General features: G+C 43.1%; 2 protein-coding genes and 1 long non-coding RNA gene across 4 annotated transcripts in view; 2 read left to right on the top strand and 1 right to left on the bottom strand.

Moving 5' to 3' along the window:
- Window positions 1-7,070: 7,070 nt before the first annotated feature.
- SIRT6 (sirtuin 6) lies at window positions 7,071-75,339 on the bottom strand. 2 transcript variants are annotated; one of them, XR_013622693.1, is made up of 9 exons: window positions 75,200-75,335; window positions 52,512-52,639; window positions 45,745-45,927; window positions 40,491-40,550; window positions 39,910-40,005; window positions 31,460-31,540; window positions 29,596-29,719; window positions 11,732-12,912; window positions 7,071-10,907 (listed from the first exon to the last, which is right to left on the bottom strand). XR_013622693.1 is itself a non-coding variant. In XM_078773433.1 (8 exons), exons 1-8 carry the CDS (start codon window positions 75,263-75,265, stop codon window positions 12,607-12,609), a joined length of 1,044 nt encoding a protein of 347 aa, XP_078629559.1. In that variant the 5' UTR covers window positions 75,266-75,339; the 3' UTR covers window positions 7,071-12,606. The 2 variants fall into 2 exon arrangements, 1 of the variants encoding a protein (XP_078629559.1); XM_078773433.1 differs by having other exon boundaries at window positions 7,071-12,912; window positions 75,200-75,339.
- LOC137418887 (uncharacterized) lies at window positions 35,095-45,754 on the top strand. The gene is made up of 4 exons (XR_010982727.2): window positions 35,095-35,278; window positions 38,464-38,537; window positions 43,839-43,891; window positions 45,578-45,754. It is a non-coding gene; the product is annotated as an uncharacterized LOC137418887 (long non-coding RNA).
- Window positions 75,340-79,401: 4,062 nt separating the features above from the next.
- RAI14 (retinoic acid induced 14) overlaps window positions 79,402-109,586 on the top strand; it is a 172,066-nt gene continuing 141,881 nt past the window's right edge. Inside the window, exons 1-3 of the mRNA XM_068105032.2 lie at window positions 79,402-79,631; window positions 80,149-80,208; window positions 93,112-93,242. Coding sequence (XP_067961133.2) covers window positions 80,173-80,208; window positions 93,112-93,242 — 167 coding nt within the window. The 5' untranslated portion in view covers window positions 79,402-79,631; window positions 80,149-80,172. The remainder of the gene's footprint in view (window positions 79,632-80,148; window positions 80,209-93,111; window positions 93,243-109,586) is intronic.

Raw genomic sequence — 109,586 nt, 5'->3', positions numbered from 1 at the left:
ACCCCACGGGGTGGTGTTTGGTCCGGTACCATGAAGCGAGGAAATGGACTCTTTGATTGGAACATACGCAGAGGTCATCGGATGACACGGGAGACCGGAGAACAAAAGAATGGTGTCCCGACATTTTCTCCCTCTTGAGCCAGGGACATTGATAGCGAACAGTCATGGTTTTGCTCTCTTGGTTCGGGGTTTGAAAGCGAACAGTCACGGTTTTGCTCTCTTGGTTTGGGGTTTGAAAGCGAACAGTCCTGGTTTATCCTCTTGGTGTCCCGAGGTACTGCAGACGGTCGCGGCTCGTGTCCTCTTTCCTTTGGTCCGGGCGATCGGTGCGAGCGGATGCATTTTCTTTCCCTGGCTCGTTGGTGCTGGGTGCGCCTGAGAGACCGCGGTGCTGTGTGGAGCTGACGACGAGGACGATCTCGGCCTGCTCGCTTCGCACTCGGCGGCTGGAGTGAACGAACTGCGCACCAAGGCATGTTTTCCCGCACAGGGATGAGGGGCCTGTGACGATCCCGGAGTTCAAGGGGACCAGAGCTGAGTAGACACATTTATTACTTTGTTATTTTTCCCTTTGTGTTGTATATGAGTCCATGTGGGAGCGCTCCATTTAGGATTTTGGTTTTACCGTGCATTCCTTTTGTTACCGGCATTATTTTTATTAACCCCTTTTATTGTTGCATTTGAATTCCTTGTCGGTTTGAGTTGATTATCGTGGTTTGAGGATGTCCAGTGGAAACCGTGCAGGTTAGAGCTTCGCTACCCTTCGCTGACCTCCTCCTCCACACGTATTAACACCTCCATAGTTGGATTGAACGTCTCTGAGTGTAAAGCTCAATCAGCCACCCGTCACCTGGGAGGATCTTAATCCCCCGGTGAACGCAACACAATTTTACCTCCTCCCAAAAACATGTGTGCATACATATATTAGAAATTGACAAAAGTAATTGGTCTCCACAATTCTTTATTTCACTGTTAATATTACAGAACATTTGTTTTTGATTGAGAAATTAATATACCCTTTTAAATCAGAAAATAAAAAGAAATGGCATTGACAAAATTATTGACACCCAACACTAAATATTTGGTAGCACAGACTTTGGACAAAATAACTGCGGTCATGCGCTTCCTATAGCCATGAATGAGCTTCCTACACCTCTCTACTGGCAGTTTGGCCCACTCTTCTTGTGCAAACTGCTCCAGTTCTCCCAGATTTGAAGGGTGCCTTCTCCCAACTGCTCTTTAAACTTCTCCCAAATCTCCCAACTGCTTCTCCCAAATATGTTAATAAACATAAATGCAGATCTCCCCACAGGGATTTAGATCTGGACTCATGACTGGACACTTCAGAACAGTCCAGCGTTTTGTCTTGAACCATTCTTGGGTGTTTTTGAAGTTTGTTGGGGTCATTTCCCTGCTGCAAGACCCATGACCTTCCACAGAGACCAAGCTTGCTAACACTGGGTTGAACATTGTGCTCCAACCTGCCTTGGTAATCTCCTGATTTCATGATGCCATGCACACATTCAAGACACCCAGTGCCAGAGGCAGCACAGCAACTCCAAAACATCACTGGACCTCCTCCCTGTTTGACTGAAGGGAAGGTGTTCTTTTCTTTGAAGGCTTCATTTTGTTTTCTGTAAACATAGAGATGATGTGCTTTACCAAAAAGCTATAATTTGGTCTCATCTGTCCACAGGACATTCTCCCAGAAGGATTTTGGCTTGCTCAGGTGTGTTTTGGAAAACTCCTATTGGGCTTTCTTAGCAGTGGGGTCCTCCTGGGTCTCCTACCATAGAACCCCCTTTCATCAAGTTGGCGACAGATGGTGCGAGTTGAAACTGTCCTACCTTGTGTCTGAAGGTCAGCTTGAATCTGTTTGGCAGTTGATCGAGGTGCTTTCTCCACCATTCAAACAATCCGGATTGTTTGAATGGTGGAGAAAGCACCTCGATCAACTGCCAAACAGATTCAAGATCGAAGATTAGAGTAGAAGATCGAAGATTATAGCAAAGGGCCCTTTGCTATAATCTTCGATCTTCTACTCTTGCAGCCGCTTTTCTTTCTCTTGCGGCCACGCAAGTTTTCTCTTGCAGTTTTCTGCAAGTTTCTCTTGCAGCCACATCCAAGGAGGTTGGCTAGAGTGCCATGGGACTTAAACTTCTTGATAAAATTGCGTACGGTAGACACAGGAACATCAACGTCTCTAGAGATGGACTTGTAGCCTTGAGATTGTCCATTGTCAGTTACAATCTTGTGTCTGATCTCAGACAATTCTGTGTTTTTCTTTCTTTTCTCCATGCTCATTGCAGTACACACAGTGACACAAAACAGCCGAATGAGTCCTTTTCTCTATTCAAACTGGTTTAATGAGCGATTTTTATATTGCAGGCACCTACAACTCACCACAGGTGAGTTCATTTCCTAAGTAAAGGAGAATCTCCCACACATGAAATCAAATTATTTTAGGATTTCTGTGTGGAATAATCTAAGATTTCATAATTTTTTCAGCTTTTTTGTTTTGTTCCACTGCAAACCAAAGAAATACATATGTGGATACCAATATAGTTTTTAATTTCAACAATTTTCTGGAAGAAATGGTGCATTATGTTTTTTTTAAAGTGCAAGGGTGCCAATATTTTTGGCCACGACTGTATACAGTCACGTGAAAAAGTATGTACACCCCATGTAAAGTTTTGACTTTTTCAACATATTTCAACATACAGCCATTTGATTTTCATTTCAACAATATTGATAGATAAAGGTGATATAATATTACAAATATCATGAAACATTTACATTTTGTAGTCCATTGTATAATTTAAATAAACATAAATGCAAATTTTGCATGTGGAAAAAGTAAGTACACCCCTACATTTATCACTACTTCAAATACCTAAAATTAGAATTAGGTGCACCAGCTCAGGTGCAAATGATTAGAACATCGTTAGAGAGGATCTTGGAGGAACCTGTCTTATTTAAACCTCAGACATTTAGTTTGGTTTGCTCTTTGTTGTTGAAGTGTGCGGCGTCACCATGTCTAGATCAAAAGAGCTCTCTGAGGCCTTCAGAAAGAAGGTTATAGATGCATACGAGTCTGGGAAGGGATTTAAAAAGATCTCCAAACAATTTGAAATCAATCATTCGACTGTCCGGAAGATCATCTACAAGTGGAGAAGATTCCAAACAACTGCGAACTTGTTAAGGCCAGGCCGCCCCAGCAAGTTCAGCCCGAGAGCAGACCGCAAGATGCTGAAAGAAGTCTCTAAGAACCCCAGAATGTCATCACGGAACCTACAGGTAGCTCTTGCCACTGTTGATGTCAAAGTGCACGAGTCTACCATTAGAAAGAGGCTGCACAAATTTGATCTTCATGGGAGGTGTGCCAGGAGGAAACCTTTGCTGTCCAGAAAGAACATCAGGGCAAGACTAAAGTTTGCCAATGAACACCTAGGCAAAGACCAGCATGACTGGAACAATGTGGTCTGGACAGATGAGTCAAAGGTAGAGCTATTTGGCCACAGTACCAGAAGACATGTTTGGCGAAAACCAAAGACAGCATTTGACCACAATAACCTGCTACCAACTGTAAAGCATGGTGGTGGAAATATTGTGGTTTGGGGCAGCTTTGCTGCATCAGGGCCTGGGCAGCTCACCATCATATAATCCACTATGAATTCTTCATTGTACCAGAGGGTGCTTGAGGATAATGTGAGGCCATCTTTTGGAAAGTTGAAGCTCAACCGAAGGTGGACCTTGCAACATGACAATGACCCTAAACATACCAGTAAATCCACCAAGGAATGGCTGAAAAGAAAGAAATGGAGGGTTCTGGAATGGCCAAGTCAAGGCCCGGATCTAAAGCCCATCGAGATGTTGTGGGGGGATCTGAAACGAGCTCTGCATGCAAGACGACAAATTTGCTAACCCCCGCTCTTGCAGGGAAAATGGCCTTAAAATGCATGTTGTTGTTGTTTGTCTGCATGCAAGAAACCCCTCAAACATCGCACAGCTGAAAGAATTATACGTGGAGGAGTGGGCAAAAATTTCTCCCAGTCGATGTCAGAGATTGGTAGACAGTTATAAGAAACGCCTACTTGAGGTTGTTTCTGCCAAAGGGGGAAACACCACCTATTCGAGCGAAGGGTGTACTTACTTTTTCCACATGCGAAATTTGCATTTATGTTTATTTAAATTATACAATGGACTACAAAATGTAAATGTTTCATGATATTTGTTATATTATATCACCTTTATCTATCAATATTGTTGAAATGAAGATCAAATAGCTGTATGTTGAAAAAGTCAAAACTTTACATGGGGTGTACTTACTTTTTCACGTGACTGGTGTGCGCACGCACACGCACACACACACACACTAGCAGGGTTACCCGGTGTTGCTCGGTGTGGAGGGGGTGGGGGAGGGCGGTAGTGGGTTAGAGGGGGGCAGGAGAGCCGGCAGAGCGGAGAGGGGCAGGGGAAAACTGAGAAGGGGCAGGATTCCGTGTCGCCGGGGTTAGAGGGAAAGATGGCTGGTGAGGCTGGTGTAAAAAGTCTTCTGTCAAGGGAAAAAAATCTAATTTCTCAGGCATGTACAAAGCATGCAAGAAAAGGAAGAATGGGAGAAACTTCCAAAGAGGGCGCTGCCCCCTGACCGAGCTGCACAGCGGTTCACTTTATAAAGAGCATCACGTCGCCTGCACCTCCCCGCTGAAATAGCTGGTATTTGTCTTTGCCTTCTCTTGGTCCATCTAATGTGGTATGCATCTGGGCCCGTTGAAGAAGTTTACTTTAGGCTCTTCCCTCCGTACAAAACCTGGGGCGGGGAGGGGTATTTTGGCATCTGTAAATAAGTTGTATATAAAGTGTTTGCTTGTTCCCTATTCTTCTTACCCCTTTTCTTGAATACAAAGATGAATGCACTGGGTCTTGTTTGAGTTTTTTGAGTCCCCACACTCGCGAAGCTGTGCAGGCTTATAAATTCTATAAAATATGTATATTGTGGGACGATTTGCGTTCAAGTCTAAACCTTTACGAACTGTTTTCAAGTCACCATTTTGAGTGGCTCAGTGGGTGGAAGAATCCGGTGTGTGGCTCGATTAACCTCAGACAAACCAAATTTAGCTAGGTAAAGGTGCAAATAGGCCCTCGATCCAGCTCGGTGCGTCTGGGCCGGTTGGCCGATGCAACCGCCATAACAATATATATATATATATGTACATCCAGTGGCCTGAAAAAGTGTTCACTCCCCTTCAAACCTTTCACATTTTGATACCACCTGAGCTTATTTCATAATAAAACAATATATAGAGTCATCACAAACTACTCCAAAGTGATAAAGCTAAAAAAAATGCAGATAAAACATGAAGTTAGATTAACAGAGAAAGTCAGATGATTCTCAGTTGCATTAGTATTCAAACCCTTTGCCTAATTAACGCTAAATCACTTTTGGAGCAAATTATTTATTTGAAAAGTTACAAAATAAGTGTAAAAGGTTTCACCTGTATATAATCACTGGTTTAACTTAAAAATGAAGCTTCCCCACTTATCAGAGGAGTTTTAAGATGCAACTCACTTGGTCAATCAACAAGGCAAACATGAAGAGCTTTCCAAAGAAGTCAGACAAAGTGGTGGAGAAGCACCCTTCAGGAGAGGGTTATAAGAAGGTTTCAAAGTCACTGGATTCTATCCGTTTGAGTACAGTGAAACCCATCATTAAGAAGTAGAAGACGTATCATACCACCCAGAGTACACTCAGATGAGGTCGCCCATCCAAACTCAGCAACCGTGCAAGCAGGAATCTGGTTCAGGATGCCACTGCAAATCCACCCAACGACTTTGAAAGATCTGCAAGGCTCTATGTCAGAGATGGGGGTCAGTATTCACCAATCAATATCTCGTTCCCTTCACAAAGGCAAGGTGGCAAGAAACGCAGGTGGCAAGAAAGAAGCCATTACTGAAAAAGATGAATTTAATACTAGAAAGGCCAAACCGGTCATTTTGACCATCTTGTAAAACCCCTCTTGCTTCCTATGTTTGAAAAGTACAAAGCTGTTCTTTCAAGACTTTTCATGAAAAAAAGGTCTAAATTACCTGTATGGATTTTGGAAATCTGAATTGCATAAATAAAAAAGTTATAAACACTTTCTACCAGAACTGCCAAGAGCGGTCAATTTGACCGGACGAAAGTATAAAAAAAAAAAAAAGGAATAGAAATAGCGATATTGACCAACAACAACAACAGCTGACATCAATCATATAACTGTTTAACAATAACTTCAAAGATTTATTATTGTATAACTATTAATAACTTTGAAATAAGATGTAACGGTCAAAATGACCACTAAAGTGGTTCTATGTAGGAAACATTTTCCGGCCTTCCTAGTGTTAAAAGCTTGGATGGAATTTGCGGAAAAGCATTTTAATGATTTGTAATTACATGATTTTGTGGTCAGACGAGACAAAAGTTGCCCTTTTTGGTCTAAATTCAAAGCGTTATGTCTGGCACAAGCCTAACCCTGCACATCACCAAATCAACACCATCCCTACCGTCAAGCATGGTGGTGGCAGCATTATGTTATGGGGCTGCTCTTCATCAGCATCTCTTCGGCGAGACATGAAAATTGTAGTCCATCGACTATCGCCATCAAACATGGCAGAATGAGAACAATTTTCGAGTGAAGAATGGCTAAATATTTCAGCATCTCACTGTGCAAAGCTGGTAGAGACTGACCCAGAAAGACTAACAGCAATCATTGCTGTAAAGGTTGTTTCCACCAAGTATTGACCTAAGGGGCTGAATACTTTTGCAATGAATAGATTTGATTTGTATGAATTTGTTTGTTTGAATGAATCGATGCTTTTTGCAGGTATTCCTGACATGTAACCTCCTTCAACCTTAACAGTGTTTAGTTTGATCTCTTCAATTATGAATAAAAAAATGCATTTGGAAAAATTGTTTCTACATTATTCGTAATTCATCTAAATTTGGCATTATTGGTAGGGGGTGAATACTTTTGCAGGCTACTGCACATACACACATTCTGCATGCATAAAAATGAGGAAAGAGACCGTTCACTTTTTATCTCCAATTTATATTTTATTTTTAAAAGGTAACATCAACAAGCGACAATTGCACCGGTACATACTGTCCGAGGATAATACAACCACTAAAATTATGCAATAGCTTGGAGTCATCCAGGAGAAACTCTCACAGCACAACAATACAAGAATTGTTTGTCATTTGGTTGCCTCCTGATTAAACTCCCTTATTCACATGTATTCCTACCATAAAATAAGCAAAAAAAACCATCTCATCAAACATTAGATTTCCATTGTAAAAAAAGAAAGAAAAAAAAGAAAGAGGAGAAACAATATCAGCAGAAAAATATCAAAAAGATATTTTAAATATATTTATGCATCCATATGTTAAAGTAGCTGGATTTCTCCATCTGTACATCCACCTCCTGTCTGTCACGCTCTTTTCACTTGGAAATCATTACGGCGTTATGTCTTTCACTGGGACAGGGGGCCCTATGGATGTGCACATCATTCCGGCGGTTCAGTACTAAACCTGTCCCTTCGCTGACGAAGGTGATGGGCTGAATGCCAGACACTGGGCATCGGGATGATGGATTTAGTAAGATGGAGATGTAATCAGATGGCGTTGAGTCTGGGATGTCATTTCGGTGTGTGGTGCGCAAGGCCAGCCCTTTATGGTGGCGTATTATTCATGATTCAATTGGAATTGCATTTTGCAACTTGGGAAAAAAAAATCTGATCTTATCCCCTGGAACATAAAATGAATTAATATATCGTGTTTTTGGTGAATACGTGTGCGTATTACTAAAATTAACGCTGGGTTGTTATAGCGGTAAAGAAAATGTTTCTGGAATAAAAATAAAAAATAAAAAATAAAAATATTGACTGTAAATAAATTATATCACTGTACTGAAACATATAGAAGTTATGTTGTTCAACTACCATCAGCGAAACTACAGGTTCACTGCTAATATTATTAAAATTGGAGGGTAGAATAAAATCATGGTGGAATGCAGATATTAAAACATGATTGGAGTGAGTACAGACAGCAAGGACGACATAATAAATGTGACCTCATCAAAGCTATTCACTTCAAGGTCAGGTTCGGAATGATTAGGTGCAATTTATAAAATGTCATTCTGGTGTGCACAATGTCATGCGATTTACTTGTCGAAGGTTCACTTGATAACATTAAAGATCTCACAGTACGTCTTAAACAAAAGTATATCTTTTAGCTGGTATAACATATCTCAAAGTGAAACAAAATGTGAACATCAAAAACAAGTTATTCCGTCTGTTGTAGAATTTTTTTTCTTTACTTTGTATGAATGAACGCAAGACAAAAGCAGCAAATGCAGTTGCGGTGAATTCCCCAGGAAATTCCATGAAAGAGCTGTCATTTTGACAAGTGACTGAAACAAGTCACACCCACTTGCATGTGTTTGTACAATTGGTGTTCGAATCAAGTTGTACAAACGAGATACACACAATAGTCTCAATACACGTGAAAAGGAGTATGAGGTATACAATAGATTTTCTTACCATTAATAAACGTATTTATTAATTTTATACCCTCCAACCCCTCCCACCCATGTACCACCTTAGACCCCGATTTTTTAAATGCCAGGAACAAACTTTGGTACAACACGGGTGATTAAGGTTGTGGTCAAGTATCATCAGAGTTTGATATGTAGTTTCTGAGAAGAAAGCAAATACCTATTTTGGGGGGCAACCCTCCCCATCCCCGTGTGTGTGTATATATATATATATATACTACATGGCCAAAAGTATGTGGACACCCGGACATCACACCCGTATGTGCTCATCAAACATCTCATTCCAAAATCATGGGCATTAATATGGAGTTGGTCCCCCCTTTGCTGCTATAACAGCCTTCACTCTTCTGGGAAGGCTTTCTATAACATCACTTTCTATAATGCTATAACATCACAATATGTTGGAACATTGCTGCGGGAATTTGCTTCCATTCAGTCACAAGAGCATTAGTGAGATCGGGCACTGATGTTGGGCGATTAGGCCTGGCTCGCAGTTGGCATTCCAATTCATCCCAAAGGTGTTCGATGGGGTTGAGATCAGGGCCCTGTGCAGGTCAGTCAAGTTCTTCCACACTGATCTCGACAAACCATTTCTGTATGGACTGGATTTTGTTTTTTTTGGTACGTACGGAAAACGCTGCCTCTCTCTGCGGTTTGGAGGGCAGGTTTTCCGATGGATGTTCGTCACCGCCGACGTGCCCATGGCACTGCTTGGCGCGGACTTCCTGTGCGCTAATGGGCTCCTGGTCGACGTCAAGCGCAGACGTCTTGTCCAGGCCGAGACGTTCAGCTCGCTCGCTTGTGCGTTGCCCAGCTCAACGAGCGGCTTGCCAAGTGCACGAGGCCATTGTCATGCTGAAACAGGAAAGGGCCTTCCCCAAACTGTTGCCACAAAGTTGGAATAACACAATCGTCTAGAATGTCATTGCAAATTGTAGCGTTAAGATTTCCCTTCACTGGAACTAAGAGGCCTAGCCCGCACCATGAAAAACAGTCCCAGACCATTATTCCTCCTCCACCAAACCTTACAGTTGGCACTATACATTCGGGCAGGTAGTGTTCTCCTGTCATCCACCAAACCCAGATTTGTCCGTCCGACTGCCAGAAGGTGAAGCGTGAATCATCACTCCAGATAACGCGTTTCAACTGCTCGAGAGTCCAATGGCGGCGAGCTTTACACCACTCCAGCCGACGCTTGGCATTGTGCATGGTGATCTTAGGCTTCTGTGCGGCTGCTCGGCCATGGAAACCCATTTCATGAAGCTCCCGGCAAGCAGTTGTTGTGCCGATGTTGCTTCCAGAGGCAGTTTGGAACTCGGTAGTGAGTGTTGCAAACGAGGACAGATAAATTTTACGCGCTACACGCTTCAGCACTCTGCTTATGTGGTTCTGTGAGCTTGTGTGGCCTACCACTTTGCGGCTGAGCTGTTGTTACTCCAAGACGTTTCCACTTCACAATAACAGCACTTACATTTGACTGGGGCAGCTCTAGCAGGGCAGAAATTTGATGAACTGACTTGTTGAAAAGGTGGCATCCTATGACGGTGCCACCTTGAAAGTGACTGAGCTCTTCAGTACGGCCCATTCTACTGCCAATGTTTGTCTATGTAGATTGCATGGCTGTGTGCTTGATTATATATACCTGTCAGCAATAGGTGTGGCTGAAACAGCCGAATCCACTAATTAGGAGGGGTGTCTGCATACTTTTGGTCATGTAGTGTAACGTTCGCGTGTCTTGGGTTATAATATTGTATTTCCTTGAAACCTGCTTATCTAACGCCCCTCATAAGCCCTAATGCAACGCTTGCGATGTTTGAAACACTTTTCTATTTCAGCGAAATGTGGAAAAATATGGCCAATCATCGAATATCAAAAAAGAAGTTCTTTCAAAAAAGCAAAAACATTTGAATGATCCGCATGGGTTCGCCGAGAACACTTCCAAGTACAAGCACCATTTAAATTAATATGATTTTGAAAATGAAATGCAGTTCATTTGGCATTGGGTAATTTTTAAAAAGTACATCTTGTCTCCATATGTGAAGCACCCTAAAAAAAATGGTTTTGTATACCCACCATTTAAAATGAAGTCTTTTCAGTAATAGGTGTACCAGCCCAAAACTTTCACAGTGTAGTGATACACTGCAGTCATGTTATAATCCTCGTCCTGAAATATTTTCCGATTAACTTCCACTTCGAGTCCATCCCTTTAACTATTCCTTCATCCGAACATTTTTTCTTGTGGAGATTTTCCCCCAAACCTCAAGCCGATAGGAATGGACACCATGGCACTCGTCAGTTATAACTGTCATTTATCTCTCTATAATTCCAGTAATCTCTGTGTGTCTGTGACCGCTGTTTCTCGACAACCACTGGTCCGATCTAAGTGAAACTTGCCAGGTATATTGCTGGGGACCTGAGGATGTGCCTTTTCAAGGTTTGCTATTAATCGGACAAGTGGTTACCAAGTTATGGCCATTTATTTAGCAAACACATATGTTTTGTACGTGAACGAAGAAACAGCGAAGGACGAGAGCGAAGGAACGGCAAAGGACGAGAGCGAAGACCGAAGGAACCGCGTGTGTGTTTGTTGTTCTCTTCTCTTTGTGCTTTTCCTTGCGATGAAATTGCAAAATGGCAAAATATGTTGGCGCTAATTGAAGAATTGGCCATTAAAACTAATTTGCGATTAATCGTAACTGCGATATGCGAACTTCCGGACACTCGGACAGTGAGGCCTTATTTTTGGTACGTACGCTGCCAGGTATATTGCTGGGGACCTGAGGATGTGCCTTTTCAAGGTTTGCTATTAATCGGACAGGTGGTTACCAAGTTATGGCCATTTATTTAGCAAACACATACACTTTGTACGTGAACGAAGGAACAGCAAAGGACGAGAGCGAAGACCGAAGGAACCGCGTGTGTGTTTGTTGTTCCCTTCTCTTTGTGCTTTTCCTTGCGATGAAATTGCAAAATGGCAAAATATGTTGGCGCTAATTGAAGAATTGGCCATTAAAACTAATTTGCGATTAATCGTAACTGCGATATGCGAACTTCCGGACCGTGAGGCCTTATTTTTGGTACGTACGTCAACGTACGTATGTCCACGTACTTACCTCCCCGCACGTACCGGCACGCACTAGTAACTATAAATTATAGTCTTGAAGTTTTAAATGATCAATAATAAATTCACTTTCAAATAATTTAGTCATTGGTCAAACTCTTTCTACGATTTCGTTCATGTGCAAGATGCCTGTGTGTTTAATGCCATTTTGGTATTGAAAGTCAAATGTAGTTGATATTTGGGAAGAAATCTGAAAGTATTAAAGCTTTAAAAATGGAGATTGAAGAAAACAAAAAAGGTCCAAACATGAAAAGTTATGTGGATAAAAGCATGTGCTTATACTTTGCAATAACTTTCACTGAAGGTATCATACGATTGACTTTATCTAAAACACAGTAGCTGAGGGACTTCAACCAAACCACGTTGGAATTGAGCAACATTATGTGGAAGCATATCCTAAGAGTTTGAATGCCATGTTCATTATAATTGCACTCAAGGTTAAAATAAAATAACAACATTCATTTTCGTGTTTGAAAATCCCACATCAGTCTACATGATTGTAAAGGGATAAAGAGTCGTAACGAGTTAAAAAGGGCAAGGTGTAAATGGAGAAATAATGTATCGCTATGTGTATGGGGTCAACGAAAACATTATTTTGGTTAATTAAAGAGTTGACTTCAAGGAGAAAACTTTATGTCTGTCTATCATTAATTGCCCTTTGATAGACTTCTCCTTTCGGCATACAAACCGAAAACTCCATTCATTATGAAATAACAAATTCATCAGCACGATGCTGACACATTAAAACAACAATATAAGAATACAATATTGATCTCGAATAATTCTGGAAAGAAAAAAAAACACCTGAGTTTGTCAGATCAAAATATTTAGCAAAAATGGTCAAGGAAGCAATTCCTCTTTAGTAAAAAAAACCCAACAAAGTAATACGTTTCAATGAACCAATGTACCGCTCAGTTTGGTTAATTTTGCTTTATTGTCATTAATGGCATCATCGGTGTGTGGCCTTTTTGAGCTTTGAGCCTTTTCTGCAAATGGTAGAGTGTCGAGCATGATTCGCTCATTCAGGAGTTGTACCTTTGATTCTTCCTTCACATCCTGTGCATGGTCAAAGTCGGTGGATGATGTTTCCACGACGACGGGTCCCTCCCACTTAGGAATAGGCAGCTGGAGGTGTTCCATAACCTTTGACATGACGGTATCAATGGTGCTGTAAATACGGATGTCTGCATGTTTATCCTGGGATGGTAAAAGAATTGGGGGAAAAAAATGATCGTCTTGACATTTTTGGAGGAAATTGATGCATTGCATGGCCATGTCAAACAATGATTTCATTTTGAGCATGGCACCAAGCCAAATCCATGACTCTTTGCAGAGGAAATACCAAGGCATTACAATAAGAAATAGCAGACAAGCTTGCTAAGAAAGGTACAAAATTAAGAGTCAACTCTTAATTAACGAGACTCGGTGGCGTAATGGTTAGAGCATCTGCTCTGAGTGTGGGAGGTCAGCAGTTCAAACTCCGACCGAGTCATACCAAAGACTTAAATAATGGTGCATGCTGTTTTCATGCTTGAAGTTCAGCAAATAAAAAGGATCGAGCATTAACAACCAGAGCTTGGCGATCATTGTGCAGGCCTTATTGGCCTAATGGGCTCATCCTGAGTTGTAGTCCCTTATAAAGGAATAACAATAACTACAGTGAAATTGATGGCATGCCATCCCAAATCCCTACGTTTCCCACCTAAAGCAAGGTGGAAAGATGGCAAAACATTCCACCAGGAATGACCCAATATCAAATTTTGAGTTCATTTGTTTTCCATTTTGACGTGACCCCAAATTCCCACCCCCTGGGGCATGATCCGGGGATCAAATTAAGAAATCGTTACATATTTCATACGTCCCCCAACAATGATTGCATATACAAAGTTTCACCCAAAAATGTTCGGTGAATTTCTGCCAAACCATTTAGGAGGGGATAGCGTGACGGACGGACGGACAGACAGACAGCTGATTACAATATACCCCCGTTTAAAAAAAAAAACATGGGGATAATAATAATTATTATTAACTTTTATGCAGCCAGTGTGCAGAACAAGATAAATTACAGGAAGAATAGGCTTCCAGTGGGAACCTTACTGGAAGCCTAAAAATATGCATCATTCGAAAAACGACATTTACCTCTCATTGTGCAACCAACTGAAATAATTATTGGATATATATATATATATATATATATATATATATACGAGCTGCGCTCGCCTCACCAAGCGTCGGTACTGAGGAGCGGGCTTATTTTAGCTGAGGCTAATGACTGTACCTGAGTTGCTGTGTTGTCATGATTTTCACCAATCATAATACAAACAATTATTACTTGGCACAAATGTATTTGTTGTGTTTGTGATATTACATTTTTATAGGCAATTTAGGTTGAATATTTAGGTTGAATGTTTTTTTTTCAAGAAAGAACCCCTCAGCACATACATAGGGGAGGAGTAGGTGCAGACTGGAAGTTTGGTACGATTACACCTCACCACCACGCAATTCAAAACACCTCACCACCAAGTAATTCAAAACACCGCACCACCACGTAATTCAAAACACCTCACCACCACGTAATTCAAAATACCTCACCACCAAGTAATTCAAAACACCTCACCACCATAAAACACATAATAAAAACACCTCACACCACAAAATTAAAAACACCTCACCACCACGAAATTGAAAACACCTCACAGCCATCAAGCATGTAATAAAAACACCTCACAGCCATAAAACACGGAATAAAAACACCTCACCACAACGAAATTAAAAACACCTCACAGCCATAAAACACGTAATAAAAACACCTCACAGCCATAAAACACATAATAAAAACACCTCACCACCATGAAAATAAAAACACCTCACCACCACGAAAATAAAAACACCTCACAGCCATAAAACACGTAATAAAAACACCTCACAGCCATAAAACACGTAATAAAAACACCTCACCACCACAAAATTAAAAACACCTCACAGCCATAAAACACGTAATAAAAACACCTCACAGCCATAAAACACGTAATAAAAACACCTCACAGCCATAAAACACGTAATAAAAACACCTCACAGCCACAAAATTAAAAACACCTCACCACCAAGTAATTCAAAACACCTCACCACCACATAATTCAAAACACCTCATCACCAACTAATTCAAAACACCTCACCACCACCTAATTAAAAACACTTCACCACCACGTAATTATAAATACCTCACCACCATGTAATTTAAAACACCTCACCACCACATAATTCAAAATACCTCACCACCACGTGATTCAAAATCACCACAATGTTATTAAAAACACTTCACAACCACGGAAACAAAAGTTTGAGGGAGTCGTTAAGTGACAACACAGACACTGCCCAGATGTGTAGATATATAGATAAATGACTGTACCCGAGTTGCCGTTTTGTCATGGTTTAAACCAATCATAAATCAAACAATTATTTTGCACAAATGTATTTGTAATATACGTGATATCACATTTTATAAACAATTGAAGTTGAAAAAAAAAAATTTCTCAAAAAAATTCCAAATAAAAATAAAATTGCAATTTCTTTTTTTTTTAAATACCCTTAAGACATACCGACGGGAGAGATATGTGCATTCCAGAAGTTTGGTTACGATTTCACAAAAGTTTGAGAAAGTAGTTCAGTGACAACACAACACAACACAACACAGGACAGGACAGACGCTGCACAGATATATATATATAGATATGATGTATGACGGATATATATATATATATATATCTATATATATATATATATATATATATATATATATATATAATATATATATATATATATATAATATTATTTATATATATATATATATATATATATATATATATATATATATATATATATATATATATATATATATATATATATATATATATATATATACATACAGTGGAACCTTGACTTACGAGTGCCCCAACTTACGAGTTTTTCGAGATACGAGCCGTCGCTCGGGCGGTTTATTGCTTTGAGATGCGAGCCGAGATCCGAGTTACGAGCTTTCGCCACCCGGTCACGTGGTTATCTTGCCGTGCAAGTACAGTATCTCTGTCGTATAGCGCTGCATTTTTGTTTTCGCATTTTGGTTATTTCGAGTTTACGCCGCCAGGTGGGTTCTGGTCACGTGGTTATCTTGCCGTGCAAGTACAGTACGTATCTCTGTCGTATAGCGCTGCATTTTTGTTTTCGCATTTTGGTTATTTCGAGTTTACGCCGCCAGGTGGGTTCTGGTCACGTGGTTATCTTGCCGTGCAAGTACAGTACGTATCTCTGTCGTATAGCGCTGCATTTTTGTTTTCGCATTTTGGTTATTTCGAGTTTACGCCGCCAGGTGGGTTCTGGTCACGTGGTTATCTTGCCGTGCAAGTACAGTACGTATCTCTGTCGTATAGCGCTGCATTTTTGTTTTCGCATTTTGGTTATTTCGGAAAATTTCTTAGTTTTAACCATGGAGCCTAAGAAAGTGAGTGGCAAGTGCAGTGCTGAGAAGAAGAAGAGGATGATGTGCTTGGATATAAAACACGCAATCGTCGAAAAACATGAGCGAGGTGTTGAGGAGGACGTATATAACGGCAGAGGAGAAGAGCATGCCAGGCCACAACTTGTGGATATAAAACACGCAATCGTCGTGTTTTATATAAAACTTGTGCTTGGATATAAAACACGCAATCGTCGAAAAACATGAGCGAGGTGCCGAGGAGGACGTATATAACGGCAGAGGAGAAGAGCATGCCAGGCCACAACTTGTTCAGAATGCCGGCGATAGCTCGCCTTCTCTTTGTGGAAAACACGGTACTGAGAAGAAGAAGAGGATGATGTGCTTGGATATAAAACACGCAATCGTCGAAAAACATGAGCGAGGTGTCGAGGAGGACGTATATAACGGCAGAGGAGAAGAGCATGCCAGGCCACAACTTGTGGATATAAAACACGCAATCGTCGTGTTTTATATAAAACTTGTGCTTGGATATAAAACACGCAATCGTCGAAAAACATGAGCGAGGTGCCGAGGAGGACGTATATAACGGCAGAGAAGAGCATGCCAGGCCACAACTTGTTCAGAGTGCCGGCGATAGCTCGCCTTCTCTTTGTGGAAAACACGGTGAGATCCTTAACATCCAACAACTAATGGGACGCAAACGGGGCGCCCAGTTTAGCGGTACACCCATTGATGAATCACCCTGCCTGTGATTCACCCATGACAGGTTATAGCTGGGTCGGGATTCAAACCCAGGCTGGACAGTTTAGACTTTAGAGTCAAGTGTGCGTACCTCCAGTCCAGGCCATCCTGCCAACTTGTATGCTGCATACAGGTGAAATATAAAGCGCGAGATATTTTTATATATACTGTATATTTAAAAAAAAATTGGTGTGGTTTTTGGCGGGCTGGAACGGATTAATAGCATTTCAATGCATTTCAATGGGGAAATTTGATTTGAGATACGAGCAATTTGAGTTACGAGCTCGGTCACGGAACGAATTAAACTCGTAAGTCAAGGTTCCACTGTATATATATATATATATATATATATATATATATATATATATATATATATATATATATATATATATATATATATATATATATATATATATAATTAATTTATCTTGTATAGCGCTTTTCATGAAGCCCAAAGGCGCTTTGACAGAGTGCAAAACATAATGCATAACAAAACATGAAAACAACAATTGCAAAAAGACAAGAATCAATAGGGAAATATTTAAAGCAAAAGGAGGGAGAAGGAGAAGTGATAGTCAGGGGTTAAATGCTGTGGGTTGAATGTTGAATGCAGTGCTGAACAGGTGGGTCTTGAGTGATGTTTTGAATGTGGTGAGTGAGGAGGAGTCTCTCTGATGGTGTGAGGTAGTGAGTTCCAGAGGGTGGGAGCAGCGATGGAGAAGGCCCTGTCCCCCCAGGATCTGAATTTGGTCCGGATGGGGGGGGGGGGGGGGGGGGGAGTCAGGAGGTTGGTACCAGCAGAGCAGAGGTTGCGGGTGGGAGTGTGTTTGGAGAGGAGGTCAGCCAGGTAGGATGGGGCCAGGTTATGGAGGGCTTTGTAGGTCAAGAGGAGGATTTTGTACTGGATTCTCTGGGAGATGGGGAGCCAGTGAAGCTTGTAAAGGACGGGGGTGATGTGGTCACGGGTCCGGGAATGGGTGAGTCGACGGGCAGCGGAGTTCTGAATGTATTGGAGTTTATTGGTGATTGTTGAGGGTGAACCATAGAGGAAGCTATTGCAGTAGTCCAGACGGGAGGTGATGAAGGCGTGGATGAGGGTTTCTGCAGCCGTGGAGGAGAGGGATGAGCGGAGACGGGCGATGTTTTTCAGGTGAAAGAAGGCTGTCTTTGTGATCTGTTTAGTGTATTTTTGGAAGGAGAGGGTTTGGTCAAAGATGACGCCAAGATTCCGGATGAGAGGGGAGGTGGATACTGGGATACCGTCGATGTTGAGGGCAAAGTTATGGGTGGATTTTGTGAGCGTTTTTGGGCCAATGATGATTATTTCAGATTTATCACAGTTAAGTTTGAAGAAGTTGATTTGAAGCCAGGATTTTATTTCAGAGATGCAGTTTGTCAGGATAGAGTGGGTGTCGGTGGAGACGGACTTGGTGGAGATGAAAAGCTGGATGTCATCGGCGAAGCAGTGGAATTGGAGACCATGACGGCGGATGAAGTGACCGAGGGGGGACAGGTAAAGGATGAAGAGGAGGGGGCCAAGAACTGAACCTTGGGGGACACCTTGGGGGAGGGGAGCAGTGGGGGATTTGCAGTTATTGATGGAGATGAACTGGCGTCTGTCAGAGAGGTATGATTTAATCCAAGAGAGGGCAGTGCCGGTAACGTTAAAGGTGGATTCAAGTCGGGTGAGGAGGATGGTGTGATCGATGGTGTCAAAGGCAGCGCTGAGGTCGAGGAGGACGAGAATGTTGAGGTTGCCAGCGTCAGAGGAGAGGAGAAGGTCGTTGGTGATTTTGAGGAGAGCAGTTTCAGTACTGTGGTTGGAGCGGAATCCGGATTGGAATGTTTCATACAGGTTATTGGCAGAGAGGTGATGTTTGAGTTGAGCGGCTACAGCGCGTTCCAAAACTTTTGACAGAAAGGGTAGGTTGGAGATGGGTCTGAAGTTATTTAGGGTGTCAGGGTTTAGACCAGGTTTTTTTTAGAATGGGGGTAACAGCAGCAATTTTGAGGGATGGTGGGACGATGCCTGTAGACAGGGAGGAGTTTATTGTTGCAATGATAAGTGGAGAGAGAGCAGGGAGGGAGGCCTTGACAAAGCTGGAGGGGATGGGGTCAAGAGTGCAGGTGGCAGTTTTCAATCCTATGAGGAGTTCAGAGAGGTCAGTAGGGGAGACCGGGGAGAATTGAGACAGGGGAAGGCAGGATAAGGGTGGGCAGGTGGTTGGAGGGGGAGCGGGTGCGGCGGTGGTCAAGTTGTTGCAGATGTTGTCAATTTTGCGTTGGAAGAAAGAAAGGAAGGAGATGCAGTTGTCTACTGTGAATGACTGGGTGGTGGTGTCCAGGGGGCGGAGGAGTTTGTTTATTGTCGAGAAGAGTGCTTTTGGGTTTCCGGAGCCAGAGTGGATAATTTGAGAGTAGTAGGCGGAGCGGGCGTGGGAGAGGGCATCTTTGTAGTGTTGTAGGTGGTCCTTGTAGGCTTGGGAGTGAACTGTGAGACCTGTTTTATTGCGGAGTCTTTCAAGTTGGCGAGCACGAGTTTTCATCAGGCGGAGTTCAGGGGTAAACCAGGGAGCAGAATGGGTGAAAGAAACTGTTTTGGTTTTTACAGGCGCAAGCTGGTCAAGGCAGGAGGAGAGAGTGTGGTTGTAGTAGTCAGTGAGGTCGGAAGGGGTGTGGAGGTCAATGAAGGGAGAAGTGGACATTTTTTCAGAGAGGGTGGATGAGAATGAGGTAGGTGAAAGAGCGTTTAGCTTACGGAAGTTGATAGTGCAATAATGTCTTGGTGTTGGGGTGGGGATGTTGATGGTCATAGTGATGGCTAAGTGGTCAGAGAGGGTGAGGTCGGAGCCAGAGAGATGGTGCAAAATTAATCCAGTGGAGCAGACAAGGTCCAAAATGTGACCACGGATATGCATAGGAAAGTTGACATGTTGAGTGAGGTTAAAGCAGGTGAGTAAATCAGTGAAGTCAGTGGTTATTGTGGAGTCAGTGGAGTCCATGTGGATATTGAAATCACCAAGGAGGAGGATTGAGGGGGAGAGGGAACATAGCTGGGTCAGAAAGTAGGAGAAGTCAGACAGGAATAATGGGTGTGGTTTGGGAGGGTGGTAGACGACAGCCATGACTGACTGCGTGCGACCAGAGAGTTTAAAAGCCAGGTGTTCAAAGGATGAGGATGAGGCGATGGGGATGAGGCTGGTCCTGATGTCTTGACGGTGGATAACGGCAATTCCACCACCTCGGCCCTCCGAGCGTGGTTTATTGACATAGGAATATCCATTGGGTGTGGTGAGGTTGAGCGTGTAGTAGTCCAGTGGTTGTTGCCAGGTTTCGGTGAGACAGAGAAAGTCCAGTTTGTTCTCCAGGATGTAGTCGTTGAGGATGAGGCATTTGTTGTTGAGGGACCGGGTGTTGAACAGGGTGAGCTTGATGTTGTTTTGAACAGCAGGGATGAATTCAGGTGATTTAGCCAGGGTTCGCAGGCAGGAGGTGCGATTTTGTGCGTTGCCGTGACTAGGTGCGCTGGGACGATGAGTGGGAGTGCGCTGAGCCGACCAGAGGACGGGGATGGAGTGACCTGATTGTACATATACAAACTTATGACCGGAGCCACGGTGAATGTACCTGGGTCGTCGTCGGAGTCCATTTGATTTGATGGCAGAGATGCATGATGGGGTGGAGCGGGTATTGAGCAGAAGGAGCCTTGCGGCGGAGTACTGCAGAGCCATGCCAGGCAGGAGCGGAGAGGCGAGCACGAGGCCAAGGTTGAGGAGGTGAAACAATGTGCAATATATATATATATATATATATCCGTCATACATCATATTTATATATATATATATCTGTGCAGCGTCTGTCCTGTCCTGTGGTGTGTTGTGTTGTCACTGAACTACTTTCTCAAACTTTTGTGAAATCGTACCAAACTTCTGGTATGCACATATCTCTCCCATCGGTATGTCCTAAGGGTATTTTTTAAAAAAGAAATTGCAATTTTTTTTTTTTTTTTTTTGGGAATTTGTTTGGGAAATATTTTTTTTTCAACTTCAATTGTTTATAAAATGTGATATCACGTATATTACAAATACATTTGTGCAAAATAATTGTTTGAATTATGATTGGTTTAAACAATGACAAAACCGCAACTCGGGTACAGTCATTTCTCTATATATCGACACATCTGGGTAGTGTCTGTGTTGTCACTTAACGACTCGCTCAAACTTTTGTTTCCGTGGTTGTGAAGTGTTTTTAATAACGTTGTGGTGGTTTTGAATCACGTGGTGGTTTTGAATCACGTGGTGGTGAGGTATTTTGAATTATGTGGTGGTGAGGTGTTTTAATATCACATGGTGGTGAGGTGTTTTTAAATCACATGGTGGTGAGGTGTTTTGAATTACGTGGTGGCGAGGTATTTATAATTACGTGGTGGTGAGGTGTTTTGAATTAGGTGGTGGTGAGGTGTTTTGAATTAGTTGGTGATGAGGTGTTTTGAATTATGTGGTGGTGAGGTGTTTTGAATTACTTGGTGAGGTGTTTTTAAATGACGTGGTGGTGAGGTGTTTTTATGACGTGTTTTATGGCTGTGTGGTGTTTTTATTACGTGTTTTATGGCTGTGAGGTGTTTTTAATTTGGTGGTGGTGAGGTGTTTTTATTACGTGTTTTATGACTGAGGTGTTTTTATTACGTGTTTTATGGCTGTGAGGTGTTTTTAATTTTGTGGTGGTGAGGTGTTTTTATTACGTGTTTTATGGCTGTGAGGTGTTTTTATTACGTGTTTTATGGCTGTGAGGTGTTTTTATTACGTGTTTTATGGCTGAGGTGTTTTTAATTTTGTGGTGGTGAGGTGTTTTTATTACGTGTTTTATGGCTGTGAGGTGTTTTTATTACGTGTTTTATGGCTGTGAGGTGTTTTTATTTCGTGTTTTATGGCTGTGAGGTGTTTTTAATTTGGTGGTGGTGAGGTGTTTTTATTACGTGTTTTATGACTGTGAGGTGTTTTTATTACGTGTTTTATGGCTGTGAGGTGTTTTTAATTTTGTGGCTGTGAGGTGTTTTTATTACGTGTTTTATGGCTGTGAGGTGTTTTTATTACGTGTTTTATGGCTGTGAGGTGTTTTTATTACGTGTTTTATGGCTGTGAGGTGTTTTTAATTTCGTTGTGGTGAGGTGTTTTTATTACGTGTTTTATGGCTGTGAGGTGTTTTTATTACGTGCTTGATGGCTGTGAGGTGTTTTCAATTTCGTGGTGGTGAGGTGTTTTTAATTTCGTGGTGGTGGTGTTTTTATTACGTGTTTTATGGTGGTGAGGTGTTTTGAATTACTTGGTGGTGAGGTATTTTGAATTACGTGGTGGTGAGGTGTTTTGAATTACGTGGTGGTGCGGTGTTTTGAATTACTTGGTGGTGAGGTGTAATCGTCCCAAACTTCCAGTCTGCACTTACCCCTCCCCTATGTATGTGCTGAGGGGTTCTTTTTTGAAAAAAAAACATTCAACCTAAATCTTCAACCTAAATTGCCTATAAAAATGTAATATCACAAACACAACAAATACATTTGTGCAAAGTAATTGTTTGTATTATGATTAGTGAAAATCATGACAACACAGCCACTCAGGTACAGTCATTAGCCTCAGCTAAAATAAGCCCGTTCCTCAGTATCGACGCTTGGTGAGGCGAGTGCAGCGAGCCGAGCCAAGCTAGTCTATATATATATCTGTGCAGCGTCTGTCCTATCCTGTGTTGTCTTGTGTTGTGTTGTCTTGTCACTGAACTACTTTCTCAAACTTTTGTGAAATCGTACCAAACTTCTGGTATGCACATATCTCTCCCGTCAGTATGTCCTAAGGGTATTTTTTTTGAAAAATTTCCCAATATGTTTTTATTTCTTTTTTCAACTTCAATTGTTTATAAAATGTGATATCACGTATATTACAAATACATTTGTGCAAAATAATTGTTTGAATTATGATTGGTTTAAAACATGACAAAAGGGCAACTCGGGTACAGTCATTTATCTATATATCTACACATCTGGGCAGTGTCTGTGTTGTCACTTAACGACTCCCTCAAACTTTTGTTTCCGTGGTTGTGAAGTGTTTTTAATAACGATGTGGTGGTGAGGTGTTTTTAAATGACGTGGTGGTGAGGTGTTCTTAAATCACATGGTGGTGAGGTGTTTTAAAATCACATGGTGGTGAGGTGTTTTGAATTACGTGGTGGTGAGGTATTTTTATTATGTGGTGGTGAGGTATTTTTATTACGTGGTGGTGAGGTGTTTTTAATTATGTGGTGGTGAGGTGTTTTGAATTAGTTGGTGATGAGGTGTTTTGAATTACGTGGTGGTGAGATGTTTTGAATTACTTGGTGGTGAGATGTTTTGAATTACTTGGTGGTGAGGTGTTTTAAAATGACGTGGTGGTGAGGTGTTTTTAATTTTGTGGCTGTGAGGTGTTTTTATTGTGTGTTTTATGGCTGTGAGGTGTTTTTATTCCGTGTTTTATGGCTGTGAGGTGTTTTTAATTTCGTGGTGGTGAGAGGTGTTTTTATTATGCGTTTTATGGCTGAGGTGTTTTTAATTTCGCGGTGGTGAGGTGTTTTTATTACGTGTTTTATGGCTGTGAGGTGTTTTTATTCCGTGTTTTATGGCTGTGAGGTGTTTTTAATTTTGTGGTGGTGTGTTTTTATTACGTGTTTTATGGCTGTGAGGTGTTTTTATTATGGCTGTGAGGTGTTTTTATTACGTGTTTTATGGCTGTGAGGTGTTTTTTTTAAACGTGTTTTATGGCTGTGAGGTGTTTTTATTATGTGTTTTATGGCTGAGAGGTGTTTTTATTACGTGTTTGATGGCTGTGAGGTGTTTTCAATTTCTTGGTGGTGAGGTGTTTTGAATTACTTGGTGGTGAGGTGTTTTGAATTACTTGGTGGTGAGGTGTTTTGAATTACTTGGTGGTGAGGTGTTTTGAATTACGTGGTGGTGAGGTGTAATCGTCCCAAACTTCCAGTCTGCACCTACCCCTCCCCTATGTGTCTGCTGAGGGGTTCTTTCTTGAAAAAAAAACATTCAACCTAAATCTTCAACCTAAATTGCCTATAAAAATGTAATATCACAAACACAACAAATACATTTGTGCAAAGTAATTGTTTGTATTATGATTGGTGTAAATCATGACAACACAGCAACTCAGGTACAGTCATTAGCCTCAGCTAAAATAAGCCCGTTCCTCAGTATATATACTTGGCATTTAATATGGAATATTTTTTTGTGGGGGTGAACTTACTTTTCAAGATGACTTCGAACCAAAAGTTCATTGGAATTATGTTGAAATTATTCTAGATTTTGTTAATGTGACCTTTAAAAGAAACAAAAACCACATTTGACATTTCGAAGCAAATAAAATGATCCTTGAAAGTGATGTAAACTGATATCGAACTCAATTCACGGACAGTACTCTGTTACACTTCTGTACGTTTTCCAGAAGTATCTCTTTATTTTGCACATTAGCCAAAAATTTTTTTTAACAAAAACAAAAGTTCAATTATGACTGGGATTACGGACAGAAAAATTACAGTTCAGTACTTCGTGTAACCCCCACGAGCATTCAGGAGAGCACGTACACGTTGAGGCATGCTGTTCACGAGATTTGCCAAGGTTTGGACAGGAATCGCTTGCCATGCAGTTACAATAGCCTGCTGCAATTCACGCAGAGGCAGGCTGCTGGTCCAAGTTGTCGATTTGACGCGTTAATTCTGCCCACAAGTTCTCTATCGGATTCATATCCGGGGACATGGCAGGCCACTCCATATGCTCTACACCACGATCAGCAAGAAAGTGTTGGCTCATGCGAGCACGATGAGGCCGTGCATTGTCATCTTGGAAGACAAAGTTTCCTCGAAAGGCTGCACGAACAAATGGAAGCAATGTTTCTTCCAGAATGGCCCTGTGCTTGAACTGGTTCAGGTTTCCATTCAGAACAACCAGGTGAGTTTTGCCCCCTGCATGAAAAGCAGCCCAAACGGTCACCCCACCACCTCCAGCTTGGACTCTTGGCACTATACAATCTTCGTTGTCGGCTTCATGCACTTGTCTGCACACTCAGACGCGGCCATATTGACGATAGACCAGAAATCTAGACTTGTCACTGAAGATCACGTGATTCCAGTGTCCTGGCTGCCATTGACAGTGCTCTCTGGCCCACTGCAATCGGCGCTGGCGGTGTTGTCTGGTCAGACGTGGCTTTCTCAGGGGACGCCTGGCACGATAGCCTGCTTGAACTAGTCGTTGGTTGACTAGCCTTCTGGATACAGGCACATTTGTTAGTTGCTGCCACTCAGCCCTAAGCCGATTAGCTGACTTGGTACGGCCATTGCAGACTAACCGGTGCAGCTGGCGATCATCTCTCCTTGTGGTTCTGTGTGGACGTCCTGGCCTCGGTATTGGAGTAGGGACACCCCTCTGAGCATTTCGTTTCAGGATCTTTGACACCTGACCTTGAGTGATGCCATACTGCCGAGCAATAGCACGCTGTTTCATGCCAGAATTTCGTAAAGCCACTACTCCATTAAAAACAGCATTGTCAAGTTGACGGACCATCTCCAGAGGAAGCGGCAATAACTTTTGTAGACGTGCAGCAGTTGTTTTCCACTAGTACAGAATGCAACAACCCTTATATACCCGATTGTGAAGCCAATCGTCAAATGTACCTGTCCTTACATTTTGTCATGCCACCTGTGATATAATCCTGTTATTGACTTCTTGCTGCGAAAGACAATCAGTGACATGGTTCTTTCAACAAAGACATCACCGAAGGGTAAAAGAAACTCATCAGATTGATATACTGAGTTCAGAAAATAAACCCAAGTCAAGCAAAAAAAAATATTCCATATTAAATGCCAAGTCTGTATATATATATTGTTGCGGATATGAGGATTGTGTTTTTTTTATTGTGTTGTATTGTATAGTAAATTGTTGTGAAATATTGCTTTATTCTGGACCCTCCTTACTCCAGTTATGTATAAAGGTCAAAGGGCGTCCCATAATTAGGTCATAAACAATCACGTCAGCCAATCATAGATTTCCCCCTGGTTGGTAGCTTATATCTTATTATGTGTCTTAGAGTAAGGCTGTGTCTCCAATTAACTTAAATACTCCATTGCACCAAGTGAAAAAGATAGATTCCCTTCATTCCCATTCCCAAAAACCTCCATTTCCCCTTTCGTCAATTGCCATTCGCAGTGCCAACCAACAATTGCCGCCATTGGCCACGAGGCAGGGTTGGGGAAGAAAGGCGGGTCCCCACCTCATCATAGAGGGGAGGAGTGAGTCAGCCCCACTCAACCAACCACGAACAAGGGGTTGGACTTGGAGAGGGTGTGGAGAGAAACATCAAGGAGGTTCGCGAAGGTTGAGGGGCGGGGCCTATATAACCCGCAGCTGGGGCGTTCCAAAGAGGCAGATGAGCTTTTACGGGATGAGCTACGACAAGAGCGGAGTGTGTGGTTTTTTTGGTCAGAGCTGGGTTGGTCGTCAGTGGTGGTCAGTGTTTGCGTAGAGTGGAGGGGTGGCGTTGAGTTGTCGGTGGTGAGGAAGAGTTGGACTAAGCAAGAGAGAAAGAGTCCTGGAGTTAGTGAGAGAGGGAGAGAGAACCCGTCACGCCAGACCCCCCACCAGCAGCGTTGGCTTGGCTCCACCAAGCAGCTCCGACCCGCTATCCCGCGCACACGACAGGATCAGTGGCATCGGCGACCGTCGAGGTCCAGCCCGACGTCCCGTGCGGGATCAAACTCCAGCCAGCTCCGTGCCTTCCTCCAGCCACCCACCTCCTGTCATTCCTGCCTGCAATTTCCATCCATTTGCGTACGTGAGTTTGTTCTGTTCGTGCTGTCCTGGGTAGTAACAATAAGTCTGTATAAGCTAAAGATTTCACTGTATCACCTGCGTCTCATGTCCCTGTAAATAAACGTGACTGCTTTCTTCTTGCTTATATGTGTGTAAATAATAAACCCAGTTACTCTTCTGTACGTCTTCTTCCTCTTTGCATTCGGTCGCTTTAGAGTTTTCCATATTGAGCAGCTGCGGTGCGATACGGCCAAAGTTTGGGGCAAATCGGGTTTTAATCAGGGAAGCACTGTTCGGCCGCGGCAACACCACCGCTCGGTAAAATAACATCCTAATCCGCAGACCGTAACAATATATATATGAATATATGAATGAATGATCGTTTTAAGGCCATTTTCCCCGCTAGAGCGGGGGTTAGCCTTGCGGGCCCCATGACAATCATGGTTCCCTGTTTGAGGCAATGTTTTTATGGCCGGATGCCCTTCCTGACGCCAACCCTTGGTCACGCTCTTACGATGCGCAGGGATACGGTGTACATATTCTAAATCGGGGTACACACCGTGATCATTCATCCCAGCAAGCTGGTACTCAATTTGCCGACCTCGGAAGGATGACAGGCTGAGTCAACCCCCCTGGCGTTAATTCAGCGATCGACCGGGATTCGAACCCAGGATCCCAAGCAGGCACCCTAACCGCTAAGCCAACACCAGGCATATATACATATATAGCATAGACGCATGATTAATTTGCATTTCTTACCTCTGCCACCAAAGGTGGAAGGAGGTTATGTTTTCACCCCTGTCTGTCTGTCTGTCTGTTTCTCCGTTTGTGAACAAGATATCTCAAAAGGTTGTGGATGGATTCGGACGAAATTTGGCACAGATGCAGTGTATGTGACAAGGACGAAATGATTCGATTTTGAAGATCTGGATTCAGATCCGGCTAGTATAATTTTTAAAGTGATTCTTCACCATTGGGAGATAGGGCCAAAAACGATACATAGCAGGATATCTCAAAAAGATGTGGACGGATTTGGCCGAAACTTGGTGGACCGGTTGGGTGTCTGACAAGGACGATTGAAATCCGATTTTGGTGAAGATCTGATTATGGATTCGGATATGATAATTGTACACCGCACCTTTCCTATGCCATCTCCAGGCATTGCAAATTGTCATTGCGGGGCACCGAAGGGGGCTCGGCAGTGACGCACGCTGAAAGGGAGTACTCAGTTTTCACTCTGGTTGTTTGTTTTCTTGCTTTCTTGTTTTCTTGTTTGTTTGTCCGGACGATATCTCAGCCATCCTTTGAGCTAGGAAGCTGAAATTTCGGCACAGTAGTGAGCAAGTCCTTTGTCAAAAACAGTATTTTTTGTTTTTTGAATAATCAATTCATTGAGGAGTTATTTAATTATTAGCGATTAATTTAGTACTTATTTAATTAATCAAATTTCCTTTCTCTTCTGACCATTAACTCAGGCACCTTTTGAGTTAGGAAGCTGATATTTCGACATGCCAATGACCAGGTGATTTGGCTACAAAGGCTATTTTTGATTTATTAATCAATCAATTAATCAACGAATCGAATAATTATTTAATTATTCGATTAATGACAAAAAAAATTTATTTTTTAAGTTACAGATTCTGATGAAATGGTGGTGGTTTATGTGTTCTCTGACCAAATTGATTAATAATTTAATTTTTTAATGATTATTATTTATTTATTTTCATTATTAATCATTTATTTATTTTCTTTCTCATTTGGCCAATATCTCAGGCACCTTTTGAGCTGAGAAGCTAATATTTGGACATGACAGTGACCAAGTGATGTGGCTATCAAGGATATTTTTGATTTATTGATTAATCATTTAATCGATTAATTATTTATTGATTAATCGATTAATTATTTATTGATTAATCAATTAATTATTTAATCTTTTATTAATGAGTTATTTAATTAAATTTCTAAAAGATACATCTTCGCATGAAGCACTAGTGGTTTAGTTATGCTATTAGCCAATTGATTATTAAAATATTTTGTGATAATCTTTTATTGATTTTAATTATACAATTAATCAATCAATTAGTGTACACCTCTCCCTCCCAATGCAGCCTCAATGAGCTGCACTGCGGTATTGCCAGAGGCGCCCCGGCAATGCCGCGCTGTAGGATATTTAATTATTTGGCATGGGGGCGGTGTACTTTGAATGTATCTGTACTTGTTTTCTTGTTCTTTAATTTTTTAAGTGATTCTTCACCATTGAGTGATCGGGATAAAACCAACATAAAGCAAGATATCTGAAAAAATTATAGATAGATTTGGACGAAACTTGGCGGACAGGTTGTGTGTGTGATAAGGAAGAATCAATTCAATTTTGGTGAAGATCCGGATCCGGCTAATATAATTTTTCAAGCGATTCTTCACCATTGAGAAATATGGCCAAAAACGATAAACGATCTCAAAAAGTTGTGGACGGATGATTTTGATTAAATGTGATTCTGTATTGTGATTTTCTGGTGTACTCTGGGATACAAAACGTAAACTGTTCACTTGGCGGAGGTATGCTCTCTACTGAGTGCCGTTCTAGTTTTTTTCTGTGTTCGCATATTTTCAAAGCCCAGTCTGCATTTGGAGTGTTGAGAGAGTAATGCACCACAGGCAGAATGGGCAAAACGTACTTATTTGTGCATTTTATCTTGTTATCTCCTGGTTCCACTGGCACAGGGTTGCTTTTGGACATTGCATTAAATTTCTGAGCCATTCTTCATGCCGAGTAAGAATTGTAATTCATGAAGATTGAACAACAAAATGATAAATCGTGCAACAACTTTACCAGGTTTGTTGGCTGGAGATTGACGATAACGAGCTTTCCTCCTCCACGCTTCGTCAACAAAGGGAGGTTGCTGCTTGGCTTGATCTGCAGTGATGTGCCCAAAGCAATAGCAACGTCTGCTTTTCTATCCAATGAAGCCAAAGTAGAAACAAGCACAAATCAAAATTGAGCTACCGGTTGTTGCACTGCAACAGGAAGTAAATGGCGTAATGGCACATTCACAAAAAACAATCATATAAATCATCATCTCTCCGTAACGTGCTAAACTATGATTAGACATACTGTATCACTTTATCTTCTCGTCTGTGACGAACGAACGATCTCAGGGTTCCGTGAACCCGGCCGCCCCGGGGATCGACGATCGCCTCCTAGTCGTAGGCGTGCCCCGTCTTTCCTCGAGCGGCCGAAGTTGATTGCTTCTTTTTTTTTGGACGATGCGATATACGCAGAAACGACGACGTACAGGCAGGCATTTGCAAATCCATGCACATGTGCACATGAACACGTCTATCGGTTCGTCGACGCCGGGTACCGGCGAGGTGCCCGACGAGGCACCCCGGCTCGAGGCATGACACGGTCACAGTCGTCCGAGCCGGCATCGTCGTCATGTTTCGCCGTTGCCACGTTGCGTTGGTTGTTTTACACAGTAAAGGAATAATCTTAATAATAATAATAACACAATAATAATAACAAAAATAACAGCGAAAGGCAAAGCAAGCATACGACCACAGCACAGGACAAAATGCATATGGCGTCGCCTTTGTTTTGAATGAGAACCAGCAGCTACGCGTACGTATACGTACATTTTAAAAATATTTTAATGTGCTTTTTATTGTATTTTAAATTGTTTTTTTAGCTTCTTTTACTGTTAATTTTTATGTACTATTTTATTTATTTTAAATATATTTTTTTCACGTCCTCCTATTATGATGTCGGAGTGATGTAAAGTCGCACATAATGACGTTCGCTGAACTGAAATTTACTCTAGAAGAGTGGCGTAAAGTCGGATTTGACGTAGGTCGAAATGGCGTAAAACGGGGTATTGCTGTATATCATGTATGTATGTTTCATCTACCCAGAAAGGATTGACCAAGCAAGCGGAAACTGTCAGGGATTAACGACGGCACCCTGAAGTTGTACCAATGCAGGTTTCATTTGATTCCATCAAGTAAAGAAATTTTTTTCACCCATCTTGGCATTTTCTTCCTTTGGAGGTGGGGTTAAGAGGTGCAATTAGAATTATCCGAGCTATATAACCACAATGTATTATGTATGCACATAAGCAGTACGCATGTTTTTGCTTCATGTATGTAACCAGAGTTATTTTTATTTTCGGAAGCGATCGAGACAGCAGTCTGTTGCTTTTACACCACCCAAATAAAGGGATGTGTCAGAAGAACGGGTTGCACGCTTGGAACAAGATCACCCTTCGGGTGGGTCCTCTGCTTGTTCTTTCAATATGTCCAAACCATTTCAGTCAAGATTTACGCATTCTCACGCTAACTAGAATTTGTTCAAGTCTTTTGCCACAACATTCACATCTAAAATCATCCCATTTTAGAATCAGCATGTTTCTCATGTGCATTTCAAAGGAAACCACCAGACATCACTTACAATGGACAATAAAAAAATACATTTTCGAACAAAGTAAATATGTATTGTGTGCGACAACAGGATGCCATACAGTACATGGCTAGAGTTTACAATTGATTAATGTTTAACTTATTTGGGAGAATTGAGGATCTTCAACTTCGAAGGTCAAAGGCAAAAGGTCACAAACGGACACAACAAATGAAGAGAAACATCCTTTGTCGACATTCCTAACACCAAAGCACTCATTGGTCTCTTCAAATGTGCTACTCACCGGCTGGCTTTGTCTGCTTGGTTGAGGTCTTCCTCCGGGAGAGCATCTTCCCAATCAAGGATTGTGTCTATAAGTTTTCCCCTGAAGGAAGCACCAAAAAAAAAAATTGGCAATATTTTTGCCAATACGTAACAGAGCATACAACTGCTTACATTGAGGATAGCACATGGGGCACAGGCAGGGCCGGCAAGAGGGAGGGGGAGGATGGGGGGTGACCACCCCAGGGCCCGGACCTAACAGGGCCCCATAATTATTCCTTCAATTTGTTTTGTTTCATATAATGATTTTTTTGTGTCGATGAAACACGGTGTACAGCCTTACTTTGTGTCTCCCTCCAAGTCACTCAGGGCGATTCCCCAACATACAATTGCCATGGGCAGTAAACACCCTCCCTCGTGAAATAAACTACTGTGGGAACAACTTAAATTGTGATAATTGCGGTGATGACGTAATGACGTAAATGATGACTCGTCACTCAAGCTTTTGGGTTTCACTATCTGCCATGATCTTTCCTGGGAAAACCACATTTCCAATCTGGCCTCCAAAGCCAGTCGCCGATCCTGTATACTGTATACAGAAAAAAAGAAAAAAAAAATTAACAGGAATGTTGGCCAAACCCCATCCGGATGAAATGAGTTAATAAACGTGTGAAGTCCTTCCTTGGCACACCTGAGCTCCTCACCACATACAAGGCTTTGATCTGCAGCTCAATGGAATACTGCTCTCCCCTCTGGGCTGGTGCTCCTGCCTCACACCTAGCTCGTCTTCACGCTGTTGAAACCAAAGCGTTCAGAATCATTGGAATCTCCCGTGATGAAGCTACCTCCGAGGGCCTTTCACTTACTCACCGCAGGCAGGTTGGTGGTCTTTCTGTCTTCCACCGACTCCTCTCCGGCCTTGCTCCCCCAAATATTCCTACAGGTCGCACAAGATCTGCCTGCAACCCTCTTATGGTTAAACTGCCAAAATCAAGACTCACTGCTCACCTTCACTCCTTCATTCCTCTTTTCTCCCGCCTCTGGAACAAACTCCCTCACACTCTTCAATCCCACTCCTCCCTCCAGGTTTTAAAAACAGCTGTTCACCACCATCTCTTATCTTCCCCCATCCAAAACCTTGATCTTTTCTACCCCCGCTAATTTCACCCCAGATCCACTTTTTTGAAATACCAACTTCTTTCCTGGAAGTCCTTGCAGTGTCCTTGTTTTATACTTCTCTCACCCCCCCCCTCCCCCCACTCCCACACCTCCTCACCCCAAGCCCTCTCCCTCTCACAGATCTCCCGATGTCCCTGCTCTCAAATGTTATGTTTGTGCTTCCCCTTCCCTCCCCATCTTGTCTACCGCTACCCTTATTATATGTTTCATGTTTCGGTTTGACTTTTTGTGTGAATAATGTTAGCTGTTTCACGAGCCTCGATCCTGTATACAGAAAAGAAAAGAAAATTAACAGGAATGTTGGCCAAACCCCATCCGGATGAAATGAGTTAATAAACGAATCCGTTCATCTGTACCGTAAGAGAGCCGTGTGTGTATATGTATGTTTATGTATGTTTATGTGTGTGTGTGTGTGTGTGTGTGTGTGTGTGTGTGTGTGTGTATGTGTATACTGTATATATAATATTAAATATAAATTTCCCTTATTGGGTGTCGGTCGGGGAGTGTTTTAGGCACCTACAAAAAAAATAGAAAAAAGAAAAACAAATTGATTTCTTCAAAAGACCAACAGGATTAGAACATCACCGGGTAACTCCAGATACACCTGATCCCACAGGACTAAATGAATAACACACAATTTCCCTTAACCATGGCATGTGTTTGGTCTGACGAAAATACGGAAACCTCCTTAGTTATAGGTTCATGTAAAGAAAAAAAAAAAAAGGGGGGGGGGGGAGGATGAAGGAGGCCCGACACTTGGTATTGCCCTGCGGCCCATTCTGGCTCTCGGCAGCCCTGTGGTGTATAACATTGGCCTTAAAGGAGGGGATGGGGTTTGTATTTATTTTTACATATTAGATACACAAATATATCACACGCACGCACACACACACACACACACACACACACACACACACACACACACACACACACACACACACACCAGAGGTGGATACTTTGAGACCTGGTTGGTCTCCGTTCCATCTCCTGAAACTCACGCACGTGTGGAGATTTCAGCCAACAACACTTGCTCACACATACATGCATGCATATACGAGCACACACACGTACACAGACGTGTACACACACACACATACACACACACATACACACACACACACACACACACACACACACACACACACACACACACACACACACACACACGTGGATAGTTTGACACCTGGTAGGTATCCGTTCCACATTCTGAAACCCGCATATGGAGATAACAACCAAAGGATACTGAATATACTTATACTGAATACTTAGGATACTGAAGGGTAGATACTGGATAGTAAATCACACCACATTCAGCGTATTCTCAAGACTGCCCACATAGCAGTACGACATCACACGACACACAAGCTCAAATCTATTCTTCACAAACATAAGAACAGAAGACCTCCGAACCCCCATCCAGGTGTTTACCGCATCCCTTGTGAATGCGTTAAAGTTTACATCGGTGAAACTGGCAGGACTTTCACGAGTAGACTGAAAGAACATCAAGCACATAACAGACGAGGCGAACGGAAAGAAACAGCAATAGTTAATCATTCATAGACTAATAATCATGGCATACTATGGACAGACAGGAAACTTATCACATCCATCAGCCACTGGCACACAAGGAGAATCAGAGAAGCCATGGAGATACATTTACATCACAAGGTCACCAAAAAAATGGGCTACTCATTCGTGATATCTGGCTCTTCCCTCATTAAAGAGCAGACACCTACAAACATAGGTATCAACACGTCGAGGACAGTGGATCAGAATGAGCAAAACCACACTGGCCAATCAGCAACGCACAATGAACAGCCAATAAGCTCTCCACGATAACCAGCCATGAAAAAGCCAATGGGTGAGGGGGGGGGGGGGGGTGCAGTTTTTAATAAACTCTGCTCCGATTCGTTCCAGTTACTTCCTCCTGTCAATGAGCAGGGCATGCTGCCCGAAACGTTGAGGCCTTCTTTCCTTCATTTTCTTTTTTTTGCTGTGGAGTTATTTATTTAAGTATAAATAATGGTGTAAACCGTAAACCTTTTACTATATTGTTATTCCACCATGTAAACTTTTAAACAGCATTTAAAATGTAAACTGTTCAGTCTGGTGGAGGTATGCACTCTACCAATGTGTTCTAGTGTGGACACAAGATAATATGCCCGGAGTGATCAGTTATGTACACCATAATAGGATTAGAGTCTGACTTGCAAACCATATAGGAGGAAACAGAGACTAGGTAAGAAACAAATAGCCCCGAGTGGGCTGACGGTCATCCCTTGAGGTTGTATTTCAGGTCTCTGCTGATTTTGGGAGCCCCCCTGACCCCTTGGGAGCACCCGTGATCCCAAATCGAAAAATCTAACACCGAGCGATCCTGCTGAGCATAGAGCAGAAGGGCTGTATCGAGTTTCAGAGAAATTGGTTGGTAAATATGGGACGAGTAAGGATCCATTGTTTCAGGAAGCAACCCCCCCACCCTCCCTCCTGGAGGGCCCCCATGATCGGAAATCCAAAAAGTTGAAGCTCAAGCGATTACTATCTTGTACTCATGTGTCAAGTTTCAGAACAATCAGCCGGGTGATGAGGGAGGATTAGCAAAAAGAGCAAAAAGTTAACTGACAACCGGATGGACGGACATCTGGACATCACAACCCACAAGGTAATCTCTGACCAACTCGGCAGGCTAAAAGGGATTATGAAAATGATTTAGCCAATACTATTAAACACAACAGGAAGACATTTTTAAAAGTATATAATGGGTAAGGAAATTGTTGATCAGATTTGATTTGATTGTTGAAGTGATTGTTGATTGGGTTTGTTGATCTGGAGAAAGCATTCGATAGGGTTGCACGCGAAGTAGTGACATGGGCATTGAGGAAATTAGGAGTGGAGGAATGGTTGATCAGAGTTGTGATGGCAATGTACGAGAGAGCGTGCACAGCTGTAAGGACGAAGGACGGGAACAGTGGTGAGTTTGAGGTGAAGGTGGGAGTGCATCAGGGGTCGGTACTAAGTCCACTACTATTTGTAGCTGTGATGGAGGTGCTGGCTCGGAACGTAAACGAGGGTTTACCGTGGGAGTTGTTGTATGCAGATGATCTGTTGTTGATTGTGGAAAGTATGGATTGACTGAAGGAGAAAATGAACAATTGGAAGGAATGTATGGAGGCAAAAGGTCTGAAGGTGAATATCGGAAAAACGAAGGTGATGGCAAGAGGTAAAGCATGTGGTGAGGTGGAAAAAAACTGGGAAGTGGCCGTGTGCTGTGTTGTGTGCAGGAATGGTGTCGGAGTGAACTCCATTCAATGTACAATGTGCGCTGAATGGGTTCATCAAAAATGTAGTGGTCTGAGAGGGTCATTAACCAGTGTGGCAGCTACATTCAAGTCTAAGGTGTGCACAAAGGGAGCTGCAGATGGCGGAAATGTTGAGTTGGATCTTGGAGACGGCGTGAAGCTGGAAGGTGTGAAAACATTTTGCTACCTAGGAGACATGCTGAATGGAGCAGATGGATCAGACTCAGCAACGGTTGCTAGAGTGAGATGTGCATGGAAGAAGTTTCGGGAACTTAGAGGCGTGCTGACGAGGAGGGGAGTGTCGTTGAAGCTGAAGGGAAAGGTGTATGCTGCATATGTGAGAAGTGATGATTTATGGGAGCGAGACATGGGTAATGAACGTAGAGCAGCAACGAAGGCTGGAAAGGGTGGAAATGTGAATGGTTCGGTGGATGTGTGAAGTATCGTTGAGAGAGAGGAAGACAAATGATGGATTGCGAAAGATGATGGGAATAGAGCCTGTGATTGATGCTATGAAGAGAAACAGGTTGAGATGGTTTGGTCATGTGTTGAGGAAGGATGAAAGTGATTGGTTGAGAAGAGTGATGGAAATGAATGTAGAAGGAAGTAGAGGACGGGGAAGACCGAGAAAGACTTGGCTAAAGGTGGTGGAAGAAGAAATGTGGGCAAGGGGGTTAACAAGGGGAGATGTAGAAAATAGGGCAAAATGGAGAAGATCGTCATGGGGACCGCAAGGCTAACCTCCGCTCTAGCAGGGAAAATGGCCTTAAAATGGCTGTTGTTGTATAATGGGTAAGAAAAGGGTTAAGTGAAGTGTGGGCCCATTGTGGAATAGCACAGGAGAATTGGTGGATGATGAGGGTGAGATGGCGGGATTATTAAATATTATTTTGCTTCAACATTTACACAAGAACAGCCGAGTACCTTCTAATAACTGAGAGTATCTATCTTGGGGGTGAACAAGGGCTTTTAGAAGAGATCCAAGTAAGAGTAGATGAAGTGAAGAAACAGCAAGAAAAATCAAGGGATGATCAAGCTCCAGGGCCAGATAATGTGCATCCTAGAGTATTGCGGGAGGTGGCAGAGTGAATAAGTGCGATGTTAGCGGATATCTTTAACATTTCACTGGAATCAGGACAGTTACCAGAGGATTGAATGGTAATGAATGCAACATCACCATTTAAGAACGGTTTCAGAGAATAATTTGGAAACTATAAACTTGTTAGCTTGACTTCATTTGTGGGAAAGGTGTTGGAGACTTGGAAGGGGACCATGTAAATAAATTCAAACTAAGTAAAGGTAGTTAAATTCAAACTAAGTAAAGGTAGTTAGCACAGATTTACTAAAGGGAGGTCATGTTTAATAAATTTATTGGGGTTCTATGAAGCCATTTCTAACTGGGTGGTTGAGCAAAGTCCAGTGGATGTAGTATATGTAGACTTTCAGAAGGCATTTGATAAGGTACCACATATGAAGTTGTTAGCCAAGGTGAGTGCTTGCAGAGTGGCTGGTTACTCAAGCACTCACCTTAACTTTAGTTACTCACCTTAGCTTTAGTTAGGTTTAGTGATGGGAATAAAAAAGTGGCTGTGAGTGAGGAGATGTAAGTAGGAGGGGGAGGGGCGAGGGGTAAGCAGACAGCACAGTGCCAGGTAGCTATAGGTAAAGCCAACGGTTTTAGGTTGTTTTCGAAGGAGGATAAATTATAAATCAAAAGAGGTGGTCTTAACACTATAGGAATTTAGTGCGGCCTCTTCTCGAACATCGTGTCTACTTTTGGTTATCATATCTGATGAAGAATATAGCTGTCATCTACAGGGATCAGCATAGGGCTTGATTCTGGGCCAAGACAGACTCGGCTATGAGGAGCGGCTGAAGGAGGCAGGGTTTTATACATCAGAAAGGAGAAGATTATGAAGGGATTTGACTGAGATGTCAAAGATGATGAAGGATATCGATAAAATAAGTGCAGTTCAAAGAGTTTTTCAGCAGAAGAGACAGTGATATGACTAGGGTTCGAAATTCAGAGAGTGAAGAAGAAGAGGGTTAGGACGGTATTACGGCAGGGTTCTTTCAGTTAGGGAATAGTCATGGCATGGTCTCCTGGAAATTTATTGGCAGTATAAGGGGTAGTTAGGTTTAAATTGGAATTATATAGATACCTAGAGGAGTATGGGGATATTGGTAGGACTTGAAGGTAGCTTGTGTGTGGATGGGTGATGGTTTCTGGGGTTGTTGCAGCAAAGGCATGATGGGCCGAATGCCCTCCTCCTGCGCCAAAGTTCCTTGTGTGTATCCTTGTTGTGTATCCTTGTGTGAATGGAGAGATCAATAAGGAGTAATGAAGGAACACAACGGCAGGGAAACATGCACTTTACTCTTAATAAAACACAAACAGTCAGGCCTACTTAAAAAATAGGCCTCACACACACAGACATATACTAGTCGATAGAGAGAAAGGAATAGAGGGGATATAAATAGGGGGGTGGATAAATTATTGCCTCAGGAGGAACTGAACACATTTCATCTCATGTCATGTCGGTCCCAGTGCAGTGTTGATCGCAGAAATCAAAGTCTCTGCAGCTCTGGGTGAATAATGCGACTTCCTCGACCCCACACATGGTGAGCGATGATCCTTTTTCCTCATGCAATGCTCTCTTTGTCAGTTAAATGTAATAAACGTGCTGTATTTTGATGAAACCAGTCAGCGAAGCGATGGGCATGCACGACTAGTCATGCGTAAAACAAAGCAAGGCAGTCACAGGCGAGATGCTCCCTGCTCTTTGAACCGAGTTGTGTTCTTTGTCCGTTGAAAGTGCCGTGACTGATGAGCCAATGCATGACATCTATGACTCCATTGAGGTCATGTGATGTGGAATGCATAATTATGCAAATGTGATAAATGACTCCATTGTGTGAAGAAAAATGGAAGTTTACTAAACCACCACACAGAGAATGTTACCTTCAATAAGCAGCCCTCCGAGAAGGATGTTGAACATAAATAAATACCCAGAGTGGTTACTGGAGGAAATGTGGCGCGCACGCGCACGCACGCCCACACGCGCACGCACACACACACACACACACACACACACACACACACACACACACACACACACACACACACACACACACTTTTTTGCACAATGCACCACCAAAATGTCAAAATGATCAGTGCAAATTAATTGTGCAATGTACAAAGAGTATTATATCCAAAATGCACATTTCCCTGTATACACTTCAGATAGACCTTTTTAAAGTAATTGGTGGATTACTTGTTTGAATACAGACTGTGATAATACATAATGTTGAAGTTTTATACTGTGATAATATACAATTTTGAAGTTTTATACTGTGATAATATACAATTTTGAAGTTTTATACTGTGATAATATACAATTTTGAAGTTTTATACTGTGATAATACACAATTTTGAAGTTTTATACTGTGATAATACACAATTTTGAAGTTTTATACTGTGATAATACACAATTTTGAAGTTTTATACTGTGATAATATACAATTTTGAAGTTTTATACTGTGATAATATACAATTTTGAAGTTTTATACTGTGATAATATACAATTTTGAAGTTTTATACTGTGATAATACACAATTTTGAAGTTTTATACTGTGATAATATACAATTTTGAAGTTTTATACTGTGATAATATACAATTTTGAAGTTTTATACTGTGATAATACACAATTTTGAAGTTTTATACTGTGATAATACACAATTTTGAAGTTTTATACTGTGATAATATACAATTTTGAAGTTTTATACTGTGATAATACACAATTTTGAAGTTTTATACTGTGATAATATACAATTTTGAAGTTTTATACTGTGATAATACACAATTTTGAAGTTTTATACTGTGATAATATACAATTTTGAAGCAAAAATAGATTGCATTAGATAAGGTGTATAAACTGTATCTGCAATTGCAAGCAATTTAACACATTTACACCATACCACACAAATGCTTACCTGCACCCTCTCAATCGCTTGCCCTTGGACTCTTCACAAAGCCTTCCAGTAAACTTTAAACCGATTGTTCCCACCACATTTGTGCGTACATACTGCCTGAGCAGAAATCAGTGATTAATACCATAAAATTATCCAAAAAAACATTTTGGCATAAAGATACAATAGTAGTAAAATTAAAAGATTAAGGATATCCTAAAAAATATTAGTATTATGATATAGTGACAAAAGGGAGTATCAATGATTATATTTGCATGCTTAGCTGAAGGATAATTGAAGATAACTGAAAGAGTTGAAGGTAGACAAACTAACGTCTGCCGGACAGGGACCAAACAAGCAAATAGTAATAAAATGATTAGATAAAGCTGCAAAGCAGACAGAGGTGGTAGAGTTGACGAGGATATAAAATATTGTGGGTTGGTCTTGTGGACATTAAATACACCTTCACCAATCGATTTGAGCAATCACTTTTTAGACATTGCGTACATTTACATACGAGTGAATAAAAACAAGCAATGCAAGCCCGGACATCACAATAAGCCCAGCTGGGGAAGAAGACTCACAATGAAACTTGAGATACTTACTTTCCACACTTAATGCATTCTTCAACAAACATATTGCCATGAAGTTCTGACAATTTATCCCTGGCAAAAACAACAACAACAAAACGTTTAAGAAAATTACATTTCTAACTGTTTATTAAGTCGTCATCAAAGTGAGTGCAATTGAGGAACAGGTAAGCAGCAACATATCAATGGTTTAGACAGAGGGGTCTGACAGAGGGGGAAAGAGTAGACTTTCCAAATGGGCAGCTGACATCAAGCTTGGAGGTAAGGTAGATAGCAAAAGGTGGGGTAATCACATTTAAGAACTAAAGGTGGATGGAGGTTATGTTTTCACCCCTGTCTGTGCGTTTGTCTGTTCGTTTTGCATTCCAGAGTGGACCAGAAAATCACAGTACAGAATCACATTTAATCAAAATCATCCGTCCACAACTTTTTTTGAGATATCCTGTGATGTATCGTTTTTGGCCCCATCTCTCAATGGTGAAGAATCACTTAAAAAATTATAGTAGCCGGATCCAGAACCTCACCAAAATTGAATAGATTCTTCCTCGTCACAAACACAACCTGTCCAACAAGTTTCGTCCAAATCCATCCATAACTTTTTGAGATATCCTGATATATGTTCGTTTTAGCCATATCTCCCAATGGTAAAGAATCACTTGGAAAATTAAATCATTATTGTATACAACAAAACACAACATGCATTTTAAGGCCATTTTCCCTGCGAGAGCGGGGGTTAGCCTTGCGGTCCCCATGACAATCTTCTCCATTTTGCCCTATTTTCTGCATCTCCCCTTGTTAACCCCCTTGCCCGCATTTCTTCTTCCACCATCTTTAGCCAAGTCTATCTCGGTCTTCCCCGTCCTCTACTTCCTTCTACATTCATTTCCATCACTCTTCTCAACCAGTCACTTTCATCCTTCCTCAACACATGACCAAACCATCTCAACCTGTTTCTCTCCACAGCATCCATCACAGGCTCTATTCCCATCATCTTTCGCAATTCATCATTTGTCTTCCTCTCTCTCAACGATACTCCGCACATCCACCGAACCATTCGCATTTCCACCCTTTCCAGCCTTCGTTGCTGCTCTACGTTCACTACCCATGTCTCGCTCTCATAAATCATAACACTTCTCACACATGCAGCATACACCTTTCCCTTCAGCTTCAACGACACTCCCCTCCTCATCAGCACGCCACTCAGCTCCCGAAACTTCTTCCATGCACATCTCACTCTAGCAACCGTTGCCGAGTCTGATCCACCTTCTCCATTCAGCACGTCTCCGAGGTAGCAAAATGTTTTCACACCTTCCAGCTTCACGCTGTCTCCAAGATCCAACTCAACATTTCCTCCATCTGCAGCTCCCTTTGTGCACACCTTACATTTGAATGTAGCTGCCACACTGGCTAATAACCCTCTCAGACCACTACATTTTTGATGAACCCACTCAGCGCACATTGTACATTGAATGGAGTTAAATAATTATTGTATCCGAATCCATATTCAGATATTCACCAAAATCGAAATGATTAGTCGTTTTTCACACACACACGCGCACACGCACACACACACACACACACACACACACACACACACACACACACACACACACACAACCTCTCCACCAAGTTTCGTTCAAATCAGTCCACAACTTTTTGAGATATCTTGCTATGTATCGTTTTTGGCCCTATCTCCCAATGGTGAAGAATCACTTTAAAAATTATAGTAGCCGGATCCGAATCCGGATCTTCACCAAAATCTAATAATTTCGTCTTTGTTACATACGCTACACCTCTCTGCCAAATTTCATCCAAATCCATCCACAACTTTTTGAGATATCTTGTTCACAAACAAACAAACAAACGAACAGACAGCCAAACAAACGGACAAACAGGGGTAAAAACATAACCTTCATCCACCTTTGGTGGCGAAGGTAAAAAGGAGTGGTTCTTGTAACATTGGCAGAAGTGGCAGATGGAGTTCAACATTGGAAAATGCGACCCACTTGGGTGGGCATGGGAAGGAATTATATAAACAGGGACTCCTGTACAAAATAGAAGTAGGGATTTTGGAGCGTGTAACACAATAGGATCTAGTGATGTTGTACTCGTAGATTCAAGGCCAAAGTTATGTTGTTGCTTCAAGGCCAAAGCAGTCAGCGGAGTACTTTATAAAAATAATGGAAACATTTAAAATCTAAGTTGTTAGATATAAGATGATAATTGTTGCTTGTATAGTTGCCAATGACGTTGTCACTGCTGTAAAGCTTGAAGCACTGGAGATGCGAGTTGTCTGCACCATTACGATCCTGGGAGAAAGAGAGTCAATGGAGTACCGTCACGAAGGATCACCAGCCATGACCCGGCTCTGTCAGATTTTCAACTCTTCCCCAAACTTAAGAAAAACCGTCGTGGTGAACATTTTTCTTCTGGCGATGATGTCAAGGCCGCTGTGAAGTGCTGGTGAAGTCAGCAGGACACAGTTCTATCACGGCGGCATCACTAAACTACCCTAATGTGGGCAGAAACTTATGAACCGCAGTTGTGATTATGTTGAGAAATAAATATGCCCCATGGTAGAATAAAGATTGATGTTGGTATCTGTCTTTGTCTCATTCAAATATCTTTAATGTGTTGGAGAAGAAGAATAGGAGGCATTACTTTTTTAACACGGCATCATAAAAACAGTAATCCCGATTTACCAACTTTCAACCTGCGTACATAAATTGTGACACCAAAAACTCGATCCACTATCTCAAACATGACGTTACAAACTTTTACTCAACTTCAGTCAACTCAGATTTCAACGACAAATTCAAAATGTGACCTCGTGAATTTTTGCTCAGAAAATTTGATCGTGGAACTTAAAATAAACACGTATCTTGTTACAAAACGTCACAGCATCACTCGGCTTACATCCGGGACGGTTACGTCATAGCATCACTTCCCTCAGTTACTTCTACATCATCATGTATTGGCTGAAGTGCTTTATTAAAGTGCATTTTATTTATTTGATTTAAATGTTCTGGTGCATTATTGATCCATAACTATGGTTCCCAGAAGGAAGAGAAGTGCTCAATGAAGTGATACTAGTGGAAAGCAATATGGGAAAAAGTAGTATAGTTAGAACTTCCGGTTGGACTATTGGTTCAGGGACTTTTCCACGATGTGATAGAAGCTGTAGCTGCCGCTTTCACCTCGTTAACATCAATGGTTTGACATTCTGTCTGCGCTGTTGCTGACGATTCGCTAATAAGCGATGAAAAACGGTCTTGTGCATTCAGAATTCATAAATTCTGAATGATGTTTGAGGTTGATTTATGTAGTTGATGTTGTCTGTACTATGTGTGAATGTCTTTACAGCTGTGGAGGGACTTTGAGAAGATATACATATGCATATACAGTCACATGAAAAAGTAAGTACACCCCATGTAAAGTTTTGACTTTTTCAACATATTTCAACATACAGCTATTTGATCTTCATTTCAACAATATTGATAGATAAAGGTGATATAATATAACGAATATCATGAAACATTTACATTTTGTAGTCCATTGTATAATTTAAATAAACATAAATGCAAATTTCGCATGTGGAAAAAGTAAGTACACCCCTACATTTATCACTACTTCAAATACCTAAAATTAGAATCAGGTGCACCAGCTCAGATGCAAATGATTAGAACATCATCAGAGAGGATCTTGGAGGAACCTGTCTTATTTAAACCTCAGACATTTAGTTTGGTTTGCTCTTTGTTGTTGAAATTTGCGGCGTCACCATGCCTAGATCAAAAGAGCTCTCGGAGGCCTTCAGAAAGAAGTTTATAGATGCCTACGAGTCTGGGAAGGGATTTAAAAAGATCTCCAAACAATTTGAAATCAATCATTCGACTGTCCGGAAGATCATCTACAAGTGGAAAAGATTCCAAACAACTGCCAACTTGTTCAGGCCAGGCCGCCCCTGCAAGTTCAGCCCGAGAGCAGACCGCAAGATGCTGAAAGAAGTCTCTAAGAACCCAAGAATGTCATCACGGGACCAACAGGTAGCTCTTGCCACTGTTGATGTCAAAGTGCACGCGTCTACCATTAGAAAGAGGCTGCACAAATTTGATCTACATGGGAGGTGTGCCAGGAGGAAACCTTTGTTGTCCAGAAAGAACATCAGGGGTAGATAAGTTTGCCAATGAACACCTAGGCAAAGACCAGCACTTCTGGAACAATGTGCTCTGGACAGATGAGTCAATGGCGGAGCTATTTGGCCACAGTACCAGAAGACATGTTTGGTGAAAACCAAAGACACCATTTGACCACAAGAACCTGATACCAACTGTAAAGCATGGTGGTGGAAATATTATGGTTTGGGGCAGCTTTGCTGCATCAGGGCCTGGGCAGCTCACCATCATATAATCCACTATGAATTCTTCATTGTACCAGAGGGTGCTTGAGGATAATGTGAGGCCATCTTTTGGAAAGTTGAAGCTCAACCAAAGGTGGACCTTGCAACATGACAATGACCCTAAACATACCAGTAAATCCACCAAGGAATGGCTGAAAAGAAAGAAATGGAGGGTTCTGGAATGGCCAAGTCAAAGCCTGGATCTAAATCCCATCGAGATGTTGTGGGGGGATTTGAAACGAGTTGTGCATGCAAGAAACCCCTCAAACATCACACAGCTGTAAGAATTCTGCATGGAGGAGGGGGGCATTTCTCCCAGTCGATGTCAGAGACTGGTAGACAGTTATAAGAAACACCTACTTGAGGTTGTTTCTGCCAAAGGGGTCAATACCACCTATTAGAGCCAAGGGTGTACTTACTTCTTCCACATGCGAAATTTGCATTTATGTTTATTTAAATTATACAATGGACTACAAAATGTAAATGTTTCATGATATTTGTTATATTATATCACCTTTATCTATCAATATTGTTGAAATGAAGATCAAATAGCTGAATGTTGAAATATGTTGAAAAAGTCAAAACTTTCCATGGGGTGTACTTACTTTTTCACGTGACTGTATACACACAGAAGGTAAAAGCGGGGAATTTGGCATTAAAATATAGAAGTTTCGTATTGGCTTTAATGACTATTTTCTTTCAACAGGTGTTACGATATTTTTGCAACATCATTGTGATGCGACATAACGCAAGTCAAGTATGAAGCCATCTTAATTTGGACCAACAAAAAGTCAAGTGCCACTCAAAAGTTCAGTGACTAAATTATAAAATTTTGAGAGTTAACTCAACAAGCAAATGAAGAACCGAGATAACCTGGGAAAGCCTGAACGGACGTGCAAGCCATCGACATTCTGACTAATGACGAACTTGAGAAAACCGACACGCTGAAGCACTGTTAGTGCCAGATGGGTCAGGGTGGGCTTTGCCTCCTCAAATGTCACATCAAACTTTGGCACCAAGCCTTTCTCCTCCATGGTCCACACTCCATTAGGGCCTCTGATGTGGGTAGGGGTGACAGTGGATCGAATGAGAGATCTTGGTAACAACACCAATTACATTTAAGATTCATTACATTCCCCTTTGTATTGTACATCTTCATAAAGAATGGTAAACCGCTCTACTCTTTATATGTCTCTTATGACTTAAGGTTCAATCATATGAGTGTGCCTCAAACTTGATCTGTTCAACCCAATGTTCTTGAGACCCCACCATAGATCGACTGTAATCCATATACCCCAAAGAGGAATGACCTTTCCTGCCGCTCCTGTAGTGTGAGAGTGTACCTGATATTTAAAAAAAACCCACCTTTGGAGGCCATTTTTCCCCGCAAGCGGGGGTTGGCCTTTTTCGGGAACCGTGGTTGTTGTTGTTTTTCGGTCCCCTTTTTGAAGCAATGTTTTATGGCCGGATGCCCTTCCTGACGCCAACCCTTTTTGCCGCCTTTAACGACAAGCAGGGAATTACCAGTGAACTGGTACTCAATTTGCCGACCTCGGAAGGATGACAGGCTGAGTCAACCCCCCTGGCGTTAATTCAGCGATTGATCGGGATTCGAACCCAGGATCCTAGGATCCTAAGCCGGCACCCTAGCCGCTAGCCCAACACCAACACCTGATATACCGCTAGCCCAACACCTGATATAACATATTATAATGTCATGCACAGTCTGATCCTTTCAAAGACCTGACATAACATGATATAATGTCATGTACAGTCTGATCCTTTCAATGACCTGATATAACACGTTATACTATCATGTAAAGTCTGATCCTTTCAATGACCTGACAATGATATAACATGTTATAATGTCATGTACTGTCTGATCCTTTCAATGACCTGATATAACATGTTATAATGTCATGTACAGTCTGATCCTTTCAATGACCTGACAATGATATAACATGTTATAATGTCATGTACAGTCTGATCCTTTCAATGACCTGATAATGATATGACGTGTTATAATGTCATGTACAGTCTGATCCTTTCAATGACCTGATAATGATATAACATGCTATAATGTCATGTACAGTCTGATCCTTTCAATGACCTGATAATGATACAACATGTTATAATGTCATGTACAGTCTGATCCTTTCAATGACCTGATATAACACGTTATAATGTAATGTACAGTTGATCCTTTCAATGACCTGATAATGATATAACATATTATAATGTAATGTACAGTCTGATCTTTTCAATGACCTGATAATGACATAACATGTTAAAATGTCATGTACAGTCTGATCCTTTCAATGACCTAATCTAACAAAAATAATAGTAATAATAATAGTCAATAATAATAAGGATAATAACATGGGTCCCCCTGCCGCTCCCGGAGTGAGCGGGTGTACTATTGTCCCAATGTCCCAAATGCATAAAACCAATCCTTCTGTTAATGTTTGTGTTCATTCTGATGTATTAATGATTTCAGTGTAGTTAAAATGCATTTGAGACATTATATTTGACGTTGCACACATTCCTTTTTTCTCCATGTTTATATATTCGATATATGCGATTTCCATTTATGCAAGGTTTTCGCAGAACCTAACCCTTGCATAAATCTAGGGATTGGTGTACTCCCTCTCAGTGCGTGTCATCGCCGAGCCCTCTTCGGTGCCCGGCGATGACGTCATGCAGCGTCTGGAGATGGCATAGGAAAGGAGCGGTGTACAATACAAAACTAGAATATCTTGGTTGGATAAGTGCAAGTGATAAATTCTCAGATCGATATCCGAATGTGGACCTTCACCAAAATCTAATCATTTCATCCATGTCGTATACCCAACATCTTCACCCAATCTCATCAAAATCTCTTTGTTTGTTTGTTTTTTATACAAGATCGAGGCTCGTGTAAGAACTAACATCAATCACAAAAAAAAAACTGACACATAAAACATATAATAAAGGGAGCGGGAGACAAGATTGGGAGAGAGAGGGAAGCACACAACTACAAAAGTAGAGAACAGGGACATCAGGAGATCTGTGGGAGGGAGAGGGTTTGGGGGGGAGGGGCAGAGGAAGTGGGGTGGGAGAGTTATAAAACAAATGGACACTGCTAGGATGTCCAGGAAAGAAGTCGGTATTTCAAAAAAGTGGATCTGGGGTGAATTAACGGGGGTAGGAAGATCAAGGTTTTGGATGGGGGAAGATAAGAGATGGTGGTGAACAGCTGTTTTAAAGACCTGGAGGGAGGAATGGGACTGAAGAGAGTGAGGGAGTTTGTTCCAGAGGCAGGAGAAAAGAGGAATGAAAGAGTGAAGGTGAGCAGAGAGTCTTGATTTTGGCAGTTTCACCAGAAGAGGTCCTGTAGAGGACCAGAAGAGGTCCAGATCCTTTCAGAAGAGGTCCTTTCACCAGAAGAGGTCCTGTCCAGTGGATGACTCCACTCTCTGCCGCTCCATTCCTCTTCCCTCAGACCGGCAGACTGCAGCCTCCTCACTCTCTGAAGACCTGGACAAAATCACAGACTGGTCAAACAAGTGGAACATGTCTTTCAATCCTGACAAATCTCACACTCTTACTATGTCTCTCTGAAAAGACCGACTGGACAACCCTCCCATCTACTTTCTCAACAATGCTCTCCAAGAAGTTCTGTCGCTCAAGCTTTTGGGTCTCACTATCTGCCATGATCTTTCTTGGGAAAACCACATTTCCAAGCTGGCCTCCAAAGCCAGTCGCTGACTGGGCATCCTCCGTCATGCGAAGTCCTTCCTCGGCACACCTGAGCTCCTCACCACATACAAGGCTTTCATCCGCAGCTCAATGGAATACTGTTCTCCCCTATGGGCCGGTGCTCCTGCCTCACACCTAGCTCGGCTTCACGCTGTTGAAACCAAAGCTTTCAGAATCATTGGAATCTCCCGTGCTGAAGCTATCTCCGAGGGCCTTTCACTCACTCACCTCACTCAGATCTTGTGTGACCTGAAGGAATATTTGGGGGACAGAGCATAGACAGAGCTGGGGGAGCTAGGTCGGAGTGGAGTCGGTAGAAGACAGAAAGACCACCAACCTGCCTGCAGTGAGCGAGTGAAAGGCCCTCAGAGTCAGCTTCATCGCGGGAGTTTCCAATGATTCTGAAAGCTTTGGTTTCAATAGCGTGAAGCTGAGCTAGGTGTGAGGCAGGAGCACCAGCCCAGAGGGGAGAGCAGTACTCCATCAAGCTGCGGATGAAAGCCTTGTATGTGGCAAGGAGCTCAGGTGTGCCAAGGAAGGACTTCGCACGACGGAGGATGCCCAGTCGGCGACTGGCTTTGGAGCCCAGCTTGGAAATGTGGTTTCCCCAGGAAAGATCATGGCAGATAGTGAGACCCAAAAGCTTGAGTGACAGAACTTCTTGGAGAGGATTGTTGAGAAAGTAGATGGGAGGGTCGTCCAGTCAGTCTTTTCGGAGAGACATAGTAAGAGTGTGAGATTTGTCAGGATTGAAAGATATGTTCCACTTGTTTGACCAGTCTGTGATTTTGTCCAGGTCTGCAGAGAGTGAAGAGGATGCTGCCTGCCGATCTGAGGGTTGAGATATTGACCTGACATAACATGATATAATGTCATGCACAGTACAGTAGAGAGGATTTTCCAGAGAATCGGAGAGATCATTGATAAAGACCAGAAAAAGCACAGGGCCCAGAACACTGCCTTGGGGAACTCCAGCCTGAACAGGAAGGGGAGATGAGAGAAATCCATTCAGGGCCACACGTTGACTGCGACCGGTGAGGACGTCAACAAGCCATGCATGGAGGTTTCCATGGATACCATAAGAGGAGAGTTTGGTGAGCAGGGTGGGCTGTTCACACAACATTTTGAGATATCTTGTTCACAAACAGACAGACAGACAAATGGACAAACAAACAAACATAACCAGGGTTGAAAACCTGAATTTTTCAAAAGCAAATAAACAAACATAACAGGGTTGAAAACATAACCTCCATCCACCTTCGGTGGTGGAGGTAATAATGATGAGTGAGCCAGTTCCAGAGGCAGCCATGCAAGCCCAAGCCATGGCATGACATCCACCATGCTTCACAAATGTGGTCGTATACTTTGAATTGTATGCAGTTCCTTCCTTTCTCCACACTTTCACCTTCCCATTGCTTTGGTAAATGTTTATCTTGGTCTGCTGTGTCCATAATACTTTGTTCCAGAACTCACTGGCTCACCTGTACTTCTTGGCAAATTATAATGTGGCTTTTCTGTTTATGGCACTGATGAGAGGTTTGCATCTTGTGGTGTAGCCTTTGTAATTCTGCTGTTGATGTCTTCTGCAAACAGCAGATTATGATACATTCACCCCTGCACTCTGAAGGTTGTTGGTGATGTCACTGACAATTGTTTGAGGGTTTTTCTTCACAGCTCTGATGATTTTTCTGTCATGAACTGCAGGTGTTTTCCTTGGCCCACCTGGCCGTTGTCTATTCCTAAGTACACCAGTAGCTTCTTTCTTTTTCAAGATATTCTAAATTTTTGTATTTGAATGAATGAATGAATGATCGTTTTTAAGGCCATTTTCCCCACTAGAGCGGGGGTTAGCCTTGCGGGCCCCATGACAATCATGGTTCCCTGTTTGAGGCAATGTTTTTATGGCCAGATGCCCTTCCTGACGCAAACCCTTAGTCACCTCTTACGATGCGCAGGGATACGGTGTACCTATTCTAAACCGGGGTACACACCGGGATCATTCATCCCAGCAAGCTGGTACTCAATTTGCCGACCTCGGAAGGATGACAGGCTGAGTCAACCCCCCTGGCGTTAATTCAGTGATCGATTTGCGATTTGTATTTGCTTTACCCAATTTTTGTACTATGGTTCTAATTGAATTATTCTGTTCTCTCAGATTCCAAATTGCTTGTTTTTCTTTTCATAGACAGTTCTAATGTCTACATGTTGGTTTATGCTGACTGCCTCCAAAGGCAGACCCTCAAGGCAAAAGCAAAGGCTAAAACCAAGACTGGACATTCACAGCTCCTTTATGTGTGAACAATCAATGCAACAAGAAACACCTGTCAGTCATCTGTTCCAACAGTTATGCTTACCTGACATGGGGGGACGCAACATAAAAAAGTGCTATTGTTCTACAATGGTTAAACATATATGCATATAAATATCAATAATAAAAGCTGACCTCAGGTACTCTTGCCTCATATTCATATTTGATCTCAAATCTAAATTTCTTGAATATATAGCAATAATAACAGATTTGACTTCACTGTTCCAATATTTATGGAGGGCACTGCATATACATATTAAGGATCATTGAAAGAATAGAAGAATAGGGAGCAAAGGGTTCACAGGCACAAAATGGAGTGAATGAAAACTGCAGGACAAGAAAATATAAATGCACCACAGCACAAGAGGCAGCATTGTGGGTGAAGCGTTTGGACCATGGTCTCAGTGTGTGTTGTAAAGGTCAGAGGTCGAAACTGGAGACACAAGCATTGTGTTTGAAGCAAATAATAAGAAGCATTCTGAGTATTGCGCTGCAATATATGTCCCCTACCAAAGTTCAAAGTGCCATAACTTTGTCAAAAATGATCGAATATGCAAATTTATGCACGGTTGATGCTGGTTTTCAAACTTTATCTGAGGTATGCTGAGACATGTGTGTGTCATGCCTCGCCTCGTTGATAAGCCCGCAAGGTCGCTCTGTGGAGCGGCCTGCACGTATTGCACTGTGTGAAGTATATAATTACCAACACAGTCTGAGGTACTACTGATTAAAGCTATATCCATTTTTTTTATTTATATTTTCGTTTAATTAACGATATCTGCCAAACCACTTGCCCTATCGCAAATTCCAAAAGGACATTTTAGTAGACTGACATGCTGAACAGATCTGTGAAGTTCCCCCTCGATTGGATCAAAAATGAGGGAGGAGCTCGGTTTTAAAGGTTCATGCTTAAAAACGTCATAACTCTGAAACCATGTGACGCATGACGTCATGCTCGTTGACTTTTTTGTTCGTCATGGGTATGCGATTCTGCCTGCAAAGTTTGGCCTCGATCTGTTCAGCCGTTGCAGAGAAAAAGGGGTTTCCGTGTTTTCATGAAAAACAATATGGTGGCCGAACCACGTGACCTGTGACGTCATAATTACCATTAAAATATTCCGCAGACCGAGTCCCCCCTACGGTGAAAATTTGATCTCAATCGGTCCTATTATTGCAGAGAAAATATTTTTAAAAGGAAATTAAAACTTAAAATGGCACTGAGGATCATCAGAATTATCAGAATTACCAAAGTTCAAAGTGCCATAACTTTGTCAAAAATGATCGAAACGTCGTGAAGTTCGAACCTGATCTGTAACTTATCATGAGGAAACCATGTACCAAGTTTGAAATCATTAGCATTAAGCGTTTAGAAAAAAAGTCCGGAAAACTGTTCTTTGTGTGACGGACTGACGGACTGACAGACGGAGGGACGGCGTGCAAACCTATAGTCCCCTCCGGTGTACACTGGTAGGGGACTAATAATAATAATAATAATAATAATAATAATAATAAAGAATAAGAATTTAATGGTAAACAAAAAAAAAATCATCCATCAAGAGTGTGGTTCACACATGTTGCCAAGGGTTGTACGTACCGGAAGTCTGGGATGCCAGCAGACGTGCTAATGCCAGCACCAGTATGCATGACCAGATGTCGAGAACCCTTTATCAGTTCTGCAAGCTGAGCCACTTTTACGTCCAGTTCTTCGGGATCGTCCATTTTCTGGAACAACACAATATGGAAGTGGGTTTTTGTATCATCTCATGCACATTGCATATTTGAACAAGCATTCTGAGTATTGCGCAGCAATACATGTCCCCTACCGGCAGTCTGTCGTCCGGAAAACTGTTAGGGAAATTACCAAGGGTTATTTACCCACAGGTTCTGAATCGTTACCAATCACTAATTACCTCAGGACGGGCTCAACTGTGATTCGCACTCGGGACTTCGATTTATACACCTTGCAGACAGGTCAGCAGAAGCACGAGAAAATAAGTTGTTGATAAAGAACCTTTCGAGTCGCTAAATATCAGTAATTTATTATATTTTCAGGTTCACGATCAATGATCGATGTGTATATATATGTTGCTCGGCTTGGCTCCGCCCCTCCCGAAAGTGCGCGCTGTGTCGCGCTGTTGACGTTCGCGAGACGAGGCTGAGGGCGCGCGGTGCGGCTTGAGGAGAACTCTGGAATAAACAAGAGATATCCATTTAAAAAAAATATTTTCGTTTAATTAACGATATCTGCCAAACCACGTGCCCTATCGCAAATTCCAAAAGGACATTTTAGTAGACTGACATGCTGAACAGATCTGTGAAGTTTCCCCCCGATTGGATCAAAAATGAGGGAGGAGCTCGGTTTTAAAGGTTCATGCTTAAAAACGTCATAACTCTGAAACCATGTGACGCATGACATCATGCCCGCTGACGTTTTTGTTCGTCATGGGTATGCGATTCTGCCTGCAAGGTTTGGCCTCGATCTGTTCAGCCGTTGCAGAGAAAAAGGGGTTTTCGTGTTTTCACCAAAAACAATATGGCGGCCGAACCACGTGACCTGACGTCATAATTACCATTAAAATATTCCGCAGACCGAGTCCCCCGTACGGTGAAAATTTGATCTCAATCGGTCCTATTACTGCAGAGAAATTGTTTTTTAAAGGAAATTAAAACTTAAAATGGCACTGAGTTAAGGATCATCAGAATTATCAGAATTACTAAAGTTGAAAGTGCCATAACTTTGTCAAAAATGATCGAAATGTCATGAAGTTCGAACTCTATCTGTAAATTATCATGAGAAAACCATGTACCAAGTTTGAAATCATTAGTATTAAGCGTTTAGAAAAAAGTCCGGAAAACTGTTCTTTGTGTGACGGACTGATGGACTGACAGACGGAGAGACGGCGTGCAAACCTATAGTCCCCTCCGGTGTATACCGGTAGGGGACTAATAAAAACCATAAAAAACAGTAAAATATATTCAGTTCATTTTTGCATCATAATGTATAATAATATTAAGCATCATAATATTAAGTTTGGTCAAAATCCAATCACTGGTTCACAAGTTATCACAGTAACAGATTTTTACATAACAAGGCCTCTGACCTTTGATCTCTTGACCCCCATAAACTAATCAGTTAATGTTTTCATCATTGTACATATTGGTGAGATACCCGGGTGGGAGGCTGGAAGCAAACAGGCAATGCAGATACGGCGAATGCTAAAGCATGAAACCAATAAATTCCACATTCCTGTAGCACCCTCAGTCGCACGTCAGACATGGACAGCAAGTTCGTGAAGGACTTCCATGAAAAACGTACCCCGTTCGCAAACAAACGGGTACATTCACGTATAGAAACATCGATCGTGGGTCCGTGGCGAATCTACATATGGCGATCCGCGAAGTTCACGTTTAGAAGGTAGAAACCATCACGGCATGTCGTCATTTACTTGAACTCGGTCTCTTTTTTTCATTCCAAACAACATAACTCCAATCACAAATTAATCACAAAATAAACTTTTAACAACATTGTTAATGTTTCCTTCATTGTAAAAACTACCAAGTCAACAGTTAAAAGGATTTTGAGCCGATAGGTGTCACGGCCTTGGCAAGATCGATGGAGACAGCGATAACAGCGATCTGTTAGCGTATACACAGCCCAAATAGCTATGTGGAATTCTCTCATGTAGAGATTAAACTTACGTCGTTTGAACTTTGGCTGAGGTCATTATTTACTTTTAATGATGTTTATATACGAATCAAAAAGAAGACAATTGGTTTTGGGTCGTCCTTTCCACATATATCGTGGGATTTTGAGTTGGAGAGACGACCGTGATGGCGGGGAGGGCGTTGGCATTCTCTCAAGCAGGGATTCAACCCATGTCCTTATAAAAGGTCTCTGTCCAAGGTCACCGAGTCCGATCGGTGCAGCCGATCGGTGCAGCCGTGCAGCGCAGCGATTGGTGCAGCCGCTTGTGCGGCACCCAGGAAAATAACGTTATGCGGGAGTCCAATCCTGAAAATGCTGGAGTCCAAAGCTGAAATTGGAAAAACAATATACCCTATTTTACTCCAGGAGATCCCAGGATTACCCACCCAAAATTTCGTTGCGATCGGTTCTGCTGTTTTTGCGGTACCTTCAAACGGACAGACGGACAGACAGACAGACGGACGGACATTTGGTGAATTATAGTAAGGTTTGTCCAGGTTTGACTTAGTTCGCGAAAGCCATTCTCAAGTTATTGCGGTAACGAAAACCTATCACGGAGGGACAGACGCACGGACAACCCAAAAAAACATAATGACTCCTGTTGGCGGAAGACTGTTGGCGGAATGACTCCTGTTGAGACTGTTGGCGGAAGCAAAAAAACTGGGAATTTGAAAAACTGGGAAGAAGTGTTCTTTGTGAGGGTTAAACAGGGATAGAAACGATGATGGTTATGTAAGGAGGATGATCTGATATGGTGGTAAACAGCTGTCTTGAAAACCTGGAGGGAGGAATGAGATTGAAAAGAATGTCAAAGTTGGTTCCACAGGTGGGAGAAAAGTGAGTGGAGGTGAGGAGTGATTCTGGATTTTCACCAGGAGGTTTGTTGGTGGACCTTGTGCGCCCTGCAGAAACCTAGAGAGTGGGGGGGGGGGGGGGGGGAGGAGAGGCGAACAAAGTACAGAAAGAGCAGAGGCTGCAAGACAAGAGAGGAAGCGGTAGAAGACAGAAAGACTACTGACAAACAATTAGCATTAATAGTCAGGTTCACTATGGTAACAAATATAATTTCATTCAAAATTTTTGGAGATTAGCAAAACTCTACATTTTTGGAATATTCAGAGCATGAGGAATCCAAAAATTAATGTTTACATTTGCGTAGACACCTTTGCGAAAATGACACTCAGGACAGTGATGAAGATAGTCAGGTTCACTATGTTAACAAATATAATTTCGTTCAAAATTTTGGGAGATTAGCAAACCTGTACATTTGTGGAATCATCAGAGCATGGAGAATCCGAAAATCAATGTTGGCATTTGCACAGACACCTGCATGGCCGCCATTTTGGATTTTCAAAATGGCCACCATAAAATACATATTTTGCGCCATCTCGGCTTCTAGTCAACCTCGAAACTTGATTAAATATGCTAATCCTATGTTTTCTGGGTCAAGGAATCCAAAAAGGCCTCAAAATAGTGCTCAGGATTATAGAAAAGCAACAAACAAAGGTAATTGAAAACCATTGTCTTTATATTTGTGATATAACTGTATTACATAATACATGATATTGCAAGTCCTTTGAAGTTATAGGTTGTTATAGGAAGTTATAGGTAGTATCAGATTGAACTATAAGTCCTATACACAGGATCTACGAGGTCTATACCGTTCAGGAATATGCTTTTACAGATCTTCATCACTGTCCTGAGGGTCATTTTCGCAAAGGTGTCTACGCAAATGCAAACATTAATTTTTGGATTCCTCATGCTCTGAATATTCCAAAAATGTGTAGTTTTGCTAATCTCCAAAAAATTTGAACGAAAAAACATAGTGAACCTGACTATAATGTCGATTTTGCAATAAAAACAATTCGCCATATTCAACTTTTGGTTGCATTTGGCAATTAGATGAACAACAGCTCAAAATCTTATTGATGTACAATAAATATGGGAAGAAGCATATATGGTTGCAAATCAGGCATCAGGAGGATCCTTCCTGGTGTACTGTGGTTCCTTGACTTGGTTGTATCAATTGCACACATTCATGGAATTAAATTAACTACCCAATCATGCACTTCACACGAGTCGAGCATCACTAAACAGTCCCATTATGATAAATATGCTGGACATACCTGATATAACTAATCCCCAAACATTTTTCTTCAACATTGTTCTTAAGGAAGGAGGGACTGGATGTTGAGGACTTAAGGTTTGGGAGGGAGGGTTGAGTACTTGGGGTTTGGGAGGGGGAGATGAGGACTTGAGGCTTGAGAGGGGGAGTTGAGGACTTGAAGCTTGAGAGGGGGAGTTGAGGACTTGGGGTTTGTGAGGGGGAGTTGAGGACTTGTGGTTTGTGAGGGGGAGTTGAGGACTTGTGGTTTGTAAGGGGGAGTCGTTGAGAACTTGTGGTTTGGGAGGGAGAATTAAGGACTTGAGGCTTGGGAGGGGGAGTTGAGGAGTTGAGGTTTGGGAGGGAGAGTTGAGAACTTGTGGTTTGGGAGGGGGAGTTGAGGACTTGCGGTTTGGGAGGGAGAGTTGAGGACTTGTGGTTTGGGAGGGGAGGTGAGGACTTGGGGTTCGGGAGAATTAAGGACTTGAGGCTTGGGAGGGGGAGTTGAGGAGTTGAGGTTTGGGAGGGAGAGTTGAGAACTTGTGGTTTGGGAGGGGGAGTTGAGAACTTGCGGTTTGGGAGGGGGAGGTGAGGACTTGGGGTTTGGGAGGGAGAATTAAGGACTTGAGGTTTGGAAGGGGGAGTTGACGACATGGGGTTTGGGCGGGGGAGTTGAGGACTTGCGGTTTGGGAGGGAGAGTTGAGGACTTGTGGTTTGGGAGGGGAGGTGAGGACTTGGGGTTCGGGAGGGAGAATTAAGGACTTGAGGCTTGGGAGGGGGAGTTGAGGAGTTGAGGTTTGGGAGGGAGAGTTGAGAACTTGTGGTTTGGGAGGGGGAGTTGAGAACTTGCGGTTTGGGAGGGGGAGGTGAGGACTTGGGGTTTGGGAGGGAGAATTAGGACTTGAGGTTTGGAAGGGGGAGTTGACGACATGGGGTTTGGGCGGGGGAGTTGAGGACTTTGGGTTTGCAGGGGAAGTTGAGGATATGGGGTTTGGAAGGGGGAGTTGAGGACTTGGGGTTTGGGAGGGAGAGTTGAGGACTTGAGGTTTGGAAGGGCGAGTTGACGACATGGGGTTTGGGTGGGGGAGTTGAGGACTTTGGGTTTGTAGGGGAAGTTGAGGATACGGGGTTTGGAAGGGGGAGTTGAGGACTTGGGGTTTGGGAGGGAGAGTTGAGGACTTGGGGTTTGGGAGGGAGAGTTGAGGACTTGGGGTTTGGGAGGGAGAGTTGAGGACTTGGGGTTTGGGAGGGGGAAGTTGAAGTTGAGGACTTGGTGTTTTGGAGGAATAGTTGATGATTTGGGGTTTGGGGGTAGGAGCGGTGGGGGGGGGGGGGGGGGGGGGAAGTTGAGGATTCAAGTCTCATCTTACATGAGGCAAAATTTCCATCATGGGTACCTGTCCTAATATTTAATAAAAGGATTTCAACACAAACATTTAACGCATGTGCCAGATGTAAAAAAAAGGAAAGGATTAAAACGGATGGATCGTCCTTTTGTGTTTAAATAGCTTTAACTTGTACAAATGAATAAATCTGGAAACTCTAGTGACAGGCAACGATTAAACATGTACTCAGCACGTGGAAACGCACTTTTATTAAGCTGAAGAGCATCTTGCAACAACATATAAAAAATGAGAATGCCACATCTATAACCCAATTAAGTGCCCATTAAACTGTTTGAAATTGGCTTTTTCACAATTACAAGCTGTCATTTGGATAAAAGAATGCAAGCTTTGATAAAAAGATGTTTACGCATTCTCATTTGAATAGTCCCCAAATGCCCTTCATACATGGTGCAGAGTATAAAAGTATGCCTTTGGAACATCATCAAGGCCAAATATTTTACCATTTTCTTTGGCAAATTTTCCTTGGAGCAATGAAACAAAACCATTATCATTTTTCACTCACTTAGGTGACATATTATATTCTTTTTAACCAGTTAGATAAATTATGCTGACAATTTTTCATTGGTTCCAGCTGCACCCAGATATTTTAAAGAAATAACATCACAGATTTCTGCAAAACGAAAACTAGCCTTCAAAGGCAGTCGCACAATGGGCATCCAAGTCATTCCAAGTTCAAAGTCATTCCTTGATCAATCACAACTACTCACAGACTATATGATATGAGGACTTTGTCTGTAGCGTAATGACATGATGCTTTTTCCTGTTGGGCTGGGCGGTCCCAACATCATATGGTCTGTCGCTCCTGGATTTTGTGGAAGCTAAAGCACTCAACATTAGTGGAATCTCCCGCAATGAGGCCGAAGCAGTCTGTTATCACATTCCAAATGGGTTGGAGGCCACTCTGTTTTTTTGGTTTTTTTTAACCACCCCGTCTCCAGTCTTGGTCCCTTCTGCTCTCTCAACCCTTGAACCCTCCTCAGTCCCTTCAGTAACCCCATCCTGGTAAAATCCCCAAAACTCAAGCTTTCCACAAACTTCCACCCTTTTTTGCCTTTCCTACAATTTAACCAAATGCTGTTGTCCACACATAATCCCATTCACATCAACATAACTCTCTCCAGTTCAATCACATTCTTCCCTTGAGTGATTCAAGCAACCGATGCACTTCCATTTCAGTCATCCCCATTTCCTTTTTGTGACAATTTCTACCTCTATTAACGCTACCTAACCCAAATCAAAACAAAAAAACATGGCAGGTGTGTGTGTGTGTGTGTGTGTGTGTGTGTGTGTGTGTGTGTGTGTGTGTGTGTGTGTGTGCGTGCGCGCGTTTGTCATCAACTACGACGTGTACCTTATAACGCCACCCCCGTTGGTGGTGGTGGGAGAAGGTATTACAAGTCTGCTGTGGAGATGTTTTGCAACTTTGTACTGCCACATGGCATCGTGCAAGTGCTTTACTGACCCGAGCTAGAGGGAGGGGTATTAAATTCCCATGAAACACCTACGTGTGTGTGTGTGTGTGTGCGTGTGTGTGTGTGTGTGTGTGTGTGTGTGTGTGTGTGTGTGTGTGTGTGTGTGTGTGTGTGTGTGTGTGTGTGTGTGTGAGTGAGATTACAACAACTAGTCAGACGTATGTTAGCACAGGGAGCTACAGTTGGTAGATTAAAAGAAGTTTTCTTTAATATCACAAAACACCAAATCGAATTAGTAAAATACAATACGAATAGTAAAAATATTATTCATGGGATCTTTATGAAAATACAGTACAATATAAGAATTAAATATACTACAAATCAATGTTTCTAGAAATCAGTGGTTGCTAGGATACGGCAGCATGCAAGAAACCATTAAAGGTGACAGTTTGCACATTCAAAATAGTTTGATCCAGAGGTAGGTGGTGTGGTCATGTTGGCTGGTAGATATGGTTTATTTAAGGCAAGATGTGCATGATTTAATGATATTATCATATTAAGGAGTGTGGAAGGAAAGTTACAAATATATGATAATACTTTTGTGTGGACGACTCTATTAAAACAGAGCGTCCATGGATGGAATTGAGCTTACTTTGAGGCGTTTCCAATTCAATGGCGGATCGATACACAAGCAGGGGGATCGGGGGAGGATGCTGCGGCTTACCTTCACGGCCCCGACGATGTCTTCTCCCTGTGGAAATTAACTCAACCCGAGACAGAGGTAAAATGTACAAAAAGGAAATATTTATTATGGAACCCGAGAACAATGAAACACGATGACAAAACCTAAACCCCTCTAATGGAGCACTACCACACTTCACTTAAAATACAAGACTAGGGAATGGAGAATAAAAGAAAACGTTGTGTGGTGCATCTTATCTGTCTCTGGATGTAGCGTCCGTCAGGAATCGTCCAGGCTCCGGCGTTTGGGTGCCGTTCGGCCGTCGGCGCGAACACCCCTCGCTGCATGGGTCCGTCCCGCGTCACACAGCACAGCACGCGGGCACCAGGAGCACGAACAACAGGGGAAGATGATCGTCGACGTATGCTAGCACAGGGAAGAGATCCTGTGTGGACATGGGAGAAACTTCCAGAAAGACAACCATCACTGCAACACTCCACCGATCTGGGCTTTATGGCAGAGTGGCCAGACGGAAGCATCTCCTCAATGAAAGACACATGAATGCCCACTTGGAGTTTGCAAAAAAGCACCTAAAGTACTCTCCGACTGTGAGAAACAAGATTCTGTGGTCTGATGAAACCAAGATTGAACTGTTTGGCTTCCGTCTGGCCACTCTGCCATATAGCCCAGATCGGTGGAGTGTTGCAGTGATGGTTATCCTTCTGGAAGTTTCTCCCATCTCCACACAGGATCTCTGGAGCTCAGCCAGTGACCATCGGGTTCTTGGTCACCTCACTTACCAAGGCCCTTCTCCAACGATTGCTCAGTTTGTCCGGGTGGCCAGCTCTAGGAAGAGTCCTGGTGTTCCAAACTTCTTTCATTTAAGAATTATGGAGGCCACTGTGCTCTTGGAAACCTTCAATGAAGCAGAAATTTTTTTGTGGGCTTCCCCAGATCTGTGCCTCGACACAATCCTGTCTCTGAGCTCTACAGGCAGTTCCTTCGACCTCATGGCTTGGTTTTTGCTCTGATATGCATTGTCAGCTGTGAGACCTTATACAGACAGGTGTGTGCCTTTCCAAATCATGTCCAATCAATTGAATTTACCACAGGTGGACTCCAATCAATAGTCAGGTTCACTATGGTAACAAATATAATTTCGTTCAAAATTTTTGGAGATTAGCAAAACTCTACATTTTTGGAATATTCAGAGCATGAGGAATCCAAAAATTAATGTTGACATTTGCGTAGACACCTTTGCGAAAATGACACTCAGGACGGTGATGAAGATAGTCAGGTTCACTATGTTAACAAATATAATTTCGTTCAAAATTTTGGGAGATTAGCAAACCTGTACATTTGTGGAATCATCAGAGCATGGAGAATCCGAAAATCAATGTTGGCATTTGCACAGACACCTGCATGGCCGCCATTTTGGATTTTCAAAATGGCCACCATAAAATACATATTTTGCGCCATCTCGGCTTCTAGTCAACCTCGAAACTTGATTAAATATGCTAATCCTATGTTTTCTGGGTCAAGGAATCCAATAAAGGCCTCAAAATAGTGCTCAGGATTATAGAAAAGCAACAAACAAAGGTAATTGAAAACCATTGTCTTTATATTTGTGATATAACTGTATTACATAATACATGATATTGCAAGTCCTTTGAAGTTATAGGTTGTTATAGGAAGTTATAGGTAGTATCAGATTGAACTATAAGTCCTATACACATGATCTACGAGGTCTATACCGTTCAGGAATATGCTTTTACAGATCTTCATCTGTCCTGAGGGTCATTTTCACAAAGGTGTCTACGCAAATGCAAACATTAATTTTTGGATTCCTCATGCTCTGAATATTCCAAAAATGTGTAGTTTTGCTAATCTCCAAAAATTTTGAACAAAAAAACATAGTGAACCTGACTACAAGGTGTAGAAGCATCTCAAAGATGATCAAGAGAAATGGGAGGCACCTGAGCTAAATTTCAAGTGTCATAGGAAAGGGTATGAATACTTCTGTCAATGTGATATTTCAGTTTTTTCTTTTTAATAAATTTGCAAAACTTTCTAAAATCCTGGTTTCTCTTTGTCATTGTGAGGTATTGAGTGTAGATTGAAGAGGGAAAAAATGAATTTAAACGATTTCAGCAAAAGGCTGCAACATAACAAAATGTGAAAAAAGTGAAGGGGTCTGAATACTTTCTGAATGCACTGTCGACCAAGAAGATGACTACATCATATGGGTATTTCTTTTACCATGAATTCTCTGTGAAAGCAGGACACAAGTCAATAATCGTTTTATCACAGTTCGTAGCTGCTAGAAAGTCGGATTATTTAACCCTTACATAAAAAAAACTATCCTGTATTTAAAGTTCTTGTCCAATGGATAACTAACCGAAGGATAATAATCCACGATTGTTCAAAGGCTGGATAAGGGCAGGGTTACCAACTTAAATATCCCCAATGTGCGGCAGAAGGCCAGTCAAATGGACCAAACGGCACCCAATGTTTTTAATTATTCAGAATCGCCCGAGGGCGTTTTTCATTTAAAAAAACACGTAATTTTAGGGTTTTACAAAAATAGAACAAGGTGCTCATACGTTGAGGTATGGATATGCTTTTTAGCATTGATCGTTTGTTTCACTCGTTCTTGTTTATACACCACCCAAAGTGTGTTGCGCTCGTTCTCCTTCCTGAGCTTGGAAAAGCGTTCATCATTGTCATTTTGATAATTTATCCGAGTTACCAATCATTTCGATCGTTTGACACACCCCTGTTCTTCCCCTCTATTATTGTGTGCGTGTGTGCGAGTGACTTGTTTTTTATGGAGTTGTATTGGAGCTTTCTGATGTGGAATTTGATACACCAAAATCATCATCATGATCTGAGATGATTAGGCTAATTAACTACAAATAATCCAGAAGAAATTCCCATGTTTTAAATGTGCATCATGCTCAGGTGCATAGAGGGCAGTGGTATAGATAGAGCAGACGCACATATTAATATGTCCTTCCTCGACATGACATTCGAATTACAAAATAAACTAGAAAGAGCAATCAGAGACAAGACATGTTTTCAGTGGTTTTTAAGGCTTTTGTGTTGAAAGAAATATGGCGGCCGAACCACGTGACCGATTATGTCATCATTTTTTTTTTTTCTCACCAGTTTATCCCTAGATGACGCTCAAGAAATTTCATCTTGATCGGATGAAGTTTTATACTTGTCGAATTATGACATCATAATAGAGGCACCTATGACATCATCATTAACATATATTATTCCCCATGGAGAGTTCTTTACAATGAGGCATGTCTCAATGTTTTTATATGCAGCGCTTTCGGAGATATAGAGGTGCAAAGGTTTTCGGTTTTTCCAAGATGGCGCCCATACCAAGTGACGTATGACGTCATCATTATCATTAAAAAATTCTACAGTTGGAGTTGTACCAACAGAAAATTTCCTGTCAGTCGGACCAACGGTTGCAGAGAAAATCATATTTATTCTGTGCAGACAAACAATAAACAAACAAACAAACGGACTCAAATGCAATACCCTCTCCTCAGGCGAGGGCAATAACAAAACAATAACATTGTGACAAAGTCTATATTAATTAATACCAACAATAATAACGATGATAACAAGTGAATCCTCTTGGATTGCGCTGAGGTTCGGGCATGGAATTTCTAGGAGGAAGTATAATTTGTATGCAATGAAAGTACATGTAATATGGGATCGAGTAAGATCGAGTAAGCTTCACCAGTGCGCGTGCGCGAATTTACGTCACGTCGGCAGCGAGAAGGCGTTCCCCAACACGAACCAATCAGGAACTGCCACGCCCACTTATATGATCTCAGAATTCCTGTGACAGGAATTAGCGTTACACTGGCTGGAAGTCATTCGCTAGAGGCGCTTCCTCAGCGCCAATCACCAGTGCGCGTGCGCGAATTTACGTCACGTCGGCAGCGAGAAGGCGTTCCCCAACACGAACCAATCAGGAACTGCCACGCCCACTTATATGATCTCAGAATTCCTGTGACAGGAATTAGCGTTACACTGGCTGGAAGTCAATCGCTAAAGGCGCTTCCTCAGCGCCAATAATCGTGGCATCATTTGGCAACAATAATAACGAACGGGAACGTATAACCTCTTCCCGCTCAGCCCAAATCCGAACCCTGACTCCTGACTCCCTACTCCAGAGCGGCCGCACCCGCCCTGGCCCAGTGGCCCAATCACATGCTCAATCATCGTGATATCATCGTGCTTGGTGCTACTTCGAAAATATGCTCCGGTTGTTTTCACCGAGTGACGAGTGTAGGAGTGCACTGTAAAGCATCTTGAAAAAGAGTGCCGCATCTTGATGGAGAGCAAAGTAGCCCAATTTTTGACGAGGTGCAGCACTTTTTCCTGTGACACGGCGGGCCAGTCCAAAGGATCCCAATTTTTGATGAGGTGCAGCACTTTTTCCTGTGGCACCGCAGGCAAGTCCAAAGAAGCCCAACTTTTGACGAGGTGTGGCACTTTTTTCTGTAGCATGGCGGGCAAGTCCAAAGGATCCCAATTTTTGATGAGGTGCAGCACTTTTTCCTGTGGCACCGCAGGCAAGTCCAAAGAAGCCCAACTTTTGACGAGGTGTGGCACTTTTTTCTGTAGCATGGCGGGCAAATCCAAAGGAACCCAATTGGGCGACTTAGGCGCAGTGATGGCAACCCTGGATAAGGGTAGGATAGTTATCCGCCGGATAAGACATGGAAAAGGCGTGGTTACAGTTTGGATTGTCAAATGGTGTCCCACAATTCATTGCACCTTCTCTTCTGCTTGAAAATCAGTCATGGTGGGTGAAGTCACACGAGAAAGGGCAAGTCAAATTTACTTCAAAAAAAAGAAATTCAATATCTTATACGTCTCCCTCACTACATGGTCTAAATTCACATTCATTCCATCCCTCCTCCATCGTTCTGAATCGGATTGCTAACTTGAAAATCACAACAAACCCAATTTGTTATCAATGTTCGTCTTTGATTAATCATCCACTTTCTAAACTCCCCTCTTGCCCCTCCCATCCAAATCCCCCCCCTTGCACCTACACTCCGAAACTTCCCCCTTGCCCCTCCACTCTTAAACTCCCCCCTTGCCCTTCCCCTCCTAAACTCCCCCTTTGCCCCTCCCCTCCTAATCCCCCCCCTTGCCCCTCCACTCCTGATCCCCCCCCTTGCCCCTCCACTCCTGATCTCCCCCCTTGCCCCTTCCCTCCAAAACTCCCCCCTTGCCCCTCCCCTCCTAAACTCCCCCCTCACTCCTCCCCTTCAAAACTCCCCCCCAATCCCTCCCATTCAATTCTCCCCCCATACCATTCCTCTCCAATTCTCTCTCCTCCCCCCTCCTCCTCCAAGCTGCCTCCTCCCCACTTCGTCTCCCTTCTATCTCATACCTCCACCCCCCCAAACCTTCTACTTTCCTCTGCCCCCCCTCAAACAACCCCTCACTGTGCCGCATCCCTTCACCATCAAACCTTTCATCCTCCTCATCCTTCCCTTTCTTGGAACTCTTCTGCAACATCTGAAACACTATCAACTGCTCTCCCTACCTCCCCCTCTCATCCTTCATCTTACCCTACTCCTCCCCTCCCCTGTCCTGTACCCGATGCTCCCCCTCTCTCTTCATTAACGGTACTAGGGCATGCCCGTACTATATATACTAGGGCATGCCCGTACTATATATATATCTAAAATTATATCCCCCCCCCTCTATTTACATGAAATGGTTTGGTCCATTCGCAAAGCCAAAGCGGACGGCTTGCGAGTACGGTGACAATCCCCCCCCTCTATTTACATGAAATGGTTTGGTCCAAAGCGAACGGCTTGCGAGTACGGTGACAATCCCCCCCCCCTCTATTTACATGGAATGGTTTGGTCCAAAGCGAACGGCTTGCGAGTACGGTGACAATCCCCCCCCTCTATTTACATGAAATGGTTTGGTCCAAAGCGAACGGCTTGCGGAGTTTGGTAAAGAAATCGCCATAGCTCAGTAACTACTTGTCCGATTAATTTAAAACCTTGAAAAGGCACATCCTCGGGTCCCCAGCAATATACCTGGCAAGTTTCAAGTATATCGGACCGGTAGTTGTCGAGAAACAGCGGTCGCATACACACACACAGACACACACACACACACACAGAGATTACTGGAATTATAGATAGATATCTAAAATTATATCCCCCCCCCCCCTCTATTTACATGAAATGGTTTGGTCCATTCGCAAAGCCAAAGCGAACGGCTTGCGAGTACGGTGACAATCCCCCCCCTCTATTTACATGAAATGGTTTGGTCCAAAGCGAACGGCTTGCGAGTACGGTGACAATCCCCCCCCCCCCCTCTATTTACATGAAATGGTTTGGTCCAAAGCGAATGGCTTGCGAGTACGGTGACAATCCCCCCCCCTCTATTTACATGAAATGGTTTGGTCCAAAGCGAACGGCTTGCGGAGTTTGGTAAAGAAATCGCCATAGCGTGCACAAACGCGCAGGAAAGCGAAAGAATCGCAAATTAGTTTTAATTAGTTTTAAAACATAGTTTAACGCCAACATAGCGGCAACATAGTTTGCCAACGGGAAATAAATGAATACGCTCTCAAATGTGCCGTCCGAGGCAGTCTGTTCGCCACGTTCGGCACACGTGATAGCTCGCTGCTCTCTGATTGGTTGAATCGTTTTTTGGACATAGCTCGGTAACTACTTCTCCGATTAATATGAAACCTTGAAAAGGCACATCCTCAGGTCCCCAGCAATATACCTGGCAAGTTTCAAGTATATCGGACCCGTGGTTGTCGAGAAACAGCGGTCACAGACAGACACACAGAGATTACTGGCATTATAGATAGATGGACCTCAAACATCCGGGGCCTTCGCTCAAACCTGACTGATCTCTCCATACAGGTTGCTTCTGACAATCCAGACTTGATCTGCTTAACAGAGACTTTCCTCCTTCAAGATGTCTCTGATTCCTTAATATCTCTTCCTGGTTACTCCCTCCTCCGGTATGATAGACCTGAGCCTCGGCCTGGTGGTGGGGTGGCTATCTTTGTCAAAAACTCTCTTCCTCACTCTCCTTGCACTGCTCTCTTTCCTCCTCACCCGCAGGAGTACCTCTGGTTACGGCTTCCTCTCCGCTCCCACCTTTTGTTCATATGTGTTCTGTACCGTCCCCCAAACAGTGATGACTCCATCTACATTTCAATGTCTGACAACATGGACCAACTTCTATCCACTCATCCCAACTCTCTCTTCCTCATATGTGGTGACTTCAACTGTCATCATGCCACCTGGTTGGGTGTGGGTTCCTCTCTCACCAGTCATGGCACCTCAGCAAAGGACTTCTGTGACTCACTGGGATTGACACAATCTGTCAATTTCCCGACCCGGATCTCAGCCAATGGAGTATCTTCTCTTCTAGACTTGATTATGACAAACTTCCCTGCTAATGTCTGCTGCTCTTCTTCTGCTCCAATCGGTTCTTCTGATCATGTGCTTGTCAAAGTGGACATTTCTCTGGCCATTCTCAGAGAGCCTCCTCAGCGTCGACGAGTCTGGCATTTCACTCAGGCCGACTGGGACGGTCTTCAAGCAGCCATCAATCCTCTGGATTGGTCTCCCATCTCCACTGCCTCTGACATCAATTCTTCCTGGGAATTCTTCCAAAGCAAACTGATCTCTCTCATGCACAGATTTATCCCATCTCGCCTTCAATTGTCTTACCCTTCCTCCCGTCCATGGTACACTGAATCTTGTGGTGAGGCAGTTGCCCTGAAACAACTTGCCTTTGCCTCTTGGAAGGCTAATCCAACTGAAGGAAATCTCAGTTCCTTCCACAAAGCTCGGAACAAGTGTGTGTCTACCCTCAGGAGTGCCAGGAAGCACTATCTCTCCTCACTCAAGAATGAACTCTCAAACCTGTCTCCTTCCTCCAAATCCTGGTGGCGTCTGGTCAAATCCGTTTCTGGTGTTTGTTCCCCCTCCATCCCCTCCCTTACCTCAAATGGCCACACAGTTGACATCGCACGTGACAAAGCCGAATGCCTCAACTCTGTGTTCGCCTCGAAATCCTTAGTCCCAAACCCATCTCTCTCTGTTCCCACCTTTCCCAGTCTAACCCAACTGCTCCTGGACTCTGTGTCCTTCTCTCCTGACAAGGTGGAGGAGTTTTTGTCAAACCTCGACTCTGATTCTGCAACTGGACCAGACGGCATCAGCCCACGGGTCCTAAAATCCTGCTCTGCCGCTCTATCTCACCCTCTCTCTGTTCTTTTCACCCTATCTTTTGCTCAAGGTCATCTGCCAGCATCCTGGAAATCAGCTAACATTACCGCTTTACACAAAAAAGGTGCAAAAACAGATCCTTGCAACTACAGACCAATCAGCCTGCTCCCAATTATCAGCAAAGTCATGGAATCCATCATTGCTTCGGATATGAAATCTTTCCTCTTCTCCAATGGCTTGATCTCTGATCATCAATTTGGTTTCAGACCAGGTCACTCTACTCTGGACATGCTGCTTCTGCTGTCTCAACAATGGATGGAGGTCCTCAATGCCAAACAGGAAATCAGAGCTGTCTCCCTTGACATATCACGGGCCTTTGATACGGTCTGGCACCCAGCTCTGCTCACCAAACTCTCCTCCTATGGTATCCATGGAAATCTCCATGCATGGCTTGCGGACTTCCTCTCTGGTCGTAGTCAACGTGTGGCCCTGAATGGATTTCTCTCATCTCCCCTTCCTGTTCAGGCTGGAGTTCCCCAAGGAAGTGTGCTGGGCCCTGTGCTTTTTCTGGTCTTTATCAATGATCTCTCCGACTCTCTGGAAAATCCTCTCTATCTCTTTGCTGATGACTCCACTCTCTGCCGCTCCATTCCTCTTCCCTCAGATCGGCAGTCTGCAGCCTCCTCACTCTCTGAAGACCTGGACAAAATCACAGACTGGTCAAACAAGTGGAACATGTCTTTCAATCCTGACAAATCTCACTCTCTTACTATGTCTCTCCGAAAAGATCGACTGGACAACCCTCCCATCTACTTTCTCAACAATCCTCTCCAAGAAGTTCTGTCACTCAAGCTTTTGGGTCTCACTATCTGCCATGATCTTTCTTGGGAAAACCACATTTCCAAGCTGGCCTCCAAAGCCAGTCGCCGACTGGGCATCCTCCGTCGTGCGAAGTCCTTCCTCGGCACACCTGAGCTCCTCACCACATACAAGGCTTTCATCCGCAGCTCAATGGAATACTGTTCTCCGCTATGGGCTGGTGCTCCTGCCTCACACCTGGCTCGGCTTCACGCTGTTGAATCCAAAGCTTTCAAAATCATTGGAATCTCCCGCGATGAAGCTATCTCTGAGGGCCTTTCACTCACTCACCGCAGGCAGGTAGGTGGCCTTTCTGTCTTCTACCGACTCCTCTCCGGCCTTGCTCCCCCAGCTCTCTCTGTGCTCTGTCCCCCAAATATTCCTACAGGTCGCACAAGATCTGCCAGCAACCCTCTGATGGTTAAACTGCCGAAATCTCGGCTCTCTGCTCACCTTCACTCTTTCATTCCTCTTTTCTCCCGCCTGTGGAACAAACTCCCACACTCCCTTCAATCCCTCTCCTCCCTCCAGGTCTTTAAAACAGCTGTTCACCACCATCTCTTATCTTCCCCCATCCATAACCTTGATCTTTTCTACCCCCACTAATTCACCCCAGATCCACCTTGTTTGAAATTCCAACTTCTTTCCTGGAAATCCTGGCAGTGTCCATATGTTTATACCTCTCCCACCCCCCCCCCCCCCTTCACATGCCTCCCCCCCTTCACATGCCTCCCCCCCAAAGCCCTCTCCCTCCCACAGATCTCTCGATGTCTCCATGTCTCTCGGTCCCTGCTCTCAAATGTTGTGTTTGTGTCCTTCCCCCTCTCTCCCCATCTTGTCTACCGCTCCCGATGTTATTTCTTTTATGTGTCTGTTTGTCTTTCTGTGTGATTAATGTTCGCTCTTTCACGAGCCTCGATCTTGTATACAAAAAAAAAAAAAAAAAAAAAAAAAAAAAAAAAAAAAAAAAAACTCCAATCTTACGGGATATGTTGTGTCAGGCGGCAGAAGATCATAAAAAGCTCATTAGGAGTAAATTTTCGGACACCCTAACAAATGATGTGAACTGAAGGAAGGCGTGATTGACGAATACAGCTGGTGTCAACGGTGGCGAAGACAACTATCGAGGAAGTGAAGGACAAATGGATAGCGCATTGTTTAATGCAAGACGACATACACCGATCGATTGTCATACATTTATTAACTCTCAGGATACAGGTCCATTTCATGTCCGCACCCATCTGCACTCTGACGTAATATAACTCCGGGAAAGGAAAGATACCCGGTTTGAACACGGGAACATTTACACATCCATACATGACACATTGGATCAACACGTTTGTATGTCTGTACATATTAGATAAACACGTTTACCTGTCCGCACATGATATTAGATAAACACGTTTACACGTCCGCACATGATATTAGATAAACACGTTTACACATCCGCACATGATATTAGATAAACACGTTTACACGTCCGCACATGATATTAGATAAACACGTTTACACGTCCGCACATGATATTAGATAAACACGTTTACACATCCGTACATGATATTAGATAAACACGTTTACACGTCCGCACATGATATTAGATAAACACGTTTACACATCCGTACAAGACACATTGGATCAACACGGTTACACATCCATACACGATATTAGATAAACACGGTTACACATCCGTACAAGACACATTGGATCAACACGGTTACACATCCATACATGATATTAGATAAACACGGTTACACATCAGTACATGATATTAGATAAACACGTTTACACATCAGTACATGATATTAGATAAACACGTTTACATGTCCGCACATGATATTAGATAAACACGTTTACACATCCGCACATGATATTATATAAACACGTTTACACATCCATACATGATATTAGATAAACACGGTTACACATCCGCACATGATATTAGATAAACACGTTTACACATCCATACATGATATTAGATAAACACGGTTACACATACGCACATGATATTAGATAAACACGGTTACACATCCATACATGATATTAGATAAACACGTTTACACATCCGCACATGATATTAGATACACGTTTACACATCCGTACATGATATTAGATAAACACGGTTGCACATCCGTACATGATATTAGATAAACACGTTTACACGTCCGCACATGATATTAGATAAACACGTTTACACGTCCGCACATGATATTAGATAAACACGTTTACACGTCCGCACATGATATTAGATAAACACGTTTACACATCCGCACATGATATTAGATAAACACGGTTACACATCCGCACATGATATTAGATAAACACGGTTACACATCCATACATGATATTAGATAAACACGGTTACACATCCGCACATGATATTAGATAAACACGGTTACACATCCGCACATGATATTAGATAAACACGGTTACACATCCATACATGATATTAGATAAACACGGTTACACATCCGCACATGATATTAGATAAACACGTTTACACATCCGCACATGATATTAGATACACGTTTACACATCCGTACATGATATTAGATAAACACGGTTGCACATCCGTACATGATGTTAGATAAACACGTTTACACGTCCGCACATGAAATTAGATAAACACGTTTACACATCCGCACATGATTTTAGATAAACACGTTTACACGTCCGCACATGATATTAGATAAACACGTTCACACGTCCGCACATGATATTAGATAAACACGTTTACACATCCGCACATGATATTAGATAAACACGTTTACACATCCGCACATATTAGATAAACACGTTTACACGTCCGCACATGATATTAGATAAACACCTTTACAAGTCCGCACATATTAGATAAACACGTTTACACGTCCGCACATGATATTAGATAAACACCTTTACACATCCGCACATGATATTAGATAAACACGTTTGCACGTCCGCACATGATATTAGATAAACACGTTTACACGTCCGCACATATTAGATAAACACGTTTACACGTCCGCACATGATATTAGATAAACACGTTTACACATCCGCACATGATTTTAGATAAACACGTTTACACGTCCGCACATGATATTAGATAAACACGTTTACACGTCCGCACATGATATTAGATAAACACGTTTACACATCCGCACATGATTTTAGATAAACACGTTTACACGTCCGCACATGATATTAGATAAACACGTTCACACGTCCGCACATGATATTAGATAAACACGTTTACACATCCGCACATGATATTAGATAAACACGTTTACACATCCGCACCTGATATTAGATAAACACGTTTACACGTCCGCACATGATATTAGATAAACACGTTTGCACGTCCGCACATGATATTAGATAAACACGTTTACACGTCCGCACATGATATTAGATAAACACGTTTACACATCCGCACATGATTTTAGATAAACACGTTTACACGTCCGCACATGATATTAGATAAACACGTTCACACGTCCGCACATGATATTAGATAAACACGTTTACACATCCGCACATGATATTAGATAAACACGTTTACACATCCGCACCTGATATTAGATAAACACGTTTACACGTCCGCACATGATATTAGATAAACACGTTTACACGTCCGCACATATTAGATAAACACGTTTACACGTCCGCACATGATATTAGATAAACACCTTTACAAGTCCACACATGATATTAGATAAACACGTTTACACGTCCGCACATGATATGAGATAAACACGTTTACACGTCCGTACATATTAGATAAACACGTTTACACGTCCGCACATGATATTAGATAAACACGTTTACACGTCCGCACATGATATTAAATAAACACGTTTACACGTCCGCACATGATATTAGATAAACACGTTTGCACGTCCGCACATGATATGAGATAAACACGTTTACACGTCCGTACATGATATTAGATAAATACGTTTACACGTCCGTACATGATATTAGATAAACACGTTTACACGTCCGCACATGATATTAGATAAACACGTTTACACGTCCGTACATGATATTAGATAAACACGTTTACACGTCCGCACATGATATTAGATAAACACGTTTACACGTCCGCACATGATATTAAATAAACACGTTTACACGTCCGCACATGATATTAGATAAATACGTTTACACGTCCGCACATGATATTAAATAAACACGTTTACACGTCCGCACATGATATTAGATAAACACGTTTACACGTCCGCACATGACACATTGGATCAACACGGTTACGGAATTTCCTTTCAACGTTCGTCCGACGGACGTCGAACAAAGCTGGATCGTCTGTCATTTTGAATCGGACAAACCTACGTCCGCGTTAACCACTGATAAGGTGTTTTCCTGACCAGAGGAGGTTAAAGTTAAACAGAAAAATTACTGATTTATCCAGTGTTTGAGCAACGGAACCTATTCGCCTGGACAGGTGATTTATTCACTGACTGAGGGACTGGATAAATTCCGTTACTCAAAGACTGGATAACTTCGTGACAGCTCTTATCAAATGATTAAGTTATCCAGGCTTCTCAAAAGCGGCCCCTGAAGACAGCTCTTCTGGGCTTTACTCGATTTGTTCTGTGGAGATGGAGAGGGGCTCCGTCCCGCCCCTCCACTCTTCCGCCCCGCTTCTCCAATCGTCCGCCCCGCCCCTCCAATCGTCTGCCCCGCCCCTCCAATCGTCCGCCCCGCCCCTCCAATCTTCTGCCCCGCCTCTCCAATCGTCCGCCCCGCCCCTCCAATCTTCCGCCCCGCTTCTCCAATCTTCCGCCCCGCCCCTCCAATCTTCCGCCCCGCTTCTCCAATCGTCCGCCCTGCCACTCGAATCGTCCGCCCCTCCACTCTTCCGCCCCGCCCCTCCACACTTCCGCCCCACCCCTCTTCCGCCCCTCCACTCCACTCTTCCGCCCCTCCACTCCACTCTTCCGCCCCTCCACTCCACTCTTCCGCCCCTCCACTCCACTCTTCCGCCCCTCCACTCCACTCCACTCTTCCGCCCCTCCACTCCACTCTTCCGCCCCTCCACTCCACTCTTCCGCCCCTCCACTCCACTCTTCCGCCCCTCCATTCCACTCTTCCACCCCACCACTCTTCCACTCTACCGCCCCACAACTCCACTCTTCCGCCCCTCCACTCCACTCCACGCTTCTGCACCCTTACGAAATATTCTCACTCCTTCAAACAGATTTGATTTGCATAGGCGACCGCGGAACTACGTAACTTCCGGTTAGTGCACCCTTCACGACAAGTCACGTGATTGGATACGTTGAAAACAAACCACAAAAGGGCACGTGTACGTGTTACAGCTTACTTATGGTAGTCTCGCCCTCATCCATTGCCAGCTTTGTTTGTCGAGGGGTTTCAGTACCCGTGATGCAATGCTCAGGCGCCATAGTGGTTGGCAAGCTAAATAAGCGAGAAAGGTAAACAAGACCGAGCAAAGCCAAATTTATTAGCGTAACCTTCCATTGCAGTGTCAGAATAACGAGATACACGTGCTGATGCTGTCGTTGCCAGGGATGTGAATGCAACCAACATGGCGGCGCGCACGGCATTATGGGATATCTGTGACGACCGATCCATTTAGAAAGGATCGATTTACCGTCCTCTTTGGGTTGAAGCATTTTGTCTCTCGTATATTCTGAGTACAAAATACGAAGACGAAGTGAAGAGTAAATGGTCTCGTTTTGCCTCCTACATCAGCTGATGTAGAATTATGATGCCATCTCCACTATTGATTTTGTTCTCATCACCAATTACAATTGGCACCTCATTCTTTCATAGAAACTGCATTTAACTTTCTCTCCTTAATATAAACAAAGGTTTTATACAAACGTAGTTCGTACCTCAGCTTGTCCGCATTTCCCTTTAAAGGCGTATCGAGAGAGACCTGCCGCGTAGTTCACGGACATTGTGGCCGCACAATGAGCACCGAGGTGGTAACTAAGCGTCCACGGCCTTCCTTCCTATCTTACTACCGGGGACCGGGGTTTCAAACAACAACTACCATGGTGACGAATTTTGAACTTTGAACCCACACGAAAGATGCCGGTGTGATTGGTAATCCTACACCCCAGGTAGTCGTACCGTGTTAATTTTATCCTCCTATAACGTCGAATTTTTCTCGATCGTTTAGAGAACAAAACTCGTTTGTGTTACATCCCGAAGAAAACTATAATGTAAGAGTGAACAGTAGTCCTGACCAATACACCGCATCAAGTCTTGAACTTCGATATTTATTCCGACAAGATATTTAATATGTTCCTTCACAAATAATTCCAACCTTGGAGATACAATCACAATTCCAACGATATCAACCAGCACGGTATCAACGACCATGGTATCAACCACCACGAAATCAAACCACCACGGCATCACACCACCACGAAATCAAACCACCATAGTATAAAACACCATATTATATCAAACACCACGATATCAAACACCACGATATCCAACACCACGATATCAAACACCACGATATATAACACCACAATATCAAACATCACAATATATAACACCACAATATCAAACATCACAATATATAACACCACAATATCAAACATCACAATATCCAACACCACAATATCAAACATCACAATATCCAACACCACGATATCAAACACCACGATATCCAACACCACGACATCAAACCACCACAATATATAACACCACAATATCAAACATCACAATATATAACACCACAATATCAAACATCACAATATCAAACACCACGATATCAAACACCACGATATCAAATCACCACAATATCAAACACCATGATATCAAATCACCACGATATCAAACACCATGATATCAAATCACCACGATATCAAACACCATGATATCAAATCACAACGGTATCAAACACCATGATATCAAATCACCACGGTATCAAACACCATGATATCAAATCACCACGGTATCAAACACCATGATATCAAATCACCACGATATCAAACACCATGATATCAAATCACCACAGTATCAAATCACCACGATATCAAATCACCACGGTATCAAATCACCATGATATCAAATCACCACGATATCAAACACCATGATATCAAATCACCATGGTATCAAACACCATGATATCAAATCACCACGATAACAAACACCATGATATCAAATCACCACAGTATCAAATCACCACGATATCAAATCACCACGGTATCAAATCACCACGATATCAAATCACCACGATATCAAACACCACAATATCAAACACCACGGTATCAAAACCACCACGGTATCAAATCATCACGGCATCAAATCACCACGGTATCAAACCACCACGGTATGAAATCACCACTGTATCAAACCACCACGGTATCAAAACCACCACGATATCAAAACCACCACGGTATGAAATCACCATGGTATCAAATCACCAAGGTATCAAATCACCACTGTATCAAACAACGACGGTATCAATTCACCATGGTATCAAATCACCACGGTATCAAATCACCAATGTATCAAATCACTATGATATCAAATCACCATGGTATCAAATCACCAAGGTATCAAATCACCACGGTATCAAATCACCAATGTATCAAATCACCATGATATCAAATCACCACGGTATCAAATCACCAATGTATCAAATCACCATGATATCAAATCACCATGGTATCAAATCACCAATGTATCAAATCACCATGATATCAAATCACCACGGTATCAAATCACCAATGTATCAAATCACCATGATATCAAATCACCACGGTATCAAATCACCAATGTATCAAATCACCATGATATCAAATCACCACGATATCAAACACCACAATATCAAACACCACGGTATCAAAACCACCACGGTATCAAATCATCACGGCATCAAATCACCACGGTATCAAACCACCACGGTATGAAATCACCACTGTATCAAACCACCACGGTATCAAAACCACCACGATATCAAAACCACCACGGTATGAAATCACCACGATATCAAAACCACCACGGTATCAAACACCACAATATCAAACAACACGATATCAAACAACACGATATCAAACACCATGGTATCAAACCACCACGGTATCAAACACCACGATATCAAACAACACGGTATCAAACACCACGATATCAAATCACCACGGTATCAAATCACCCTGGTATCAAATCACCACGGTATCAAATCACCGAGGTATCAAATCACCACGGTATCAATTCACCATGGTATCAAATCACCACGGTATCAAATCACCAAGGTATCAAATCACCACGGTATCAAATCACCACGGTATCAAATCACCACGATATCAAATCATCACGGTATCAAATCACCCTGGTATCAAACCACCACGGTATCAAATCACCACGGTATCAAATCACCAAGGTATCAAATCACCACAGTATCAAATCACCACGGTATCAAATCACCACGTTATCAAATCACCACGGTATCAAATCACCAAGGTATCAAATCACCACGTTATCAAATCACCACGGTATCAAATCACCAAGGTATCAAATCACCATGGTATCAAATCACCACGGTATCAAATCACCATGGTATCAAATCACCACGGTATCAAATCACCACGGTATCAAATAACCATGGTATCAAATCACCACGGTATCAAATCACTAAGGTATCAAATCACCACGGTATCAAATCACCACGTTATCAAATCACCAAGGCATGAAATCACCAAAGCATCAAATCACCAAGGTATCAAATCACCAAGGTATCAAATCACCATATATATCAAATCACCACGGTATCAAATCACCACGGTATCAAATCACCATGGTATCAAATCACCAAGGTATCAAATCACCACTGTATCAAACAACGACGGTATCAATTCACCATGGTATCAAATCACCACTGTATCAAATCACCAATGTATCAAATCACTATGATATCAAATCACCATGGTATCAAATCACCAAGGTATCAAATCACCACGGTATCAAATCACCAATGTATCAAATCACCATGATATCAAATCACCACGGTATCAAATCACCAATGTATCAAATCACCATGATATCAAATCACCACGGTATCAAATCACCAATGTATCAAATCACCATGATATCAAATCACCACGGTATCAAATCACCAATGTATCAAATCACCATGATATCAAATCACCACGGTATCAAATCACCAATGTATCAAATCACCATGATATCAAATCACCACGGTATCAAATCACCAATGTATCAAATCACCATGATATCAAATCACCACGGTATCAAATCACCAATGTATCAAATCACCATGATATCAAATCACCACGGTATCAAATCACCACGGTATCAAATCACCACGGTATCAAATCACCAATGTAGCAAATCACCACTGTATCAAATCACCACGGTATCAAATCACCACGGTATCAAATCACCACGGTATCAAATCACCAATGTATCAAATCACTATGATATCAAATCACCACGGTATCAAATCACCACGGTATCAAACCACGCCTCCCCAAGAGACTGCATCCTTCGGCAGCACCGATGCCCTGTCAAGAGCATGGCACATTGGCACATTAATGATGATGACGACGATGATGATGATGATGATTACGATGCTGATGATTACGATGACGATGATGATGATTGTATAAATACCGGATATATATGCACAAATTGCAATATTCATATGAAGCTCTCTTCTGGAGGAATATTTTGGCATTTTCTTTTCTCCACCTGTTTGTTTCCTTTTCTTCTATCGTAATCTGCAACACGAGATATAACATCACTGATATTGATATATTTATGATCAATTGTAAGAACAAATGATTGTATTTGTAGTTGGTTCCTGAACTCAAGCCAAGTGTTAGAAACTATTGTCGTCACGGTTTCTGGTGACGTAAGCGAATGACAAGAGGCAAATGTACAAAATGTGAGTCCCTCGAACTCTCTTGCAGAAAGACGGACGAAATGAAAACAAATCTCCTTTATCTATCCACCGTCATTGATTTCGCAGCAGGGGCGGGACAAAACGTAGGAGGCGGAGCAAAAGAATATAACGGAAGTTAGCTGAACTCAGGGGCGTGGTTATATATCTGTGGGAGGAGTTAAGTAAGTTTCGTGCGGGGTTTGGGAAGGGTGGAGGTTAGAAGTGATTTCGATTCTGTGGTCGGGTTGGAATCCTGATCCGGCAGCTTTTGGTCTTCTTGCGCAGCACACCGTGCTGATCCTACTTTTGTTTGGACTTTTCTTTTATTTCATCCGTTTTTCTGATTTCTCTGAATTTTCGTCATTTTCAGTTGACCACCCAAGCGTCCCATTAATTGCGCCCAGGTATGCTTTTATGAAGTTCATGTTTGAAGCATTGATGTATATGGAAAGATTATTGGACTTTATTAAATGAAGTATTGTTTATTTATTGTGACGTTTTTTTTATCACGTGACGTTCATTCAACTCGAACTTGCAAATGAAAAGTATAACCCTCCCCAAGATGTGTATTGATGCTGTAATTGTTATACCTGGTTTGGCACACCTCGGTGCATCTGTGCATTCTCTTGTAAACGCACAGATTATAAAGCAAACTTTTTAAAGGTTGTAAAGAATTTTTAGGTGCTTTGTATGTGTGTACACATGATGAAACGTGAACTACCGATGGAATTTATCCAATGAAATGACGTTTCGAACAACATTTCTTGGAGACGTTTATTTGTTACTTTGGACGAATGGAATGAAACTTGAGTGTTCTAAAACGAAATTCCCGTTTTTGGAAGTCGTTTGTTACTTTGAATGCGGTCCTTGTTGAAAAATGTGCTAATTTTAACTTTGTTTTTTTCTCTCTCTTTGTTCAAGATCTGCTTTCCAAGAAAAAAAAAAATGAAAAGCCTGAAAGCGAAGTTTAAACGAACTGATGTAAGTTTGGAAAAACCGTTTTCATTCTTCCCAAAGCAGAACACACAAAACCAAGTGTTTGCCTGAATGTGGATGTTGAGAAAAGGCGAGACAGAGGGAGGAAAGAAGGGAGTAGGAGAGAAGTTTTGGAGAATGTGGAAGGACAGGGTATAGAATGGGAAGGTTTGGTAGGAAAAAAGGAATTGATTGATGGATGGAAAGTAAAGGAAATGCATAGAGACCATTTGGGTGCCACGGGTGGGCCAAAATTGGCCATATTTGAATATTCAACAAAGAGATGCCCTATCTTAGTTTGAACATTGTGTGGTATTGTACTTGCTGATATAAATAAATATATAAACCACCTAAGCATTCACACTGCCCTTTTCAGTGGTTGCCCACAAATGTCTATTTTTTGAGTAAATGTCCATGATGTATGTTGCTCGCATTCCAACGCAATGTTGAGCAGCTCGGGGTCACGTGATACGGACCTGGATGTATATTCTGGAACCAAAAGTTTTTTTTGTCTTTACACTGTTGCTGTTCTCCTCCTCTCCCCTTTATAAGGGGTCTGATGGCACCCAGCTCCTGCCCTGTGATATGATCCTGCACCATGATTGATTCTAAAGAGCTGAGCACAACCATCATGCTTCTGGTGTATTGTGATGCCCATGAAATTGTGGTGTTTGGAGTTAAATGTGCTTTACCATCCAAAGATCATTTCCTGTATTTAGTATATTTATTTTCCTTTCCCTCCTCCCCCGTTTAAATTGCATTGTGCATTTGACGGCAGCGCCTGTTTTCCTGTTGCAAATCCCAAAGGCATAGGAAATTTCATCTTTTAAAATGTTGTTGTTCTGGCATTTTCTGACCCTTCAACAAAAAACATTGTTATGTTTGACAATCCACGTATTGTAGTGGATTGCATCGTAAAGCATCGTAAAGCAAAGGCTTTGTTTGTGATGTTGTACTGGCCAAAGTATGTACTTCACTATAGGGTACATTTTAATGGGTATTTGAAGAAAAATTGAGTTCTGTTGTAGAACAGACATGGAAAATGGGCATATGAGGCTTCAGCAGTGGCTTGTACTTAAATAGCTTCCTGTAATGCCCAGTATAAAATAAATAGAAAATAAAACCATGTAGATTCAAAAAGTGATGAGAAAAGCTTTTACATTTTGGGAACATATGTTGGATTTTATCTGTTTTTTTGTCTCTAACAATTTTTTTTTTTCGGATCCAGCGCCAAGCCCCATAGAGCTAAACGCAAAACAGATTAGGACGTAACAGAACAAGAGGAACAGTAGAGGGGACGGGGTGAGGGATACACCAACGGAGGAGTTAAAGGCCAAGATAGAGGGAGACTTGGGCAAACGATGGGGGTGGGGGAGGGGCGGTTCATGAGCGGATGCATGGAGTGGACTAGATGGATACAGAGGGAAACTCTCAGGAGGAAAAACTGAAAATTTGGAAGGAGGAGGGATTGGGGTTGGGGTTGTGGGGGAGGAGTTGATCGGGGTAGAAAAAAAAATCGTCTTGGAATGGGGGCGATCTGAGATTGTGAACAGGTGTCTTTAAGACCTTAGACCGGCAGTGAAACGACCATTTCTCACCTAAACCCTTCTTGCCGGATAAAGTTTTTTTTTTAATGTTGATTATTACTCACAAGGGTTTATGTAATAAGATCCAGGTGGGTGTAGACCTCTTGCCCTTGGGGAAATTGAAGAAAATGACAATTCAAGATGGCCGCCATAAAATTCGTAAAATCTTCTTTTCTCCATATTATATGTCATTAAAACATCTTTTTCTGTTTTCTTGGTTGTTTTTTTTATAAGCAGTGCTTAGAATTTCTACTACACCACTTTCAGCCATTAGTGTACCCACACAACCACAGTAGCTCATGAGCAGGTGCATGCCACCAAGTCTCAGATAGACGTTGCCCAGTTGTGCCTCATTCTCCCACTGGACACGAAGTGCTGCTATTCGGTATCGTTGCTGGTCAGCTGTGAATATCACATATTCTTGTTCTACTTCTTCAGACACCTTCTGGGCTTTCTTCATTGCAAGCATCATCGTAGATGGGTCAGCGGGAGGCAGGTCAATCAAAGGTAGATATACTACTTTAATCTTCGGTTTCAAAGTGTGTCCTTGCTCTCGAGACATCTTAGTGTTATAGCCGTTATATTCTGGACAATTGTTGTGTGTGGTCATATCTTGGGAGAAAGCAAAATCATTATCTTCAGCTCGCCTTCGAGACACATCTTGGTGTGCTAGGAATTCAGCAGAAATTGATGTAGTAGGTTTTCGTGGCATGGGGGGATTCTGTTGGCAATAGTAAGAAAGTCCCTGTTCCTCAACCTCTTCAACGATTGCCTTACTTAAATCTTCTTTTTTGAGTCGTCTGATTGTGTCTTGCACATTCGTCTCATCGCTGGTTGTTGGTTGTGTGATGATCATTGCCAGAGAATGGGTTGATGATTTTCCATTTGGCGATGATATGTCTGTGTCAAAGTTATCACAGATCACTGGAACTAGGCCTTCTTTCGCGTCTACAATTCCCTGTCGACTTAGGTCGCGAGCTGCAGCGACTGCAGCTGATTTCTTGAATCGGAGGACTTCGTCGTAGCTGCAGGTAACACGATAGTCATACATGTGAGCTATTAGTTGTTTTGAGTCCCGCATCAGAACCCCGAGTGCCACCTGGAGATCCGTCGGTCCGTTGGTCACCATGCTTGTGATTATACTTCCGATCAGCATAGCTGGTAAGGAGTTGGTAAGTTTCGGTGATATTGCTGTCAGTAATGTTAACAGTGTACTCGATACAGCTTCTGCTACAGTGTTCACATCAATATGTGTGTTGTAAGACGATTTGTCCCAAACAATGGCTGCACACTCTTTTGCTATTTGCTTGCCGACTTTCCCGATGAATGTCGGAACGTCGTCCTCGTCGGCATCCTTGACGAGCTTCAGAATAACAGCAGTGTTAGCTCGGAAGGTAATAATACTTGCAAATCCTGGCGAGGAGAGAACAAGCAGATCTCCAGAGAAATGACGGTGGACAGCAACAACAATGCGGGCTCTACTCAAGACAGTACCTCTGTGATTAAGGTATTCCTGATGCAACTCAATCGAGTTCCAAATGCGGTTTTTGTCATCGCCCAGCACATTGATAATCGCATCAAGTGCTAAATCTGGACAGGTACCATCCTCTGTTGTCGATGCGTCATTGTTTTCACGAACTAAGCTTCTGTTTGCGAAGAATCGACTCGTACAGTCTCTGTGATATCGTGCTTCCACTGCGTGTAGGTCACTTAGGGCACCCTGTACACGATGCTTCACATCTTCTCCCCACTTGTCCCCTCGGGTATCACATTTCTCAATCAAGTAAAGCTTGTAAGGTTTGTGTCTTTGGTCTGAATGTGTTGATCTGCACATATATGCTGGACGCCACCGTTCAGGATGTTTCTCGTCCTTGGTGACATTGCATATGTCTGCACAATATAAACGGTGTTGTAAGAGGTCAAAAGGCACTGACGAGCAACGTAAACGCTTTGCTGCTGGAACGGTTTCAGTTGTGTTTTCGGTACTTGTTGATGCACGACGGAGAATGGTCGCCAAGTTGGACTTGGATGTGTATTTGATACACAGTTCTTGTGATATTGAATAGATAAACTTGGGTTTGCTGCAAGCTGACTTTCGAGGCCTTGCCATAAATTGTCTTTGTATATTCTGCCTGCTTGGATGATTGATTGTATTCTGGCCGGTCCTGAGTTGGTTACACAAGGAGACTTGTTGTCACATGCTTCTCCGTAGCGTGATTTAAATACTCATCCCTCGTCCATTGCTGAACTGAAATGACACATACATAATATGATTGAGCATATGGTGTTTTATAATTTTGAAATCCTTAGCTATTACATTTATCGAAATCCCGGAAAGAGGGGCGTCAGAATATACACGTTTCATCTGAAAATACATCGAACGTGCAAGTCATTATTGATCTTATCCTTTTATTAAATAGAATTCACGATGTGTGTTACTCTTGTCTTGATGTGTCTGTATCACAACTGCAAAAGACATTCATCATGTGTTTATAAGACTCATAAATAATTCCTTAATTATTGCATTCTATGTAGCTTGTCACTAGAATGTAATTTTCACAATTTCGGCATCCATTCTGATGCATAAATGGCCGCCATCTTGTTTTTCCTGTACTTTTTCGTAATACTGACCTCACAATCGGACTTATCATGTCTGTAATCCTATAAAAAGATGTTTTGATGACGTTTCTATGTCAATTAGTAACCATAATATGGAGAAAAGTAGATTTTACGAATTTTATGGTGGCCATCTTGGATTTTGTCATTTTTCTCAATTTCCCCAAGGGTGTGAGGTTTACACCCACCTGGATTTCATTATATGTGTCTTAATGATAAATAATCAGCAAAGAAAAAAACTTTATCAGTCGAAAAGGGGTTACACCCTCCCACTGCCGGACTCCTACCTGGAGAGGAGAATGAGATTGAAGAGAATGTTGAAGTTGATTCACCAGAAGGGTTTTTTGGGAGTTTCACCAGAAGAGGGTTGGCGTTGGGTAATGTGTGCCTTGCGGAGTTTTTGAAGACAAAATTTTGTGGGGGGAGGGGGTGTGGTGGGGAATGAAGCACAGCGAGTGGAGGCGGTAGAAGAGACCGAGACCACCGACCTGTCTGCGATGGGAAAGTGAGAGGTTTTCAAGCTTGCTGCCTACTTTTCTTATCTTTAGTCGGGCTCATGGAAAGCAACGCACTGACAGTGTGGCAATATAACAGCAAGGGGGGGAGAATAAATGGGGAAGAGAGTGAAGATGGGGAAGGAAATGTTGTAAAACTCCAAGTAAAAGGGGGTGAGTTCAGGTAGGGTTGGTTTGGGTTGAGAAGATCACATATAGGGATGGGGATAGTCTCATTATATGGAAGTGCACCGCCAACTTTACGTCCTGGAGGAAAGAATGAGATTGACGAGAATGAAGGTGGATCCACAAGATGGGTAGTATGCCACCACATCAGGCCAGCTCATTAAAAAGATGACCAAACGAATGGAGGTGAACAGTAAGCCTTGATTTAAGAGTTCTACTAAGATGGTATACCTCGGACGCATATCACCTGGAGCGGATGGATAGTAAGGGGCAGATGGCTGGAAGAGCAGACCAGGGAAAAGGGTTTATTTTAAGTTCCTCCATCTGCAAGTCTGATGTTTGGCAGAAGTACGGTGTTCAGGGTTACACTTAATCGAACCTCTCATTTGTCATTGGCAGATTTAACCTACTAACACATAAAGCTCACCTTGTGTTGCAACTAGGATTTTTGCATATTTTCACTCTTATTGTTTTAACCCTAATTTATTGGTGTGGCCTTTAGTCCAAGTAAGATGTACATTTGTTCTCTAAGGTTTGGCAGGTGAGACAAATCTATTTTACTCTGAAGTAGTACGGTATCTTGAGTTGTTTTGCACCTAGGCCAGAAGGCAAGCTGCTTGGCAGCAATTGCAAAATGGCCACTCATCGTCAAGCAGCACCTGGAGGATGATGTAGTCTGTGGTTTAGGCTTTTTAACTTGCTAAAAATAAAATAAATTTGATGTTTAAAAGCCTTGTCTGTGCAAGGAATGTCAAATCTCGTTTACTCAAATTAATCAAGATTTCACATCAAGATCACTGATCACGAGTGATTTTTAGGACAAGATGGTTGTCATAAATATGAAGCGGTATTATATTGATTCTGATGAGCTGAATTAAATATTACTTCAAGCTTGTAAGGAACTTCAACATGGGAGGCTATTAGGCCCATCAAGCCTGTGCAATGGTGGCCAAAGTATTGCTGTTTGTCTGTGCAGCATGTACCATTTTAAAAGTTTGGTGGTGGGTTTTAAAAGAGTTAAAAGCATAACTCTGCTGTTAGGGTTTGAACCTTCGACCTTCCAGACTCGGAGCGGATGCTCCGTCCATTATGTCACTTTGTCTGGTCAAGATTGAGGCTCATTGAAGAGTGATGTGACGAGCAGGTAACGGAAACCGTAGGGCCACTTTGAAATGCAATAAGCAAGGCAACGAATGCCGAGGAAAATAAAATAATAAATGTGTGGAGGAAACGCAGTAACCTGTAAGTAAGAGGCTTGGGTTGGGTAGACCAAGTTGTGGTAGGAAATATCATGGGTATGGATGGGGTGATATGAGATGATGGTGCACCACTTGTTTGAATCCTCAGAGGGAAGAGTGGAAATGAACAGCTTCAGGAAAGCGGTTCCACAAATGGGATGAAAGATGGCCTAAGGAGTGAAGGTGTGCAGTGAGCTTAGATCGTGGGAGTTTATCCAGGTGTAGCTGTAGAAATATGTAACGATGAGGGAGCTGGACCAGAGAAGAGGTCGTGAAGAAACGGCGGCTTTGTCAAATGAAGCGAAATGTCTGCAAATGCAAAGAGCGTTTGTCGCAGCTAATGGAACAACAATTAGGAACAGAGTACATGTATGAAACGTCTTGGGATTGGCAAGGGATTTGTTTGACCTTTGAACCTGTCCCATTAGCAGTAAATGCATGAAATAGGTCCAGGAAATTGTGGAAGAAATAAATATTTATATGTGCAGTAAACAGCGGACTGAGGCAAACATCAAATTACCTTTCCTTTTAAACTAGAGTGTTTATATTTTAACCTTTGGGAAAGTTTGTTGTATAGGCCTAACCGCTGAAAATATATCGTATATATCATGGAAGTGCATTTGAAGTCCATTCACACAATATAGCTTGGCAAAGGTGAAAAAGACTTGAGGCAATAAAATTTTCACAATTTTTACAGAACTTCAAATATCCCTGAAACATTTTGTGCTTCATTAAACATAAATATTTATTTATTGTGGTTCTGAGCTGGGGGGCGGGTCAGAGGGGGCGGGGCAGCTGGCGGGCGTATGCTATATTACCTCTGCTTGCTCCATTGTGTTTTTGTCCATCATTCGGCTCTTTTCCCCACAAACCTTATCGGTATACTGAAAGCCAAATGTGAAATTGTGGGCGTACGATGCATTAGCTTGAACTGGAGCACCATGGGTGTGACTGTGAACTATTTTCATCCGGAATGATGTTGCTTGGCTCAGAGGTGATCCCAATCTGCAGGATGTGTGTGGGTGAGAGCAGTCATCTCGGGCTGTCCCATTGGTCGTTTCAAGTCTGGCCCCATCTCTCGGCAGTTTCTTTGGATTTTTAATAGAATAAAAGATCGGAGAGATTCTGTGTGAGGTGTTAGCTGCTGCGGGCACGTCCTTGACTCCTGAAAGCTTGCTTTCTCAAACTCAGCTCATCGTCCAATAAATGGAAGAACAAGAACAAGAAGAAAAGAAGAAGAAGGAGAGACTTTTATCACCGCCTTATTCTCAGACGCCACTTCCCACTCTTCCGACTACCGAAACTTTAGTTCCTTTTCACAACAAACACAACCTTTCCCTTCCTACGTTAAATGTAACAGTATTTTATTCACTTTGGAAATTATTTATTGTTGAAGAAATGACTTCCGAGGGCAGATGCCCAGACGCCCCCTTTTAAAAATTTTTAAAATATATTTGAACATAGTCAAGACTAGTGGAACAGCTAGGCCACTGAATGGATCGGGACATAACAGATAAAACCATGATGCCAAATACACATGCATTGGGTTCACAAGATGGATACAGAAGAATCTCCAAAGAGGGAAAACTGGAAAATTGCAAGGTGGAAGGATTTAGATAGGGGTCATTGAGGGTAGAAATGATCATGGTTTTGGATTTGTACCATATGTTTTGCTCTCTCATCAATGAACATTTTTTTCATGTCGATGTCCATATGCCTCCAGTTTTAAATTTCATCCATTTTGCTTCACGTCTAATCGTGCCATTTCAATCTTGATCATATTTCAAGTGTTGAGGGTAGCAACCAATCCTGTATTCATCCTCCAGTTTTTTTTCTACACTTGCACCCATCCCATAACTGTCCACCCTTTGTTTAGCTCTTCCATCGGTCTCTTGTATTTTCAAAATATAATTGGGGGCTGAAACTTTTAAAAAGTAATGCAATTTTATGCAGGAAGTCCCGTACTTTTTACCAATGTAAAATGTTTTTTTGTTTTGTTTAAAACTGCAGACAGTGGAGTTGTCAGCAAGTAGATGGGATTTTCCATGCAGTCAGAGATCGTTATCGATGATTAGGAATAGGATTGGACCCGGAACACTGCCTTTGGGTACTCCAACCTTGACGGGGAGAGGAAATGAAAGGATTCCGTTGAGAACCACACATTGGTTACTAGAGTAGAGGAAGTCAGACAGCCATGTATGGAGTTGGCCTTTGCTGCCATAGGCAGGTTTGGAGAGCAAGGCAGCAAGGATGCCAGACTATCAAAAGTATGAGATATGTCTGGAGAGACGGTCCTGATATTATGTCTGACGTTGAGGGATTCCATCCATTGTTGGGTGAGTAGAAGCAGCATGTCTAAGGTAGAATGACCTGGTCTGAATCCAAATTGGTGATCTGAGATGAGGTTGTTGGACAAAATGAATGATTTAATATAAACTGCGATGATGGATTCCATGACGTTTCTCATGATTGGAAGTAAGCTTGTAAGTTTAAGTTAATGGGATCAGTTTTTGCACCTTTTCATGTAATGCAATAATGTTGGCTGATCCCAAGCAGATGGAATATGATCTAGGCCAAATTGTATGGTAAAAAGAGCAGAAAGGGGAAGTGCAAAAGTAGCAGTGCAGGTTTTTAGGACATGTGAGCTGTTGCCGTCCGGTCCAGTTGCATGATCAGAGTTGAGGGTTGCCCGAACCTTCACTTTCTCAGTTGCAAACGACAGAGGTCAGTAGCAGTTGAGTGTTACTGGGAAGGATTGGCACAGAGAGCAATGGGTTCAAGACAAGATTTAGAAGCAACCACATAATTGAGGCATTCGGCCTTCTCACAAGTGGAGTTGGCTGTGGTGCGATTTGTAGAGGGAAGTGATTACACTAAAAACAAACTTGAAGGTGACACCAGGTTTTAGAATAAGGAGACAGGTTTGGGAAAGGTATGATAATATTATATATTAATATTCACTTCAACTGTCATCATGCCAGCTGGCTGGGTGTAGGTTCATCTCTCACCAGCCATGGCACCTCAGCAAAGGACTTCTGTGACTCATTGGGACTGACACAATCTGTCAATTTCCCGACCCGGATCTCAGTCAATGGAGTATCTTCTCTTCTGGACTTAGTTATGAATAACTTCCCTGCAAATGTCTGCTGCTCTTCTTCTGCTCCAATCGGGTTTTCTGATCATGTGCTTGTTAAAGTGGTCATCTCTCTGGCCATTCTCAGAGAGCCTCCTCAGCGCCGACGAGTCTGGCATTTCATTCAGGCTGACTGGCATGGTCTGCAAGCAGCCATCAATCATCTGGACTGGTCTCCCATCTCTACTGCCTCTGACATCAATTCTTCCTGGGAATTCTTCCAAAGCAAACTGCTCTCTGTCATGCACAGATTTATCCCATCTCATCTTCAGTTGTCTTACCCTTCCTCCCATCCATGGTACACTGAATCTTGTGGTGAGGCAGTTGCCCTAAAACAACTTGCCTTTGCCTCTTGGAAGGCAAATACAACTGAAGGCAATCTCAGTTCCTTCCACCAAGCTCGGAACAAGTGTATGTCTACCCTCAGGAGTGCCAGGAAGCACTATCTCTCCACACTCAAGATTGAACTCTCAAACCTGTCTCCTTCCTCCAAATCCTGGTGGCGTCTGGTCAAATCGGTTTCTGGTGTTGTTCCCCCTCCATCCCCTCCCTTACCTCAAATGGCTAAACAGTTGACACCGCACGTGACAGAGCCGAATGCCTCAACTCTGTGTTTGCCTCAAAATCTTGTGTCCCAAACCCATCTCTCTCTGTTCCCATCTTTCCCAATCGAACCCAACTGCTCCTGAACTCTGTGTCCTTCTCTCCTGACAAGGTGGAGAAGTTTTTGTCAAACCTCGACTCTGATTCTGCAACTAGACCAGACGGCATCAGCCCACGGGTCCTAAAATCCTGCTCTGCCGCTCTATCTCGCCCTCTCTGTTCTTTTCACCCTCTTTTGCTCAAGGTCATCTGCCAGCATCTTGGAAATCAGCAAACATCACCGCTTTACACAAAAAGGTGCAAAAACAGATCCTTGCAACTACAGACCAATCAGCCTGCTTCCAATTATCAGCAAAGTCATGGAATCCATCATTGCTTCAGATATCAAATCCTTCCTATTCTCCAATGGCTTGATCTCTGATCATCAATTTGGATTCAGACCAGGTCATTCTACTCTGGACATGTTGCTTCCGCTGTCTCAACAATGGATGGAGGTCCTCAATGCCAAACAGGAAATCAGAGCTGTCTCACTTGACATATCACGTGCCTTCGATATGGTCTGGCACCCAGCTCTGCTCACCAAAATCTCCTCCTATGGTATCCATGGAAATCTCCACTCATGGCTTGCGGACTTCCACTCTGGTCGTAGGCAACGTGTGGCCCTGAATGGATTTCTCTCATCTCCCCTTCTTGTTCTTGCTGGAGTTCCCCAAGGTAGTGTTCTGGGCCCTGTGTTATTTCTGGTCTTCATCAATGATTTCTCCGACTCTCTGGAAAATCCTCTCTATCTCTTTGCTGATGACTCCACGATCTGCTGCTCCATTCCTCATCCCTCAGATCGGCAGTCTGCAGCCTCCTCACTCTCTGCAGACCTGGACAAAATCACAGACTGGTCAAACAAGTGGAACATGTCTTTCAATCCTGACAAATCTCACACTCTTACAATGTCTCTCCGAAAAGACCGACTGTAAAACCCTCCGATCTACTTTCTCAACATTCCTCTCCAAGAAGTTCTGTTGCTCAAGCTTTTGGGTCTCACTATCTGCCATGATCTTTCTTGGGAAAACCACATTTCCAAGCTGGCCTCCAAAGCCAGTCGCCGACTGGGCATCCTCCGTCGTGCGAAGTCCTTCCTTGGCACAACTGAGCTCCTCACCACATACAAAGCTTTCATCCGCAGCTCAATGGAATACTGTTCCCCCCTCTGGGCTGGTGCTCCTGCCTCACACATAGCTCGGCTTCACGCTGTTGAAACCAAAGCTTTCAGAATCATTGGAATCTCCTGCGATGAAGTTAACTCCGAGGGCCTTTCACTCACTCACCGCAGGCAGGTTGGTGGTCTTTCTGTCTTATACCGACTCCTCTCCGGCCTTGCTCCCCCGGCTGTCTCTGTGCTCTGTCCTCCCAAATATTCCTTCAGGTCGCACAAGATCTGCCTGCAACCCTCTTATGGTTATATTGCCAAAATCTAGGCTCTCTGCTCACCTTCACTCTTTCATTCCCCTTTTCTCCCACCTCTGGAACAAACTCCCCCACTCCCTTCAATCCCACTCCTCCCTCCAGGTCTTTAAAACAGCTGTTCACCACCATCTCTTATCTTCCCCCATCCAAAACCTTGGTGTTTTCTACCCCTGCTAATTCACCCGATACTTTTTTTTTTTTTTGGAATTTCCAACTTCTTTCCTGGAAATCCTTGCAGTGTTCATATGTTTTATACCTCTCCCACCTCCCCCCAAGCCCTCCCCTCCCACATTTCTCCCGATGTCCCTGTTCTCAAATGTTGTGTTTGTGTCCTTCCCCCTCTCTCCCCATCTTGTCTTCCGCTCCCCTTATTTTTTGTGTTTTTTGTGTCGGTTTGACTTTTTGTGTGATTAATGTTAGCTCTTTCACGAGCCTCGATCTTGTATACAAAAACAAAACAAAACAAAAACTGAAGCTGAGATGGGATTGATCTGTGCATAAGAGAGAGCAGGTTTCTGTGAAATAATTCCCAGGCTAAGTTAAGATAAGGGGTAGTCGATTATAGGAGACCAGCCTTAAGTGAGATGGCTGCTTGCAGTCCCTCCCAATCTGCCTGAGTGAACTGCCAGATTCACCAGTGCTGAGGCAGCTCTCGGAGAATAGCCAGAGATGTTGACTCTCTGTCTCAAAAGCATATAGTCAGATTAACCCATTGGAGCAGGAAACATTTGCAGGTAGGTTTGTCATTACCACTTCCAGAAGCCTGATGTTGCCTTCACGGTTAAGGTGGCTGGCTTGGGATATTAGTGTCCTGAGTTTGAGCCCCTGTTAAGCCGTTGAATTAACACCAGGTGGGTTGAGTCAGCCTGTCATCCTTCCGAGGTCGGCGAAATGAGTAGCAGCTGACTGGTAATGGGGAGGGGTGGGGGGGCATTGCACCATTGGCACATCTGCACCCCCAGAAAAAAAATGCAGCCAAGCATCCACAGGCTGTATATGAACCACCACCACCACTTCCAGAAGAGAGGATTTTCCATTCGGAGAAATCTGGGTCGGAAAGTTCACAGATTGAGCCAATCCCACGGAGTCACAGAAGTTCTTTGTTGAAGTGTCATGCCTGGTGATGGGGGTACAACACACAGCTGGTTTGCATGTTGACACCTAAATTCGCCACATACATGTATCTTTATGATTAGCGAGGCTGTGTTATGTTGATAAAGTGTGGTTAAAAAAGCACAACATTGTTTTGGCACCAGTGGGTTATTTAGTTAATTAAAGAGGTTAACAGTTGTAGTATCTTAAATGGACAGTGTTGTTTAATATATATATGTATATATACTGTATATATATATATATTATTGGCATACATTTCAAAACCTGAGTTTGCAACCCTAGGCAGGTGCAATTATCTCAATAAACGTTGGGCCTCTCTCTGTAATCCATTGATTTGAAGGTGTGGTCTTTGTCTTGAAGACATCCTTGAAAGAACTGTGTGTGCTCTTCTACAAACCATTCTGTATTGCTGCAATTCAGTTGGACAAAAAAAAAATCGTTTTTTTTTTTTTTTTTTGTCCTTGCTGTGGTTTTCGTAGTGGACTGAGTGGACCAAAAATGATGAGAGACTACTGCGTGCGGTGGAGCTAGGAAGTGTCGAGAGGACTCTATCGATCCTCGGCAAGCGGAACGTGACTGCCAGCAAGCTCGACTCTGACGGCACAAGCGCGTGAGTGGTTGGGTATGGCATCCATAAACTGGGGATCAAAGCTGCACCAAAGAGATATATCACTATCTTTGGTTATTTTTGGCCATCACAGAACCATGAATTGGCAACATTGTCATGATGTCTAAATCATTACTTGTTCCCATTTATGAGTCTACATACAAGGCTCTCAGTTTAACAATTCTGCCGGAATTTTCTTCTGCTGTAATAATATCGTGTGCACGATTAAATAATGCTCAAGGTGAGGTTTCTGTACTTAACCTGACCTGACCTCATGATGTTGCAAAAAGGCTAATGTTTAAACCTTGAGGAAGTTCATGGATTTTTGGGATTGTTTTCCCCAACTCTTGTTTCGTTTATTGCAAAGTCAAAGAGTGTGTCATGGGGTTAAGTGGGCAGATGTTGGAGGAAGAAATGTATTTTTTAAAGTGCCAAAGTGAGCACATGTGCACGCTTTCCGGATGTACTTGTAGGTGGGTATGGGTTCTGGGAAGTCATGTTTTAACGAAAGACTAGCAGTGCCGACCTGTCGCTTGGCTGAAGATTTAATCAAAATAAATCGTGTTGCACTTCACAACCACATTGCATGTTTATTTGAGTCTCAATGAGGACATAAAATGAAGTGGAACACTCAAAAATAATATATTATAACACATCGTTGTTGTTGTAGTTTCAGTTGCTGCTGTTATATGTGCACTCCTATTGTATATATATATGTTTCTATTGCTGTGAGAAGCTGTAAGTATTACTATATTTAACTTTGTGTGCCCCTTCCATGGCAGTCACGCTGTGTTATAAGAAGTTCCTGCTGTCGTAGAATAATAAAAATGGTGCAGTTACAACTACTAAATTAAGCTCCACGTCCTGACAAAAAGCATTTTTATATTAAAATTGACACGCTTTACAACTTTTCAATTTTTGTTCCCAGTAAATTTAATATTTGCTTTCCAATGGTATCATTTTTATTCATTAATAGTAGCTGAGGTTAAAGCACTCGACACATGGGAAAATTTGTTCTTCTTCCCTTCTGTCCCCTCCTCCTCCCCCCCTCCCCCCCTCCCCAAAAGAGAGGGGCATGCCAAAGCCCCTCCACAAAAAGTGTGTATATATATATTGTTACGGATCGCGGTTAGATGTTACTTCGACCGAGCGGTGGTGTATTACCGCGACCTAACAGTTATTCCCCGACTAGACCCCGATTCCACTCGAACGTTGACCAAGTCGCACTATGCTAAATCAATGAAGGAAAGGACACAATGGCTGGGATAAATGAAACGACACAAGGGGTACAGTTCTCAAGACCTCCGGAGGAGGATATAATTGGTGGTGGAAAAAAGGGGTAGATTACAAGGTATGAGGTAAAGCACAGAAGAGATAGGCACTTAGTTAGTCTTATCTTATCCCCGACAGACCACAGACAAACGGAACAAGACTGACTTACACAGGGATTGATGGCCGGAAAGGACAGGCAGTCGATAGCACAAGGTGCACCTTGGCTCAGGGACAGGATACAGCTCGGTCCAGTCCAGAGATGCGGGGAGGTATTGCAGCGCTCGGAGGTGGCGTCCTTTTCGCTTCAAGCTCAGCGCGCATCTGACGTCACCTCCCCCTTCCTGCGCATGCTCAACGGGGAGTGACACGCCCTCGGCTGCTTGGCTCCGCCCCAGATGGGATTGGTCCGCCGCTTCTATTGGGTGCGGGGGGTTACCGGGCTCCGCCCTTGACGAGGAGCTGACAGCGAGCCCCTACATGGTAACCCCGTCGAGCACATGTTCGATGGCGGCTAACCAAGCCGGAGTGAGGACGCGCACTCCCCGCGCCGCCGCCGCTGTTGTTGTTGTTGTTGTTGTTCCATGAGGAAGAGCTGCGGGGAGGTATTGGGAGGTCCTAAACTTCCTAACGGTGCCATACAATCACATTCTGGTGCAACGAAGAGTCAGAATTAATGGAAACGAGTCCTTAACTGACATAGACTAAGAATAACTAGCAAGATGTCCTATAGTTGTCTACGTGAGATGCGGTGGACCTGGATGCGACATTTAATGGGGGAAATAGGGGAAGGTCGGGTCTACAGAGTGTTGTTTACAGAAAATGGGACTAGGGAATGGGGGATTGGGGATAGTTGGGAAGTATGTAGGAAATAGGGGAATATTTACAAGCGGATATGGATGGAGGCCAATCTCATATCCGCAACATTGCACCCTTCTCTACCTCGGGGCGTCCCGACCCGATAAATTTTTACCTACGTTAGTGTGGCACTCAGATGTAGTTCCCTCTACTATTAACTCAACCCTGAGTGCGACAGTTTTACAGATGTTCACAAATGAGTAAATATGTCCCCCTGCGACGTTGCACCCTTCTCCTAACAGAAACACACCCACAGGATAACCGAATCGCGGAAAGCATTCTCAAACTAAACATACAGCTGGTAGGGAGCATTATTTACACAAGACTACACTGATATTTACACTACGATCCAGGACCTGTTCTTTGAGGAACACATGCAGATGTTATGCATAGAGAGAGAGCACGCATGCCAGCATCGATACACCAACCCACGAGTGCCCTGTGGCCCTACGGCCTTTAATAATGTGCAGAGCACCCCATCCAAGCACCAAAAGCACCACCCCATCATGTACAGTCAGCACCATCCGGTGCACCAATAAAGTGTTCATAAAAATGCACAATTAAGTATCCATGGTCAAAGGTGGTGTCGCAGCCGGCCGATGTTCTGCCGCTGGTCTTGCCCTCTTGAAGTGCACTTGGCCTTCTGGCTTCCTTGGAAATAAAGAAAGGCGCCAACCGCGTCCATTTCTAAATGGTGGCCGTCAGGGGGGCCAACTAAAAGTGGTTCACCTGTATGGCATAGGTGCCACGTTGACCCAGAGGTCCATCAACGGGTGGTGCTTGCCCGCAAAAGAACTGCGGTCCATGGTGGGCCGCCACAAAAATTGCGGTCCATATGGTGTATCGATCCAGGCAGCAAGCAGCGAAAGTACAGGCCCACAACTGCGGAGCCGGCACCTCTCTCTCCTCTCTCTCTGCCCCAAAGCCAGATCCTCGGAGGTGGGAGACAAAAATAAGACAAGTGAGTAAGGTGGTAAGGGCGCAAAAGTGCACGCAATACAAGGTAATGCACACTGGGGGCACATGGGAACCAGGTGAGACAGGTACGTTCCTACCGTACACCCCCCCCCCACCAGGTAACCTACATTGCCCCTCCCTTACCCCTTACTGTATCCACAAAACACCACACTACCCATAAACATCTACTTTACACATCAACAAACGTCCCTACTGTCTTCCCCGTTCCTCCCATAAACCAAATTCGTCTTCTCTCCCTCCTAACCAATCAAATTTGCCATTTCCAACTCAACATCAAAATTTGCCATCTCCAACTCAACATCAAAATTTGCCATCACCAATTCATCATCCGTCCCTCCTAAGGAGGGAGAGATGGAATCACCCCAATGTCTCATCCACGTCGTGATGCGTCTCACAAATCCACACCGCAATTCTCCCTTCCTGCAACACAGAACAAAGGAACACAGGTGTGGAGTCATCATCATTACCTCAGGTAAGTGGCTGCGTATGGTGCGACAGGTTTATCAATCCTAACTATTTCCTAAATGGCTTTAACAACTTTACATTACCCGGGGTCTTTCCCTGCCAATCCATTGGCCAACTTACACTATGGGTTCTAAAAACCAATTCCCATTGACCAAACTGTGGTGCTTCTCAATTTGGGGTCTCACTCCCCCGATTCATCTCCCGGTGCCCTTGCACAATTTCTGGGCTGTGACGTGTAGCTCTCCCAGCAGGTCTACCCACCTGCACACCTCCACCACTGTAGTTGCCACCCGAGCTTACCTGCTCCTCACCCTAACCTAACTAACTGGGGAAGGCCCTCTCACACTCTCACCCCCTCAGTGCCCTCTCTGGCACGGGCTGCCCGATCCACACCCGGGATCCTCAGGCACCCACTGACACTAACGGCTCCCAGAGCCCACCTGCGGCCTCACCTGGCCGACATCCTCACAGTGGTGGAGTGCCCAAACCAACTACACACACTAACAGGCTACACGCCCAGCCATTTCCACAACACTAATGCACCCATCCACAATACCATTCTGCAACCGCACCACAAATGCCAATATCCAACCACAATTTACCTATACCCTCTACCTAACACTTACACTACCCGCCCCGGTACTCGTGAAAGGGGTCCACTCTTCCCCCATCCACACCTTCGCACCATGCACACCACTCCGTACCACTTACTCCATGTATTCCACACACCTGCACTTGCACACCTGTGCTCTCATACTTGGTGCCGCCTGCACCCTTCTCTCCCCCAAGCGCATTCGCGCTGATCCACAACACTCACTACTCAAACACTGCTCCACCCACCTGTTCAGTTGCACACCTGTGCAATCACACCTGTTCAATCCTCAAACACACGGCATCATCTCTTCTAACTACTCCCCTCTGAAACTTGCGCTTCCCAGTCGTCCCTTTAAACTATTGCGCTCCCACGTCATTATCATCCACACTAAACTACCTGCGTCCCCACTACAGGTATCAGTCACTAACTAATCTTAACGTTACCTAATGTCATCTTCGCTAGATCCCTATCAATATAACCTAACCCACCCGGGCTAGTTTTCACTGCCATCACCCCATAATCTATAGCGCATTTGCCCCACTTCATGGGAAGGGTGGCAGGGATGCCACCCTTACCCACCGTCATACGGCGCGAGTGGGACCTTGTGGGACCACCTCGTATGCGAGTCGTTGCCCGCCTGCCGGACCCCGTGCGTCGCCCCTTGCGGGGTCAGCGCGGGGCCGAACCGGCCGGGCCCCCACAGTACATTACCCCCAAGGGGCTCTCGTGCCTCCCCTGTCCCTCTAAAAACTACCCCTGTTGGTGTTGATGCATGGGTCACACTTCCGCAACCCGCTACCCATTCCATACCACCACAACCTTGCTCACTCACACCTCGCACCTCTCCCATCACCGGACCCTCTCGCTCGCACCCTCGTTCCATACCCTCCGGACCAGCCATACACCTCACTCTTGGCCTCTCACGAACATCCGGGTCCATCTCGACCCCCAAGCTTATTAAATCACCTGGCGCATCATACGCACGACCATATTGGTCACCACTTACACCGGGTCCTCTTTCTCTTCGCTTCTCCTCCATCACCTGCGAATCCCTCATCCGGTTAATGAGCACATCATCACGATCCGAACACAGACTTTGGACCAATTCCTTTACTTCCTCCTTTATCTCTTTCTTATCCTCTCTCCGTCGCTTCTTAATTTCGCTCACCCCTTCTTCCACTTCTTCTAATTTCTGCTTCACCTCCTTCATCTCCTCGTGCGCCCCCTTAAGTTCTTCCTCTAACTCCACCTTATTTTTTTCTATGTGCTCCCGCACCTCCCGCTCTTTAACCTCCATCACCTCTACCACCTTGTTCATTTTCCTCGTCAGGTCCTCATGTACCGTCTGACACTCTTTTTTAATTACCCCTACGTCCTTTTTCATCTCCTTCTGTGTCGATTTTAAACCCTCTATTACCGCTGTGTTCTTCTTTACCTGGTCCCCCAACTCCTTTTGTCCCACTGTCAGTTGTTCTACTCCCAGCGTCAACTCCTCTATACCACCTTGCAATTTTACAGTCCCCTTTCTCACCTCCTTCTCCATGCGCTCCTTACAGTGCCTCACCTCCTCGCGCACTCCTCCGACCTCCTCACTCACACCTCTTCTGATCTCTTCTCCCATCACCTGCATCTCCTGCCCAGATGCCACCCTCATCTGCTCCATTTCCTCCCTGTGAGCATCCAATTTAGTTTCTACCCCCCATTCTGACCCCCTCTATCTGCTGCCCCATTTTTTTAACTTCCCTTTCCGCTTGGTCCCTCATGTCCCTCAATTTGCCTTCCATACTGTTTTCTAACCTCTCTAACCCCTTTTGCATCCCTTCCATTTGATTCTCTTGAGCGGCCATTCTGTTTTCTACCCCCATTAACCCATGTTTTAATCCCTCACCAGTACCCCTCGCTTCGTCCCTCATTACCCCCAATTGCTCACTCTGAGCCTCCATCCGGTTCCCCATTTGTCCCATACTGCTTTTCAAACCTCTAATTTGGTCTCCCAATTGCTCACTATTCTTTTCCATAAGGGCATTCATTTGCATCATAAAAAGGTTCAAATCCACCGGTAGCGCTGCTACGGTCGCGGGCGCGGTCGCCGTGGCCATGTGCGAGGCGCCATTTTGCGAACCTGCCGCCCTCACTGCTTCGCTCTCCTCTTGTCCCTCAATTTGGTCCTGGATCGACCCTGCCTCACTCTCCTCTACCGGAACCCAGCCGTCTTGATCTGCCATAGCGCGACCTTCAAAATTCGTTTTTTTTTTGTAAAACAAAACAATTTCCAACTGCTTGTAATTTTGAGCGCGTTAAGCGCGCTTCGGGTCCGATCTCGCTCCTCGACACCAGTTGTTACGGATCGCGGTTAGATGTTACTTCGACCGAGCGGTGGTGTATTACCGCGACCTAACAGTTATTCCCCGACTAGACCCCGATTCCACTCAAACGTTGACCAAGTCGCGCTATGCTAAATCAATGAAGGAAAGGACACAACGGCTGGGATAAATGAAACGACACAAGGGGTACAGTTCTCAAGACCTCCGGAGGAGGATATAATTGGTGGTGGAAAAAAGGGGTAGATTACAAGGTATGAGGTAAAGCACAGAAGAGATAGGCACTTAGTTACAGTCTTATCTTATCCCCGACAGACCACAGACAAACGGAACAAGACTGACTTACACAGGGATTGATGGCCGGGAAGGACAGGCAGTCGATAGCACAAGGTGCACCTTGGCTCAGGGACAGGATACAGCTCGGTCCAGTCCAGAGATGCGGGGAGGTATTGCAGCGCTCGGAGGTGGCGTCCTTTTCGCTTCAAGCTCAGCGCGCATCTGACGTCACCTCCCCCTTCCTGCGCATTCTCAACGGGGAGTGACACGCCCTCGGCTGCTTGGCTCCACCCCAGATGGGATTGGTCCGCCGCTTCTATTGGGTGCGGGGGGTTACCGGGCTCCGCCCTTGACGAGGAGCTGACAGCGAGCCCCTACATGGTAACCCCGTCGAGCACATGTTCGATGGCGGCTAACCAAGCCGGAGTGAGGACGCGCACTCCCCGCGCCGCCGCCGCTGTTGTTGTTGTTGTTGTTGTTGTTCCATGAGGAAGAGCTGCGGGGAGGTATTGGGAGGTCCTAAACTTCCTAACGGTGCCATACAATCACATTCTGGTGCAACGAAGAGTCAGAATTAATGGAAACGAGTCCTTAACTGACATAGACTAAGAATAACTAGCAAGATGTCCTATAGTTGTCTACGTGAGATGCGGTGGACCTGGATGCGACATTTAATGGGGGAAATAGGGGAAGGTCGGGTCTACAGAGTGTTGTTTACAGAAAATGGGACTAGGGAATGGGGGATTGGGGATAGTTGGGAAGTATGGAGGAAATAGGGGAATATTTACAAGCGGATATGGATGGAGGCCAATCTCATATCCGCAACAATATATATATAATATCCCCTGCCCCTCCCTCCCCCATCTCCCCTCCCCCCTCCCTCACCTTCCCTCTACCCTTCTCCTCCTCCTCTCCCTCCCTGGGCAACGTCAGGTAGTCTCTCTCTCTCTAGTCTCTCTCTATTTTTATTCCAAACAGCATCATTCCAATCACAAATGAATATTATATCATTAATATAACAAAATATCATTTTATATCACGATTGCATTGAGATATCAAACCAGCGAATCGTTGTCATTGTGTTCACTTCCGGATTGGCACAGCTCCGTATATCGATCAAATTTCAGTCAAAATTGCATTGAGGAATTTATGAAACCTTATACCTACCTTATGACACCCGCTGGGACCCCAAAATGTTCCACAGAAGGTTTGGTGGGTCGAGCCCCAAAACTGAGGGAGTAGTTTCTGGACGGATGGATTTTTTTTTTTTTTTTTTTTTTTTTTTTTTTTTTTGTATACAAGATCGAGGCTCGTGAAAGAGCTAACATTAATCACACAAAAAGACAAACCGACACACAAAACACAAAAAACAAGGGGAGCGGTAGACAAGATGGGGAGAGAGGGGGAAGGACACAAAAGAGAGGGGGAAGGACACAAACACAACATTTGAGAGCAGGGACATCGGGAGGACTTGGGGGGAGGTGGGAGAGGATTAAAACATATGAACACTGCAAGGACTCTGGGGTGAATTACCGGGGGTAGAAAAGATCAAGGTTTTCGATGGGGGAAGATAAGAGATGGTGGTGAACAGCTGTTTTAAAGACCTGGAGGGAGGAGTGGGATTGAAGGGAGTGGGGGAGTTTGTTCCAGAGGCGGGAGAAAAGGGGAATGAAAGAGTGAAGGTGAGCAGAGAGCCTAGACTTTGGCAGTTTAACCAGAAGAGGGTTGCAGGCAGATCTTGTGCGACCTGAAGGAATATTGGGGGGACAGAGCACAGAGAGAGCTGGGGGAGCAAGGCCGGAGAGGAGTCGGTAGAAGACAGAAAGACCACCAACCTGCCTGCGGTGAGTGAGTGAAAGGCCCTCGGCGTTGACTACATCGCAGGAGATTCCAATGATTCTGAAAGCTTTGGCCTCAACAGCGTGAAGCCGAGCAAGGTGTGAGGCAGGAGCACCAGCCCAGAGGGGGGAACCGTATTCCATTGAGCTGCGGATGAAAGCCTTGTATGTGGTGAGGAGCTCAGGTGTGCCAAGGAAGGACTTCGCACGACGGAGGATGCCCAGTCGGCGACTGGCTTTGGAGGCCAGCTTGGAAATGTGGTTTTCCCAAGAAAGATCATGGCAGATAGTGAGACCCAAAAGCTTGAGCGACAGAACTTCTTGGAGAGGATTGTTGAGAAAGTAGATGGGAGGGTTGTCCAGTCGGTCCTTTCGGAGAGACATTGTAAGAGTGTGAGATTTGTCAGGATTGAAAGACATGTTCCACTTGTTTGACCAGTCTGTGATTTTGTCCAGGTCTGCAGAGAGTGAGGAGGCTGCAGACTGCCGATCTGAGGGATGAGGAATGGAGCGACAGAGAGTAGAGTGAAGGACACTTTTGTCTTTTAATATGATGGATGACAGCAGAAATCCTTTAGAATAAAGACACACACACACACACAATTTTTGTCTGGTCTAGGAATTTCAGCATGAATTGACTTTGACTTGCCAAATATTATGAAGACGTTACTCAGATAACTTGTCTTTGACAAACTAAAATAAAATATCTCCAATCACACAGTTTTCTGTTAGGCTCCAACATATGATTAAGATTAGGTTGTAAGACTTTTTTTTTTAACTTCCCCCTATTTGAAACATCAATAAATATTTGAGAAGTTTAGACGTTTGATGTCTGAAGTGTGGAACACATTTTCTTATCTGGTCTTTCATCCAAATCATCCTTTTGTGAATATATCATCTTTGCTAGTAAGTACATATGTGTGTTTTACTGGACCATGAATGACCATTTTGGGCTTTTTATTGTCCTCGTAAGAGCTCACAACCAAAGAATGTACCACAAATTTGAGGTTCACCAGCTGACATTTTTGCTTCCTTGTTTTCGATGTTTTGTTCTCTAAATAAGTACAGTACTGTACTTATTTTGTACATTTGTGTGAATGATCCTGAACCATAAACAGCAGAGTGGGTGTGTAAATTCCTTCCTGTGGGTGGTAAGAGAGAATAAGAACATTTTTTTACAGGAACAAGCATTACTCAAAGTTGTCATTGGTGTTTAAGTTGACTCACTGAATTTTGGTTTAATTTTGCTTGTTACGTGGTGTAACCTTTTTTTTCTTTTGTATAAAATGTTGCGGCTTGTGGAGGAGCAAGAACATAACAGGGCATAACAAAAGAAAGAAGGGGAGTGGGGGAACACCAACAGCAGGGCTGATGGACAAAATAGAGGGATACTTGGAGAAATAAAGTTTGTGGGAAAGAATGAGGGCTAGGGGAACCAGGAGACGACAAGAAGGGCTTAACAAGAAGGTTACCACCACAACCTCTGAAGAAGGAAAGATATAAACTTGGGGAGGGTTAATGGGGGGAAGAAAATATAATGATGGGGGATGAACTAAGATGGTGGTGAACAGCTGTCTTGAAACCCTGGAGGGTAAGAATGAGATTGAAGAAAATGTGGATGATGTTTCCATGGGCAGGAAAAAAAAAAGTGGAAAAGAATGAGTGGAAGTGAGTGGTGAGTCTGGATTTTGGAAGTTTCACCAGAAGGGTGGTGATGGTGCACTGTGTGCACCCTGAAGAAACCTTAGGGGGGGGGGGGGGGGAGAGGGAGCATGGAAAGAGAAGGTGCTAATCCAGAAAGGAAGAGTTAAAATACAGACCACTGACCTGTCTGTAATATGAAAGTGATCGGCCTGGAGACTCCGTTACATCATGAGAGATTTCTCTGATCTTTAAGGCCTTCATTTTCATGGTGTGAGGCAGGGGATCCAGCTGAGAGCGGTGAGGGAAGAGCAGTACTCCATCAAGCTGTGGATGAAGTTCTTGTAGGTGGATAGAAGGTCAGGTGTGCCAAGAAAGGACGATCTAGTTACGGCACTCGGTAGAGCGCATACCTCCACCAGGCTGAACAGTTTGTTTTGTATCCCACTGATAGGCCTGATCTGGATTCGAACCTGAACCAAAATTGAATCAATTCTTCCTTGTCACACACCCAACCTCTCCACGAAGTTTCGTCTGAAACCGTCCACAACCTTTCGAGATATCCTGCTATATATCATTTTTGGCCCTGTCTCACAATGGTGAAGAATCACTTAAAAATTATATTACCGGATCCCGATCTGGATCTTCACCAAAATCGAATCATTTCGTCCTTGGGACATACACTACATATCTGCCAAATTTCGTCCGAATGCGTCCACAACTCTTGAGATATCCTGTTCATAGACAGACAGGCAGACAGGCAGACAGGGGTGAACACATAACCTCCATCCACCTTCGGTGGCGGAGGTATTAAATACATTCGGGATCCAATTAAAATTGGTGATTATTTATTTATTTATTTTGAAGTTGGATTTGTCACTTCTATTGTATGGCTTATGGCAACTAAAACCAGTGTCCATTTGCTCACGGTACTTTACTGTGCATTTAAATAGTCTGCAGTCGACTCAAAGCTTCCACTAACTCACAATAATTATGATGTATATACAAGCAGCAAAGTTATCATCTTTCTTTTCTTTTTAAAGAGCTGGATCTTTGGTTCGGGGGTTAACGACATGACCCATTGTTCACAGACTGGTGTTCGTTTGATTAGGGGCGATTATGCCAAATCCATGTCAACATGAGGGCTACCTCTCTTATGTTTATTGGACAATACAATGTCGTATAGTGGACTACCTAAATACCTGGGTTTGTTTATTACTTTACTAGTAAAAAGGCCGTCAGATATTCCTAATAAGTGCATAAGTTGTACTTCAAGAGAATTTTGAAAGCATGTGTTGCAATCAGTCAGATATTCCTAATAAGTGCATAAGTTGTACTTCAAGAGAATTTTGAAAGCATGTGTTGCAATCAGTCAGATATTCCTATTAAGTGCATAAGTTGTACTTCAAGAGAATTTCGAAAGCATGTGTTGCAATCAGTCAGATATTCCTATTAAGTGCATAAGTTGTACTTCAAGAGAATTTTGAAAGCATGTGTTGCAATCAGTCAGATATTCCTATTAAGTGCATAAGTTGTACTTCAAGAGAATTTTGAAAGCATATGTTGCAATCAGTCAGATATTCCTTTTAAGTGCATAAGTTGTACTTCAAGAGAATTTTGAAAGCATGTGTTGCAATCAGTCAGATATTCCTATTAAGTGCATAAGTTGTACTTCAAGAGAATTTCGAAAGCATGTGTTGCAATCAGTCAGATATTCCTATTAAGTGCATAAGTTGTACTTCAAGAGAATTTTGAAAGAAGAAGATTTATTAGGAAATGGGCCCAGCCCGGCCGAGGCGGCTTCGACCGGCCTCGCCACCTCGCCTATAACCTTACCGGGGCCCGTCCCGACATTTTTTGTTTCAGACGTTTTCTCCTATCTTTCACCGTTCAGGAGATTAGCGTGTGCAAACAAACAAACAAGAAGACGTCATGCGGAGCACGATACTTGCAAAATCTGCCCCCACCCCCAAGAAAAAAAAATTCCATTGATACAGCAAATTGTCCATTTCATCAAGATTAAAATTGACAATCTTGATCAAAGCTCGGGTCAACAGGAAGAAAAGTGACGATTTTTCAGATGAAAAATGATCATATTGGAAGATTGACCTTGAGTTGACCTTTGACCTTTTGACCTCAAAAATACATCGTTTCCCTATTTAGTGACTCAATGTGCAAATGCTGTTCCATTTTCAAGTCAATTCGATGAAAATTGAGGATTTTAGAAATTTGGCCTATGTTGACCTTTTGGCCTATGTTTACCTCAAAAATACTTGGTGGTTGAATTCAGTGACCAGATATGCAAGTCCTCTTCAAATTTCAAGTCAATCGGATGAAAATTGAGGATTTTAGAAATTTGGCCTATGTTGACCTTTTGGCCTATGTTGACCTCAAATATACTTGGTGATTGAATTCAGTGACCAGATATGCAAGTCCTCTTCAAATTTCAAGTCGATCAGATGAAAATTTAGGATTTTAGAAATTTGGCAAAGTTGGTGACCTTTGGCCTATGTTGACCTTTTGACCCCAAAAACAGGCTTCTCAATTGGGAGGACCTATACAACTTGGTGAAGTTTCGTGACGATCGGTTTCGAATTGTGACCTGTAGGCCGGTGACAAACACGAAGACGTCATGCGGAGCACGATACTTGCAAAATCCGCCTCCCCCCTCCCCAAGAAAAAATTCCATTGATACAGCAAATTGTCCATTTCATCAAGATTAAATTGACAATCTTGATCAAAGCTTGGGTCAATAGGAAGAAAAGTGACGATTTTTCAGATGAAAAATGATTTTGGAAGGTTCACCTTGAGTTGACCTTTGACCTTTTGACCTCAAAAATAGTTGGTTTCCCTATTTAATGACTCAATGTGCAAATGATGTTCAATTTTCAAGTCGATCGAATTGAAAATGGCGATTTTAGAAATTTGAACCCCAGTTGACCTTTGACCCCAAAAACAATAGGCTTCTCAATTGGGACGACCTATACAACTTGGTGAAGTTTCGTGACGATCGGTTTGGAATTGTGACCTGTAGGCCGGTAACAAAGACAGACAGACAGACAGAACCACCAACGCAACCGACCAATATACTTGAAAAATCTTCGATTTTGCACGTAACAAACAAACAAAAACTTTCTTTTATATATATAGATATATCTCAAAGTTGTGGACGGATTCGGATGAAATGTGGCAGAGTGGTAGCATGTGCGACAAGGAAGAATTGATTCAATTTTGGTGAAGATCCAGATCCGGATTCAGCTAGTAGAATTTTTAAAGTGATTCTTCACTATTGAGTGATATGGCCAACCAGGCGGAGGTATGCTCTCTACTGAGTGTTACTCTGCGCACGTTGCACATCATGTGCAGCAAATTTCACCTCCCTCTGCCTTGTATTTATTGTTAAATACAATAAATGCAAGGCTCAGTTAGCAAGGCACCGTCTACAATTCCAATGTAAGAGGCATAATTACTCTTTTATGGAAAATGTTTTTCAAGTTAGTTTATCCTCAAAAATAGTCCGTAGTGAACATGCAATTGTGTTCAAAGATTGGTCTTTAAGACCTACCCTTATGAAGGGAAACACCTGTACAAACACACAAACTGACCTCTTTTTATATGGTAGATGGATCTTCTTTTTAGTAATTTTATATTTCATTCTTCAGGGTGTACACAAAGTCACACATCATAGGCAAAACATTTATTTGTAAGGTTGGCTACATCAGTTGTTTGAAATGTCCCACCAATCTCAAAACTATTTTGAATAAAGTTTATAAAATTGTAAATAATAACGTTCTAAAATCTGAAAAAAAATACATCAGATAAATTAAATAATTTCCTATGATACCTGACTTTGTAAACACCCTGTATTTTGTTAAATTTGGCATTCATTGTCATTAATTATCGGAGGCTCTGAGTCTAATCTAGCCAGTTAGGATGTGCATTAAAGTTGCATAAATGATTGCATGTGGGATGTCCTTGCCAAATATTCTACCCTTTAAAAGCAATAGCTCTAATTTATAATAATTAGGCATATTTGAATTAGTGAGTTGGTGGGATGATGAAGTTGGAAAGAGGATTGACGAGAAGAGGAAGAAGTTCAAGGAGTGGCAGAAGGCGAAGGGTACGGGAGCAGAAAAAGCAGAGCATGAAAGTTATAAGGCAGCCAAGAAGGCTGCAAAGAAAGAGGTAGCAAAGGCGCAGGAGGCATGCAGGAAAATGTTCAGAAAACGCTTGGATTCGGAAGAGGGTCAGAGAGCGGTATTCAGGATTGCAAAGCAGATAGCGAAAGAGACGTGTGATGTGATGGGGGTGAGTTGCTTGAAGGATGAAGTGGGACAAATCGTTGTGGACCCAGATGGAATTAAAGGAAGATGGAAAATATATATGGAAATTCTGTTAAATACAGAGAATGAATGGGATGGCAACATAGAGAGTAACCTAGTTTTAGGACCGGCAGAGAAGATAACAGAGAAGGAAGTTGAGGAAGCGATAAAAGCAATGAAGAGTCGAAAAGCGGGAGGGCCGACGGGAGTTGTGGGAGATATGTTGAAGGCAGCGGGAAGTTGGGGTGTGAAGAGAATGACAGAGATCTGTAATCTTGTGCTGAAAGAAGGCCGCATTCCAGTGGTTTCGGAACTGAGTACCCTCGCCCCTCTATACAAGGGGAAAGGTGACCCTCTGGAGTGTGGCTCGTACCGAGCGATGAAGTTATTGGAGCATGGAATGAAGGTATTGGAAAGGGTGTTGGAGAGGAGAATAAGGAAGAAGGTGAAGATCGACGACATGCAGTTTGGATTTATGCCAGGAAGAGGAACGACAGACGTGCTCTTTATTGTGAGGAAGTTGCAGGAGAAGTACATGGAGAAGAGGAAGAAGTTGTTTCTTGGGTTTGTTGATCTGGAGAAAGCATTCGATAGGGTTCTAGGTGAAGTATTGACATGGGCATTGAGGAAGTTAGGAGTGGAGGAATGGTTGATCAGCGTAGTGATGGCAATGTACAAAAGAGCGCGCACAGCTGTAAGAACAAAGGACGGGAACAGTGGTGAGTTTGAGGTGAAGGTGGGAGTGCATCAGGGGTCGGTACTAAGACCACTACTATTTGTAGCTGTGATGGAGGTGCTGGCTCAGAACGTAAAGGAGGGTTTACCGTGGGAGTTGTTGTATGCAGATGATCTGGTGTTTATTGCGGAAAGTATGGATGGACTGAAGGAAAAGATGAACAAGTGGAAGGAATGTATGGAGACAAAAGGTCTGAAAGTGAATATCAGAAAGACGAAGGTGATGGCAAGTGGTAAAGCATGTGGTGAGGTGGAAAGAACTGGGAAGTGGCCATGTGCTGTGTGCAGGAAGGGTGTCGGAGTGAACTCCATTCAATGTACAATGTGCGCTGAGTGGGTTCATCAAAAATGCAGTGGTCTGAGAGGGTCATTAACAAGTGTGGCAGCTACATTCAAATGTAAGGTGTGCACAGGGGGAGCTGCAGTTGGAGGAAATGTTGAGTTGGATCTTGGAGACGGCGTGAAGCTGGAAGATGTGAAAACATTTTGCTACCTTGGAGACATGCTGAGTGGAGAAGGTGGATCAGACTCGGCAACGGTTGCTAGAGTGAGATGTGCATGGAAGAAGTTTCGGGAACTGAGTGGCGTGCTGATGAGGGGAGTGTCGTTGAAGCTGAAGGGAAAGGTGTATGCTGCATGTGTGAGAAGTGTTATGATTTATGTGAGCGAGACATGGGTAATGAACGTAGAGCAGCAACGAAGGCTGGAAAGGGTGCAAATGCGAATGTTTCGGTGGATGTGCGGAATATCGTTGAGAGAGAGGAAGACAAATGATGAATTGCGAAAGATGATGGGAATAGAGCCTGTGATTGTTGCTGTGAAGAGGAACAGGTTGAGATGGTTTGGTCATGTGTTGAGGAAGGATGAAAGTGACTGGTTGAGAAGAGTGATGGAAATGAATGTAGAAGGAAGTAGAGGACGGGGAAGACCGAGAAAGACTTAGCTAAAGATGGTGGAAGAAGAAATGCGGGCAAGGGGGTTAACAAGGAGAGATGCAGAAAATAGGGCAAAATGGAGAAGATTGTCATGGGGACCGCAAGGCTAACCCC

The sequence above is a fragment of the Myxine glutinosa genome, chromosome 2 (assembly GCF_964187855.1).
Source record: "Myxine glutinosa chromosome 2, kmMyxGlut1.1, whole genome shotgun sequence".
Classification (NCBI taxonomy): domain Eukaryota; kingdom Metazoa; phylum Chordata; class Myxini; order Myxiniformes; family Myxinidae; genus Myxine; species Myxine glutinosa.
This window is presented reverse-complemented; position numbering and strand designations above follow the sequence as displayed.

What these genes read in the sequence shown, in the direction of transcription:
- SIRT6 (XM_078773433.1), bottom strand. Translation starts at nt 75,265, where the DNA reads ATGTCCGTGAACTACGCGGCAGGTCTCTCTCGATACGCCTTTAAAGGG. An exon ending in GGAAATGCGGACAAGCTGAG is followed by an intron (nt 52,640 to 75,199) that starts GTACGAACTACG and finishes GTGTTGTTCCAG; the next exon opens with AAAATGGACGATCCCGAAGA. An exon ending in CAAGCAGACAAAGCCAGCCG is followed by an intron (nt 29,720 to 31,459) that starts GTGAGTAGCACA and finishes TTCATTGGATAG; the next exon opens with AAAAGCAGACGTTGCTATTG.